Below are 144,179 nucleotides of genomic sequence, written 5' to 3'. Positions count from 1 at the left end.
AGCTAATTGAAAATTGTGCAACATTACTGCAAGCCTTGTCATCAGGGTATAAAATTAATTTGGACAAATTTAGAAAATTTACTCAAGATACTGCAAGAGAACTAACATCCAATTATTCCTGGTATCTTCCTCCTTCAGTGCATAAAATTTTAATTCACGCTCTCGACGTCATTCAATATGTATTAGTTTTAATTGGAGACCTCTTTGAAAAAGAAAGAACTCACAGGTCGCTACAAACCAGGCCCTGTTTAACCGCTTAATTTTGAGCTCAGATCCTCTGATAACTAAAATAATCTTTTGATAACACCACCACTTACTTGCCACTTTAAACTCCGCGTATGCAAATTAAATTATTATTGTATGTTTTTCCGTTTCGAAAATGTTTACAAAATTTGTTTATTTGATTATGAATAATTATAAAAAGATTATCTTGACGCAAGCACTCCCTCGTCGCATACCAGTGGAGAGGTAATAAAAGAATATAAAAACAAGTAAGGAAGGGCTAAGTTTGGATGTAACCGAACATTTTATACTCTCGCAAAGTCAAATAGTATACTCGTTTGAGATTTCTTTGTGGATTGACTGATATTTTCGGTAGAAGGTTAACTTTAGGCACTGGGGTCCACATATTTAGTACTTAGGGGCTTAAAAAGTTTTGGTTCGATTTAGACAATTTTTGGCCACAAGGTGGCATACTGTAGTCGCATGACTCACGCAAAGTTTATCCCGATACAGTTATTGTTGCCTGATTTGCATAGTGGAAAGTGAAAGAATCAAATGGAATTTAAAATGGTGTTATATGGGAAGTAGGCGTGGTTGTAGTCCGATTTCGCCCATTTTCGCACTATCACATAGAAGCATGAAAAGAACGTTATGCACCGAATTTGGTTGAAATCGGTTAAGCAGATCTCAAGATATGGGTTTTCACCTAAAAGTGTGGCTGTGCCACACCCACTGTCCAATTTTGAAGGCGGTTCCTATAAAGTCATCTCATACCATCCCAGAAATAAAATTTAAGGTCTCTGGCGTGTTTAGTGCTTGATTTATTCGCGCTTTTAGTAGTTTTTAACAGTACCGTTACATGGGGAGTGGGCGGAGTTGCCACCCGATTTCAACTATTTTCACACCGTCAATAGAAGTGCTTAAAACATTTGCTTCCAGTGAATTTTGTTATTATAGCCTTAGCGGTTAGGAGATATGCACATTAAACCTATTAGAGGCGGGACCACGCCCACTTAAAAAAAAAAAATTAACTGCAGATGCCCCTCTCTAATGTGATCCTGTGTACCAAATAACAGTCTTGTATCTTATTGCGGAGCATAGTTATGGCAATTTATTTGTTTTTGATTAATGGCGTTTTGTGGCAGTGGTCCGATTACGCCCATCTGCAATACCAACCGTCTCACGGTACCAAGAAACATTTCTACTAAGTTTCATAAAGATATCTCAATTTTTACTAGTTAGAGCTCTCACGGACGGACGGATGGACAGACAGTCACCCGGATTTCAACTCGGCTCTTCATCCTGATCATTTATATATATAACCCTATATCTAACTCGTTTAGTTTTAGGTGATACAAACAACCGATAGGTGAACAAAACTATTATACTCTGTAGCAACAGGTTGCGAGAGTATAATATAAATGATAAAAAACGAGCCAAAAACTCAGGTTACTTGCGCGCCAAAGGAAAGTTCGGTGTTTTTTAGTCGACAGTCGCTAAGAGAAGGGGCTGTTCGCTTCGAGGACAGATATTTTTGTACTTTGTGTTGTATAGAGATCCTAATCGGTGTGTGTGCGGCTGTATGATGAGTTGTGTGTGGTGTGGGTGTTCTGCTGTTTCCAGGTGTGGTGAGTGTGCCAGTGTTGTCTTGTGTGTGGTGTGTTTGAGTTCTTCGGTGCGGTAACCTTAACTCTTTTGGCCATCCCGGCCACCCTAGGCGAATGTTCAGCCTAGCAGTCGCTGTAACTGTTGCAACGTTGCTGAGTCCGGACGTGCGGCGATAGTTCGGCCTACGCCTAGTAGGTGCGATGTTTTGCTGACGGGGTACCGTTCTTCGGCGACGTGCCACACGATTGGTTTGCTGCGGTCGGTTTGCGCCACGGATTCTTGTGGCAGGCTGCCGACTGACCTCTCGCCTTGGGGTACGGTGAAGCAACGTGTGATGCTGCCTGCCACACATTTGGCACAAAGCCCCGGAGTCGCATTCCTGCGTCGTGTGTGTATGTGCCAGACAATTGTGACAATGCCTATGCGCCTGGGCAACTTGCTGGCGTTGTGTCGGCGTCATGCCTTTGTTGAGACCGCAGTGCTGCAGTTTGTGTGGACGTCGACAAAGGGGGCATCGGATGCGATAAGGCGCCTCTGGAGGAGACGGAACGGCTGCAGATGCTCGTGTACCGCTACGAGCGGTGGTTGACGGTGCGGTTGCAGCTGATGTACGGGGCGCCGCTGTTGGAATAACCGCAAGGCGAGGCACAGTGATGGCCGATCGCATTGTTGGCTATGGGGTGGAATGCATCTCTGTATCCATATCTACCTGTATTAAGAAAAGGGCGTGTTTAGTTAGGATTCAGTGGTATAGAGTATGGATATCTTTCTATATGTGACCAACTTTATTTGGTTTGGTGATCGTATTAGTCTACCCATTATTTTATTAGTATATATGATTGTAATTTGTCATATTATATTTGCGGTTTTTTATTTCTGCTTTCGATTATTTAGACGCGTTTTCGCTATTATTTGAGATTGGCAGGAAGCATAGTTTAACGAGCGGGCTGGTTAGCGTTCCGTTTCGAGTACGGAGGTCAACTACTCGTATATGACCGTCGGAACCTTCTCTATGCAACCAAGCCGCCATTCTGTAGGGGGAAGACAATCGTCATGGATTAAGACAAAATCTCCAAGCTTTGGCGCCTTTTCGTGAGTTTTCCAGCGGTACCTTTTATGAAGGTCCTTTATATACTCCTTCCATCGGCGGCTGAAATAATGATGGAGAATTCTAATTCTTTCCCATCTATTTTGTAAGTATAGCGACTCCACGCCTTTCTCAGTTATGGCCAGTATTCGCTCATGAGTTCTGACGGAAAACCCCGTCGTCCGACGAAGTGAGAAAATGCCGCGAGAAAATCCTCCTTTGTCAGATTCGTACATACTCTAGGTGCACTGCTTTTGTCGTGAAACAAACAAAGACAGCCACATCGCCTTTCATGGGGGTGGGAGACCTTAACATGGATGCCTTTATCTGAAAAGGCCCAGCAAAGTCGACACCTGTAATGGTGAAAGGCAGAGTGAAGTTACAGCGTTCCGGTGGAAGTGCTGCCATAAATTGCGTATGTATAGTGCAGATCTTGCACATGAAAATGCATTTCTTTATTTTGGGCTTGAGTCTTAGAATATAAAACTCTTGACGGACTATTTGTTGCATGAGGCGATGTTCTGCGTGTAGCAATTGCACGTGGACATAGTTAAGGTATAAGGTGGCAAGTTGCGATTTATCTGGGATAACTATGGGATGACGTTCGTTATACGTCAGGCTTGAATTGGCAACCGACCATTCGCACGGAGTACTCCCTTCGTGTCAATGAATGGATTTAAGACTAAGAGTGAGTTCTTTTTATCTATTGGCTTCGATTCTCTTAGTAATGCTATTTCTCGACTGAAATAACGCGCTTGCGTAGATGCGATAAGAGCGACCTTTGCTTTTTGTAAGTCTAGGTGCGTCACTGTATCGCATTGAGAGTAAAATAAAGTTACTCCCTTAAGTTTAATTTTGAGTCGCTCTATGAACTTGAGCATGTAAGCGATTACCCTGAGGGCTGGGGGTACGAGGAAAATCGCTCAAGGATGTCATTATCCTGCTATTTTGCGTGAAAGTAGTCGATTTTTCGACTTTCTGGGGCAATTATATTGCGCATGGACGATTGTGGCCAAGAATCAGGAGATTCTGTTAACCATCGGGGGCCATTCCACCAGAGGGTGGTGGTGACAAGGTGCAGGGGCTTGCACCCTCTTGTACCTAGATCAGCAGGATTGTCAGCACTGGCTACATGTCGTCAAGTGGCTGATCCTACTAGGTCAAGTATTTGAGACGTCTGGTTGGAAATATACGTCTTCCATGCATGTGGTGGTTTTTCTAACCAGGCTAGTACAATTTCGGAATTGGACCATAGATATAATTTATATTGGGCCATGTTTAAATGCGTTTGTACGATGGACACGAGTTTGGCTAGTAGTAGCGCTCCACACAATTCAAGCCGTGGTAGACTTATTGTTTTTAAAGGAGCCACTTTTGCTTTTGTACTTTTACTAGTAAGTGGCATGTGGTCGCAGTGTCGCTTTGTGTGCGAACATATACAGTTGCGCAATATGCCCTTTCAGAAGCGTCACAGAAGCCGTGTAGTTCGACTCTGTGCTCTGGGGCATAATTTACCCATCGTGGGATTTGTATCTGTGCGATATCATTTAGATTGCTCGCAAACTGGGACCAGTTTTCTAAACGAAGTGGTTTTACTTGTTCGTCCCAGTCGGTTCCATCTAACCATAATTCTTGTATTAGGATTTTGGCTTGTATCATAATTAGCGAAAGCCATCCTGCGGGGTCGAAAAGTTTTACCACAGAGGATAGAATTTGTCGCTTTGTTATGGCGGATAATGCAGATATTGACTCTGTAGTGTATGAAAATTGGTCAGATATCGCATTCAATTGGATCCCCAGAGTTTTTGTTGTACTTTCCTTTTCGAATTTTAGGAAATTAGTATCTAACAAATTTTCATTCGGTATATTTTTTAGAATGTTAGTGTGGTTCGCCGTTATCTTTTTCAACGGAAAGCCTGCTGTGTTGAGGGCTTGTACCACTTGTGATAGTGACTCGTATGCTTGTGGAAGACTGTGACTTCCAGACAAGATATCGTCTACATACGTTTGTGTTTTTAACACCTGGGTTGCCAGAGGAAATTCTGACTTGGTGTTTTCTGCCAATTCGTGCAGTGTTCGAATGGCTAGATATGGAGCACAGTTGACGCCAAAAGTAACTGTTTTTAATTTATAGTCGCGTAGGGGACTATCGGGGGATTTTCGGAAAATAATTCGCTGAAAATCCTGATAGTTTTTATGTACGACTATTAGTCTATACATTTTTTCGACGTCTCCGTTAAATACGTATTTAAATATATGCCAATTTAAAATGAGTAGCATTAAATCTGGTTGGAGCGTGGGTCCCGTAAATAGGATATCATTTAGGGAATTCCCCGAGCTGGTGGATCTTGATGCATTAAAGACGACTCTTACTTTAGTTGTTTTTTTGTCTGGCTTTACTACTGATGCGGCAAGTAAAATGAGTAGTATTTGCCGTTGATGATTTTTTCGTATGGGCTTACTTCCTCCATGTGATCTAAATGGAGGTATTCTTCCAACACACTATCATATACTGGTTTGAGTTCGCCTTTTTTAAGCAGGTTTTCTTCCATACTTTTTCCAGGTGTGGTGAGTGTGCCAGTGTTGTCTTGTGTGTGGTGTGTTTGAGTTCTTCGGTGCGGTAACCTTAACTCTTTTGGCCATCCCGGCCACCCTAGGCGAATGTTCAGCCTAGCAGTCGCTGTAACTGTTGCAACGTTGCTGAGTCCGGACGTGCGGCGATAGTTCGGCCTACGCCTAGTAGGTGCGATGTTTTGCTGACGCCATGGACGGGACTCAGATCGGGGTACCGTTCTTCGGCGACGTGCTACACGATTGGTTTGCTGCGGTCGGTTTGCGCCACGGATTCTTGTGGCAGGCTGCCGACTGACCTCTCGCCTTGGGGTACGGTGAAGCAACGTGTGATGCTGCCTGCCACACATTTGGCACAAAGCCCCGGAGTCGCATTCCTGCGTCGTGTGTGTATGTGCCAGACAATTGTGACAATGCCTATGCGCCTGGGCAACTTGCTGGCGTTGTGTCGGCGTCATGCCTTTGTTGAGACCGCAGTGCTGCAGTTTGTGTGGACGTCGACAAAGGGGGCATCGGATGCGATAAGGCGCCTCTGGAGGAACGGCTGCAGATGCTCGTGTTGACGGTGCGGTTGCAGCTGATGTACGGGGCGCCGCTGTTGGAATAACCGCAAGGCGAGGCACAGTGATGGCCGATCGCATTGTTGGCTATGGGGTGGAATGCATCTCTGTATCCATATCTACCTGTATTAAGAAAAGGGTGTGTTTAGTTACGATTCAGTGGTATAGAGTATGGATATCTTTCTACTGTCAGCGTCAAAAGAAAGTGTACACCTTTTTCTCATACATTTCAGTCTTTATCTCAGTATAAAAATATTTAAAAATTTTCAAATAAATTATCATTTATGAATGATCAAATATTGTTCTTACAAAAAATTGACAGCAATCCAAAAAAAATCCATAAATACAAAAACAATACGAACAAAACCAAATATTATCAGTATTTCACGCGTCAAAACAAAGTGTACAGTTACGGTAATAGACCTAGCATATTTATTTTACACAAAAAAATATACCGTTATCCATAGTTCTTTCTTTTTAATTGCTTCATTCTAATGTTATTTAGTATCCTTGTGTAGATAGAATTTTATTTACGTTTGGAAATTTGACAAGAGCACATTAATTTGACAATGGGTAAACAAACTTCATTGGATGTAAGAAAATTAGTGATCAATTTTAAGAAAGACGGAAAATCTTTACGCGAAATTGCTTCGATGATTGGAAGAAGCCATAACACAGTGAAAAAAATTATTGATAAGCAAAAAAAAGTTTGGAGAATTAGAAGATTGGACACGTTCGGGTACGCGAAAGCGGCTCAGTGATGCAGAAATGCGATCAGTTGTGAGAGCTAAAGATAGATCCAACTGTCAGTGCCATAAAAATGTCTGAGGAAATGTCCAGAACATCCGCACTGAACGTAAGTGCCAGCACGATCAGGCGAGCGTTACATGCCAATGGTCTTTATGGCCGGGTACCGAGGAAAAAACCACACATTTCTACACAGAACCAAAAGCGGAGATTGCAATTTGCAGAAAAATATAAAAATAAGGACAAATCGTTCTGGAATAACGTAATTTTTTCTGATGAAAGCAAGTTCGAAGTTTTCAGGAAGAAAAAAAGTACTAAATTTTGGAGAAACAAAAATCAAGAGTTTGAACAGAAAAATATTACATCCACTGTATAGCATGGTGGGGGTTCGGTGATGGTTTGGGGGTGCATGGCGGCAAGTGGAGTGTAAAGACTGGTGTTTATTGATAGCACAATGAACTAAATAGATTATCTAAACATTTTAAAAGAAAATTTGCTCCCCAGTATTGAAAAATTGGGCTTAGATCAATCCTGGATCTTGCAACAGGATAACGATCCTAAGCATACGGCAAGAATAGTAAAGGAATGGTTGCTTTACCGTACACCAAAACAGCTGGATAATCCCCCACAATCACCTTACCTAAACCCCATTGAGCATCTGTGGGAACATTTGGACCGGAAAGTAAGAAAAAGGAGCATAACCAGTAAAAATTCTCTGAAGGACATTTTACAAGGGGAGTGGTCCAAAATTTCCCCGGAAGTAGTGTCCAACTAAGTGGAATCAATGCCAAGGAGGCTGGAAGCAGTTATCCATGCAAAGAGAAGACAAACAAAGTATTATCTTTTTAATTTTTTAATTTTTCTTAAACTGTACACTTTGTTTTGACGCGTGAAAAACTGAATATATTTGGTTTTGTATGTGTTGTTTTGTACTTGTGGATTTTATTTTGGATTGCTGTTAAGTTTTTGTAAGAACAATATTCAATAATTTATAAATGATAATTGATTTAAAAAAATTTTAATATTTTTATACTGAAATAAAGATTGAAATGTATGAGAAAAAGGTGTACACTTTCTTTTGACGCTGACAGTATATGTGACCAACTTTATTTGGTTTGGTGATCGTATTAGTCTACCCATTATTTTATTAGTATATATGATTGTAATTTGTCATATTATATTTGCGGTTTTTTATTTCTGCTTTCGATTATTTAGACGCGTTTTCGCTATTATTTGAGATTGGCAGGAAGCATAGTTTAACGAGCGGGCTGGTTAGCGTTCCGTTTCGAGTACGGAGGTCAACTACTCGTATATGACCGTCGGAACCTTCTCTATGCAACCAAGCCGCCATTCTGTAGGGGGAAGACAACCGTCATGGATTAAGACAAAATCTCCAAGCTTTGGCGCCTTTTCGTGAGTTTTCCAGCGGTACCTTTTATGAAGGTCCTTTATATACTCCTTCCATCGGCGGCTGAAATAATGATGAAGAATTCTAATTCTTTCCCATCTATTTTGTAAGTATAGCGACTCCACGCCTTTCTCAGTTATGGCCAGTATTCGCTCATGAGTTCTGACGGAAAACCCCGTCGTCCGACGAAGTGAGAAAATGCCGCGAGAAAAGCCCCCTTTGTCAGATTCGTACATACTCGAGGTGCACTGCTTTTGTCGTGAAACAAACAAAGACAGCCACATCGCCTTTCATGGGGGTGGGAGACCTTAACATGGATGCCTTTATCTGAAAAGGCCCAGCAAAGTCGACACCTATAATGGTGAAAGGCAGAGTGAAGTTACAGCGTTCCGGTGGAAGTGCTGCCATAATCTGCGTTCGCATCTTCTGCTTATGTATAGTGCAGATCTTGCACATGAAAATGCATTTCTTTATTTTGGGCTTGAGTCTTAGAATATAAAACTCTTGACGGACTATTTGTTGCATGAGGCGATGTTCTGCGTGTAGCAATTGCACGTGGACATAGTTAAGGTATAAGGTGGCAAGTTGCGATTTCTCTGGGATAACTATGGGATGACGTTCGTTATACGTCAGGCTTGAATTGGCAACCGACCATTCGCACGGAGTACTCCCTTCGTGTCAATGAATGGATTTAAGACTAAGAGTGAGTTCTTTTTATCTATCGGCTTCGATTCTCTTAGTAATGCTATTTCTCGACTGAAATAACGCGCTTGCGTAGATGCGATAAGAGCGACCTTTGCTTTTTGTAAGTCTAGGTGCGTCACTGTATCGCATTGAGAGTAAAATAAAGTTACTCCCTTAAGTTTAATTTTGAGTCGCTCTATGAACTTGAGCATGTAAGCGATTACCCTGAGGGCTGGGGGTACGAGGAAAATCGCTCAAGGATGTCATTATCCTGCTATTTTGCGTGAAAGTAGTCGATTTTTCGACTTTCTGGGGCAATTATATTGCGCATGGACGATTGTGGCCAAGAATCAGGAGATTCTGTTAACCATCGGGGGCCATTCCACCAGAGGGTGGTGGTGACAAGGTGCAGGGGCTTGCACCCTCTTGTACCTAGATCAGCAGGATTGTCAGCACTGGTTGGAAATATACGTCTTCCATGCATGTGGTGGTTTTTCTAACCAGGCTAGTACAATTTCGGAATTGGACCATAGATATAATTTATATTGGGCCATGTTTAAATGCGTTTGTACGATGGACACGAGTTTGGCTAGTAGTAGCGCTCCACATAATTCAAGTCGTGGTAGACTTATTGTTTTTAAAGGAGCCACTTTTGCTTTTGTACTTTTACTAGTAAGTGGCATGTGGTCGCAGTGTCGCTTTGTGTGCGAACATATACAGTTGCGCAATATGCCCTTTCAGAAGCGTCACAGAAGCCGTGTAGTTCGACTCTGTGCTCTGGGGCATAATTTACCCATCGTGGGATTTGTATCTGTGCGATATCATTTAGATTGCTCGCAAACTGGGACCAATTTTCTAAACGAAGTGGTTTTACTTGTTCGTCCCAGTCGGTTCCATCTAACCATAATTCTTGTATTAGGATTTTGGCTTGTATCATAATTGGCGAAAGCCATCCTGCGGGGTCGAAAAGTTTTACCACAGAGGATAGAATTTGTCGCTTTGTTATGGCGGATAATGCAGATATTGACTCTGTAGTGTATGAAAATTGGTCAGATATCGCATTCAATTGGATCCCCAGAGTTTTTGTTGTACTTTCCTTTTCGAATTTTAGGAAATTAGTATCTAACAAATTTTCATTCGGTATATTTTTTAGAATGTTAGTGTGGTTCGCCGTTATCTTTTTCAACGGAAAGCCTGCTGTGTTGAGGGCTTGTACCACTTGTGATAGTGACTCGTATGCTTGTGGAAGACTGTGACTTCCAGACAAGATATCGTCTACATACGTTTGTGTTTTTAACACCTGGGTTGCCAGAGGAAATTCTGACTTGGTGTTTTCTGCCAATTCGTGCAGTGTTCGAATGGCTAGATATGGAGCACAGTTGACGCTAAAAGTAACTGTTTTTAATTTATAGTCGCGTAGGGGACTATCGGGGGATTTTCGGAAAATAATTCGCTGAAAATCCTGATAGTTTTTATGTACGACTATTAGTCTATACATTTTTTCTACGTCTCCGTTAAATACGTATTTAAATATACGCCAATTTAAAATGAGTAGCATTAAATCTGGTTGGAGCGTGGGTCCCGTAAATAGGATATCATTTAGGGAATTCCCCGAGCTGGTGGATCTTGATGCATTAAAGACGACTCTTACTTTAGTTGTTTTTTTGTCTGGCTTTACTACTGATGCGGCAAGTAAAATGAGTAGTATTTGCCGTTGATGATTTTTTCGTATGGGCTTACTTCCTCCATGTGATCTAAATGGAGGTATTCTTCCAACACACTATCATATACTGGTTTGAGTTCGCCTTTTTTAAGCAGGTTTTCTTCCATACTTTGAAACTGCTGTATTGCAGAGGTGCGAGAGTGACCTAAGGCGATTGTGTTGGGAAATTGTTGTTTTAGTGGTAGTCATACGACATACCGACCATTATCTGATATAGTAGTTGTGGCTTTGTAAAAGTCTTCACAACTGATCTTCTGGGGTTGTAATTGAAATGGGGGGGAGTTCTTCTAACTGCCAAAATGTTTTCAATTGTGAATTGAGGTATTCATTTGAGATTTCCTCAACTTGAGTTGTCATAGTGGTAACTGGTTCCGTAACTAGTCCACTTAGGATCCAACTGACCAATACTACTTCGGCCGACGAAACCTTTTTCAAACCTCGACGCATTGATCTGTTGCTTGGAACAGAAGCATATTTTGAAGCCCTCGCTGTTGGTCAAATTAAACTTTTGAACATTTACCTACATTGCAAAAGACATTATATGACTTGGTGGTTTCTGAAAGATACCAGTCGAAGCACTATACACCTTCAAAGTAATGTCTGCTGTTTAGCGAAGACTCTATCGACACAAACATGCAACGCCTTTGGGAGCTCGAAACTAAATGACTGGCCACCCAAACCTATTCAACCTGATCATCTGATTTGTAAACGTCACTTTATAGCCAGAACTCATCAAGATACTACTGAACGCATAATTGTGAGGCTGCCATTTAAGGACAATCCCGCTGCACTTGGAGCCTCATTCGACATCGCTCATCGCTGATTCCTTTCAATCGAACGCCGTCTTTTACAGTCGCTAGACACTAATTCCCAGTAAGTATCGTTTATGGAAAAGTACGAAGCAGTCAAATGTCTGTAGTAAAGCCGCCGAACTTAGATGACCCACACTATTACATTCCACATCACTGCGTACTGAAACCTTTAAGCGCATCCACAAAGTTGCGACGTCTCTTGCCGAACTACGACACAAACATCGCTAAATGACTTATTTTGTTGCTACATGTTGCTACTTCGCTTCCGTTTGTCACTAAATTGAATAAAAGTGATCGTAAATTTCATTATATTCTTTGGCGAAAGAATGCAGAATGAAGAATGCTTCTCCAGATGCAGATCTTCCGACATATCAGCTCAACAATGTGACATATGGCACTGCCTCAGCTCCATATCTAGCAGTACGAAGACTTCACTACTTAGCACATATGCATATGAGTGAATTTCCAATGAGCGCTGCGGCTGTAAAGACTTCGTTTTATGTTGATGATCTCCTGTGTGGTGCGGATGATACTGATGCTTTACACACATATAAGGCAGAAGTTATTGAGATATTTTGACGCGGTCAGTTTCCTCTATCCAAAGGGCATTCCAATCACCCATATTTCATAAAAAGCCTATCTATAGTATTCTCGATGATTCTATAACAAGTGCACTTGGCGTGACATTTAATCAGTGACTCGTTGCTGTTCACATTCATACCAAAACAAGTTCACAAGTTTATTACAAAGCGCACCATATTGTCCATCGCTTCGTAACTTTTCGATCCACATGGAGTGCTCTCACCACTCGTGATAACCTCAAAAATAGTTATGCAAGAAGGCTGCTAAAACTAAGATGGGACGAGTCGGTGCCCCAACATATACATCAACCCTGGAACAGTTGCTTAGCATCTCTTAACTCGCTTCCATCACTCAATCTGTCTTGCTATTGTCCGCTACCAAATGCGACATACAATTACATTGGGTTTGCGACGCGTCAATTCGTGCATAGGGATCGTCGATTTACACAGACGACTCCGACGTACAGGTTTCAGTACATCTACTCACGTCAAGGGTCACCCCATTAAAAGGCAGTCTCTTTTAAAATTCGAACTTTGCTGAGGTAAAGAGTATGTTCACCTCTGTTCCCGTAACTACTTTCTTTGGGACTGACTCGCAATTAGATCTACATTGGTTAAAACAACACTCTACACGCTGTAAACGTTCGTGAGCAACAGGGTATCTGACATACAGGAACTGACTTCAAGTAGATAATGGAGGTATGAGGAGAATCCAGCTTAGATCTCGAAGCTTTCCTGCTGCTGAGCTCAAATCTTCGATATGATTTTCTGGACCTGAGCTTTTCAGGAAAATGCACTGAAATGGCCAAAGCACACATGCGCAGAGTAACGCAAGGAGACATTTACTATAGTTAAGGATGCAAATTATTGATTAGATGTTATTGATGACATAAGCTCCTATATCCATTATCTGCACCTCATCGCCTGGCTCTTTCGGTTCAATAATAAATGCTAACAAAAGGCTACGACAATATTCAGCAATAACATTTTTCAAACGACATTCAATAGTTTCGCAAAAGCCAAGTTATAACAAGTAAGGAAGGGCTAAGTTCGGATGAAACCGAATATTTTATGCTCTCGCAACGTCAAACGGTATACTCGTTCAAGATTTCTTTGTATATTTCAATAATTAGAAGTAGGAATTCAATAATTAGAAGTAGGAACCCTCAGTTATTTAGACAATTTTTGGTCACAAGGTGGCATACTTTCAAGGCATTATTCACGCAAAGTTTTACCCTGATACAATCATTGTTGCTCGATTTGCATAATGGAAAGCGAAAGAAGCAGATGGAATTTAAAATGGTGTTATATGGGAAATAAACGTATTTGTAATCCGATTTCGCACATTTTCACAATATAACATAAAAATATCAGAATAATATTACGTATAGAATTTGGTTGAAATCGGTTGAGCAGCTCCCAAGATATGGGTTTTCACCTATATGTGAGCGGTGCCACGACCACTGTATAATTTTAAACGCGGTGCCTATAAAGTCATCTCATACCATCCGAGAAATAAAATTTAATGTATCAGGCGTTAGTGCTTGATGTATCGCGCTTTAGTACTTTTTAACAGTACCGTTATATGGAGAGTGGGCGGGGTTGTCGCCCGATGTCACCTATTTTCACACTGTCGGTAGGGGTGTTAAAAACATTTGTTCTCAGTAAATTTCATTATTATAAACGATTACGCCCATCTGCAATACCAACTGTCTTACGGAACCAAGAAACATATGTACCAATTTTCACAAAGATATCTCAATTTCTACTCAAGTTACAGCTTCACAGACGGATGGACAAACAGACAGTCACCCGGATTTCAACTCGTCTCTTCATCCTGATCATTTATATATACATAACCCTATACCTAACTCGATTAGTTTTAAGTGATACAAACAACCGTTAGGTGAACAAAACTATTATACTCTGTAGCAACATGTTGCGAGAGTATCAACAAAAAAATCTATCAGCCTAGAAAGCTAGGCGAAGGAAGTGCAACTTTATGGATTTCGATGGGCACTTGAAATTAAAATACTCACCCTAGCCAGCAAATTTGAAGAGATAGAAATATTTCCCCGTTAACAGAAGCCACTATGCATTATTCTGGAACTTTTAAGCGTGTTACTTTAATGAAAAAAGATAGCTGATGTTTTCGCCTCCATTTATAAAAAATCTATTCATTCACTTCCATACTTTCATGTTCAAGAAAAGATTTATTTGGTTTATGGTATGAAAAATATGAAATGAAAACTCGTGATTTTAAATTATTTAAATATCTTGAGAAAATTGTAACTATTGTCGTGCCTGATCTGGTTATTGAGTCTTTGGGATTATTATTCATTTTTAAATTAAAATAACTTTCTAAAAATTGTACAAGCTGTTGAGCTTCTTCCAAGGCAAAATTGACATTAAAATCACCGCTTAAAATCCTTGGCATAGAGGGAGTATTTGTTGGCGTTGTAATATGAAATATTTAAAAAATAAAGTGCGAGCTTGCTCGAATCTTATTGGTCGATGGCGCGTCTGCGGTTTTTTTGTTGCTTGCGCCAATGCTTAATTTGTTACAAATAGCATATTAAGGGACATACATACATATGTATGTACATGTGTGTACATACATGCAAATATAGATACATATTATACTCTCGCAACCTGTTGCTACAGAGTATAATAGTTTTGTTCACCTAACGGTTGTTTGTATCACCTAACACTAATCGAGTTAGATATAGGGTTATATATATATTATATAAATGATCAGGATGAAGAGACGAGTTGAAATCCGGGTGACTGTCTGTCCGTCCGTCCGTCCGTCCGTGCAAGCTCTAACTTGAGTAAAAATTAAGATATCTTTATGAAACTTGGTAGACATGTTTCTTGGCACCATGAGACGGTAGGTATTGCAGATGGGCGTAATCGGACCACTACCACGCCCACAAAACGCCATTAATCAAAAACAAATAAATTGTCATAACTAAACTCGGCAATAAGATACAAGACTGTTATTTGGTACACAGGATCACATTAGGGAGGGGCATCTGCAGTTAAATTTTTTTTTAAGTGGGCGTGGTCCCGCTCCTAATAGGTTTAATGTGAATATCTCCTAAACCGCTAATGCTATAATAACAAAATTCACTGGGAGCAAATGTTTTTAGCACCTCTATTGACGGAGTGAAAATGGGTGAAATCGGGTGACAAGCCCGCCCACTCCCCATATAACGGTACTCTTAAACAAGTAAGAAAGGGCTAAGTTCGGATGTAACCGAACATTTTATACTCTCGCAAAGTCAAATCGTATACTCGTTTGTGGATTGACTGATACGGTCAATCCACAAAGAAATCTCAAACGAGTATACCATTTGACTTTGCGAGAGTATAAAATGTTCGGTTACATCCGAACTTAGCCCTTCCTTACTTGTTATATATTATATTTGGACATGCGAATGAAATATATACATACAACTTGATCATTTGAAACAAGTAAACGACGATTGCTGTGTGAGTTCACAGATAAGACCAAACCAAGTTGTAGCGTTCGTGGTGCTGCTTGTATAGGACAGCTCCTTATTGCAAATTTTATATTGTCTGAGTTCAAGTCCTACAAAATGTTAAGGGAACCAAACAAAATGTTACTTACGGGAAGTAAACAATGTTAAAATTTCAGTACAATTTTTGATGTATCTTAACGTGTAGCCAAGGTAACCGTAGATAACATATCTATGTTAAGTACCATGTCAAATATTGTAGCCCTCAAATTTTTTATATGAATTGTGTACAAACTTGCATTCATTTATTTTTAAAATATAATGTACATACTTTATTCTAACAAATACAAAAGAAAATAGTTTTTAATGATTTTTTATTCATTCTAGATATTTGTAAATTTCGATGGAAAGGTGGAGTTGAATATCACCATTTTACTTCTTAAATTATAAATGATTAAATTTAAGTTACCTATTAGTACATGTATGTATCTAATGTGCGAATATAAACAATTAGTATATTAATGTAAATATTATCATAAACTATAATAATGTACGAATACTAATAATTAGTATATTAATGTAAATATTATCGTAAACTATAAAAGCTAACAATCAATATTAACTATCTATAAACTATATATAAGAGTTTTAACAAAAAAATAACGATTATAATATATATAAATGTTACCCAAAAAAATTATTGTATGAAGGAAAATTAGGTTTGTAATGTATTTCTATTATAAATTCTAATAATTAAATGCTCAATAAAAATAATTACTAAAAGTATGAAAAAAAAGGAAAAATAGAACCATAATATATAAAATTGTAATTTAAAAAAAAAAATTTTATTAAATACATAAAAAATTAAATGAGAATTGTTTTATTTATGAGAAAAAAGGTAACCGATACGTTAGGCAGTAATCGATCAACCAGTTTTTTGTAAGCAAAAGATAACCAAACAAATAATGTATGAACCAGTTTTTTGTAACTTATAGAATATTCTTAATCACCCACAGCGATATTCTTTATAAATGTAAATTTAATCTTTAGAAATCTTAATAATCGAAAAGTATTTGAATATGTAATAAAAACATTCTTAAATTTTAAAACATAACACGGCAACACACTATAGCAGATTAGTGTTAATTTTACGTTCTAGTAGTAGAATATTGGTTGGCATATAATTTGTAAATATTATTTATTAATTCGTACATTGTTTTGCTTATTATTATTGTTATTCCTGTTGTTAAAATTTATACAAGTAGATTGTTTTCACTTATATTTGTTCATGAATACAAATGAATTGTACCTGATTTTGGTATAATTATTTTCGTTATTGTTTAAATCAAGTTGAAAATTTCAACTTACAAGTATATTGTTAACGTAATTAATATTCATGAACCTGATTACGAAAAGTATATTGTTTTAGAACTGTATATATTATATGGGTGAATATAGGCCTTCTGGGGAACCCAACACCCAAAAAAATCGATAACACGCCTATATTGCAACCTCAGAGGTGGTGAAGAAAAGCAATAAATATATAATAACCTTGTGTTTCAAAAATATTCGTGAAAGTTTTCATTAATATTCTCCATAACAAATACACGTTCACAAACAAGCTGTTACTACACTCCTTTGTTTTCAAATCTCTGTGTAAAAAAAGGAAGATTCAATCAGGAGATCTCAGCTGTGTCACACAGATAGGAAAACAGGCGATTCTTCGGTTACTTGTAGGCTTATACAATGTGAATGAGTTGCATTGTTTGGATCTTCAATCTAGTAGATTCTTTTTATTGTTGATTGTGTGAGGTGTCATCGTGTGTGGTGGCATTCTGTGTAGTGTGGTCGTGTATGTTGTGAGTGTGAGTTGTGTTCCAAGGTGTGGTGTGTTGTATTAGGGTGTGTCATTATTTACTCGGATGGAGCGGTATACTAGGATGGGGGACTTTATAGTTATTTAAACACAAACTTTTATAATTATTTTAGATGAGCTTTTAAATAGTAGCATTTATACATATACATGTATAACTTATGTGTACATACATATATACATTACAAATAAATTTAAAAATTTTCTTTCTTTCAATAATTTAAAAAATTTTAGTAGCTAGCTTTTAAATATTAGTATTTATACATAGTCGTGTATACATATATATATTACAAACTAAATTTTCCTTACAATAATTTGGTTAACATTTATATATATGTCATATTACAGAATCATACTTTTTTTTTTGTTAAAAGCCTCATATTATATATGGTAAGAGTAAGATAGGGTATTGTGGGCACCATTTTTCTTTCATCTTAATGTATGACAAACCTGTTGATAAAGTGAAATACCTAGGGCTTATCCTCGATAGAAAACTTTCCTGGAGGCCAAACATTGAGGAGAGAGTTAAGAAGGCTTCAGTTGTCAGAGCCCGGTGGGGACTCTCACCTAAGGTGGTGTTCTGGCTCTACGAAACCGTAGTTAAGCCAATAATGTTCTATGGTGTGTTCGTCTGGTGAAGGGCGCTCGAAAGGTCCACACTGGCTAAAACGCTTGAGCGGGTCCAAAGAGCGGCGCTCATCGGAATCTCCGGTGCACTGCGGACCACACCTACAATAGCTCTTAATGCTATTTTAAACATATCACCTGTTAGGTGTATTGCTGCGAAGTCTGCTCTAAGGCTCAGGGAAGCTGGGCTTATGAAGAGGTCCGAACAAGGACCCTCCGAAATTCTTTCCTCCTTCAGCTGCATTCCGGAAAATTTAGATCACTGCGTCACTGAGGCCACTCGAGGCGGCTCCTTCTCCGCTCATATTCCAACGAGGGACATGTGGATGGGAAGAAGCCGCTGGAGAAGAGGCGCGGTGAGCTTTTTCACAGATGGATCGAGGCTAGGAGGGAAGGTTGGAGGAAGGGTTTTCTGCAAGGAGCTCTCCGTCAGTCTTAGCTTCAGGCTACCGGACCACTGTAGTGTTTTTCAGAAGGAAGTGGCTGCTATCAGGGTGGCGGTTGAAGTACTGCTGCATAGTGCAGCCTCGTTTGTAGAAGTGAGCATCCACTCCGATAGTAGGGCGGTAATACTAGCTTTGAGCGCGCGAACCGTGCAATCAAAGCTAGTCAAGGAGTGTCTGTCCTCACTAGAGGTAGCATCTGGCTATTTCAACATCGGGCTCGTTTGGGTGCCTGGTCACAGCGAAATCGCTGGAAACTGCAAGGCCGATGAGCTAGCCAGGGGTCGCACCTTTGCCCCGCTCACATCAGAATGGGATCGAGTTGGATCTCTGTTAACGTCTTGCGTTATAGCTTTGCATCAATGGACCTCGCGTGCCCAACTCCTGTGCGACCGCGCGATCCTTCTGGCCAAGAGTGGAGCGCAGGAGGTCGGGGGAACTTCTCGCCCTGAGCAAAGTGCATCTCGCCGCTATGGTAGAAATTCTCACTAGACACTGTCCAATGGGCACTCATGCGGTACGGCTTAGAGTACTACCCGATCCTAGTTGCCAAAGTTGCATGGAGGAGGGCGAGGTGGAATCATCTCGGCACTTTCTCCTCCAATGTCAGGCTTTCGCTAGGTTGAGATTGAAATATCTCGGCAATCACACTTTTGGCGGACCTGAATACTTAGCCGAAATGGATATTGGCCGTCTTAACAAGTATGTTGTAAGCACAAAGCGTTTCGTCGGCTTGTAAGGGTCTTTTGATCCAAATTATAGGAGTTTTGTAGGTATCACAACGGACCGGCGTCTTAAGCTGTCCAAGTGGGATCCTTCTTGGGATCGACCTCCTAACCTAACCTAACCTAATGAATGACAAAATAATACTAATTGTGTAAGCGAGATATCAATATATTCAATTATCTAATCAATGTGTTTTAAAAAAATTTTAGAATTAACGTTTTTGTCTGAGATTAGAAAAAGTGAGGTGTCTCCAAAATTTTATGAACAAAAAACTAGCGGGTATTCGGGTAAAGTAGACCACTGTGTTATGGTATCAGAAAAAATTTGGAGAGATGAAATAATAGACTTACTTGTTAGTTTATATATAATATTACATATAGTTGCTACTCACTGTCTTTTTTTACACTAGATCAACATGACATTCTATTTCTTTTGTTTGGTAAATATTTGGAGGGAAATCTTCGCCGTCTGAGTCTGCAAAGTTAGGAGATTCTTCTGAATCGGAAGAGGACTACATTTAACGATTCGTTTTTCACACAGTTTCTTCGCTTTAAGCCGTTCTTTTGCTTTTGGCTTAGAATTCTTGGAAGTATTAATATTCTGTTTAATATATTTTTATACCGTGATTAATTAAAACAGTAGCCTTTTCCTTTTTTCGTCCGCGGTTTGCATTATTTTGCATTTACAGCTATTTACTCAACCTGACCTTTAGATATATTTTACTAAATAACACTTAATCATATTCCCGGATAAACCTGCATATTTGCTCACTGTAGTACGTCTTTAGTGGTCCCATGAACGTTTTATCTAAGGTTGGAGCTTATGCGTGGAGTGTGGTGGGAGCGAAATTATTATCACTCCCTTCTGGCTGGCTATTTGTTTGCTTAGCCATCTGCTGCTGAAAATAGTTTGCTTGGTTATTTATAAGTTACAGAAAACTGGTTCATACATTATTTGTTTGGTTATCTTTTGCTTACAAAAAACTGGTTGATCGATTACCTCGTCAGTTATTTGTTTAGTTATTTATTGGTTACGACTGCCTAACGTATCGGTTACCTTTTTTCTTATAAATAAAACAATTAAAATTCTCATTCAATTTTTTATTGAATACAATTTTTTTTTAAATTACATTTTTATACATTATGGTTCTATTTTTCCTTTCTATTTTTACATACTTTTAGTAATTATTTTTATTGAGCTTTTAATTATTAGCATTTATAATAGAAATACATTACAAACTTAATATTCCTTCATACAATATTTTTTTTGGGTAACATTTATATATTATATATATTAGGTAGGTAGGTAGAGTGGCTGTCTAACGACGCACCTAGGCCTATAGGAGACCCATTGTGATACCACCGGGACTAATGTTCCCTCACTCTAACGGCTTTTCTCTGAAGCAACCTGTGCCCCTGATGAAGTTCATCAGTACAAATAATTTTATATTAGCAACTTCTGAAACGTCATCAAGGAATCCACGACCGATAGTTGCGATTATTTTCCTGTATAGAGCTTTACATTTGCATAGAAGATGCTTTACAGTTTTCTCTTCTTCTACTTTTTGACAGCTTCTACAATAGTCGTTGTATGGTACAGGCTAGGTGTACTGGCATGTCTACCAATTAGACCTGTTAGTACTCCTATCAGAGTTCTTATATCATTCCTTTTAAATTTTAGTAGTCGGTTTGTGCGACTCACGCTCCATTCCTGCCACGTTAGTCTGCTGGTTGAGCAGGTTATTGATTGTCTCCACCGAGACTCTGCTATATTTATAGCATGTTCGCTGATTAAGTGTTTGCAAGTTGCCAGAGGCATAAAAATACCCTCTTTTTCAGGGGTTAGTTGCAAAGTAGTGCCTGTTCTGGCTAGATCATCTGCTTCGCAGTTACCAGGGATATCACTATTTCTGGAACCCATTCCAGGTTTATTGTGAAGTAGGATGTCACATCCTCTAATAGGTCAAGAAATTCTTTCACTAGCTTGGATGAGACCATTGGAGACTTGAGTGATTTCAAGGATGCTTGGCTATCCGTATATATATATATGCTCCTTGTTGTGAGCACACTTTTTGCCAATACCAAAAGGCTTTCTTTAATTGCTGTGATCTCCGCCTGGAAGACACTGCAGTGGTCTGGTAAACGGAAGACTATGTTGGTGTCTAATGTTGCGCAAAAGACATCACCTCCCACTCGATTGTCCAGTTTGGATCCATCCGTGTAGATGCTAATTCCTGTATTCCTGTCCACCTCGTTTCTTTTCCACTCCTCTCTTGTAGGGAAGGCAATATTGTGGACCGAATTTAGTTTCAGTTCTATTGGATTGCGGAAATCCGTGGTTTTGGGTAGGAACGGGAATATACTGAGTATCCTAGAATGCCTTGTTGCATGCGACTAGTTGGGAGGATTCCCTCAGTCTAAGAGCTGACTTTGCTGCCACTTGCTTATAGAACAGGTCTGTTGGCAGTAAATGTAGAATGACGTTTAGAGCCTCGCTTGGCGTTGTTCTAAGAGCTCCTAATGCATATACTGGCTGCTCTTTGTATACTTTCCATACGCTTTACCGCGTATTTCTTTTCCATTATTGGCCACCATACCAATATACCGTATGGCATGATTGGTCTGACAACTGCTGTATAGAGCCAATAAGTTACCCGAGGCGTTAGCACCCATTTGGGGCCCACCATCCTTTTACAGGCGTAGAGTGCTGTGGCTGCCTTCTTGACCCTAGCATCCAAGTTTTGTTTCCATGAAAGCTTCCTGTCTAAGATTAGTCCCAGGTAGCTTGCCTTATCTCCAATTGTTAGTCTGCAACCATTTATTAATGGTGCCGTAACTTCTGGAGCATTATGTTTTCTGGTGAACAATACTAGCTCTGTCTTACCAGCATTTAAGTTTAATCCGCACGATACTGCCCAACGATTTATATCGTCCAATATCGTTTATATAAGGTTTGTGAGAGTATTCGGGAATTTGCCTCTAACCGATACTGCCACATCGTCAGCGTAGGCCATACAATGTACCCCCTTCTTTTCTAGATCCAACAGCAACTTATTCATTGTCAGGACCCAGAGAAGTGGGGATAATACGCCTCCTTGAGGTGTACCTCTTTGGACAGATCTGCACATCGTTGACGCTCCCAGCGTTGAAATTATTGACCTGCTCGTGAGCATCTGTTCAATTAATTTTCTGAGAGGTTCAGAGATGTCCAGATCCTTAAGCGCACTCAGTATGGCTCTAGGCTGGGTATTATTGAAGGCTCCTTCTATATCTAAGAAGGCAAATAGAGTGTATTCTTTAACTTCCAGAGATTTTTCAATCTCCGCCACCACAGACAGCTTAGTGCTGTTTCTATGGATTTTCCTTTAGAATACGCATGCTGCGAACCAGCCAACTTTTCTGGTTTCAGTTTGTTTCTTATATGTAATTCTGTTAGTCTTTCCAGCGTTTTTAGAAGGAATGAGGAGAGGCTAATTGGCGAGCTTTTGCCTGCCTTTGGTATGTATATTACCTTGACTTCCATCCAAAGCGAAGTGATATAGTTTAATTGCAGCGCCCCCTTAAGAATGGCAATTAGCCAATTCATTATGTAATTCTGCGACTGCTGCAATTGAGCCGGGAATAGACCGTCTGATCCCGGCTACTTGAAGGGCTTAAAGCTTTTTTATACCCAGCATAAGTTGCTTTCTGACACTATGTTTATAAGAGTGGAGTCTATTTCTGCTCCACTGTCTTGAGTATATTCAGCAGCATGGCTTTCAGAGCTGCCTGGGAAGTGGGTATCCATTAGTAGCCCCAGGGACTCTTCACTGGATACCGTCCAACTTCGGTCTGGCTTCTAAAGATAACCGATACTATGCACCGATTGTGCCATTATTTTCCTAAGTCGAGACGCTTCCGCCGTGTTCTCGATATCATTACAAAAAGATTTCCATGAATTTCTTTTTGCTTTCCTAACTTCCTTTTTGTATGACCTAAGGAGGTTGTTATAATAATCCCAGTCTGACTCGCCTTGGGATTGCTTAGCTAAATTGAACTGCTTTCTGCATTCTTTCTGTAGCTTTTTAAGTTCTAGAGACCACCCCTACTTCGTGTTATTGGACAAGCCACTTCTAATGGTTGCCAGCACAATTCCGTGAGTCGATTAACGAGGATATCTAGATCCTCCTTGCTATTGGGCTGAAACGGTAGAATCATAGGGATACGTTTTTCCAGCTCTTGCATGTGCACCTGCCAGTTTGTTTTCCTATGATTCCTAAAGTTAATGCCTCTATCGGCCCTTTCCTCTATTGTACATTCAATATATCGGTGATCCGAAAAGGAATGTTCTTCGAGAACCCTTGGGTTACCCTGTCAATTAGTTCTTCCGACACAAGTGTGATATCCAGCAGTTCTTGTCGGTTTCTTGTAATAAATGTTGGCGTGCTTCCCTTATTACACACCAGTAACTTAGTGACTAGTAGGTAATTAAAAAGACACTCACCTCTGTCATTGACGTCTGTGCTGCCCCAGATTGTGTGATGCGCGTTTGAGTCGCATCCAAGTATCGTCATGCACTTGGATGCCTCGCTATCCCGTACCACCTCTTTTACCATCAGAGGTGGCACCAGCTCTTGCTCGTATGGCATATAGCATGACACCAGCCGGTAACTGCTTGTGCCCGTTTCCCAGCTTACTGCTGCTGTATCGTTGTTGCTGTAATTATGTAATATAAAAACATTAAGGTTTTTCTTTGCCATTACGCAGGCTCTGATTTTACCTTCACAATTAGCCATAAGTAACTTATGGTTCGGCGTCCTCAGTCCGCAAATACGCCCTCCATTAACCCATGGTTCCTGAATGAGAACAAATTCAGGCTGTAGTTTGCTATGATGAAGATTAATTTGTAGAAGACACATTAACTATTGTTATTGAACCCGTAATTTACCTCCCCGCCACTTTTCACCAGCGGTTCGATGGGTTCTTTCGTTAATAACAGTAGAACCTGCATCGTGGCCCTTTTGGTCTCCAATGTCTTGACATACTTCCACCCTTCCGTGGGTAGGCTCGGGTTGCAGGCTCTTATGAGCTGCATAATCTGGTCCGGCTGTGATGATGTAGCCGGGATCCATACCCTTGCCCTTGGTATCGATGGTATGTCCTTTTTGTCCACTGCTACCAATTTTGCACCGGGGTATACCTCTTCCATCTTGGCTGTAGCAGCTTTGTATAGAGCGACCGATCTCTCGTCGTCGCAAGCAATAATTGTGATCTGGCCCTGGTACCAGCCGGCATCTGTGTATGACGGTGGCGGACCCGGATTGCTTAATAGCGCCACATTTGTCAGCACAGCCTGCACCCATTTCCATTAGGCTCTGGAGAGTCTTCCTTCGGGATCTCCCTCATCCAGAACACCAATGACAATTCGGTTCCGGTCCACTTCTGCAAATGATTTTGCGGTCGTTACGCCCTTTGACTTCGGCCTCTTGGCTGACGGCTTTGCCTCTTCAGCTGACCTCTGTCGCTTGGCTGCCTTTACGGGCGGCTCCAGCTTGAAATTGGGTATGACTGCTCTCTCGCAGCTAATCGATGCTTGGAGCTCCTTCGTTAGCTCCTCTTTCGTTGGCGGCTTTAACTCTACCAACGTTAGTAGGTATGCGGCGCGTCGTCTCTCCGCATACTTTGCCTTTGCCGGGTCCTGAATGCTAAATACAGGCCACTCCCTAGCAGATGCACTTCCAACAGCAGCCCCTTTGGCATCTCCTTCCTCCCCCTGCTTCTCAGCCGTGTTTTGGCTGCAGGGTTTGGGTCTGGCTGCCTCCGGCACTACCACTCTTTGTGGGCCAGCTTTAGCTTCTGCCCCTTTACTAGTGCTTGCCAAGCTTCGCTTCTGTCCTCTTGATGTTTGTTGCCGAGCTCGCTCCAAACGCTGCTCTTTTTTTGGAGCAACTAGCCCCCTTCGACTTTTTTTCTGGAGATCCGGGCTCTCTCCGATTTTTGTTTTAAGTTTGTTTATTGTTTCGGTTAATATATGGTCCCACGAGTGTGGGGAAAGTGTGTCCGCTTGCGCTTAGCCCCCGTTGCGCAAGTAAGGCTATCTTATTACGAAGGGCGCCAGGTATCCGTAAGCTCCGTTCGAAACTGGGCTATTTAAGGGCCCCAGCCAAGTTGATCCTCGGCACGGGTCGCATGACGCCTTGATCCAGCCCTTTATAGTACCCCCTACCATGGTAAGGCTCCCTATCTGTATGCTGTGTTATTGAGGAACACCGAACACACAGATAAGAAGTCTGACCTTAGCTAGATTCCTCACGTCTACTGTTGCTAGCTCGTCCACGCTTGTGTCGTGAATCTGTGGTAGAGGGTTCAGTGGGGAATTTTTGCCAACCTTATTTAGTTAGTTTATAAATAGTTAATATTGATTGTTAGATTTTATAGTTTACGAGAAATTTTAAATTAATATACTAATTGTTAGTATTCGCAGATTTGCATATATGGCCAACTAATATTCTATTACTTAAACGTCCAAATGACACAAATCTGCTATAGTGTGTTGCCGTGTTATGTTTTAAAATGTATAACTTTAAGAATGGTTCAATTACATATTCAAATATTTTTCGGTTGTTTTAATTCCTAAAGGTAAAATTTACATAGTATTATTTAAATTATTATTTATTGGATTGAAATATTATTTAATTTTTCCAATTTTATCAAATATATTATTGTGTAACGGTGATTTAGAACATTTTGTAAATATTATTTATTACTTAGTAGATTGTTTTGATTATTGTTATTGTTCCTGAATTGTACCTCAATTTTATATTTATTTTTGTTTTTGTTAAAATTAATACAAGTTTGCACTTATATTTGTTCATGAATACAATTGAATTGTACCTGATTTTTATATATTTATTTTCGTATTCGTTTAAATCAAGTTGAATATTTCTACTTATATTGTTAATGTAATTAATATTCATGAACCTGATTCATGTACCTGATTTTATGTATATATATTTTCGAGTTAGAATTGTTATGAAAAGTAGATTTTTTTAGAACTGTTTATATTATATGGGTGAATATAGGCCTCCTGGGGAACCGAACACTCAAAGATCGGTAACGTGCTTATATTGCAACCTCGGAGGTGGTGAGGAAAAGCAATAAATATATAATAATCTTTTGTGTCGAAAATATTCTTGAAAGTTTTCATTAATATTCTCCATTACAAATACATGTTCACAAAAAAGTTGTTAAACTACAATACATCCTTTCATTTACATCTCTGTGTCAAAAAAAGGCAGATTCGATCAGGTGATCACGGCTGTTTCACATACATAGGAAACAGCTGATTCTTTAGTTACTTGTAGGCTTATACAATGCTATAGAATATAACCGAGTAGAAATGAAGTAAACATGGTATATGTAAGGCGTTGCACTAGTGAAAATGTTCGCTATAGTGAAAATGCAACTCAGTATGGCGATAAGCGCATTGTAAATTTAACGCATACGTTTTTCCCCTTCGCAATGGCGGCACTCTGTATTGCGTAAGCAAGTGTTAAACTTGTGCGTATAACAAATTTGTGATTCGTTATCATACTGACAAAACGCAATACTTCGTAGCGCTTATTTGTAGTTTAAATTCACTAAAATAAATTATTTTATTAGAGAAAGATGAAAACCTAAAGGTGATTTCAAAATTTATGAAAACTGAACATAAAATGAGGAAAAGGACATTAGAACTAAAAAAGCAAATGCAAGCAAAGCATTTTAATTATATTTTTATATGGTGTAATAATGCGGATTTATTTCAATTACATTAAAGACCGATAGGTATTTTTTTGAATATGCAATTTTTAATCTTATTTACAAGGTGCGTTCCAAAGTAAATAGGACTTTTAAAAAAAAGACAGAACAAATGGTTTTATCGGCAAAATCAATTATTTTATTCAAAATAGTCTCCTGCTTTTTGCACGGTCCAAAAGCATGTCGAGCGAGTTTTTTAGCTCGTTGCCCGGTATGGTCGCCAGTATGCCAGTGCAAGCCTTTTTAATGGCCTCCACGTCTGCATAACGCTTTTCTTTCATCGGCAAATCCATTTGTCTGAAAAGATAGAAGTCGCACGGTGCCATATCAGGTGAATACGGGGTGTTTGATTGTTAAAATGTGATTTTTGGTCAAATAATCGGACACACGCGTCGATCGATGAGACGGCGCATTATCGTACAACAAACGCCAACTTCCATCTTCGCGATATTCGGGCCGAACACGTCCAATACGGCGCACCAAACGCTTCACAACTCCAAGATAGAACGTTAACGTTTTGGCCGGGTGGAACAAATTCTTTGTGGACAATACCCGTCATAAAAACAAATCAGTATTGTCTTCACTTTGGACTTCTCCAGGCACGATTTTTTGGATTTCGGCTCATGGGGATTTATGTCCTCACGACCACTTTGGAAACGTTGAAACCACTCGTGCACTCTGCTACGGGATAGGCAATCATCGCCATAAACTTGTTTCATCAATTAAAACGTTTCGGTAACTGTTTTACCAATTTTAAAACAAAATTTAATGTTGGCTCTTTGTTCGAAGCTCATTTTCGCACCGAAGACAAAAACATACTGACACTTAAATCGCGATAACTTCACTTCCAATAGATGAAATGTCATGAAATTTTTACTTTCAGTCGATAACGGATAGCAGACTCTAACGACATATAGATGGCGCCACTAGAGTTTACTTTGTTACTTTTGTATACAACTCTCAGAAAAAGAAATCCAAAAGAGCTTCGTACTGAAGCAAAATGGGAAGTAGGCTCCTACTCCACTGAGGTTTTCAAGAAATGGCATTGGTGAATGAACCGTAAAGCTACTTCTAGACGCTCACTTTCCGTTGAATCAAAGCTTTTACGTCATTTCTAAGGATTTCAGACTCATTAGCATATTCTTGTTTTTGTTGAAAACGTTGGAGAGATTCATGGACTTGTACTTGTAGGGGCAGAATACCGACGGTTAAGCTGTTAAGGACTCCAGCAAAGGTAGGTTGATCGACTATGGCTTACACGCTATAGTGTTAAGGCGGAAAGGAGATCTTATGCACAAATAATATGTGATAAACACCTTTCTCGACATCGAGGTGCCGTCAAAAATGAGCTAACGGAGGTGGAAATTAAAGTCTTCGAAAAGTTTGAGGTATAATCGAATCTCAAGCATCTTCTTTGAAGCACTAATATGAGAAATATAATACAATATAACGATATTTTAATTTTTTTAAATTTAAGTTTGCAAAACGTTATTTAATCGCCTTTACCCCTTATAAGTTAAGAGAGTATATAATAATCGGTTGCGAGCTTTGCATTTTTTTACTTATTTAATCGTTTTTTCAACCTGGAAATATTTCTATAACTTTGATTCTTGTAAATTGCAAGAATATTCAATGTTCGGCTGTACCCAAACTTAGTTTCTCATTACTTGTTGATTATAAAGTTTTGCAGATACCTGAACATATTTTCATCCACGGAAAAATCTTTATCCAGTCACAGAGAAAATCTAGAAACTTGGTTCTTTGATCACCGGTATTAAAATTGACGTGTATAAGGTTGCTGATATTAATAAGACTGCCACCAAACAGCTAGAAAAAGAGTCAGTGTACTACAGTACGAAATGAAACATGATCACTTAAAACGGCCCTATAAAGCTTTCGAAGTATTGACGGCTGCGTGGGCGACGACAAAGCGTCACAACATTGTGTTGTTGGTTGGTAAATCCGAGCTTTGGCGGAAAAAAGGTAAGGGCGCACTAAGTTCACTGAACATTTTATACAGTCACAGTTTATGTGGCTCAGAGGTGGTAAAGTATTGTCAGATGTTGACAAAACTTTATGATGAAAATTAATTAAACATTTATTATTCGACGAAGCGTGAGTGAATTACAATCAAATTTGGTATATTTTTAATTAATATTAGAGGTGATTTTTAAGATGCTCACAAACTTTCAATTAGATACCAAACATTTTGACCAATATATAGAGCTTAAAAACAAGCGGAAAATCTTTGTATTAGGTATATGGGGGCCAGGGAAAGTATTCACCCTGAATTGCAATAATATATATCAGAAATTTACCTATATTTTAAATAAAATATGAGTTATACGCCCTGAGGCCAAATACATTCTTTGTACAAAGTTTTATTCCGATATCTTCTTTGGTACTCGATAACTACATTGTTAAGTGATAGAATCAGGTTGCTATCTAATTTCACCCATCTTCACAATATAACATACTGTAACGGATTTCTCGATAAATCGTCTACCTGTAACTCACTCTTGAGTTCGATCACTGGATTGTTAAATAAAAGTCCCAAATTAATGGCTACACACTTATCTTTATTTCTAATTCCAACAACTTAACACTTATTGCTCGTTATTTGAGCTTACAACTTTTTGCTTATGTTCTTATCACGACAACACTCTAGCTAGAACTGTGTTTGCTGCACAATCCGGCAGCCCTTATATAGTAAATCTGTAACAAAACATTGCTCCTAGAACATTCTGGCAACTACGAATTCGCTAACTAGTTGCTTCTGGCAGTTTATCGTTGATTCGATTTTGTTCTATCATCTGTAACCGTTTCGGGTACGTAGACCCGACTGTCGTGGTGCCCTCCCCCATCTCGTCTTCTAGGCTGGTGCTGACATCGTTAGCCGTCCTTCTCTTCTTGGAGTTAATTCCATCCGTTTTCCGGATACTCAGTTTCTGGTACATCCCTTGACTTAAAGCTGACTCGAGATTCCATTCTTGATCAGTACGTAACTCCATTGGAACACCGAATCTCATTACCCACTTGTTGATGAATGCCTCCGCCACTGGTTCAGTCTCTTGGTTAGGAATTGTGTATATTTGAGGTGACTATTTCCTAATTTATTGGTGGGGAATGGACCATCTTCATACACGCCTATTTTCTCAACTGGCGCACGCGAATTGTGCTGTTTCATCTGCCCATGACTCCTGGACCTTGATCCTTTAGCTACAATGTTCTCAGCATATTTCGTAATCCTTTCTATAGCTGATTGACAACCAGTCCATTAAAACCTTTGCTTCAAAAGCTCCAAGGATTTCATGTCTCTCAAGTGCCCTCCTCTTGGACATTTGTACTGCACGTTAAGAACATCATTAATTCCAACCCTTGGAACAACCATAAGTACTCGGAAGGTTTGCCCATTTTCGCTTTTCCATACTCGATGCAAGCAGCCATACACTAACTTTAAACTGCTCCGTTCTGCCCAATATGATTTTGTGACTGGCCTTCCTGTAGTTATTTCTCCAATCGTTGTACATTGGTTCAACTCCACTTCATGTAATGCACCTTCCAATTCTGGATCTTCTTGCAAAGAACGTGGTACACACGCTTATTCCTCTTCCGACTGTGAGGACACCTGCGCTGGCATGCGCCCGTTCAGTTCTTCCGACTGCGAAGACACTTTTGCTGGTATACAAGCTTCTTACTCTTCATACTGTGAAGATCCTGCTTCACATGCTTCCTCCTCTTCCAACTGTGAGGATACCTGCGCTGACATATGCACGTAGAGCTCTTTCGGTGCTGACAACTGTGCTGAAAAACGCGCATGTTGCGCTGCGAACAGCTCTTCCAAATGCGTTGACAATCGCGTTTCCATTTCAGACATACGTGTATCCTGTTCTTTAAATAGTGTCGACATTTGTGTTTCCTGCTCTTTAATTTCTGTCGATATATGCGTTGACATTTGCGATATTGCGGCAAAAACCATGTTTATGTCCACAATCTTTGACGAGCATTGAGCCTCTTCCTTTTCTTCTATCTTTGTTGTCTCTTCTTCTAATGCCATGTGACAGACATATTCCTCCACATTAATGTTTTCCGCCTCCATGGCCTCTCTCAACCGTGATTGTAATTTAGTTTTTAATCCATTTAATGCCAAACCCCGTTGCTCCAGCTCCTTTTTCAGTTGTGGAATCTTCAGATCGTTAAACTTGGCCATTTTCAAATAATTATCTCCTTGGGAATTTATTTGACAATCCCACTTCTGACACCAATTGTAACGGATTTCTCGTTAAATCGTCTACCTGTAACTCAGTCTTGATTTCGATCACTGGATTGTTAAATAAAAGTCCCAATTTAATGGCTACACACTTATCTTTAATTCTAATTCCAACAACTTAACACTTATTGCTCGTTATTTGAGCTTACAACTTCTTGCTTATGTCTCAATTGTTCTTATCACGACGACATTCTAACTAGAACTGTGTTTGCTGCACAATCCGGCAACCCTTATATAGTAAATCTGTAACAAAACATTGCTTCTAGAACATTCTGGCAACTACGAATTCGCTAACTAGTTGCTTCTGGCAGTTTATCGTTGATTCGATTTTGTTCTATCATCCGTGTTCGTCACAATACTAAAGTCAAAATTATGCACCCAATTCGGTGGAAATCAGTTCACGTGATTATATCCAATCTCACCTATTTTCATAGAAGGTGTCTAAAATATTGGGAAAACTTTAGTATAACGTCCCACGCTTTCGGGGATAAAATGGGTATGGGCGGATAGAGGAGATCCTCCAGATCAAGATCTGGATAATCTGTTTTCATTTCTTTCAGTTCACTTACAAAAGATGTCGATAAGGTAACACTGGTTATGTGACAATTTGCAACCATCTTGTTATTGTGAAAATCTCAAAAATTGTAGAATAATTAAAATATTGAAATAAAGCTATTTTTTATGATATAGGTAATATTAAAAAAATGTGTAAAAAACGATTTAGTGAAGTGTTAGTGGATATAAAAGTTAAAAATATAAGTGTATAATTCATTCTATAACGAAAAAAAAAGTACTTTAAATAGTCGAAATTTTGAACTTTAAACCCAAATATCTCGAAAACCATAGATTTCCCGTGGCTATATCTATATATATTCTTGATCTGGAGGATCTCCTCTATCCGCCCATACCCATTTTATCCCCGAAAGCGTGGGACGTTATACTAAAGTTTTCCCAATATTTTAGACACCTTCTATGAAAATAGGTGAGATTGGATATAATCACGTGAACTGATTTACACCGAATTGGGTGCATAATTTTGACTTTAGTATTGTGACGAACACGGATGATAGAACAAAATCGAATCAACGATAAACTGCCAGAAGCAACTAGTTAGCGAATTCGTAGTTGCCAGAATGTTCTAGAAGCAATGTTTTGTTACAGATTCACTATATAAGGGTTGCCGGATTGTGCAGCAAACACAGTTCTAATTAGAATGTCGTCGTGATAAGAACAATTGAGACATAAGCAAGAAGTTGTAAGCTCAAATAACGAGCAATAAGTGTTAAGTTGTTGGAATTAGAATTAAAGATAAGTGTGTAGCCATTAAATTGGGACTTTTATTTAACAATCCAGTGATCGAAATCAAGAGTGAGTTACAGGTAGACGATTTATCGAGAAATCCGTTACAATATATTAAATTTATCAGGGGTGGGAACACATCAACTTTTTGAAGGCTTTCAATCTACAAGTGCCCTCCTTAATGCAAATCGTTGTACCGATCTACACTTTGGATCTTCGTTTGCGGCTTAGTTATGGCAATTTATAGGATTTCGATTAGTGGCGTTTTGGCGTGGCAGTGGTCCGATTATACCCATATGCAATACCAACCTCGGGTGCCAAGGAACATGTGTACCAAGTTTCATAAAGATTTCTCAACTTTTGTTCAAGTTATCGCTTGCAGGGATGGACAGACGGACGGACGGACAGACAGTCACTCCGAACTTAACTGGTCTCATCATCCTGATCATTTATATATTATATGGGTCATTCCATCCAAAATTGACATTCAAAAATGGTTTTTTTGTTTCTTAGATGCAAAATACGTATATGACGTATTTTTTTTATTTCGACACAATCTGAAAAATTTTGGAGTTATGAATTTCCAAAATTTCATTGCTTCCCAGTGATAGTCAAGCGGTACTTCGATCAAATCAACAATGGTACTGGAGTGCATAAAAATGCTTAACATGGTTGCCACTGTGAACAATATTACTACCATGGATCCCTGGGTACATAGAAATGAATGGAAATGAGCTAGCCGATCTCCTGGTAAATGAAGCTGCGAAAATCAGTCCGATAGGTCCGGAACCGTTCGCAAAGAGGAAAGGGACAGTAGAAAACGCCACTAGCGTCCCTTTTAATCAATCACTTAATTGGTAATTATGTTGTCAATAGATAAATGTATTTATTTGAAAATGACTAAAGTATTTTCACGCACCATTATTCTATTCATTTCACTAAAACTTTTTCACTATAAATTAATAAATTAAGTCTATTTTACAAATTAACGAAAGTGGGTACGTTTTTGTTTATAATTTAAATGCTGTCCTATGCTTCTTTTTCCCATCTCAAAAGAATTACGTCAAAAGATGGCGGTTGGCGTAATCTTGTACTCTATGATTCTTGAAATGCTACCAAATTTTGTTTTTACGATTGTGAAACTCAAATGGAAAATTAAAACTGGCGTCAGAATGGGAACATTGATTTCGTAGCGCAAAAGCAGAGAACGTATATCATAGAGAAGGTTCACAGTGCGGCCATTAGCAAAATATTTCATGCTTCTCAGGGGAACTGAAAAAGATGAGCGTGTTTCACCACATTTGGAAGGGGTACTGAAAACGATGAGCGTGTTTCACCAAATGTCCACAATTAACATCAGGAGACTGAAAAATAGCAGAATAATGCTAATTTCAATGTTAAGAAATGTACGCTTACAGATTCGTATATTTACAATGCGCAAACGACTTTGGATGTAATTTGAAGATATTCTTCCTATACAGGGTGGCTAACGAAATTAAACCGCAATAAGTTTATTTTTAGTCAATGCATTACATTAAATTTTGTTATTGTATAGAAAATTTTATTTTATTTAAACAATTAATTATTCTTCCATACTCAACCACGCATATGCGACACCTAATTCGGGATTGCCTCAATTATCTATATAATGGACTGCTTCAGTTCAGTCAGATTTCTGGGTTTGATTTTGTACAACTCTTGCTTGACATAACCCGATAAGAAAAGACGAAGCGGTCCCAAATATTCTTATTCAAATATATATGTATAATTATGTTTGCATGTAAACAAATATGAAAGTACCCATTATAATTGTTAATTTGTCTATATGCAACGTATATATGTAAATATGTACACTCATTGTTTCATGCGAAATCTCCGTTGCCACGGACAACCAATGGCCGAAGCTCACGTTTTTTGCTTTCTTGTCAAAGAGTCACTGTGTCGAAGGACTGACGCGACGACAAAGCGTCACAACATTGTGTTGTTGGTAGAAAATCCGAACTATGCCAACTATAACAGCTTTGCCTACAAACTATCGTAAATATGTATGTTTCTGTATGAGCATGCATACATATTGACGCAGATTTTTGTGAGACACGGAAAAATATTTTAAAATTGTAAAATATTTTAAATCGACAAAAGCTTTGTTGCCAGTTTTGTCAATTTTTTCTGTGTTTTGTGGGCTTGCGTGGTTGCACCTATTCCCTGCTAGGGGAATATCAGAAATTTGTTCAATATATGATTTTTAGCTTTTGCCATCGTCGCGAAAAGAAGCTTGTTGGCAAACGCATGCTCGGGGAGATGAGAGGGTGTCTGTTTTTATGAATGAAGCGAGGTTGCTTGTTAAAAGTACGCCTGCGTTTATGAATGAAAATGTTGTTGTTGTGTGATTTACTATAAATTTGGGATAATAATAACTTGATTTGAATTTGAATTGTACTTACATAAGTACATACATATGTATGTATGTAAGCTTTAAATCATGAAAGGTGTGATTGAAATATATTCCTATTTAAATATATTAAGATTTTTAAGATATTATGTTAGTGTGTTATATACTTATGTATGTATATATATAGTAAAACATAGCAGATACATATACATACATATGTACTTATATGAAAGCATTTCATATTATCAAACATAAGCAATATTTAAAAAGCAACTGCAAATATTCCTTTGAAGTAATATATTTTAACTAAAATGTAATACATTTTTCATGATATCATAGGTATTCAGAAAAGGAATTTCATATCTATGAATATGATTGCATATCTTAATATATATAAATCTCGAGTCACAATGTTCGTCCTCAATGGACTCCTAAACCACTGAACCGATTATAATAAAATTCGCCAACACACCATGTGCAGTTCGATCCAACTTGAGAGATAGGATAGTTTAAATCTCAAATTATAGTCGCAATTTTAATTTATTGCTAATTATTTGTCTGTTATTATTTGACAGTCACAATTATCTGTTAACTCCAAATGAGTCTAACAGATGTCGATACCTTTCGACTGGGTTGAGTAAGTAATCAATAGATGGCGCTGCTATGGTAAATCTACGAACGTGTCTTTTTTTAACAGCATAATTACCACGTGTTGTTGACGCTATAAAATTAATTAAATTTATTTTGTAGTGAACGAAATTCCGTATAATTCAACTATTTCCACTTTTTAAATTTTTGGTGTTATTGGCCGGCCACGTGTTACTTAGACTAAAGTGTAAATTGAATTCATATTATAATGAAGATAATACAGTGAAATTAATCCTGTTTTTTACTTATTTGTGCTTCATTGGTCAAAACTTCGATATCGTCAGCTGTTCCATCAATACATTGTTGATATGTATGCTAAGGTCGAAAGCGAACGCTTGCGATTCCTTCGATTCAACCAGGCAAAAATACGATCGGAAGAATATATTCACTAACGGGATGCTGTTGCTGGAAACATCGATGGAAATTTAAATCCCAATGACATCGGTAATGCTTTCATTTTACCTTCAAGCTACATCGGCAGTCCACGGAACATGCAGGAATACATACAAGATGCGATGACTTACGTACGTCATTACGGCCGACCGGATTTATTTATTACATTCACATGTAATCCGAATTGGATAGAGATACAAACTTTACTATTGCCAGAACAACAAGCCATTCATCGTCATGATTTAACTGCACGTGTGTTTAAACAAAAATTGAAATCCTTAATTGATTTTATTGTTATATTCAATCAATGTTATATTCACACGTTGTTGGCTGTATACGATAGAGTGGCAAAAGCGAGGTTTGCCTAATGCCCACATTTCGGTTTGGCTTAAAGATAGAATCCGTCCTGAAAAAATCGATCAAATAATTTCAGCCGAAATTCCAGATTCATTAATTGATCAAGAATTATTTGATATTGTCACCAAACACATGATCCATGGGCCATGCGGTGCTTTCAACATGACGTCACCGTGCATGGAAAATGGAAAATGTAAAAAAAAACTTCCCAAAGCCGCATACGAATGACACGATCACGGATATTGATGGTTATCCAATGTATCGCCGCAGAAGTACTGAGAATGGTGGCCACACATTTACAATGCGACTGCCGAACTTTCCAAATCAAGTTGAGTTTGATAATCAGTGGGTGGAAACTAAACTTACAAAGCTCATATCAATGTTGAGCTTTGCAGTTCTGTTAAATCAATTAAGTATATTTGTAAATATGTAAATATGTAAACAAAGGCAGTGATTTGGCCATATTTGAAGTACAAAACATAAATAAAAATTACGAAATAGCACGATACCAAATGGGCAGATACATTAGCAGCAATGAAGCTATTTGGCATATTCTCAGCTTTCCCATCCAGGAAAGAGATCCTGCTGTCCAACATCTGGCAATACATCTTGAAAACGGTCAACGTGTATACTTCACTGAAGAAAATGTTCACCAAAGAGCGTTCGAAGCTCCGAAAACGACTCTAACTGAATTTTTTACATTGTATCAAAAACCTGATGTTTTTGGCCAATCCGCGAAGATATTGGTGTATGGTGATGTTCCACGTTATTTCACATGGAACAAATCCAGTAAAAAATGGGAGCCACGGAAACAAGGAAAACCACATCCTTCCATTACAGGCATAATCAAAGCTAAGACATTGGGGAGACTTTACACGGTACATCCAAAGCAACGTGAGTGCTTCTATTTACGTTTGTTATTGGTGAATGTTCCCGGACCAACGTCTTTTAAATTTTTACGAACAGTTAATGGTCGAGTATTCAATACATACCAGGATGCATGTCGTGAACTGCAATTGCTAGAAGACGATAACCATTGGGACTTAACGCTTGCTGATGCTGCGTTGACATCAACACCGAATAACATTCGTCAGTTGTTTGCAATTATTTTGACGACATGTTATCCCTCGCAAGCACAAACTTTGTGGGAAAAATATAAAAATTGTATGACAGAAGACATCTTGCACCGAATTAGACAAACAAATCAATGCCAAAACATAGATTATACACCAGAGATGTACAATGAAGCATTGGTCTTGATCGAGGATTTATGTGTTCTTATTTCAAATTTACCACTTAATCATTATGGTATGCCATCACCTAATCGTCCAGCCACCGACTTAGTCAATACCGATTTACAACGAGAAAAGCATTATGACCATGGAAGTTTAGCAACAATTATCATGAACAGTGAACCATGATCGGATTATGCTGGCTGTTGCTGCTGAACAAGGCGGTTTTTTTTTCTTGGATGCACCCGGTGGAACCGGTAAGACATTTTTAATATCGTTGATTCTTGCCAAAATATGGTCGCAACAAAAAATCGCATTAGCAGTAGCATCGTCAGGCATTGCGGCTACTTTACTGGATGGTGGGCGAACAGCACATTCAACATTCAAGCTGCCATTGGACGTTCATAATAAACCAGATGCAATGTGTAACATCAAAAAGAATAGTGGAATAGCTGCAATGTTGCGGAAGAGTTCTATAATAATTTGGGATGAGTGCACAATGGTACACAAATATTCACTTGAAGCATTAAACAGAACTATGCAAGATTTAAACAGCAATAATAAACTTTTCGGTGGTGCTATCTTACTTTTGTCTGGTGACTTCCGGCAGACCTTACCGGTTATACCTCGCTCTACTTTCGCGGATGAAATTAATGCATGTTTGAAACAATCATTCTTATGGCGAAGTGTTGAAACACTTCGATTGACCATAAATATGTGAGTACAATTGCAAAATGATTCATCAGCACAAATATTTTCCGAACAACTACTAGATATTGGGAACGGTAAAATAGAACTGCAACCAAATACGCAATGCATTAAACTACCAGACAATTTTTGCACTGTTGTTCAGGATAAAAATGAATTGATTCAGAGTATTTTCCCGGATATACAGAATAATTATTTGAATCATGAATGGCTTAGTCAACGGGCGATTTTGGCAGCCAAAAACGTTGATGTTGACGAAATTAACTTCCAGATACAACAGTTGTTACCAGGCGATCTGATGTCTTTTAAATCAATCGATACTGTTGTTGATGAAAATGAAAGTGTAAATTTTCCGATTGAATTTTTAAATTCATTAGATATCCCTGAAATGCCACCACAAGATTGGTTCCCCTATTATTCTCCTCCGAAATTTGAATCCACCTCAATTATGTAACGGTACGCGTTTGGTCATCAAAAAGATCACCGGAAACATTCTTGAAGCAACCATTTTGGCTGGGAAGTTTAAAGGAAAAGTGGTCCTGCTGCCACGTATTCCGATGATACCATCAGATTCTACCATACCCTTCAAAAGGCTACTGTTTCCAATTCGTTTAGCTTTCGCCGTGTCTATAAATAAATCTCAAGGTCAAACAATGTCCATTTGTGGTTTAGATTTGGAAAATCCATGCTTTTCTCATGGGCAACTATATGTTGCGTGTTCACATGTTGGGAAACCGTCGAATCTATTTGTGTTAGCTAAAGACAGGTTAACCAAAAACATTGTGCACCGATTGGTGTTAAATTAAATTGAAATTGAAAGTATTTATAATTCAAAAAAATAGATATTAATGTTTAAAAGTTTACGACTGTCTGCCTTGCCTACCTCATTCATGAGTTTAAGTGTCACATGTTATTTATTGTATTATACTGTAATATATTTATTTGTTATAAAATTAAATGGAAATAATAAATCTGATAAATTTTTACTTTGTATGGATTTCTGCTTAATATCAAGTGTAAGAACATTTTAATTAATTGTGTTCAACGTACTTCCCCTTCAAATCTCAATCCAGTGAATTTGTATACCAACATCAACATTTTCGTCTTTGTTCGTAAATAATTTCATTGTACTAAAGGGTTATAGTAGTAGAAAGTCAAATAAGGAGATCACCATATATTTTTACAAATACCATCTGTGTGAAAAAGCATAGTGGATCCGTGACTGATGTTCTCTTATTGTTCCTCTTAGATTATTTACTATAATGTAATATAACAAAAACTTTAGCCACAGCAACGCGTGGCCGGGTCAGCTAGTAAACGTATAAAAATATAAGCTAACATGCGGCTGTAATATCAATGCAAACTTCTGAGCATAATTTTCATACAATGCTCAGCTCTGTTCACGCGTCACTGTTAAAATTTCCCCTTCCGAGCCGACTGTGGTGAAACACGCTCATCGCATTTTGTTAGGTTTTGACAATTCACACGCTGGTCTGTAGTTGGACCTTCTCTATATTTTACGTTCTCTGGCAAAAGTATGCTGAATTGAATGTGTGCATTTATATAGAGGGTGACAGATTGACAATGCGTACACAAGCGGTGAAGAGTTGCGTAGACCAAATCTCAAGTTTTTGCATACGGCAAAAAAATGGATTTTAAATTAATCGAGGCAGAGCAAATGCATCCTTGTCTGTATGAAAAAAGTATAATGGAATACCATAATTAATTGGCCGAGGAAAAATATTGGAATTATGTGGCGGTAATAAAGAACAGCTGATTTATGTTTACTTGCGCAACGCATTCATTGTGGCATACCTCTACGTTGTACGACATTTTATTCTCATACTTTTCCGTCATTGATGTACCCATTCTGAAGCCACCTTATGCACAATTTTTATAGTCTTACAACATGTTGTTTGTATCACCTAAAAATAATCGAGTTTGATATAGGGTTTTATATATAAAAATTATCAGGATGAATTCGAATGATTACCACGCCCACTCCCCGTATATAGGATAATGGTTGTGGCACCGCCCATATTTAGGTGAAATCATATATTTCCGAACCTACTCCACCAATTATAACCAAATTTGGTACGTAAAATAATTTTCGTAACATATAGTAATAAAATAAGTGAGTCTATGAGCTTCAAAATAAGTTAATATGATACCAAATTTGATTGTAATCCATTCACCATTTCGTTGAACAATGAAGTTGAACTTTTTCGCTAAATTTTTTAATATTAAGTTTTCCCAACACCTGCAAGTTGTAACTGTATGAAATGTTTAGTTACACCCGAACTTAGCTCTTCCTTGCTTGTTTACTTCTATTATATAAATATAAGATTTAAAATTGGTTATATAGTTTATAGAAAACAAAACTAAGGGGTGAATGGGATGAGATGTTGGTATAGTTTGTTTGATTCGCTACTCTCCAACATTTGGCGAATCGAGCATAGCTTATATTATATATAAACTCGTCGGGTTATAGTACCCTTTACCGCTGTTAGCTTAACTGGATGATAGATTTAACTTTTTTAGTGCCGGGCGAAATAGAGGTGCCTATGCGAAAAAAACCGGCCGAATTTGGGTTTGGAAAAATGCTTGTAAAAACCAAACGAGAAACAATATTTACATCAAATATTCGTATTGTGGATGAAATACAGAACTAAACAATGACACTAATTTTTTCAAATTCATTTGAAAATTATAGAAAAAACAAAGGTATAAACGATTGTAAATGAAATGAATTTGAGATATCTTGTAGAAAACGTATTTGCACACACAAACAGTCATCTTTTTATCATAATTGTGTATGGGTCAATTATTATAAAGTATATACTTTGTATTTCCAATATATATTTTGTAACAAGATAAATAATAATACATAACAAAAGCAAAACATAACTTGAAGGTACGGTATTTATGTTAGATTCGGCTCAAAAAAGAGTTCAAACAAAAAAATATTTTTTTTTAATTATCTTGTGATGAAATTAGATCACTTATAACGCATTACAAATTTAGAGTTCTCCCGCAATGCAAATAGTAAAGCGTCACAAGGCGCGGGCCGATATATCGGCTTTAGCACTTCTCGCCAGTGCAACAAAAGCCGATATATCGTTCTTTTCATTTTGAAATTATTTTAATGGTTGTAACAGCGTTCAGTTTAAAATAAATATTAAGATTATATTCGGAAATTTAAATGTTATTACTCCTTTTTTGTGTGTAATATGCATATACGAATGCAACTATGCCTAATATATAATGATAATGAGTTTCAAAAGAGTCCTTGTCTGAACGCCGTCTATACAGCTAATTGTTCTTATAGATTTTACAGCTGACAGATGTCAGCTCACGTTCTGGTTAAAAACTAACTAAGACTTCTTCTTTCGGTAAAGTTAACCAGAACTTAACTGACAAATGGTTGCTAGCCAGATATTGAGAAAACAATTTTTCAACATGTAGCCGGTAAAGTTCTGGTTCTGGCTTTACCATATATTGAGAAAACTGCCCTAAAAAAAGTATATTTTGGGGTTAGATGGCATCACCATGTTGATTCCAAGGTAGGGAAACCCGTATTGGAAAATTGCTTCCAACACAATTTTCATTTTCCAAAATCGTTTGGAAGGTGAATGCAAATGGCGGTTGTTATTGTGGTCGAAAATTTTAGTGAACGAATATTTTTATGGAACCGTGTGCGATTGCATTAATTATTTAAACAATAATGGTTAAATTGTAAAAAGAGTGTTATAGTATTGAGGATATTAATATTGTGAGAAAATATGATTATCGTATAAGCGACTTGTCGTTTAGCAAAGTGATGTTCGTCCATTCACTCGTTAATACATCGGTTCTGCCTTCATTTGTGTCTAAAATGTAAAGTTTATGAGAATGTGGAATATCAGGCATAGCTCAGAGAAAAACGGCAACCTACGGTCTTTATATAAACTCTTATCATACTAAAATTACAATAACTTACTGACCAAGTGCTGGGCTTATATATAAAAAAGAAAATAAGATTTGTAAGCAATAAGTTAGTGGCAAAAATTATAAAGCGAGAACGCATCATAGTAAACCCCATGAAAGTCGGCGCCATTGATAAATGGTGGTGTGGCAATTCCTTGATATTTGTTGGAAGACGTAAACCAACGTAGAGACAGTTAAAAAATCCATTATAAAAAGTTGTAGTCATAGAAGAATATTATTTACGTGTGTCTTACACTTGGTGTAAATAATAGAATATTTTCGTATATACTTCGGCATAGAAAATAATATGTACATACAAATGTGCTATAAAAACTTTTGCCTGATATATGCATGGATGTGTAATGCAATACCCTGCTCCGGTTCCCCTATATGGGATAATGTTTCATTTCTTTCAAAAAAAGAACATGACGTCGCTTGTTTATAAATATAATGTCTAATTGGTTTTAACATAAATAATGAAAGTTGAAATAGTTTACTGTTTTAAATAAAAACAACAAATGCCTAGAAAAAAATTGTGAATTGCAGCCATGCATCAAAAAAGGGAAAATTTTATGTTATTCGTTGTAAAGTTTTGTTCAAAGCATCTAATAATAATATTTGAAGTGATATACTCATAAGTGAAAAGATTTCCGAATATATAAAAAAAAACAAGTTTAACATTTTACACTTAACATAATAAATGTTATATTGCAATTATTACTCAATCTTACTTTTAAACCTCTGCCTAGTGTGATTCTCGTGTGATGATATGCAACTTAAACAGGTGAGAATACATTTGGAAAACTTGCTGTATTACATATCGTCTTGTGTATATTAATGTTAAAAACAATTACCATATGATTATATCTGAAATATATAGGTATCTAAAATACAAATGGCAGCACTTCCTATTTTGCTTTCGTCTATTTTGTGCGTTACCTGGTCTCTGCCTTTCTCTAAAATTCGTTACATACGATACTTGAGTACATACTTATGTTTTCTCACTTCTGTCTTCTATTTTACGAATAAAATCTCGATAGAACCTTAACTAAAATGGCGGACGTAGTAATAGTAAACGAAAACGCTTATTTTCCAGTACTTCAACTTTCCAATGAAATAAAAATACTGATGTTTAACCAAAGCGAATATTGTTATTTATTTTTGTGTTTTTCTCCATTATATATAGTACTCTTTATAATTTGTAATCTTAGCATTTCATTTCAAATGTTTTTCTTTTTAAATTTCTCAAATATGTATATATATATATATACATCCATATATATCTCTCAAATACATATTTACCACATTAGTATCGTTGTGAGGAACGGTTGGGATATTGGAAATAACAAAGTGGATACTAGAATGAGCAATTGAAAATTTAAATGTCAAACTAGTACTTTCATCTCGTCTGCATATATGAAAATATTGCTTTACACATCAGACATTATATTTGATCAGTAAATTATAAAACGGGTGAGGCTCTTAAAATGTTCAGTAGTTTTATATGTAATCTCAATATTATGATTTACCATCATATATAGATATATTCCTACAACCATCATCGTTTTTTTTCAAATGGTATTTTCCTGTACACTAGTACAGGAAAATTCCCAATGTATACATAAGTGGAATAATCTCTTCTAAATAAATAAATAAATATTCCCAATATCAGATAAGTTCAATAAGATCCCAACAATTTTTTTTATATAAAAAATTACTTTCAAATACAAAAACAAAAAAGTGTTTGATTATCTACATACACATTTACGCACATAAAGCTAAAGATAGTCAACTTATTACGTAAAATAAGAAAACTTAAATTTAATATACCAAAGAGAAAGGAAATTGCATTCTAATTGCTTCTGTAAAATTTTGGTAAGTTTCTTCGGTAAATGTATAGTTTAGGTTCCCCAACTAAGAAGGCATCAAAAATAATTTTTTTTTTTAAATCGTCTGAATTTTACGCGAAAATTACATTTCCGTGAGCGGAAAGTGAATTTTTTTTCAATAATTTATGTATATATTTACAAATATATTTAACGCACTTTGCACATATTTTTCAAGTCACTTGGTTGTTGTTGTTGTTGAAGCGGCAAAATTCTGCAGAATTCAGATCACTTAACTGTAATTTCCAGTTCAGCGAGTTAAACACGCCGCGATCACTGGCGGCCCTCGGCTTCAAAAAAATAACTCTGGTCGGTCCAAAACCAGGGTGTCCATAGTTCTTTTGTACCGAACTCCTTTCAGCAGCGGAAAAAATAAAATAATTAATTTAAATGTATGACAATTTTTTATTTTTAATGCATATTTATAAAAAAAAAACGTTTTTTTTTGTTTTCAAAAAATTTATAAAATAATATAATTATTGAAAAAGTTCACTTTCCGCCCACGGATTTGTAAATTTCATTTTTGAGGCCTTCTTAGTTGGGGGACCTAAACTATACATTTACCGTTCCTTCTAACCTGTAGACTGCACGAACAGTATACAGAATTTAAATGTATTTGTTCAATAGTTTCAAAAATAGTGAAACCCAAAATTTATATTGTTGTTAATAAATGTTAAATATATTTAACAACTTTACAGGGTATATAATTTTGAAAACTACTTTAAAATTTTAAATTATGTACGTGCTATACATAAAATGTAGTTGGATAAAATATCAACTCATGTATCTATATCCGTTGTGCAAATGGTCAGTTTGTTTTTTGTTTTTAGGTCCTACAATTAATAATTTTCAAGTCAAGGAAACTAAAAGATTTATTAGTGTCAATCAACAATTATGGTTCCTGTATTTAGGGTATAATCTCTTTTTTTATTTAATTTTTCTTCGTTTGCAAAATATATTAGTATGGCAACACTTGTTATTTGCAATTACAACCCTTTTGTTATTGTTAAAATTAATAAAATTGAAGAATTATTTAAATATTGAAATAAAGCTATTTTTGCATCATATAAAACAAAAAAAATGTCTAAAAACGTATTAGTGAAGTGTTAGTGGATATAAAAGTGAAAAATATAAGTATTATATAAGAAAAATAAAAATATTATATAAAAATATAATTATAAATAATATTAATTTTAAATCGAAAAAATACGTAATTTAAATAGAATTTATAGATTAATTATGAGGTATGCACCGCGACCTATGGTCTATTGTGCGCTCTCCTAAGTCATATCGTATCATCTAGGCCCAGCATGTTGATAAATTTAAAATTCTGCTGGGTGCTAGTGAGGCGATACAATCCCTGTGAGGAAACATGGATCCCAGGGCCTTAATTCTGCGTCTGCAGACTGCTGTGCAGTTCATCAGCAGATCTTCAGGGGTTTCCGGCTCTTTGTCGCAGAACCGGCAGTTTGCAGAAGAGGCTACACCCATGTTGAAGAGGTGCTTCTTAAGCCTGCAGTGGCCGGTGTAGGACGCGACAAGTAGCCGGAATTTGTTCCTCGGGAGATTAATTATGGTTTTGAACCGTTTGAGGTCGTAACCCCCTATTAGCAGTCTGGCATGGTGCATGCCCTAAAGTTGTTGCCAATGTGTCTCCCTACCTACTCTTTCCTCCCTACGGAGGAGCTATTTAATTGTATGTGGGCCAACCGCTATGAATGGTTCCGGTCCTACCATTTTTGTAGAGGCCGCAGAGCGGGCCAACTCTTCAGCCAGTTCGTTCCCCGATAGACTCCTGTGGCCAGGCACCCCAATAAGGTGCACTCGGTTGTGCTCTGATAGGCTGTTCAGCCGTTCTATACACTCCAGCACTAGAAGAGATCTGACCTCATAGGCAGAGATAGCTCTTAGTGCCGCCTGACTATCGCTGAGTATAGCAATACTTTTATTGCGATAGTTGCGTTGGAGGTTTATCCCTACACACGGACTTATAGCATAGACCTCGGCTTGGAAGATGCTCGGGAAACTTCCCATGGGAATGGAGAGTTTGGTGCTTGGCCCAGCGACCCCTGCACCAATCCCCTCCTCCGTTTTCGACCCGTCGGTGTACCACTTGATAGTGCTTTCCCTTAGCACCAGGTCCAGTGATAAATTATTCCATTCAGACTTGCTGCCAAGGGTAACTTTGAACTTCCTGTTGAAGTTTACTATTTTGGTAATGCTATCCCTTGAAAATATAATTATGGAACAAAACCTCGTAAATAGTAGATTATTGCAGAAATGCATATACATAATTTAGAATTTTGTTGCAAAATAAAGCTGGAAAATTATCCATAGTCGGACTACTCGATAGTTTAACGAAATACTGTCGATAGTTTTTCCCCTTGAAATCTACTTACTACTGGTTTTAATTAAGAGACCTTGGCTTTGTACAGTTCATTTGTATGAAATAAACTTTGGATTTATAAAACAAAATATTAACAATAACGGGGTGGGGGGGGTAATAAAGTTACATATACAATTTTTCATGTTACTATATAAACTGCTCTGAGAAGTATAACTCGTCTGCTCAAAAGGTAACATTTTTTATTCACTTACCTGATGTAATATGATTTATTCCACCAAAATATGCTTGTTGAATACCTATTAAACTGGAAAACTGTGGCGTCAAAAATTGTGATTCTGTATCAATTGTTAATATTTCCGTAACACTCCTTCGAACTCATAATTAAAGTGCAAAAAATAGTTAAATTTAATAACTTGTACATTATTTCAAAAATTTTAAACTATATGCGCGCAACCAAGCAATGAAAAGATGATTTTAAGTGCTACCATGTTATCCAAAATTAGGTATTACTAGACTATATCAATACGTAGCTATTTATATTATATGAAATTTTGCAATTTTATGACCATTTATGGTAAGTTTAGTTGAGGCATAAACCATCGATAGTCAAAATAAAATATTAATTAGTAATTATTGTACTTTTTTAGGTCATTACGTTGTCAAAAGATTAGTTTTGACAGTTAAGAATCTAATAGATTGCAAAAATTAAGGCGATTTATAGCAAAGCAAAATTAATTCAAATTGTTGATATGCCTGTATTCATTCAAAAGCAACATAAACGTTTTCGAAATAGTCAATACCTATTCATACATATGTATTTAATTGGTGTTTGGACTTTGTATCTGGTTTTCCAATAGGCATGATACGATTTCTAAGTGTCGTTTGGTCCATTTTTAATATGCCATGATCTGTAATTTTTTTGCATCGTATTCACTAATGCTTACAATTTCATCATGGAAATATATATGAAAGAACAACGTTTACAAACTATTCAAATCCTCAAATTATTAATCAACAACCATTACATTCACCTAAATTGACAGTTTATGTGGTTTTTGGTCTGGTGGAATCATCGGTCCGTACTTCTTTCGAAATGAAGTTGGTGACACCGTTACTGTCAATGAAGAGCGGTATAGATCGATGATAACCAAATTTTTATGGCCGCAATTATAAGACGTTGATTTGACAACATTTGGATCCAACAAGACGGGGCTACGTGCTACACAGCACGTGCAACAACCGAATTATTGCGAGAAATGATTGGAGATGCGATAATTTTAAGAAATTGTGACATTGAATGGCCTCCAAGAAGTTGTGGTTTAACACCATTAGACTACTTCTTGTGGGGTTATTTGAAGCCATTGGTTTTAAGCAATAAACCAGACTATTCAAGCTTTAGAAGTCATTATTGAACGTGCGACATCGAAAATTGGGTTCATCGAACTCGTTCCTGCAAATAAAGTCGTGGAGGCTAATTGAATGATGTTATATTCATTAAATAAAAAATAATTTAAATTTCCTTAACAATTAGAGTGCTTTTTTTTTTTTAAATCATATTACTCTTATTGGAAAGCCCTATATGTGTTCATATCCGATAAAAAAAAAATAATTCTAAATTTGACTCCGACTAAAGGGGCGATAGCAGATAAAAGAGTTTCCCTATAACCGTAAAATATGCTTGTATCGGATTTGGCATTTCCGTTACCGTTACGCGTTTATCATTAAATTTGTTCCATACTTTTTTAGTGTTTTTTTTTACCAATATCGACCCAATGTTCGATTATTTAAACAGTGAAATTAGTTTGATTTTTAGACTTTAGGAGCCTTTTTTATAGCCTTTATTACAATTTATATACCTTACTTCTAGATACTCGAAATGTTTTCTTGGGTGGATATGGGTAATATATACCTAGAATTTATGGTAATAAATATCTGTTTTCAAAAACTAGTATTAATTTTGAAAATGCACTCCAAAAATATATAAAAACCACCTGTACCGTCAAATCAAGAGATACAAAAGAATATTATGAAGTAGGATCAAATTTTTGTATTTGTAATTGCCGACTTTGTAATAAATGCTTAAAATTTTTATTTGATAGCAGATTGAATCTTGCGTGCGGATAACAGTGCAAATCCCGAAGGATGCGGCTCAACGGTTACGCCAGATGGCAGCGGAGGGCAATCCAGCCCTCCATGCTCTTGGTATTATGTCTGTGCAGTTGGATGGCGATTCTGTGATATCCATAAAATTACCCGGACAGGAGATCAATTTAAAAACTATAGGTATGTTGTAATTATTTCAATTAAAAAAGATTTTGGAAAATATCTTTAAATATTGTTTAGATAATGACGAGGAAGGTTTATCGAGCGACACGGGTGAGACGGTGGGCGATTTTACACAACTGTTGGATACTGGGGGGAGTGTCGGGTGTCTTAGCGATCAGTTTAGAAGTGGAACACTTTTGCAATCACAAATGCAATGTCGCATCCCTGCACAAAACACCAACCTTACTAATAAAGGAGTACTTACGTCATCACAATTACAGCAAAATCAGCTGGTACAGGAAAGGCGTAATATGCTGCTTGGGGGTCCAAGTACAAGCAATGCAGCGCAAGCTATTCTACAAAAACAACAACATCAAAACCAAAACCCAAACCCAAACCTGCAGCGACAGTTAATTCAAGGCCAACCACTCTTCAAACCGCCAAACACAGTTTGTCCTATGGATGGAAAAGTTCCAGTACCACCAATACCTTCAAATTTAAATAGCGGTTCAAATAATAGGGATTATCCATTTGTTAGTATGAGACAAGCTCGTGTTTTACAAGGTCGGGAAAATGCACTGAATAATAGTCTAGTAAATTCTAATCAAGTATTTTCAACAAGTGGTTCACAATCTTTACAAATGCCGCAAAATGGACAAATAGAACGTACAAGTGGTTTGGTATCGTGTCCCAATGTACCGTTAAAAGTTATAAAAAATTCTTCCAATGTGGATCTTTTGCCTTCAACTACTGTTTTAGCTGGTAATAAACTACAGTTTTTGCAACCTCCACCACCCCCGTATCCAGGTATAGGGACAGTAACATCAAACGTTACAAACAAACCTCTCGCTCAAATAAACAAAACAGTTCAAAACTATTTACAAAAAGGTATGGGAGGTCCACCAGTGACGACTTTTCCAGTAACTAATTCTACGACCAATAATAATAATATTGCAATTTCCTCACCGCTGCTTGTGAATTTATTACAAAATGATGGAAATACGACGACAAATCAAGTAAAATTGTCGCCACAAACTTCATTGGCGCAACAGCAAACATCGCCGTTACAATCCACGAGTCAGCAACAGTTAAATCAAAGCCAACATCAACAGTTATTGAGTTCACCAATGCGAACGCAATCAACACCTAACGACACAGTACTAGACCACAAACAAGTTCAACAACAACAACAGACACAATTGTTACATTCGGAAAATACTTTGATGGGTACAACTTCAGCAATGGGTGTGTCTTTATCGACCGGCGTTAATACGAGCATGCACTTACATCAACAACAACCGCAAACAATCTTGACAAGCCCTGTAAGCAATTTGTTTGGGCATCACCAAATTCAATCTAACTTTCAGGCGCAGCATATTTCATCTCAACAAAACCATTTTTTGCGACAACAACGCCAACAACAGTTGCAGGCAGCTGTTGTTTCGATTCCAGGTACTCCTTCGCAACGTTTAATGCAACAACAATCGTTCCAGCAATCTCAAATAATACATAATAATCAGGCATCTATGCAAAATGGTGATGGTGGAATAATGTTAACTAATTTGCATCATCTGCAATCACCAAATGTACGGCAAGCGCGTTCCGTAGGTGTATTGACAGGACACGTTGCTGTGCAGCAAAAATCGCAACAAACACTTCAGTTTCTTTCTTCCGGTAGTATGTCACCTGCAGCGTCGCATTCACCTGCCTCTAGCCACCATTCAATGCATAGTCCGTTAATGGGCTCACACCAACAGCAAATGTTGTCGCCCTCTACAACGCCAGTGCAATCTCCACACCCGCATACGCCACATGCACATAAGCATATTAGTCAACAGCAATCGCATCAGTTGCAACTACAGCAGCAACATAATCAATTACAACATCAGACGGCGATGATTTTACCCCCAGCATTATCGCCGCCATCTAAAAGTGTTAATATTCATCACAACTCACAAGTACCTTTAGCATCATCTTTATCCTCAGCGAGATCCAGTACTGGTAGCAGTGCCTCTTTGACAAATACAATACCTCCACCACCTGATTATAATCAGACAGCTAGTGCGACAACAGGCTGGCCTGTAAGTAACAAAATGATGGATTCTGAAACTAAGAGTAGTTTCCAGGAGTTTGCTCGTTACCAAATGCAATACAACTTACAGCAACAACAAATGAATACTAATCATCAATCGCAGTCAAATAAGGAAGATTTGCAAAAACAGCAATTTAACAATCATTCATCCAGTCAGGTAGGGAATACAATTGGAAGATTGGTGGGAGAATCTTCGATGGATAATGTTGCACCTAATGCATTATCAGATCCTTTAATAACTCTATCAGATTTTGAAGCTTTAACAACAAATGATCTTGATGCTTTGCTACCAACATTAAACTGTGATTTGGATTCAACTCTTAGTTTGGATGATAAAAATGAATTGGAATCACTTTTGCAAGATGCGAAAGATCTAGACTTGGATCTAATTGAGGAAAATTTATCTGCTGTAGGAGTAGATATTGATGAGACAGCGGCTGCAGCATCATCGCTTTTAAATGCAGAAGCCGGACACGTCCCACTTGGCGTTAATCCAATGCACTTTGAACAAAATGGGCAAATATCACAAAACATACAAAATCATATGGTTGATGGCACCATAGTGGCCACTAAACAAAATCAGTTGCAAGTGCAACTAAATAATATTCTATCACGGGATCAAGTTATGCAAAATCGATATAAACCGGAAGACAATGTGTTTATGCAAAATAATCAATCTAATCAGAAATTGCAGCTACCCCATAATACATATTCCCCTTCTATACAACCTGCGCAACATTCAAATTTTCAAGAGGAGCCTGCGCTTCACCGAAGTAACGCAAGGGATGGAGCGGAGGACTTCTCTATTCAGAAGCAATTTTTAATAAATCCTCTGACCGGTGAAATGGAACCAATGCAAAGTGATGACAGTGAAACAGAGGCAGAACAGGAAACTCAGCAAACTAATTCTATGTCAAAAATATCTCGTGCAGTGTCGTCATTAATTGAAAGTTTTAGTTGTAATCAATCTATCGAAGGTTTACCCAATTCTCTGTTGAATGATTCAAATTTATGTGGAACCTCTGTGTCAAAACCTTCAGACAGTGAACAAAATAACCGAATCATACCTGGAGTAGGAAGTGATACAGAACGCTCACCTGATTCGTTACTTTTCAACAAATCGAATCGAAGCATTAAACAAGCTCAACGAGATGGCACTCATGTGCTCAACAAATCAGTTATTTCTCTTAACAATGTTACTGACTTTTGTACGATTAAATCACCGAATGCAATTTTTACCACTGGAACGACATCGTCGGCTACTCTTAAAAAAAAATCAAAGTCAACAACGCTACGAGAAAAGCAACAGAATAACTTAAAGGAAAAAAAGCAAGATGCAAACACCACTTCTGGAGTGACAAAACTTAAAAGAACAAAAGCAAATGCCAAATCGAAGACGGTTACTGCATTGCCATCTAGTAATACAATACCTTCTACTACGTTATCGGAATCTGCATCCATATTGGCAACTCAACGAACATCAGCAGTGTGTATTAATAATGAGAAAATAAAATTACGCTTAAAATTGGAAAAGAAGGAACCGGTATCTCCTGCCTATAAAGTAGATATTTCATTTGTACCTTCACCACCACTTTCAGCATCGGAAACGCCAGTGTCGAGCACGTTAAACGTACCAACTAAAAGTAATAATAGTGTTCTACTTAACAAGAATATAAACCAAAATACCACAGTTTTATCGGTTTCTTCTCAACAGCTACAGAATCCGCAAGATAATTCTTCTGTTGTACAACACCAAACGATTGATTTCACAAATTTTAAGCCTCCGCAAATAGCTGTAAATGTTACTCCGAATTGTTCAACTGATGAACCACGAGTACCCCCATTACACATCAGTTTAAGGGGTGGCAAAAATTCAATTGTGATTAAAAGTAGTCGAAAAGACCGTAAGAAACCACAGAGTTTGCCAAATACGTCGTCAGTTGTATCGAGTGAAGATGGTGAAGATGTTGGTTCTAAGCATATACCTAATAAACAGTCACAAATGTCAGATGTGTGTACAGAGATTAGGACTCAAGAGAAAATGCAGCATTTGTATATTTCCCCAAACCCTACATCATCAGTCTTTAACTGTAGTGGAAGCGGCAACAATTCCGTCACACTAATGACATCAGCACGTTTACCAACATTCCCGATTTCGAGTGATGATCTTTCATCGTCAGCAACGTCAACGACAACGCCTTCCTTCTTGGGTAACAAGAATGGACTCACAATAAGTGCAATTAAATCGCTTGATACAAAGAGCGGTAGTAGCTTAAATGACAATAAAAATATAATAATTGGTTCGACTAATGTAGGTACATTACCGTTTCCACCACAATTGATGCATCAATCACAATATCAAAAACATACGTCCCATCAACTGTCACAAACTTGTAAAGATCCATCAAGCTTACCTGGTACCATAACTAATACGTTATCTAACAATAATATATTAACTTGCTCCAGTGATAATTCTGTAAATATACCAAATCGTGTGATAAATACAATGAATTTAAAGACACCAGCCACAATTACACCTATTGGTATGGGTGGAGGTAAACCACTGACAAAAAATCACAAACCACCGTCTTACATAACAGCTGTTCATCAACTTCAACTTCAAAAGCATCAACAAAAACAGTTGCAGAAGCAAGCGAAATTTGGAGCTCTTAATGAAAGTCAATCAGCACAGGAAACAATTGTAGCAGTAGCAACTATGCTGCCAAGTGCAACAACCCTAAAACGAGTTACAATACCAAAATCTTCAGTAGAACAAGATGATCTAGTTGATAAATCAGAAAGTGTTACTTTTAAAGCTGAAAGCATTGTGAAAACAGAAGTCAAAATATCTCATTCAAATTTACCAACAACCAAGAACCAATCGCATGAAGCTGTGCAAGGTGAATCTGTTCCAGTTATTCAAATACCTGTAACCAATGGAACCGTAAGTGTAAATAACGTTGTTGTATCAGGTCATCAAGGAAATGCAGTTGGTACTTCACCACCTGCTCTAATTAATGTAACGCTTCGTAACTCGCCGGCAAGTAACGGAAGTGGTACCCCTGGTCATGGTAATGGAAATGGAACAGGCGAGGATAGTGGTATTGAGTCTATGGATGCGTTATCAGAAAAAAGTCCTCATCAACAATCGTCTAGTAGTCCAACTCAACAGCAGATAAACAGCGGTAGTGTTGGGAGTACAAGCAATGAAAAATCAGCAGCAACATCTAGTGACGGAAAAAATTCTTTGAAAAACAATATATCGAAAGAAAAAGTAGATCATACCAAAAATATAAATGAGAAAAATAAACTCGAATTAAACTTAAAACCACAAAGAAAAGATAATTTGTTGGATTATACAGATGACGAAATTGAAAAGGCTTTGGCCAGAATGGAAGGATTTCATGAAGATTATTTGGAAGTTAACTCAAATGCATCAACTATTGTTAGCACAGTTGAACAAATGCCTTCTGAATCAATTGTAATCACAAAAAACGCGATATCTCCTTCCAAAATCAAAGGTACAATAAATGGAGCGTTATTAGAACATATTACCGAAACTTCAACAGATAATAATGAAAATGAATTATCGGAACAAATAATTGAATCCCTTACCCCTAAAGAAAAGAACTCTTCACAATATACAGAAAGAAATATTGTATTAGATGATAAATATAAATCGGAGATTAGTGTAGAAAAACCAATTTGTTCCAGGAAACTTAATGTGAAGGCCAGTGAAAACCTGTCAATAGATGATGGAGGCAAGACAATATTTGAAGGTAAAAAACAAGGGGATGAATCAAATATTTATTCACAACGTTCGGATTCTATTTACCCTCCTATATCTATTGAAATTCCAACGCAAAGCGAAACGGAATGTAATCGAATTCGCACTCGTGCTAGTAGTCGATTGGAAAGTCCCGTGGATATAAATAAATCAAGTCCAACATCGAATGAATCAAATGCAAATTCTTCTGTAGTCACTGGCATCAAACAACTTAATACAACGCGAGCGTCTTCAATTGGTAGTGTCAGCCCACAATTAAGTGTGACAATTTCTGGTAGTGAAACTCAGTTTGGTGTAGGGAATAAGCGTAAGCGTCAAGAATCTGATACTAGTGCTAATAACTCTCAACTCAATGAATGTACTGAACAAAAGCGTTTACGGACAGGCAGTATAAGTAGCGCTACAAGCAATGTTGCTGTTGATGATAATGTGAGGAATATGAATGATTTATCTTCAGCAAATGATGTGCAGGATGTCTCAAAAATCAGCTGTAGCAGAAAATGTGAGGAATCTTCTGACTCTGATGAACCATTGATCGAAGTGGCAGAAAAAGTAAGAAATTCAAAGGCCGGCAATGTTGCCAACTTTAACAATACTGAAGCAGCTATTCAGGCAACGCTGGTAAATTTAGCAGCGTCAGGAAAAATGGAGTTTTGCAATACATCCAGTTTAGATAAAAATACTCGCAATAGTCGAACCATAATACATCCAAGTAGTAAGTAATTTTCAAAATTTTTTCAATTTAAAACATTTTATTTTCATTATTTAATGGTTGTTTGTAATACCACCACTAATATGTACATAGTAAGAATGTTCAGATGTGTTCATTAAAAAGTTAGAGCTCACTTTGGTACTAATAGTTTATAAAAAACTACAATTAAATTTTAATTCAATTTATTTTCCGACTCTATGACACACAATCACCTACTTATAGATATATTAAATTTTTTTACGTTATGTTGATAAGATTAAAAATAACAACATTAGGTCTGAGCACCCTACATGCCATAAAGCATTTTTATTTGCTGCTGTTGTTGCTGTAGCGGCAGAATTCTGCCGAGTTGACAGTCCTTGGCCACAATAAATCCGGGTCCGTTCCGGTTACGTAGACCCGACTGTCGCGGGAACGGCATTTTTATTTGCTCGTACTTTTCGCCAAACCAGGACTTCATATTCTTAATTACATTTTCGCTGAAGTCCAAGTAACTGGTAAATATTATTGTCTCTAAAATCGTTTGAGTTCCATTTATGTGCCGTTTTTCGTTTTCTGCAGATAGAAGCTTCTATTCGATTAATTTGAGTTGGTCTATAATGGCAATCAGTTAATATGAGGGAGAGCAGCACAATGTATCCATAAAATATATATGTGTATATTTGTTTAATAAAAAAATAATTTTTTTTTTCAAATTTGGAACTGTTTTTATTCAGTGTTTTTAATAAAAAATGTACATTAGGCTCTTCACTTACTAATTTGTAAATTTCGGAGTAGACTGAATAAAATTGTAATTTTGACAAATTTTTGAAACTATGTTTCTCGTGTTTGTATTTAGCACACTGAGCTTTTTCCACGCGTGCAGCGCGAGAAGTAATGGCATGCTGTATCAAACATGCTTCGCAGCGATAGAGTGCGAACAATCGCACGCTCGCCACGCGGATGTTAAAGATTAAAAATTTATTCAGTCGTGATTGAAGAGCCTAATGTACAGTTTTCATAAAAAAACACTGAATAAAATTGGTTCTACATTTGAAAAAAACTCAACATTTATCCCATTAGAAAGCTGAGAAAAAATCTTAAAAAATAGGGATATTTTTATTATACTTTTCTTCGTATACGCAAATGTTTAAAGATACTTTTTTCAAATGTCGAAATTTTGGAAACTTATAACTACAAAATTGTTCATATTGAGTCGTAATAAAAAAATACTTGTTCAATATTTTGCATCAAAGAACACAAAAAATAATGTTTTGTACGAAAATAAGTAAGGAAGGGCTAAGTTCGGATGAAACCGAACATTTTATACTCTCGCAAAGTCAAATAGTATACTCGTTTGAGATTTCTTTGTGGATTGACTGATATTTTCGGTAGAAGGTCAACTATAGGCACTGGGGTCCACATATTTAGTACTTAGGGGCTTAAACAGTTTCGGTTCGATTTAGACAATTTTTGATCACAAGGTTACTTTAAACGTATTATTCACGCAAAGTTTTACCCCGCTATAATCATTGTTGCTTGATATGCATAGTGGAAAGTGAAAGAATCAGATGGAATTGAAAATGGTGTTACATGGGAAATAGGCGTGGTTGTAGTCCGATTTCGCCCATTTTCACACTATAACATAGAAATATGGGCTGTGCCACGCCCACTGTCTAATTTTGATCTCAAACCATCCCAGAGATACAATTTAATGTCTCTGGCGTGTTTAGTGCTTGATTTATCGCGCTTTTAGTAGTTTTTAACAGTACCGTTATATGGGGAGTGGGCGGAGTTGTCACCCGATTTCAACCATTTTCACACCGTCAATAGAAGTGCTATAAACATTTGCTTCCAGTGAATTTTTGTTATTATAGCATTAGCGGTTTAGGAGATATGCACATTAAACCTTTTAGAGGAGAGATTAAAAATTTAACTGCAGATGCCCCTCCCTAATGTGATCCTGTGTACCAAATAAGTCAGGATTTTCGAACATTCGTCTGACTTTACTCCATTTGATTGGTGATGGTATGTGAGGTACCTTAATGAAACAGTGGGAGCATTTTATTAGTCTGTGGCATGTTAGTAGTATGTGGTATTGGAAAAAATTAATAAAATCGGGTTAATACTACCCTCAAATTCCATATACTACTTATAATGCTTTTCGTTATTCTAACCAGTTTTATGCCGAATATGTCGGTCAGTGAGTATTAATATTTTTTTATACTCTCGCAACCTGCTACAGAGTATAATAGTTTTGTTCACCTAACGGTTGTTTGTATCACCTAAAACTAATCGAGTTAGATATAGGGTTATATATATATAAATGATCAGGAGGAAGAGACGAGTTGAAATCCGGGTGACTGTCTGTCCGCCTGTCCGTCCGTGCAAGCTGTAACTTGAATAAAAATTATGATATCTTAATGAAACTTGGTAGACATGTTTCTTGGTACCGTGAGACGGTTGGTATTGCAGATGGGCGTAAGCGGACCACTGCCACGCCCACAAAACGCCATTAATCAAAAACAAATAAATTGCCATAACTAAGCTTCGCAATAAGATACAAGACTATTATTTGGTACACAGGATCACATTAGGGAGGGGCATCGCAGTTTAATTTGTGCATATCTCCTAAACCGATAATGCTATAATAACAAAATTCACTGGAAGCAAATGTTTTTAGAACCTCTATTGACGGTGTGAAAATGGGTGTAATCGGGTGACAAGCCGATACTAAAAGCGCGATAAACCAAGCACTAAACACGCCAGAGACATTAAATTTTATCTCTGGGATGGTATGAGATGACTTTATAGGAACCGCGTTCAAAATTAGTCAGTGGGCGTGGCACCGCCCACTTTTAGATGAAAACCCATATCTTGGGATCTGCTTAACCGATTTCAACCAAATTCGGTGCATGACGTTCTTTTCATATTTCTATGTTATAGTTCGAAAATGGGCTAAATCACACTACAACCACGCCTATTTCCCATATAACACCATTTTCAATTTCATCTAATTCTTTCACTTTCCACTATGCATATCAAGCTACAATGATTATATCGGGGTATAATCGTGAATAATACGTTTAAAGTATGCCACCTTGTGACCAAAAATTGTCTAATTGCAAGGTGGCAACACTTCAAGCTCTTTAGCCGTAATTTTTTTAGCTGTGTACTTTTGTGTTTTTATTTTAAAAAATTCTTCAAGTTTAATTGATTTTTTTTACCGTGTTAATACAATTTTTAGTGATTTAACTCTGAGTTGCAAGATAAGTATTAAATGTTCTTAAGTTTTGTGCAGTATTAAAAAGTTTAAACTTTCGAATTTTTAGTGCCGAGCCAGCTTTTTGTTTCATTTTGTTTTATTTTATTATTATTTATTTTCTCTCTTTATTTATCTCATTTACTTCTATCTATTCAAAGCTGTGTTGCGTTTAACTTTTTATTTGTTACAGTGCTTCTAAAACTGCTCGCTATATTGCTTTTTCAAACTGTCTTGGTTTTAAACTTTGATAAAAAAAATTGCTATTATTTTTGCGTTTGTTCTTAATTGAATTTATTATTATTAATATTTTATTAACACACTAATTTATTATATATCAATTAAATTTTGTTCTACTTACTCTTTTATTTGATCTTCATTCTTGTGGTTTATTAGGTCTTGTAACTTCCTCAATTGTAACATTAAAGGCGAGTCAGATCGCTACGTTTCATGCTGGCTTTGTGATGGGCTTGCCCATATTAAATGTGCTGGACTGACAGGTAGAATCTTAGATTCTATTCTCGACTGTAAGGGATTGCGTTGGTCCTGTTTAAATTGTAGATCTATTGAAATCGATTCGGACTTATCTGTATACATGCAGCATGCTTCTTTAATAAAGAGTGCTATTTCGATGGCAAATAATGCAGATTCAATAATCGCATTAGGAGATTTCAATTTACTGTGTGCTTCGTGGAAACCTTTCGATGACTATATCGTGCCGATTTGCAATCGGTCAAGTTCTAATGAGTTTTTTGAAAAAATGTCCGAGTTGGGTCTGAACCAAATTAATTTGATTCCGAATAAATTTGGTAAATGCTTATATTTAGTATACGTTGATACCTCTTGAAAGTGTTCCGTTATTCAGAGTCATCCTGCTTTGGAAATATCTGTCGAAATCATAGTCAATACACGGGATAATAATCATCAAACTTCGTGCTTCTGTACTCGGTTTAACTTTGCAAAAGCTAATTTTAAAAAGTTAAATACAGAACTTTCTACAATAACATGGCTTAATTATAATGGTGACATTGAATTGAGTGTCTCTCATTTTAATAACATTATGAAATTATTTGAAAAGTATGTTCCAATAGTAATTGTTAATAAAAGCAAAAGTATAAGTCCGTGGTTTTCGAAAGAGTTATATAAATTGAAAAACAGAAAAACTCGAGCCTTTAAACATTTTAAAAAAACCGGTTCACTTGTCGACTATTCTAAATATTCTCTATTGCGTCGACAATATCTTGACCTAAACAAAAAATGTTATAATAATTACTTAAATAAAGTAAAAAAGAATATTGTAAGTAATCCAAAATCGTTTTATGATTTCGTCAACTCCAAACGAAGGATTTCCAAATTTCCGTACGCAATGAAATACAAATCTATCATTTCAAGTGACAATAATATTATATCCAATATCTTTGAAGAATTTTTCAAGTCAAACTACTGTAATAATTCTTCCAAAACTTTTTCTTATCAGCACGTCCTGTGTTCGAATACTTTAATTAACGCTCCAATTATTTCTGAAGAAGACGTCCTACTTAATTTAAATAAGTTAAAACCATCTTTTAGTTATGGCCCAGACATGATACCCTCATGCTTCATAAAAAATAGTGCCAAATATTTGACAAGGATATTTAATTCCTCTCTTAAACACGGTGTATTTCCTTCAATATGGAAACAGTGTTTTATAATTCCCTTGCATAAAAGTGGATTTAGATCCAACATTAAAAATAACCTTTTCGATTTCTCCGTTAATTTCCTCGTCTCAGCATGAATTTCGTAAAGGGCATTCCACTATAACAAACTTACTTGAATTTGTAAACCATGTATCATTAATGTTTCTTCAGGTGTTCCGCAAGGTAGCCATCTTGGCCCGATTCAGTTCTTGTTGTTTATTAACGACATCTTTTCAGTAATAGAATTCTCAAAAATTTGATTATACGCTGACGACGTAAAGCTTTTTTAATCATACACTTCAACTGAGGAAAGGTGTCTGTTGCAAACAGACTTAAACAATTTGGTTGCATGGTGTGATAGAAATTATTTGCCATTGAATCTCAATAAATGTAAGATGATGTGCTTTTCCCGTAGATCTGTGCACCACTCTTCTTATGTAATAAAACACCATATTCTAGAGCAAGTTTTTAACTATGTTGATTTGGGAGTTAATATGGACCCTAAGCTTAATTTTAGTCATATTGATACCATGGTCTTGAAAGCAAAAGCTGTCCTCAGTTTTGTTAAACGTTGGTCTAAAGAATTTAGAGATCCGTATATTACTAAAACACTATACAACTTTGGTTAGACTTATATTGGAATATGGCTCTGTTGTATGGAACCCTAGCTACCAAATCCATTCTGACAAGTCGGGAGTCGGTTCAAAACCAATTTTTACTTTTCGCCTTAGCGCATTTCCGATGGGATTCTAGGATAAGTCTACCTCCATACACTAGTCGTTTAAAACTTATTAATCTACCTCCACTTTCTAGTCGTAGGGAAATGCTTGGCATAATATTCTTAGTGAACATTTTGAATGGAACTGTTTGCAGTTCTTTTCTCCTGTCTGAAGTTAAATTTAATATCCCGGTTCGCCTTTCGAGGCAGTTTAGACCTTTACTGCTAAAATTTTGAACTAAACGAGCCATTCCGCCGTATATGTCATGATTTTAATTCTCATTCCCAGCACATTCGACTTATCTGAATCAATTTTCAAAATTAAAAAGACTTTATTGTTTTCTCTTAATAAATGAAAATGTAACAATTTATTATATTGTAACTTTAGATCTTGGCTGTTGAAATTTTTGTTTCTGTAGCTGAGCAGCTTAGATCTCAACACTTAAAAAACTCTCTTGCCTTTTCTGACTCGGCTAATTCCGCACGTATGCGGATTGCGCTCCTCGCGTCGCTGTTCCAGCCCCTAAGTACTAAATATGTGGACCCCAGTGCCTATAGTTTACCTTCTACCGAAAATATCAGTCAATCCCTTCCTAGCCCTTCCTTACTTGTTCTAGTATCACATTATTAAAAGTGGTAGTTCTTGTCCGGTCCAGTATACCGCTTTTAGATTTAACCATTTTTATACTCTGAACAGGGTATAATAAGTTTGCCAGGAAGTTTGTAACATACAGAAGGAAACGTCGGAGACTACTATATTATATATATATATAATATGTATATATGATCAGCGTGATGAGCTGAGTCGATTGTCCCTGTCTTTGTCTGTATATACATAAACAAGTTCCTCAGTTTTTAAAATATCGATCTGAAATTTAACACACGGTCTTTTCTCCCCAATAATCTCATCACGACCAAAATCAAGTTCTTGTATGGAATTCGGAATGTATTATTTTCTACGACAACGCCACAATTTCCGAACAAATTGTGTAGATCAGACGACTGTAGCATATAGCTATATAGCTGTCAATGATCAAAATGAAAAAAAAATTGCCATACGTCTATTTTGTTTGACAAGATATCTTTATGGAATTTCGCAAGGAATATCGTCCAAAACCGCTACAATCTTCAATCAAATGGTTCAGATCGGATAACTATACCCTACAATCTGAATTGTCAGTACACAATTCCCAAGATAGCCGGTTTTACGTTACCGGAATTGACTCGAATTTTATCCGGCCAGGGGCTTTTTGTTGTTTCGGCGATCTAACCCTGTTTGATTCGGTTATTTTTAGGTTAAGATTGTCTTCACTGGAGCAACACCTAGCAGCAGGGTTGCTCCGCAACCTCCTGACCCGTGCCGGCTTTTAGTCCAGCCGAAGGAATTTTTCTGCATCATTTGCACCAAGAGGATCCATCCAAATTCCACCCCGGTTAGGTGCAACACATGCAATGGATGGAGCCATTTTAAGACCTGTTCAGGTCGTCAATTCCGGTGATCGCTGCTGCTACCGCTCGCTTCATCTCGGCTGGAAGAATCGCGGAAATCCACCCCGATTTCCCTGCCGACGCGGTTGTTTTTAGCTAACGAGCACAATACCTTACGCTATGCCGATCCCTGCAATCCCCGAATAATGGATCTCAATTCAGACCACTCTTCAAATACCCAATGTGTAGACAGTCAGAAGAGGGGTCGCATTGCTGAAACCTGGGAAACCCGCCAACAAAGGCGAGGTTTATCGCCCGATAACTCTTCGTTACCCAGTAGTGAAGTCACTTGAGACCTTGCTACTCTCGTCGTTCACTCACCCCCTAAGCCTAGCAGACTATCAGCATGGCTTCCGCAAAGTGTACAGAACCACCACAATACTTAGCGTCATAAACGGCCGGATAGTTCATGGACCAAACCAAACAGAGTGGCTGTTAGAGGACGATCCTCGTAGCGTTGAACTTGTCAAAAGAAATGCTAAGAATAGAGATATTCTGATGAAATTTGGAATATGTGTGTTCTTTAGAACTAAAGGTATTTTGGCATTGTAAAAGTACAGATTCAGATCATTACCGTGCCTTAGAAATTCTTATAATCGTTTGGTTCTATAACACAACATATTTTTTGTTTACAGAATATGTAAATTTATACTTGAAACCTTGAATTAGGTAACTGACTTTTCTCTAAAATCTACAAATTGTCAAAAAGTCATTATATTTAATAGAAGGCAAATAGTGATTGAAAAAAATCGTAACGTTGCCAAAAAGACGATTATAGAGTTATATGTACACTGCGCGTCATGGGGTTAGCACACCTTCATCAGCCTAATACAATTACTTCTGATTTTTTTTGTTATTAACTCGCAGGTACTTTATTGTTTTCTTATTTTTTCTACTTTGTATGTACAATCACTGGTAGAGAAGACATGCGATAAGAATCACTTATTATATGGTTTTTGCTATTTTCTGTTCTTTTTAGTCAAAAAGTGTGTTTTTTGTTTTGCAATTTGATTTCCATTTATCTTCGGAGTTGGAATACGCATTGACACCAATTATTTTGTGTTGCTTAAGTGCTCAATTTTTCTTAATATGGCCAAAGAAACGTCGCTTTCGATTGAAGAGAAAGCAATAATCGAAGTAAGTTACAGATTTCAATAATATAAATATTAAAAAGAAGTTAGCAGAAGTCGAGCAGTTGTATACAATTTTTATAAGTAATAAGTCTAAATAATAAAGGCGGTATCAATAATATGATTTCCGATGTTAACAGGACAGCAGTTTTGAGAAAAGCATCCAACTCTCATGAATCGACTGCCAAGTCCGCCTAATGCTGGTGTTAAAGTGAACTTATCTATTGTTCAAAGAGTGCTGAAGTGTGTCCATATTTAAAACTATTAAAACCATAAAAAAAACCAACGTTTAAGATTCCCGGAAAAGAAACACGATTACATTTTGCACCTACAATATGGCCTTAAAGCCTAATTGGCGCTATGTTTTCTTTCCAGACGAAAAGAAAAAATTTGGAACGCCCGATGGATACAATTATTATTTCTATGATGTTTAGAATGAGGAACATCAGTTGGAATCACTAAATAGTCGTGTGAGCGGTGTGACGATGTGGGGAGCCATCTTCTAAAATGGTACTTGCGAACTGCAATTTTTGAATACTAATATGAATGCAAACTCGTATAAAAACGTACTGGAAACTGATTTTCTTCATTTTAAAAACTTGTTTGGAACTTTGCACGATACGATAAAGCACCGATATTCACTTCACGGGTGTTTAAGTCTGGGATTAAAGGACAAAACGGTGATCTAATGCAGTGGGCCCTTACTTACTTTAAATCAGTGTAAAAGAAAAGGTTTGAATATGGTTAGCTTGCAAGGTTTTCGAGTCTTGGCGGCAGTATTTCGCTAAAGAGGAATTAGTTGAAGGTATTAAAAATGCTTGGTCATCAATTTCTTTACATTACATTGGAAAATTGTACGAATCGCTACCTAATCGGTACTTTGGCATCATTCTCAACAAGGCGGGATCAACTCATTATTAATATAATATAATATACAAATGTTTAAAATAGTTAACATATAAGTTTAAAAAATGTTCTTAGCTAAAAATGTTAAAGAATGTAAAAAAAAAGTGATATGTACAGCCTGATGACCTTTAAATTGTTAATTTTTTTTGTTTATTTCGAAAGCAAATTAATTAAATATATGGAAAAAAAGTAAAATACTAATTGATGTTTTATTTAGTAGAAAAATGTTTCGTTAATAATAATGATATTTACACCTGAAGTGTGTTAACCTTTTAAAGCGCAGTGTATAAGTTACAAATATGGTCTGGTGGATAGCTGTTGTTAAATGAATACCGATGAGTTTATTTATTTTATACAAAATCTCTTAATGATTAATTAACACTATTTTTATTTCATATAGTCTCACAACACAAACCGTTATTGCTAGTTTAAAAAATTTGGTGTCAATCGATTTCTAGCATTAAAACGTATGATTTGCTCAACATTTGTATCAAAAGTTTGCATCCAATGGAAATCGTTTTGTCAATTTTTTCTAGCTACGTTGTTTAATATAAACGATTTTCAAATCGACTTAACGTTATTTAATAAGAACAAGTAAGGAAGGGCTAAGTTCGCGTGTAACCGAACATTTTATACGCTTGCAACTTACAAGGACCAAAGCAGGGGAGATACCTTCAGGTCTTGGCAAAACTTCATATTTAAAAATGTTGCGAAAGAATTCAACATTCATTATTCGACGAAATCGTGAATGAATTACAATCAAATTTGGTATTTTATTAAGTTATGTTATAGGATATAGACTTAGTTAGTTTTTTATAACTATACTTAACTTCCCGTCAGCAAAACTATATTGAAGTCATCCTTAAATTAGATATATCTGACATAAACTTAACCGGCGAGGCTAAATTTAAGATATTGAGTTGATGTGCAAACGGAAGTTTGAAGATCTTTTATTAGGTATATGGGAGATAGGTGTAGTATTTATTCGATTTTATCTAGTTTTAGCATTACTACATATTATTAACAGAAATAGATACTCTATGAGTGTCATTAAGACACCTCACTTATCATCAAAAAGTCAGACGGAAGTTCGAACATCTTTCTATTAGGTAGGTGGGGGCTATGGGAAATATTGACCCGATTGAACCCAGTTTTTACAAAAAAACATACTATTATCAGGAAACGATTCTCTCCTAATTTCAATTATGTATCGCACACATCAACCTATATTTTCGGCAAAAAAGTCAGCCACGGTTCTGAGGTCCACTGGTAGGCACTGTAACATGGGAATGTTAAAATAATATTATGTACCAAACATTAGTGGAGTAGGTCCGTAGATATGTGATTACTCTTAAATGAGGGCGATGCCACGCCCATCGACCAATTTTGACACCTGCTCCTAAAAAGCCTATAGCTTGACTGGTTTGGGATATACATATTAAACCTTTCATACATTGTATTTCAATTTACTGCTTAGTTATGGCCGTTTATAGAATTTCGATTAATGTCGTTTTATGGTTCATCTTCGAACTTGTCCTCCCTTGTGTTTTCGTTTTTTTTGTCAAGGAACACGTGTACCAAGTTTCATCACGATTTCTAAATATTTATTCAAGTTATAGCTTGCACAGACAGACGAACGGACAGACACACATCTGGATTTCAACACATCCTGATTAGTTGTATATATATAAACCTATATTTATCTCTATTAGCCTTAGGTTATACAAACAACCGATAGGTGAACAGAACTATTATACTCTGTAGCAACATGTTGTAAGAATATAAAAAAAATATTTTATTGAAATCTTTACTTTGATTTTGATCGGTCAAGTTGAATGTCAGATATATACTATAATCGTTCGATCCGAACAATTTGTTGAAAGGTTAGAGCGTTACCGTTTTGTGTTCCATACGAAAAATTGATTTCGATCGCATATCAATATCTCCAAAACTCAAGAACTATTTCGTGTATACAGACATCGCTAAATTGACTCAGCTCGTCACGCTGATCATTTATATAATATTATATTCAGTATATAAAAATAGGACAATAACAGTAGTTATTATAAGTGTCTCGGATAAAACGCAAATTTTTTTTACGAAAATATCCGCTAATTTGTTATCGTAATATTCGAAAAAACTCTACCGTTACCTCGTAAATTGTGACGAAAACGCTTTAAAGTTTTTAACACTAAACAATCTGATAAAAAAAATGCAAAATATAGCAATACGGTATCTTTCTTCTTACAGAAGTAATGTGAAGAATATGTTCATTAATATAAGTAGCATTTATTGATCTTAATAAATTTGTTTAAAAAAAAAGTAATAAAGAACTTAGAGGATTTCATCACCAATTTTATAGGTTAATAAGATACCAGTTATTTAATATACTCTCGCAACATGTTGCTACAGAGTATAGTAGTTTTGTTCATCTTGTTTTGTGATATCTTGATGAAACTTGTTACATATATCCCTTGGCATCCAAAGGGGGTTGGTATTGTAGATAGACGTAATCGGACCACAAAACGCCATTAAACGATAACTTATAAAGTGTCATAACTTAGCATGAAATTAAGATACAAACCTTTAACTTGGTACAGGGGATCGCAGTAGGTAAGTAGTTAACTAAAATTTTTTAAAAATGGGCGTGGCCCCTCTATATAGTTTAATATACATATCTTCCAACCCATCAAGGTTAAATTAACCGAACTTAGTGTGAAGAAGTTCTATTAGCACTTTATACACTGTGAAAATGGATAAAGTTAGATAAGGCGTGACACCGCCCACATCTAGGTGAAATCCTATATCTCAGAAACTACTTGACCAATTTAAATCAAATTTGGTGTGTGCAATTACCTAAATATTCCTATCACACTACTAAAACCTAAAAAACCACGCCTACTTCCCATATAACACAAGCTTAAATTCCATCTGATTCTTTCACTTCCAATATACAAGTCAAACACAATTGAATATATCGGGATAAACCTTTGTACAAGTAGTGCCCTCAAGGTATTTAATCTTATACCCAAAAAATTTGGAAATCGGGCTATAAATTTTCAAGGACCCAGACACCAAATATCTGGACCCCAAAGCATTTGGCTGATTTGGTCAATACTTCTCTTACCTAATACCCAATATATTGTACATATATATTTTCGAATTAACGGTTGAATTTATATCGCATCTAACGCCTAATATGTAAGAAATCTTAATGATCCTGCCTGTGATTGTAAATAATGAATACAATACTTACTACCTACTTCTAATTAAAATATACGAAAATCCCATATATCACTTTACCTTGCGAGAGTATAAACGTTCGGTTACACCCGAACTTAGCTATCCCTTACTTGCTTAGTTTGCATGTTGCTGATATTAATTTGCCTGTTGCATAGCAAAGCTTAAGCGTGCAGCCGTGTGTTTAGCTGTAAACCATGACTTCTTTATTCAAGTTTTCCTTTCCATCCCTGTTTTTGTGAAGCTTCTTCGAACAGTTTCGTTACAGATATTAATATTTAATGTCTCAAAAATAACCTTATTGGCTTCTCCCGCTTTTTAACGACTTCCGTTTAAAGATATCTTCGCGCATGGAGATAGCTTATGTGGCGTCCTATTTTTAAGGATGTTTATTTTGTTAAAAACAACAAAAAAGTAGCCTAAATGGACGAGCCACAAAAGTGTTCACAAAGCCAGTCAAATAATAAATGTAATTTTTAATGAACTGTATATATTAATCATCAGGATGACGAGACGAGTTGGATTCCGGGTGACTGTCTCTTTACCAGTATGAATGAAACACTAATTTTGAATGCAAAAATAAACAAAATTTATTCAAAGTATTGCCCATTGCTTTTCACACATTTTGACCACCTTTATGGATATCATGCCAATAGAAATGTTTGTCTTTTCAAGCAAACCAGTCAGATGCTCGATTTTCGACTTCGTGTTCTATCGATGAAACGAAATAGTAGTCGGAAGGTGTCAAGTCTGGGGAATATGGCGGGTGGGGTAGCAGCTCCCAGTCAAGTTCTCTGATTGTATCCTGAATCGATTTTGCTTTGTGTGCAGGTGTTTAGTATTAATTAGATTAGTATTAACAGTTTCACAAGGTTTTAGAAGCTCATGATATACCACACCCTTCCGATCGCACCAAATACAGATCTGTTTTTACAGTCGATGTTGATGGTTGTCGCGGAATAGCCCCTGTTTAGAATTCTTAAAATAAATCCATTTTTCATCGCCAGAGAAAATTCGATGCAAAACTGATTTTCTTTCGTGTTTTAGAAGCAAAATTTCACAAGTGCTTTTTCGGTTTTCCATTTGTATTTCATTCAATTCATGTGGCACTCATTTCCCCACTTTTGGATCGTTCCCATAGCTTTCAAACGGTCTGAAATTCTTTGTTGTGCAACATTTAACATGACTGTCATTTGCTTTTGCCTCAAAGTATCATCTTCATCCAATATTGTTTGCAGTTCGGGGTCTTCAAACTTTTTTTGTCATTATATCTGAACCGTTGAAAACAGAGAACTTAAAAGAACGAGAAGGTGCAAATTTTGTATGATATGATGCTCGATTGAACGGCTAAAAGAGATGAAAAACACCGAGTAGGGAATTCACCATAATATAATGTATTCGCTACGATTTACCAGAAATATGTAAAAAACTGGGCGTAAGGATCAATATCTAACAGGCAAAGCTTAGGTCATAAGCGTGAAGGAGTTAAGCTCAATGCGAATACGAACAATTATGTTCAATTCCTGAAACTCATGCATCTTAAGTTTTCCTTTTCTGTTTTTTATTAATTGGCAGATTTCAGTTAAGTTACTTTAATATCATATCGTCTTACTGAGATAATTAAAATATAATATTTCAGGAAAATATGTTCCTATGTTTACAAGGTGCGTTCCAAAGTAAACAGTAAAAAAGTAACAAAGTAAACTTGGAAGTGAAGGTATTGCGTTTTAAGTGTCAGTATGTTTTTGTCATCGGTGCGAAAATGAGCTTCGAACAAAGAGCCAACATTAAATTTTGTTTTAAAATTGGTAAAACTTTTACCGAAACGTTTCAATTGATGAAACAAGGCGATGATTGCATATCCTCGCGCCTCGAGAAGTGAAAAGTGAAGATAATGCTGATTTGTTTTTATGATTCCAAGGGTATTGTCCACAAAGAATTTGTTCCACCCGGCCAACACGTTAATGTGGTATTCTACCTTGGAGTTTTGAAGCGTTTGGTGCGCCGTATTCGACGTGTTCGGCCCGAATATCGCGAAGATGGAAATTGGCGTTTGTTGCACGATAATGCGCCGTCTCGTCGATCGACGCTTGTGGCCGATTATTTGACCAAAAATTACATTTTAACAATCAACCACTCCCCGTATTCACCTATTATGGCAACGTGCGACTTTTACCTTTTCGGAAAAATGCATTTGCCGATGAAAGGAAATCGTTATGCAGACGTGGAGGCCATTCAAAAGGCTTGCACCGGCATACTGGCGGCCATACCGGGCAACGAGCTAAAACACTCGTTCGACATACTTTTGGACCGTGCAAAAAGCTGCATTAAAGCAGAAGGAGACTATTTTGAATAAAATTAATTGATTTTGCTGATAAAACCATTTGTTCTGTCTTTTTTTTTTAAGTCCTGTTTACTTTGGAACGCACCTTGTAGTTTAAAATTTTTGAAACAATGTATTGGTTAATATATATAGAAATATTAACAATACAAGTTATTAAATTTAACTATTTTTTAATAATAATAACCCAACGATTACCCTCCTCCCGCCCAACCGACGCGAGGGGCGCAATCCGCATACGTGCGGAATTAGCCGAGTCAGAAAAGGCAAGAGAGTTTTTTAAGTGTTGAGATCTAAAACTGCTCAGCTACAGAAACAAAAATTTCAACAGCTGAGATCTAAAGTTACAATATAATAAATTGTTACATTTTTATTTATTAAGAGAAAACAATAAAGTCTTTTTAATTTTGAAAAGTGAGTCAGATAAGTCAAATGTGCTGGAATGAGAATTAAAATCATGACATATAAGGCGGAATGGCTCGTTTAGTTCAAAATTTGATCTACAGGATTTTAGCAGTAAAGGTCTAAACTGCCTCGAAAGGCGAACCGGGATATTAAATTTAATTTCAGACAGGAGAAAAGAACTACAAACAGTTCCATTCAAAAGTTTCACTAAGAATGTTATGCCAAGCATTTCCCTACGACTAGAAAGTGTAGGTAGATTAATAAGTTTTAAACGACTCGTGTATGGAGGTAGACTTACCCTAGCATCCCATCGGAAATGCGCTAAGGCGAAAAGTAAAAATTGTTTTAGAACCGACTCTAACTTGTCAGAATGGATTTGGTAGCTAGGGTTCCATACCACAGAGCCATATTCCAATATAGGTCTAACCAAAGTTGTATAAAGTGTTTTAGTAATATACGGATCTCTAAATTCTTTAGACCAACGTTTAACAAAACTGAGGACAGCTTTTGCTTTCAAGACCATGGTATCAGTATGAAGACTGAAATTAAGCTTAGGGTCCATATTAACTCCCAAATCAACATAGTTTAAAACTTGCTCTAGAATATGGTGTTTTATTACATAAGAAGAGGGGTGCACAGATCTACGGGAAAAGCACATCGTTTTACATTTATTGAGATTCAATGGCAAATCATTTCTATCACACCATGCAACCAAATTGTTTAAGTCTGTTTGCAACAGACACCTTTCCTCAGTTGAAGTGTATGATTTAAAAAGCTTTACATCGTCAGCGTATAATAAAATTTTTGAGAATTCTATTACTGAAAAGATGTCGTTAATAAACAACAAGAACAGAATCGGGCCAAGATGACTACCTTGCGGAACACCAGAAGAAACATTAATTGTATCTGAAGGTGTATCCTCAAATGTCACTCGTTGTGTTCTATTATAAAGATAGGAAGATACCCATTGAAGGAATCTTGGCTGAAAGCCCAGCAGATCAAGTTTATGTATGAGAATCGAGATATTTACTTTATCGAAAGCTTTGCTAAAGTCTGTGTATAGAACATCCGTATGCTTATGTTCCCTAAAACCTAATGATACATGGTTTACAAATTCAAGTAAGTTTGTTATAGTCGAGTTCCCTTTACGAAATCCATGCTGAGATGAGAAAATTAACGGAGAAATTGAAACGGTTATATGGTCAGTGATGATAGCTTCAAAAAGTTTAGGTATAACTGATAGTTTTGCGATACCTCTATAGTTTTCAATGTTGGATCTAAATCCACTTTTATGCAAAGGGATTATAAATGACTGTTTCCATATTGAAGGAAATATACCGTGTTTAAGAGAGGAATTAAATATCCTTGTCAAAGGTAAGTAAATATATTTGGCACTATTTTTTAGGAAGCATGAGGGTATCATGTCTGGGCCATAACTAAAAGATGGTTTTAACTTATTTAAATTAAAAAGGACGTCTTCTTCAGAAATAATTGGAGCGTTAATTAAAGTATTCGAACACAGCACTTGCTGATAAGAAAAAGTTTTGGAAGAATTATTACAGTAGTTTGACTTGAAAAATTCTGCAAACATATTGGATATAATATCATTGTCACTTGAAATGATAGATTTGTATTTCATTGCGTACGGAAATTTGGAAATCCTGCGTTTGGAGTTGACGAAATCATAAAACGATTTTGGATTACTTACAATATTTTTTTTTACTTTATTTAATTAATTATTATAACATTTTTTGTTTAGGTCAAAATATTGTCGACGCAATAGCGAATATTTAGAATAGTCGACAAGTGAACCGGTTTTTTTAAAATGTTTAAAAGCTCGAGTTTTTCTGTTTTTCAATTTATATAACTCTTTCGAAAACCACGGACTTATACTTGCTTTTATTAACAATTACTATTGGAACATACTTTTCAAATAATTTCATAATAATGTTATTAAAATGAGAGACACTCAATTCAATGTCACCATTATAATTAAGCCATGTTATTGTAGAAAGTTCTGTATTTAACTTTTCAAAATTAGCTTTTGCAAAGTTAAACCGAGTACAGAAGCACGAAGTTTGATGATTATTATCCCGTGTATTAACTATGATTTCGACAGATATTTCCAAAGCAGGATGACTCTGAATAACGGAATGGGATATTTTGCACTTTAATTATGAGTTAGATGAGTTAGAAGGAATGTTACGGAAATATTTACAATTAGGTAAAAAGTTCTAATGTTTTGAAATGCCGGCTGCACATAACATCCCTATTTATACAGAATCACAATTTTTGATGCACGGTTTTACAGTATTTTAATACGAATTTAACAAGCATATTATTGTGGAATAAATCATATTACATTAAGTAAGTTTATACAAAATTTTACCTTTTCGGGCCGGTATGCGAAACCCGCGACTAAAAATTGTCGAGTCTTACCATATGCCCCCATATAGTGAATATGTGGACCCCAGAGCCTATTGCTAACTTTTTTACTGAATATTTTTATAATAACAGTGTCACAATGGATAAAATGGGTGCAATACTTCCCTTAGCCCCCATTCCTAATGTAAGGATACGGTTAATTTTACCATATACTTTTTATATATATGTAAGTTACTAGTTACAAAGGTACCTTGTCATCATAAGATGTATTGTATTGTAGATGGCCGAAATAGGACCACTGCTATGCCCACAAAACGCCATTAATCGAAAACCTATAAAATGCTATAACTAAGCACTAAATTACGATATAAAACTTTAAATAGGTACAGGGAATAGCATTGGGGAAGGGCATCTATGGTTAAACAAATTTTTAAAAAGTGGTCGTGGCCTCGCCCCTAATAAGTTTAATATGTATATATCTCCTAAACTATTCGAGCTATACGACCCACATTTGCACAGAATAAATATTTTTGACTCTTCCTCCTTCTTCGGCAATATGAAAATGGATGAAATCGGATGATAACCCCGCCCACTCCCCATATAACGGTTTTGTTAAAAACTACCAAAACTGCGATAAATCAATAACTAAATGCGTCAGAGACATTAAATTTTACATCCGGGATCGTACAAGGGGGTTTTATAGAAGCCGATGTCAAAATAAGACGATGGGTGTGGCATCGCCCATATTTAAGCGAAATCACATATCTCGGGAACTACTCAACCAAATTTGGTACGTAGAATTATTCTAATATTCCCATGTCATAGTGCGAAAATAGGCCAAATCGGACTACAACCACGCCTACTTCCCATATAGCACAATTTTTAATTCCATATGATTCTTAAACTTTTCAGTATACAAATCAAGAACTAAAGAATATATCGGGACAAAAATTTGCACAAATAGGGCCTTTGAGGTATACCAACTCAAGTCTAAAAATTGTTAAAAACGGACTATAACAGTTTAAGCCCCCAGTTACCGAATATGGGGACCGCAGTGCTTGGTGCTAACATTTTATTGGAAATAACGGTCAATCTGTGAGATATATTATTGCAATTCGGAGAGAGTCTCTTTTTGATAATAGTATGCCTGTATGTCAAAAATGGATTGAATCGGGTCAATACTTCCCTTAGTATGTTGTATTACCAAAAAAAGATAAGGTCCAGTCAATACTACCCCTATCTTTCATAGACCTAATATAAGATTTTCCAACCGGTTTTTCGGTTCGACTTATGACATATATGTTAGTCAATATGTAAGATATCTTAGCAAAATAAATTGAACCTGTAGTATTGGATATACTAAAGATTAACGTATAATATTGGATATAATATAGTTTAATGCCAAAATATGTGAATTTAATCCATGAACCCCCCAACTCCGAAATACTACATATATTGATTTTCATTATTCTAACAAACCTTATAGCGAACATGTTTAATGTAAATATAAAATTGCTAGAAAATTTTAGGTGTAGCAAAAAGAAATCCATTATTTTTGCATGAAATTGAAGACTTTATTTACCATAGTTAGAATGATCCGATTTAGGTCAAATATGCGCCGTTTTGTTCGACAACTTGTTGCCATTTTAAGGGTAATTTCATTATGCCTCTCTCATAGAAGCCTTCGCTCGTTACTATTGTCAAAAAATTGAGACAGTCGATTTTTACAAGTCTCTCTTGAAGCGAATTCTTTACTAGCAAAATTGTTTGCCATGGACAGGAACAGAATCACTTGGTGCCAGATCATGACTATAAGGTGGATGCTAAAGAGCCTCCCAACCAAGCTCCCGGAGCTTCTGGCGAGTCTATATCGATGCGTGTGGTCTGGCGTTGTCTTGATGGAACACAATTTCTCTCCTATTGGACAAAGCTGGGCAATTTCTTCCTTCAGACTGTCCAATTGGTGACAGTACAGTTCCGAGTTAAGAGTTTTGACGTATGGGAGCAGCTCATAGTAGATAATTCCCTGCCAATCCTACCCAACACACAGCGAAACCTTCCTGACCGTCAATCGTGGCTTGGTCACCGTTTCCGCCGGCTCACCGTGTTTCGACCACGACCGTTTTCGCTTTACGTTATCGTAAGTGATCCACTTTTCATCGCCAGTCACCAACTGCTTCAGAAATGGGTCGATTTTGTTGCGATTCAACAGCGATTCGAAGATGGAAATTCGGTTCTTGAGGGTTTTTGCGTTACCTTGTGTGGCACCCATACATCGAACTTCTTTTCGTATCCAGCCTTATTCAAATGGTTCTAAACGGTTTTTTGTGCAATATTTAGCTCATGGGCAATCGAAACGCGCTTACATGACGGTCGGACTTTACAATGTCCATGATTTTTTATCGACATTTTCGACAATTGGCCTTCCAGTGCGTGGTGCATCTTTGACATCGAAGTTACCGGAACGGAATTGACGAAACCACAATTGCGCGTGATTAGCTGTTATAGTATCAGGACTATAAACGCTATTCACGGGCTTGCGTTTTCGCCCTTATCGAAGAAAAACTAAAATATAGCGTATTTTCTCTTTGCTAGTGTCTATCTTTAACGCGCCCTCAAACAAAACTGAATCAAACAATCACTTTACTGTCAGAAAAGTTTTTTTTTAGTACGAAATGTCATCTTTCTAACGCCATCTAGCCAAACCCGATCGGACTTATTCGACGGATTACTTTTTACTACACCTAATATTTTAATCAATCTTTTTCTTTTCCCCTTTATTTACATTTTATATAATTATTACTATTGTATAATGCCGATTGGCGTACGTGTATTAAATAAATAAATAATATGATCTCAAGTATACCTCAGCAATGTCAAAATTAACTCAATCGGCCCATTCCTTTCCTTGTCCCCAATATAACCTGACTCTCCACCTTACAAGTTTTCTTAAAAATTGTGGTGGAATATGAATAAAATTGGTCTGGACTTCGATCCAAATTTTATATATCTAAAATAATGAATTGCGATCCTCTAGTTGACGTTTTAACATCCACTCATTATATTAAATTTAGCTGCTTCAGTTGAGTTTATATCCCATATATGTCATTTTAAGATAATTTTAAAACCACTTTCGCTGACACGAAGTAAAATATAGTAGTAAAACTAAGTGAGTCTGTGACCTATAATACAAGTTCCAAAGTAAACCGGACTTTTAAAAAAAAAGACAGAACAAATGGTTTTCTCGGCAAAATCAATTAATTTTATTCAAAATAGTCCTTCTGCTTTAATACAGCTTTTTGCACGGTTCAAAAGCATGTCGAACGAGTGTTATAGCTCGTTGCCCGGTATGGCCGCCTTTTGAATGGCCTCCACGTCTGCATAACGCTTTCCTTTCATCGGCAAATGCATTTTTCCGAAAAGGTAGAAGTCGGACGGTGCCATATTAGATGAATACGGGGAGTGGTTGATTGTTAAAATGTGATTTTTGGTCAAATAATCGGCCACAAACGTCGATCGATGAGACGGCGCATTATCGTGCAACAAACGCCAACTTCCATTTTCGCAATACCAAACGCTTCAAAACTCCAAGGTAGAATACCGCATTAACGTTCTGGCCGGGTGGAACAAATTCTTTGTGGACAATATCTTTGGAATCATAAAAACAAATCAGCAATGTCTTCACTTTTGACTTCTCCAGGCGCGATTTTTTGGTTTTCGGCTCGTCTGGCGCCTTCCATTCAGCACTCTGGCGTTTCGTTTCGGGATCATATTGAAAACACCACGTTTCGTCACCAGTCACAATCTTGTAAAGGAAGTTCAGGTCTTCTTTTGCCTCTTTAATGATGTCCTTCGAATGTTGAATTCTGAGCAATTTTTGGTCGTCAGTCAATCACCGCACCGAGGACAAAAACATACTGACACTTAAAACGCAATAACTTCACTTCCAATAGATGAAATATCATGAAATTTTTACTGGAAGTCGATAAATGATAGCAGAAGAAGTCGACATATAGATTGCGCCACTAGAGTTTACTTTGTTACTTTTTTACTGTTTACTTTGGAACGTACCTTTTATAACTTAATAATATACCAAATTTGTTTGTATTCCATTTACGATTTCGTCGAATAATGAATGTTGAATTGTTTTGCAACATTTTTTAATATAAAGTTTTCCTAACACCTGGAGATTACAAGAGAATAAACTTCTTCGCACTTGTTTGAAACTTCGTGAGGCTGAGCCAACTAAGTTTTAACATGTTCCCGTTAGACATTTATATTGGCACATATATTTTAAATATACGCAACATAATTTTAAGTTTTATCAATTGGTATTCAGTTTTTGTGAGTAGCGAAAACAAAAAGAGAGCTCGTGACAAAGTTACAATTTCAAGGAAAAACAACAAGTGAAATTGTTAAGATCCTCTAGAGATGTTAACCACAGATTTGGTCGACGTACTGTGGCTCGATTTAAGAAAGTGAGAAGAGAATGAAATGATTTGCTCCTTCGGCAGAACGCAAATAGTGAGATTGTGTTTTCTGATGAGAAGCTTTTTGTGTTAGAGGCAAGCTGCAACTCACAAAATGACTACGTTTATGCAACCAGTATGTCTGAGATTCCAGCTGATAAAAGAGCTATTGAATGGTATCAAATCACAACCTCTTATGGTTTGGGAAACTATATCTGTAAAAGAAAAATTCCTTCGAATTATTAATCGAAAGCAAATTAATAGCCCTAACTAAGCTCCACAATAAGATAAAAGGCTGTTTTTTTGTATAACGAATCGCATTAAGAAGGGGCAACGGCAGTTAAAAAGATTTTGAAAACGTGGCCGTGGCCCGCCCTCTAATAGGTTTAATGTACATGTCTCCTTAACCGCTAAATCTATAATAACCAAATTCTCTCGAAACAACTCTTTTTAGAAACCCTACCGACAGTGTGAAATCGGGTGATAACCCCGCTCACTCCCCATATAACGGTTTTGATTTTGATAAATAAACACGAATTTCACATATATAAGCTTTAAAGAAGTCAATACAAAAATTAGACAATCTTGGGATTTATTTGATTGATTTCGACCAAATTTAGTATATAATTTTGCTAATATTCCTATGTTACAGTGCGAATATGGGAAAAATCGGACCAGAACCACGCCTACTTCCCATATAAAACTACTAGTATACAAATCAAAAAGCAATTAATACAAGTATAACGTTCTGAAACTTTGCACGAGTAGTGCATTAAAGTATGCCAGCTAATGACCGAAAATTATGCAAATCTAAACAAAAAAAACTGTTCAAGCCCCTAGGTACCGAATATATGGACCCTCGTACCTGTAGTTGACTTTTAATGAAAATATCGGTCAATGTGTGAGATATATAATTGAAATTCAGGAACTTCCGGGTAACTTTTTACCACATATATCAGCCAATATGTGAGTTATCTCAATGAAAATGAGAGAGTGTGTATTATGCCTAAAATGTATAAAATTGGATGAAAACTTGACCTAGCCTCTATGTAACTTATATCAGGATTTTCGAACATCCGGCTGACTTTTCTCCATATGATTGGTGATGGTATGTGAGGTACATGAATGCTTTAGAGCATTTTATGTGGCACGTTAATAGTATGTGGTATTTGCAAAAATAGTTAAAACACAAGTAAGGAAGGGCTAAGTTCGGATGTAACCGAATATCTTATACTCTCGCAAAGTCAAATGGTATACTCGTTTTAGATTTCTTTGTGGATCTTGCCGCCTTGTTCTATTCGGTAAAAGTCAACTATAGGCACTGGGTTGGGTCCACATATTCAGTACCTAGGGGCTTGAACAATTTTGGTTCCATTTAGACAATTTTTGGTCACAAGGTGGCATACTTTAAACGTATTATTCACGCAAAGTTTTACCCCGATATAATCATTGTTGCTTGATTTGCATACTGGAAAGTGAAAAAATCATATGAAATTTAAAATGGTGTTATATGGGAAATAGGCGTGATTGTAATCCGATTTCGCCTATTTTCGCACTATAACATAGAAATATGAAAAGAATGTTATGTACCGAATTTGGTTTAAATCGGTTTAGCAGATCCCAAGATATGGGTTTTCATCTAAAAGTGGGCGGTGCCTACAACAACGCCTATTTCCCATATAACACCATTTTAAATTCTATTTGATTCTTTCACTTTCTACTATGCATATCAAGCAACAATGTTTGTATCGGGGTAAAACTTTGCGTGAATAATGCGTTTAAAGTATGCCACCTTGTGACCAAAACTTGTCTAAATCGAACCAAAACTGTTCAAGCCCCTAAGTACTAAATATGTGGACCCCAGTGCCTATAATTGACCTTCTACCGAAAATATCAGTCAATCCACTAAGAAATCTCAAACGAGTATACCATTTGACTTTGCGAGAGTATAAAATGTTCGGTTACATCCGAACTTAGCCCTTCCTTACTTGTTTAATGTAAAGTTTGCCAGCACCTAAAGGAATCTCCCAGGCTTTGGCTCTTGCAAGTTGCAAGGGTATAAAATGTTCGGTTACCCTGAACTTAGCCCTTCCTTACTTGTTATAGCTGAATTGGTTACGAACTACCTGAGGATGACCACTCCTCTTACTATCATCAACTGTAGACGTTTGGGAAAAACTATCAATAGTGCGGTTAACAAACAATATTAAGTGTTTTAAGAAGCTCAGCAAGCGATCACGGCCCTACGATTGTTAATAAGGGAAAGCAAAGACTGATTATTATATATGAGTAGACAATGCATCTAAATTACAATAATAATTAACGGAACTGTTTTCTGCGAATTGTACTAAGTAGTGATTTCCGATTCTCTTGTTGACTCTCTTTTACTGGTGTACCCACATACCATTATATCACATATTTCTCATTTCAGTAAAAGAGGTTGATTTTAATATAAATATTTTGGACACAAATCAAAATATTGAAACTAAGTGTGGCTATGACGTATGAATAATGAATATTTAATTCTTACGCAACATTTGTGAGCTTTTCCAATGGAATAATTTATGACAAATGGTCTCCAAACAAGTTAAGTGTAAAGTATTTTAACCAACGATTCAATTTCTATCTGTAAAGAATATTTTCAAAAATGTAATCGTAGATATGGTCTGCGTTCTTCAGGGTACTGAAAACAGTATCCATAAGCATTTTGCATATTAATAAAAATAATATTAATCATTATAGTTCTCGAATTTAAGTAATAGTTTGCAATACTTAGCGTAATTTAAATTTAACAGCATTGGTTTAATGCGACAATCTGCTTTACAATGATATAAGAACTAATATTTTCCCTGTTTTATAATTTTATTGTGATTATATCAGTATGAAATTTCGTTTAGAAACCTCTTTTGCTGTCAACACAATTGGAAATGTACAAAGCGAGTCCTCCCCTATTAGTCAAATAAAATGTGCGACATCTTCGTTAACAATTGGATCAATAAAAAATAGCAATGGTAAGTATGATTGAATAATAATCAAAGCAACGATAATCACTTGTTCTTTGCTTATAGGTACGACTAACACCTCAGCTTCAGGAGACTCAAATACGAATGATAACAATGTTTCCACGGGTATTTCGGCCATAACTAATTTGCATTATACTCGTGGCAATACAAATTCTAATCCTGCATTTGCTGGTGGGGAAAGAATAAATAATAATAACAACATTAGTGAGGAGAAAATTGGAACCCGACGTAGTGTTCGCACCAATGCAGGTATACATAAAAATGTATATGGGCGCTCAAGCAGTTCCGTAGTGCCATCAACGACGTTGTCTGCCCAAAACACAGATCAAGCAAAAGCTATATTGTCGAAAACAGTCGGTGTACATACAAGTGAAAATATGAGTATCGTTGAAGCTCGGAGGAAAACGAGGAGCGCAGGTATAGTTTCATATTTTATATTAAACTAGAAGACCCCGGCCACGCCTGGCTGTGGCTAAGGTATAATTAAATTATATTAAGTAAGCAGTTTAATTTAGTAAAATGTTATTATCAAAACTAATTTCAGCATATTTTTCTGTCTATATAGCTCAGTTACCGAGCCAGTTATGATTTAAATAATCATTTTGTGCGACTGGGAAAATACGGGCAATTAATTAATTTTGTCCGTGTACAATGGTGCTGAAATTGGCTGGAAGTTTAGGGCATTTCGTATTTGGTTGCAGTTAGTATATGAAATCTAACTTCTATTCTGAAATCTAACTCATATTATACATATATTATTATTATTAAATACTTACATTAAAATGAAATCATTACTGGTATTATTAATATTACCGTCAAAGTCGGTACGTTTAATTGTGGCGAGTAATTTTCAAAAATTAGTGCGATAGAATTTAATTAAGTAACCACATTTCTGAACAAACGATGTTCTTTCAATATAGTCTATGGCTGTGAATTATGATGACATTCGTTACGCACATTTTTTAAAATATGCAAAATTAAATGTATTTTTTCAATCTTTCTGAGACATTTTCTTAATATTTTCGTAAAAACCTTCTACAGAGTATTAGAAAACTACACAAAAAAAAACAACCAAATCGGTTTAGCCGTTCTCAAGTTATGGCGTGACAACGGAAAAGGGGTTTCATTTTTATACTCTCGCAACCTGTTGCTACAGAGTATAATAGTTTTGTTCACCTAACGGTTGTTTGTATCACCTAAAACTAATCGAGTTAGATATAGGGTTATATATGTATATATAAATGATCAGGATGAAGAGACGAGTTGAAATCCGGGTGACTGTCTGTCCGTCCGTCCGTGCAAGCTGTAACTTGAGTAAAAATTTAGATATCTTTACGAAACTTGGTAGACATGTTTCTTGGTGCCGTGAGACGGTTGGTATTGCAGATGGGCGTAATCGGACCACTGTCACGCCTCTAATAGGTTTAATGTGCATATCTCCTAAACCGCTAATGCTATAATAACAAAATTCACTGGACACAAGAAGAATGTTCATAACTGTGAAATAACAATAAAAATAAAAAATTCCTTTTAGTATGTGTACACACATATTCGAGCCCTTCCCGCAAAAATAACGTAAGCGCCACGAGTCAAATTTTACAGGAGAATGTTTTTTTATAGTATTATAGTTAGTTATAGTAGATTAATGTTGATTGACGGATTTCCAAGAAACTCGAAATAAAGTCTATTGGAGATATTACTTGTATATACATACATAATGTATCCGTCTTATGGTTTACTTTGAGCAAAAACTGCTACTTTTGGAACTTACTTTATTTGTGCGAGTTGTCGCAAGGTGATATACGTGTATTTTATAAATACTATCGTTTACGGCCAATGAAATTCATACAATTTAAATGTTATGCTTGTCAATTCATCGTCGTCTATTTCATTTAAAGATAAAGGGTATTTCGCTTTAATATGATTGTTAAGGCTAAGGTATTCACAATGAAACTTTTTTGGAATTTTTTTTGTCACACTTTACTTTAAATGATTATATTTATAATTTATTTTAATTCTGACAAATATAATTGTAGAGGGGTTTGATCACAGTCAATAGTGAAACATTTTCCAATTTCTTTCTTCATATAACTGTATTTAAAGAATTTTTTTTATGTTGCTGGTGAAGGAAGCATAAGTTAAGAGTTTGGGGTCAGTGTATTTGCCAGTAATTTTCAATTAAATAAGCCGTAATAATGCAGGTTACTTGATTCATAAAGACGGAGGTTGGTTCGAGCCTATCTTATTTTTTGTAGTCCACTCATTAGGAACTCAGATTGTTTGAGTTCAAGTAAATGGTTCGATGGACCTGTAGAAGTGTGATATACTTAGTGTTAATATGGCTTTATTGTGGTTTTGCCTGCGAATCAAGCTCATACGTTTTTGGTTTTTTTTTTTTAATATTTTTTACTTCCACTTATTTCGTTTAATTGTTGAGATATCAATCAGCATTAGATTGAATTGGTTTTGAATTTGTGGTTGGTAATTGTCCACATAATTGTAATATATAAAAATAAAGTCTACAAAATGTCGCGTACGTTATTTTCGCAGGAAGGGCAAGATATGTTAAAATCAGTCGTGTGGTTTTCCTAAAAAAAAATGGAATTGGAGTAAAAAATAATCAAATAATATTATTTTCACACAAAATGACTAATAATAATTATACCTTGAATAGGGTATATTAAGTTTGCCACAATGTTTTTAACACCCAAAAAGAAACATCAATGACCCTTTAAAGTATATATTTATATAAATTATCAGCGTGACAAGCTGAGTCGATTTAGCCATGCCCGTCTGTATCTATAATACCGAACTACTCCCTCAGTTTTAGAGATATCTATCTGATTTTGCACTCATCCTTTTCTTACCATGAAGCTGCTCATTTGTCGGAACGATGTCGGACCACTATAGCATATTTTTATACTCGCGCAACCTGTTGCTACAGAGTATAATAGTTTTGTTCACCTAACGGTTGTTTGTATCACCTAAAACTAATCGAGTTAGATATAGGGTTATACATATATAAATGATCAGGATGAAGAGACGAGCTGAAGTCCGGTGACTTTATAGGAACCGCGTTCAAAATTAGACAGTGGGCGTGGCACAGCGCACTTTTAGGTGAAAACCCATATCTTGAGATCTGCTTAACCGATTTCAACCAAATTCGGTGCATAACGTTCTTTTCATATTTCTATGTTATAGTGCGAAAATGGGCGAAATCGGACTACAATGCCTATTTCCCATATAACACCATTTTCAATTCCATCTGATTCTTTCACTTTCCACTATGCATATCAAGCAACAATGATTATATCGGGGTAAAACTTTGCGTGAATAATACGTTTAAAGTATGCCACCTTGTGGCCAAAAATTGTCTAAATCGAACCAAAACTGTTCAAGCCCCTAGGTACTAAATATGTGGACCCCAGTGCCTATAGTTGACCTTCTACCGAAAATATCAGTCAATCCACAAAGAAATCTCAAACGAGTATACTATTTGACTTTTCGAAAGTATAAAATGTTCGGTTACATCCGAACTTAGCCCTTCCTTACTTGTTTTTTTTTTCGGGGGAGGTTGAGAAAAATGTTTTCCGCATCGTCATTGTGTCGTCACAGCAATGGTATGTGCCACTTGTAGGTCACTAAAACACTCTCCTCTAGGGAACCGTCGCCCACCCTGGAACCGCTTTCGCATTACTTCAGGGTGGCGTTCCATATTCCTCGTTTTAAGACTTACATGTCATTACCTGCGTCCAGGTCATGTTTTTTAATCCGTAGTACGTTTTCTATATAATTTTTCACGTTCTTCCAATTTTCCTCATTTTGGAGCATGACAGTTATGATGTTATCCGCATTCAGGGTGCCGATCAAAGTGTAGAGCCTATTTCGCTGCGTTTGCCAGCGTGTGCATTTGAAAAATGTATGTTCAGCGTCGTCCTCGATCGCGTCGTTGTATATACAGGACGGCTCTTCGACTTTCCCCATTTTATATAGATACTTCCTGAAATATCCATGCCCGGATAGCATCTGAGTAGTGTAGAAATCCACCTCACCATGTTCCCTGTTAGACCATTGTTCCAAGGTGTCGCTCTTTATTTCCTCTTTTGTAGCGGCAGCTTCTGTTCCTTGTTTCTTCAACGTCCTTATTAGAGCATCTGTACGGTACACTTTTTCGAGGGATTTGCGTCGATTATTTTTTCTTAATGTGTCTGCCCATAACTCTGCTCCGTAGAGCAAGACATTTAGTGTTGTCGGCATCAAAAGCTTCCGTTTTTCCTGTCTCGGTCCTCCGATATTAGACATCAGCCTGCTCAGTTGACTAGTTATTATGGACGCTTTTTTCGCAGCGTGTTGAATTTGTGCTCTGTAGGTAAGCCTGGAATCTATTCTTACCCCTAGGTAGTTGACCACGTTTTGTGTCCTTAGTGTTTCTGTTGTTGTCCTCATGTCTACTATAGTCGGAATATGCTTCTTTGTTAGCAGTACCAGCTCGGTTTTTTCAGTGGCAAGTTTGAGACCTTTCGCATCAAGCCACATTTGTGCTCTGATCATCACCTGGTTTAACTTCCTGCACGCATTTTCGGTGTCACTCGCAGTGACTATCGCGGCGATGTCATCTGCGTAACCAACAAGATAAGTATCGTCGGGAATATCGAGGCTTAATATGCCGTCGTAACTGACGTTTCAGAGGTCTGGGTCGAGGATTGATCCCTGCGCATCTCCATACGTGACCTTCAAGTGTCGTGGTCCTTCAGAGGTTTTATACAACAAAACCCTGTCTTCCAAATAGCTTCTCACCATTATGCTGAGATATGCGGGTATTTTAAATTTTTCTTCTAATGCTTCAATCATGTTTTCCCATCGAGCGCTGTTGAAGGCGTTCCGAACGTCAAGGGTGGCGAGTAGAACAATTCGTTTGAGTTTATTGCATACTCTGTGCGCTTCTTCTACGCTCCTTACCACATTCTCAATAGCCCCCAGTGTTGATTTACCCGGTCTGAAACCGTATTGTTTCGGTGATAAGCCGCCGTTTCAGCATTCTCTCGCGAAGCTTACAGGCTGTGTCAAGCATGCAAAGAGGCCGGTATGCTGATGGACTATCTGGATCACCTTTTCCTTTACTGATTAACACGAGCTGTTGTTTTTTTTCCAAATTTCTGGGAATACGCCGGCATTGAGACAGGTATTAAACAATCCGATTAGCACATTTGGGCGGCTTTCGGCGATTATTTTTAGTACATCTGCTTATTTTTAGTACTTCTTCTGCTCCGGGTGCTTTGTTGGGTTTAAGTTTTTTTGCCGCCGTTTGCAACTCTTCGATGGTGAAGAGGGGTGCGTCGTTGGGTGGTTCCGTCGGTCTTATTTTCCCGGCTCTTGTTTCATGTATGGGAAATAAGGCATTGACGATTTATCCATTTTATATGCGTTCAGTTGGGGGGGTGGTTTAGGTCATTCCGAAGCTCTTTCCATTTTGCTTTTTTGCTAATTTCGATAGCCCGCTTTAGTTCCTTCTTCGCGGCGTGGATATTATACATTTCTGTTGTTGCATTACCTCTTCGTCTGTTTCTTGTGTAGACCCGTCTTAGGTGAAGGCACGCTCTTCTTAACTGAGCAATGTTCTCTGTCCACCAGTATGCAGCGCGTTTTTGTCTCCTGCTTTGGCTCCGAGGCATTCCTTTACTACATGCTTGGGTGATTAGCCTCATTGTCTTCTGTACGTTTTCATCGTCGCCTATGTCGTATTTTGAGAGGTCATGCTTATCAATTTCTGAGATGAGTGCCTCGCTATTAAGTTAAGATACATTCCAGTTTCTTGTGGTACCGTGTAAATTGTTCTGGGTGACTGTGTTTTGGGGGGCTATTTCGAAGGTTATGTACTGGTGGTCCCTGCCAGTGTAATCCTCCATAACCTCCCAGCGCTTTATTATGCTTGCTATGCGCTCTGACGCTAGTGTGATATCTGGTGGAGTTTCTTCGCAGCCTGCTCTCCTAAATGTCGTTGCTGCTCCAGTGTTGAGTACCATAGCGCCGAGCCTGGCGGCCATGTTAAGTATGCGTTTACCTCTGGAGTCCGTATTTCGCATTCCCCATTCAATAGCTTTTGAGTTAAAATCTCCTGCTATTATAAAGTCTCCTCCGATATCTCGGGCTGTGTCTTCTATGCTGTCTAATTTGGCTTGGAAGTTCTGAATATTGTCGCTGGGGGTTAAGTAGCAGCTTATTATTGTGCAGAGGTCGCATTTGGTCCAGACGAAACCGTTCCCGATTCCTCTACCTGGAGAGGCTATTTTGCTACTGGGGGAAAGCCAGGTCGCGGCAGTGCCGCTTTTGTCTTCAATCCATATTCCACTCTGTTTCCTTTTGTACTGCTCGCTTATAATGAAAACGTCGTAATGGCGCTCCGTTGTCATTTGAGTCAGTAGTGCGTCCGCAGTTTTACTTCTGTGCATGTTGGCTTGGAGAACTTTCATTTGTCTACGAAGTCTTTAAATACCGTGCATTTACTTGAGCCCAGTAGGTGATCCGTTCGGCTAAGTTTGGCCTCTCTGCATATGCAGCAGGTTGGAAGCTTGTTGCACTGTTTAAGCCTGTGTCCCGGTTGGCCGCATTTTGTACATATTACCTTGCCCTCTTCTGTCTGGTCCCTTGCAATCCCAGGCGAGATGTCCTGGTCCGAAGCAACGGAAACATCTTTTAATAGTCTCCTTTAGTCGTAGTCTGCAGCTGATCCATCCAATTTTGACTCTCCTCTGTCTTAGCAATGTATCTGCTTTAGCACTTGGCAATGTAATGTATGCTCTGACCTGCACTCTACTGTTGGGTGAAGAGATGTTTATTTTTGGGTCAGGCACTGGTTCTCCAAGAGCGCTCTCTATTGCTTCGATGACTTCTTCTTTTGTCGTTAGGGAGTCGAGGTCTCTGATCCTCCTTTTCTTGGCGGGTATTCGCGCTCTTTTGGGTCACTGGTGTTAGTTGTGACACTGGCGATCGCAGAACCCTGCTGCTTCTACGAAAAGCATTGTTGTGTTCGTCGTTCTTGTTGTTCTGTTCCTCTTGTTGTGATTTCCTTTCGCTGTTGTCGTTTTTCTTGTTTTGATTTTGGTTTTGAGTGTTCATGTTCAATTGGGTCTCCGCTTCAAGCCGCTATCGCCGCACGTTGTACAGTCGCCCTGACAAAGGGCCCGTGGTTGTCTACACTTACCGTAGGTCACGCGAGGGTTCACAAGTCATGGGAGATTGTGTTCAGAACCAGCCGGACGCTAATCAGGAGTTCTCTCAACTGAACCTGTACGCCCAATTTAATGGTGACGTGCTTTGAACGTACTTGAAGACCTGCCAGGGTTTTAACGAGACGGAGGCGATTGTGATATTAGCCTACTAGCCATTTCAGCAAGGTGTCACTCTTGCTTACTGAAGTGGTCAGTCAGTTTTTTTTCCAGTATGCCTTAACTTTTTCATTTGAAGAGATATTTCCATAAAATTTTGCATGAGTTAATATCCAAATCGGCGGTGCAATCTCCACAGAAATTGTTCAGATCGGATCACTATAGCATATAACTGCTATGCAAACTGACCGAATCAAGTTCTTGTAAGGAGTCTTTTGTATTTGTAAAGAGTATTATAGCTTCGGTGCAACCGAACTCAACGTTTTTTTTTTCTTGTTTTTCTACCAATAAAATACAATCAAACATACGTAAGGCTTCTATTCAGTTATCATCGTAACTAAAAGCGCATGTAATAACATTACCTCTCATATTTTTAGGCACCCGTTTATTCGCTCGAAGTGAGTGTATTTCGAAATAATTTTGTTCGCAATTTAGGAATTTTTAAGAAATACGCTTTCTTGGTTTAATTCGAAAATAAAAACATCCAAACAAAACGAAATTATTATTTTTTTTTCCTACTAGCTGACAATTTGAACTATCGTTCTCTGAAGACTGTCACCCTGCTCTTGACGAATAGCAATATAAGCCATAATTATTTTCATAATTAATTACTGATAAATCATCTATACTCATCGAGTTGATAATTTTTTAAATCTTATTATAGATTTTTTTTCTAAATTCTTAGTTTATGACCTGTTTGATAAAAATTACAGTGGTCCGCAACTTTTTTGAGTTTTAATTTATGAAAGAAATGTATGCCTATAAACATAACCTTACTTTCATACGGACTGTGTACAGTACTTACTAACTGTACTAACGTTACTTTTTAATTACATTACATGAGGGTATAACATCAAAAACAGTTATATTTAAAAAAGTTTTAACAAAACGCGTCTGGTGTAGTGTTGTCAAATATAAAAAACAATTGCAGCAGAGTGTGACTTTTCTCCAATCACATTGTGTCAAAACAGTGATGGAATGTTAGATTTTCCCGAGCAAATTGTTAATTATAATAAAAAATATTTCGCCAATTTTGTTTTAACAATAAATTCGTGTAGCAAAAATACAGTCAATGCTATCCTATATGAGTAAAAAATAAGATAACATAAGATACCTAAGCAATTTTAATAATTAAGTTACATAGTTAGGTAGTGATTCTCAAGGTACTTTCTTTTGTTTATTACATAAAAAGTTAATTTGTTTCATAAATTTGTACATCTAGCACAGTAGTTGTATTAATAAAAAATACTTTTTGTTATTAACGATCCTAGTTTGCAAAAAACTCTAAGGGCATCAATTTCGATTTGTTTTACAAGAAATTTAATTTTAATTAAATAAATTGTCCGCATATAAAAATAAATACAACTGGTTATTTTTAATAATTATATACAACAATTGTTTGGTTTAACCTTAAAATGTATAATATTGAAATATATTATATTTACAAAATCTTCTTTGGATTTAAGCAATATTATTGTAGTTATTATGAATTTGTGGTATAATGAAGTCGGCTAAAACATACCAATGTAGATATGTATTAGTGTACTTCCTTTTGAAAGATTTGTTCCATATTCTCGCTGCCGGTACTATATGTACGTAGTTTTATTCTAAAAATTATTGCTTAGAAAGCTAAGATTTTATCTAAATTTGCGAAATATACACCTGTCCTTCATAATCAGGATATAAACGAATTCGTATGTGTATTGCACCGAAAATTCAAAGAAAAGTCAGGAGGTTCCGATAGTAGTTTTTCTGCAAATTAAAAGCCACTATTTTTAAAGATTGAATCGGGCCAATACTTCCCTTAACACCATATACAGAAACTAAAGATTTGAGAACTTCTGGTTGACCTAATTCGCATATATCGTTTAATATGTGAGTTATCTTAATGCAATTGAGTGAGCGTATTTTTCTAATAACGATGCATCTTTGTGCCTAAAATGATTAAATCGGGTTGAAACTTGCCCTCGCGCCCATATAACTAATATCAGGATTTTCAAATAACTGCTGACTTTACTCCATATACATACATATGCATTGTAACGGATCTCGATAAATCGTCTACCTTGTAACTCACTCTTGAGTTCGATCACTGGATTGTTAAATAAAAGTCCCAATTTAATGGCTATACACTTCATCTTTATTTCAAATATTTTCTTCTATCACCCGTGTTCGTCACATTTATTGGTCATTGTATGTGAGCTACAATAATGAAATTCAGATGGCATATATTTCTGTTAACAATAGAATAAGTATGTAAGAATACCCATATACCTAAAAAATATTAGATTTTTAAACTTCCGGGTGGCTTTATACCTTAGTAATACTTATTGTAGGTATAATATTGGATATACAATAGTTTAGTGCCGAAAACGTATGAATTTAGTCCACGAATTATCCCAACTCCCATATACTAGATATAATGTTTTTATTTAATTTAATTCTAACACACGTTATGCCGAATATCGATGGTTTTCTAACGCAACCTCGTATCTCAGAAACTACTACTTTTCAGGAAAGACTAAAAACGTTTAATAATGAAATTAAAAATTTTTTTTAAAAATTTTATTTTTTTTTTTAAGTATTCAATTTTGTAATAAAATTTTCGGATAAGTATGATTTTAAAAATAATTAATCATAACGTTTTTATTATTTACTGAGATACGTGTTTGTCTCAGGAAAAAAAATGTAACATACGTGATTGCGTAATATTCTTTTCAGCAACTTTTTAAATGATTTTTAATCAAATACAAACGTTATTGTTAAACTTTTTAATAATTTTAGCTTATAATAACTAAAATATAATATTTTTTTGACATAAAATACACTTTTAATCTTAATTATAGTATTAATATTATTATTTCATAATATCATTAATATTTTCAATCATCTTACTCGACTTTTCAAATAGAATTATGAAATTAAATACTTATAAAATATTATATTTTATCATTTTTAGCAGATAATATTTAAGAATATGAGAAAATATAATTCTTATTTTTCTTTAACGTATGTTAAATTTTCATAAAAAGAATGATAGTCCTTGGGTAATAATGGTTTGAGCGATAGTAAGTCTCTATATTTTTGAGTCGTCAATGGAATTTCTTTGGAATATAAATCTTTTACGTAAGTGTCGACAGAATGCTTCTTGTCCAAACGTTGCGGCAGATCTTTCCATTCATCATCAAAGGATAATTTAAACATCAGCTTCGCACTACTGTATTTCAATGCTTTCAACTGTAATACAGTTGGAGAGTCGGTTTTATTTCCAGGTCGAATAGATTTAAAAAATTTTAAATCAGAGTAATTCTTAAAAATTTATAATCCAAATACTTCACTTTGTACGGTTTTTACAACCTAGATTCTGGAATAACTTGCACAAAACTTGCATACAACTCACAATCTTTTTTACGTCTTTCTATTGCCGCATGAACGGAATCACATTTTATTTGAGTATGACCCTTAACCAAATATTTTTGACATATTTCAACATTGTTTCTTACTGAATATTGATACAAAGCGTTAGTTATAGTCACATTGCGGTTCTGAGCACTACAATCTTCGCTGTAAAATACTATCGGTGTATCAAGCTCAACTTCAGTTTGTAAAAAATCAATTAGGCAGGACGCAAAAATGTTGCCATCCATGCCACCTTCACCTTCGTGCCATACATAACATAATACATCTCCATTTGCTATGTTATATACTGTGAATTGATGACCTTTCAACTTCTGTTTAAAATAAAGAGTACCTGCTGGTAAATGTGGTATCATTTGCACGGCTTGAACATCTACAGTGAATGCCTTGATCTGTCCAGCAATAGCTTTTATTTTATCTTGGTCTTTTTCATCTCTAATATCTAAATTCATTAATTGCATTTTCTTCATAAAAAATCGAAAGCTAGGTACTTCAGTAACAGACTTGTATAAATTGTTTAAATATAACTTAAATGTATTTTTGCGACAGTAATGCGACTCCATCTTTGATAATTGAGTTAAAAAATGCTCTACATGTGATAGCTTTCCCTTAACTTGCTTAGATTCTTTTCTAGTATTCTTTATTTTAGTTTTTTTTTAACACACCAAAATCACTACTTTTTCTTACCCAGTTTAAAACTTGAGACTCTCCTAAGCTTAATGTACTCAGAAACATTTGTTTACAAACTAACAACCTTTTATTATTAACCATTAGATGATACTGAAGAGTGAAATTTCGTCTAGATACTTTTGAGTTTTCTTTTCGAGGTATTATTTCCTTGGTAACAAGCGAGATAACATAAGATGGTTTCTGGTCCCAATTTAAATCCTTCCAGAAAGAATTAAAATTTTTTTTCTTGTTTGTTCTGGGATTTCATTAGACTTTTTGAATTGACTGGCAGCACATTTTTTAGACGTTCATCCTGGTTTAATTTTTCGTTTCTTCCGCTGAGTCAATGAATTATTTTCATCTTTCTTTCTAGCCATACTGAAATAAGCTTTACCTTCAACGCGAGCTTCTTTTACTTTGTTGCGTTCCCAATCTTTATTATGACCTTGATGTTTACGAGATCTTTTTTTTTAGACATAATTCCTGAATGTTCATTAAGATTGCTGCAGGACGAGATGGACTAACGTCACTTGTTGCACTGTCAGTTTGATTGAGAACTAAGGAATTTGATGTATTTAATAATCCACGTGATGAAACTGATTGATCTGAATCTACCACGAATAGTCCCGTAGTTTCATCTAAATGCATATAGATAAATAAACTAGATTCAATTTTCTCCTCTTCATCTTCGTTCACTGGTGTACATTCGAGAGGAATTAAAAGTCTAGTAGTTTCATCGAGCACCATTACTGAGTGATTGTCATTATTATTATTATTTTATTTTTATCTGATGTTAATTTTTCATTTGATGAATTTGGATCTGAGGATGACATATTATTTAACTCTAAAAAAGATTAAATTTCATGTAAAAATTGTATTAGGTTGTAATAGATTGGAGTTGATGATTGTTTAATTTTTGTTACTTGCTGACAGCAAACTTGTTTATATATACGCCATCTTGTACTTAAAGATACGAGGTTGCGCATGACACATTTTTTTGAATTGAGAAACGGGATTGTATTTTATTAAATAAAAAAAAATTGGATTAATATTTTTATTTATAATTTTACAGATCTATGCAACTATATTTATTGATTAATTTTCCGATTAAATCTCAAAATCGTCAAAAATCGAGTTACGAGGTTGCGTCAGAAAACCATCGGTATGTCGGTCAGTGTGTGAGTTATATATTTATGAAATTGCTTGAAAATATGTTCCCAAATATACCTGAGCAATGTCAAAATTTAATGCGATCAACCCATCTCTTTTTCTGTCCCCAATATAGCCTTTGTAATTATATCCGTCATTCCATCTGACTTTACTTGGTCAAAATTTGTGATATTTGAATAAAATTGGTCTGGATCTTTGTCCAAACCTTAAATCCATATAATGAATTTCGATTCTTTGGTTGACATTTTCCACATCAACTTGATATATAAAATTTAGCCTCTTCGGTTGAGTTTATATCACATATATTTCATTTGAGGATGATTTTAATATAATATTCGCTGACGAGAAATAGAGGCATCCATGGCGAAGAATGAATGGTCAAAAGATATCAATTTATGTTCTGCCCGCGAGTGGGCCTCCTCTGGTAAAGTTTTTATCTGTTTAATTCACCAGTTGTAGATTGCCTTGATGTACCTTTGATTCATGGTATTACAACTAAAATTAAGTTTAGCTTACGTTGTGTGAAAACAATATCGCTTTTAAAATACTTATATATGTTTTCTCCATTATGTTCCTAATAACTTACAAATTTTAAAAATTAACAACTGATTACAATTCTAAAGTAAAACTTAAAATTTTTCAGTTATTGGAGAGGCACAGTTAACTGAAGGAAGAAGAAGACGAAACTCTCGCGATTATAAGTGACCATTGTCTTGCGCCTCGGCTACTAATTTAAATGTATGTGACGATGGCGATATGGAACTAAGCGAATTTGGAGTTGAAGAACTAGAAAGCAAAAATTTGTTTTTATTGACCGAGACGCAGGATGAATTCTCAATGTATGCTTTAGCTGATGACGGTAAAAAAAATGTTGACTTCAAACATGAAAGTGACCGAAAAAATCCGTTTGTTACTGAAGGTGCAGATACCAACGAATACTTAAGCGCTTTTAGTGTGAATAAGGAAATGAACTGTAAAAACTCACGGAAATCAACCTCGAGTACAGAAGTTATTGGAGAAATAGCAGATTTAGAATCCATGGGACGTGAACATATAATGTTTTATAATAGCAGATTGGGTTCAGAAGTTAAAAACGATTTGCTATCAGAAATTTCACCTGTAAATCCATTAAATTGTAGTAGTTTTTCAGATTATAATGAATTTAATTTGTGCCTGAACAATATACTAAGTTATGACGGGGATGAAGTTATTCAAGAACTGTTATCACCAAGAGCGAAAATTTCGGCAGATAACGTAATTCGCTCAGGCGGAGTAGGTTGTTCATCCAGTACGAAACTTCTAAGAAATATCAAAGAAGAAGATTGGGGTCAGCATCTTATTCCGGAAAGTGAGGACCAGCTACATAACATTTTTGACATAGTTCATTTGAATGAAGGCATGGACCTACACTCCTACCAAGCAGACACTCAAATACAACCACATGCAATTGGGATTGAGAGTGGATTACATATTGTAGTAACAGGATTGGGAAAAGATGAAAATGATCAAGAACGACCAGTTACATAAAATGGATTTGATAATTACAAATATCACATTCATTGACATGGGAGTAAACGTCGTTGTGACAATGAACTCATTAAAAGTCATATGTAAATATTTTTAGTTATTTATAACGAGAATGCTATTTGAAGATAGTAAACTCGACTGTATGTATTTATGGACAGTTATTACTAAAATTTTAGTAATAAATAAAAGAAAAACAACACATTTTATCAAATTGCAAAAAATACTTAAAGGAAACAAAAAATAGGTCGTCATTGAGATAAATTGCTGTCAGTTTCAAAAATATCAAAAGCCTTTTCATAGTTGATGCATTTGAATTTATCAATTGGAATATTTTTGGTATTATTGCGAGTAGAATTTCTAGTCAAGAGGCTTAGAGAAAATTAAGGCAAATAAACTGTAATTGAATAATATAAATTGAAATTAATAAAACATCATCATTTTCTTTTTTATAAATATCTCTCTAGGATTGTACACATTTATTTTTTGTGCATTGATTAAAGTTATACGATATCATTAGCAAATGAATACTTGTCAAAATCGTAATTATTTCATTCGCAAAACATTACCTCCTTTTTCTTTATCAATTTTGCCATTACCAAAACTATCTTTTAATTTGATTATATTTACTGATATCAAGATCATTATTAAAAAAATGTGGATGGAATTCTTTTAAAAATATGGCGGAACAATGCTTTATCAACAATGTGATGTCTTATTTTTTTTTTGCATATCAATGAAATTTATGTATTTAGGATTACTTTAATTAGTTGTTCAAGTCGATTAAATGGTACATTGTATACCATAAATTAAAAATATTTGGACAGTAATATTATTCTTTCATACAATATGTGTCGATGTTTTTACAAAGTTGTGAAATGAAATTGATATTTGTTTATTTGAACTTATTGTATACTTCGATTTTTTTTTACTTGTACTAAATGTTGCCTATTCAGTTATTTGATTTTTTTTTTATAAAGTGAGACCACTTTAACGCAAACAACTAAGAAAAACAATTCCTTCTATCAAATGTGTTTAATAAAATGTTTGCAATATATTGTAAAATTTTGAACAGGTATGTACATAAGTTATTATAAAAATACTTGCTATATTATTTTATTATTGAAAGTAAGCTTAAAGTATCTAAAATATATTTCTAAACGTAAAAATAATTTATTACTTAAGCGTTTTAATTTAACAAACGATAGTTGGTAGTGATTACTGAAAGGAGGAATTGTCAAACCAAAACTAAGTAAAAAAAAAACAATACAAATAAACATAAAGAGTTAGTTGAAACGCAATATTATTAAAAGAGATAATTATTATTTAATAAATAAACTTCGAAACTGAGACTTAAATCTAATTAATATGATTATAAGAATACTATTTACATACACATATACCTACTTATGTAAAAATTGTAAATAAACAAAATGATGAAATCAAATAATAGTTTGTATGTGTTTTTAAATATTAGTGTATGTGTTACTATTTCCTTAGAGGTAGATGGAGACGGTGTAGTAGATTATATTAAAAATATGTGTATATATGTATCGGCTAGGTATAGGTTTAAGCGATAATTGATATGTGCATTAATGGTACGTTTTTGCTTGAACAATTTATTATATTTATATTCGTAATAGTTGCGAAAATATAACTGAAATGATTATTTTAGCACATAACATTGGATGCCGAAACAAATAACTTAAATAAAAACAAAGTGTCTTAAAAGAAAAATTTAGAATTAAGTCCTATACACCATCTAATGAAATATAAATGTAAAAACTTAATATTTTATGGTAATTACGATATCATCTAAAATATTTACAAATTTAAAACAAAGATTAATATAGTTAATATAAAATTTACATTTACTTATATAAATGTGAAATAGTAAGTATGCGAGACGAATTATTTCATTTATAAGTGCGTATGCTACACTTTTTATTAATAATTCAAGAAAAAGTCAAATAAATATATTATTTAAAACTACATTTGTTTTAATATAGTATAGTAGTATGGAAAGGACGAATGATTTTTTTTTAACTTTCTTTCTAAAAATAAATAAAAAATTTCAAGTCATTCGACCAGGCTCATCTATGGCAGAGAATGTTGATGAGTAGAGAAGGAGCAAATGTTAGCAGTACTAAAATGTTAATTACGATGGAGGAACATCGAAAACGCGCCAGTTGGAAAATAAAATTTCACCACAACTATCAGGGTACGAAACGAACTACACCACTCTATAAGCAAAATGTATACACATACATATGCACAGATGTTCTTTGATATGCGCATAAACAAAACTTTAAATAATAAAAACGAAAGAAATTGACTTCTGACAGGAAAATATTAATAATCAGGGAAATAATATTAAAATAGAATTCAAATATCAATTCATAAAAAAGGGTTATAAAAATAAACAAAGGGTATAAAAAAATATCTGATAGGATTTGAACTTAGGCAAAATATTTCACATTGCAATAAAGAAGTCTGCTATACAAGCAGCTCCACAGACAATATTCAAGCTCTTGAGTCTAATCTGTAAACTCAAACAGCTATTGTTGTTTACTTGCTTCAATGTTCATATGTCTATATGTGAATATTCTTGAAATTGCCTTCCTTCATTCGCATGTCCAAATATATTTGCATATATGTACACATATGTACATATGTATGTCCCTCAATATGTCTTTCGCAAAAAATCAAACATTCGCGCAAGTGACAAAAAAACGTAGACGCACCATCATCGGCCAATAATATTCAAGCGAACTCGCGGCTTATTTTCTAAGTATTTCATATCACAACGACAACAAATTCATTCATAAGGAACGTGCGCTGCTTCAAAGCAAAGTGCGTTCGTTCATAACTCTGCGCCGCGCTATTTTTTCTGTGCGCCTGGTAAACCACATTTGGTTTTCATATAGAATTCCTACCGCAAATGCGCGAAAATAAAAATGAATGAAATTGAATTTGTCTTCAGTAAAATTGAAGAATCAGCAAAATTTCAATTTTACAATTTGTATCACTGAAAATCCTACCATCCCCCTCGCGTTTGTATGTTGCCCACAAGCTGCTTCCTCACAACATTTGCTAAAAATCAGAAATTGAAGAATTTGTCTGATGTTCACTTCAAAAAGGAGAATTGGCAACATGACCTCTTAGCGAGTTTAAATAATATTTATATTTTTGCATATTATGCACTATTTATGGCATTAAATTACAAAATTTATATTAAATTGCCATTCATATGAAATCATTAACTACTTCTATATATTCTAAGCACAGTCCATATAGTACTTTTATATGTTTACTTATTATCATTATTTCATAGTTTGTCGATTTAGCCCATTTTATCCAAATACGACGCTATGAAAATGCAGCCCAATCGGTAATCACAATATTTCAAAAGAGCATAAGTCAATTTTCAACAGCAAAGCCCTGCAAAAAGGACAAACGAGACAACATAGCCGATCGACATTGTCGTAAAATTGTTGATTGAAACAAATTTTGTCAACTCCGCCACGATGCGCAAAATTCGGCGTCAATATGTATGCGAGCTCATATGTATATATGTATGTTTGTCGACAAAATCGTCATTTGGTTTTTTTCAACCACACAATGTCCGCGCGAACTCGCCGTTATTTCGTTGGCTTGCCACCATACACAAAGGCGTTTCAACTGAGGGCTCATAATATATTGATATGTTGCTTAATTTGTATTGAAAAATACTGATGCATTTATGAATTATTTTCGTAATATAATATATATTATATATATATATAAATACACATATATTCATACTTATAATCGTTTTTAAAATAAATTCGATTAATAAAAATATATCTGAAATAATTATGTGGCAGTGCGCCCCAATCCCTCCTTGCCTGCGATCGTTCAACTCGCAAAAAGCAAAAAGTGTGGACAAAAGTCATTGCTTGTGCGGGGCAAGAAGAAGCAAGCATCAGCGTACGTGTACTCATGAATGTATGTGTGATTATCACATTTGTGTAAATACGCATAAATAAAGGAATATGCAATAAACCCAAACATATGAACATATTCTCCTGATATATTTTAATTATATCAGGAAGTAAAATATGCTATTAAAGTAATTGAATTATGATATGCTTAGATTCCAATTAATAGAATAAAAAAATTAAATACAATTTTAATTTTATGTATTTTACGATTCGAACGTATATGCTCGTATTCGGATTGAGCTTAACTCCTTCACGCCTACGACCTAAGCCACTATAGAAATGGAAACGCGGCCGCTTAGCCACTGTTTTATTGTTATCTTTTGCTTGATAAGTATATTGCTTACGCAACGCATATACAAAAGTTGGAAAAATTGCATATCAAAGGTTATTTTATTATGAATTCTGGGGTTTTTGCCAGTAATCCTCCTTTTTAATTCAAAAGGCTTTTCATAATTATAAATTTGTCATATCATAGAAATTGAAAACATAAATCTAAATAGGTATGCGCAACGATTTTTCATATAGGAATATTCGTTGTGTCTATTTATAGCATTTCGCATATTGTGTGGTGTATTTTTCTTTTTCGAAGTTATATTTTTCGATGTTCCCTCATCTGGAACTACAAATTAGTACTCAAAAAGATTTCATTTAACATTTGCTCCTTCTCTACTCATCAACATTCTCTGATTTTAGTACTGCTAACATTTGCTCCTTCTCTACTCATCAACATTCTCTGGTTTCGTACCCTGATAGTTGTGGTGAAATTTTATTTTCCAACTGGCGCGTTTTCGATGTTCCTCCATCGTAATTAACATTTTAGTACTGCTAACATTTGCTCCTTCTCTACTCATCAACATTCTCTGCTAAGGTGAAAAAACGTGAAAATGAATAGATTTGAAAGCAATTCTATTAAAGTTTACTATGAGTTCCGCATTTTTTGTAGCCTTTATTTTATTGGAGGAAGAAAGCAACAAAAAAATTAAAAGGAAGATATAAAGAAATTACAGTAATCTACTTGAGGCACCATTAGAATCATATGTGAAGCTTAGCTTATAATTATTATATTTACATGCAGTGGCGGATTTACAGATTTGCCGCCTGTAGACTTTTCAATTCTTGCCGCCCCTACTACCTCTGAAATTCGATAGCTTAGTTTAAGTTTTCATAAATTATACTTTCTATCTATAAATTTACACTTTATGGCTTAAAGACTAAGGTAAGGTATCAAATGCTTGATTATTTACACATTAAATAATTATGAATTATGAATAAATATAATTTTAAACAAAGAAAATCTCATTCATGAACTTCTTTTAAGAAAAGTTAAGGTATGTCTTGAAACTATACAATACTTACATTATATGAACAAAGCTTACACAAACAAGTAAGGAAGGGCTAAGTTCGGATGTAACCGAACATTTTATACTCTCGCAAAGTCAAATGGTATACTCGTTTGAGATTTCTTTGTGGATCTTGCCGCCTTGTTCTATGTTGACCGATATTTTCGGTAAAAGTCAACTATAGGCACTGGGTCCACATATTCAGTACCTAGGGTCTTGAACAGTTTTGGTTCAATTTAGACAATTTTTGGTCACAAGGTGGCATACTTTAAACGTATTATTCACGCAAAGTTTTACCCCGATATAATCATTGTTGCTTGATTTGCATACTGGAAAGTGAAAAAATCAGATGAAATTTAAAATGATGTTATATGGGAAATAGGCGCGGTTGTAATCCGATTTCGCCAATTTTCGCACTATAACATAGAAGTATGAGAAAAATTTTAAACTCGGTTAAGCAGATCCCAAGATATGGGTTTTCACCTAAAAGTGGGCGGTGTCTAATATTGAAAGCGGTTCCTATAAAGTCATCTCATACCATCCAAGAGATAAAATTTAATGTCTCTGGCGTGTTTAGTGCTTGGTTTATCTCGCTTTTAGTATTTTTTAACAGTACCGTTATATGGGGAGTAGGCGGAGTTGTCACCCAATTTCACCCATTTTCACACTGTAGGTAGAGGTGCTAAAAACATTTGCTTCCAATGAATTTTGTTATTATATCTTTACCGGCTTAGAAGATATGCACATTAAACCTATTAGGGGGTGGGCCCACGCCCACTTTAAAAAAAATTTAAACTGCATATACCCTTTCCGAATGTGATCCTGTGTATCAAATAACAGTCTTGTATCTTATTGCGGAGCTTAGTTACGGCAATTTATTTGTTTTTGATTAATGGCGTTTGCCCATCTGAAATACCAACCGTCTTACAGTACCAAGATACATGTATACCAAGTTCCTGATCATTTATATATATCTAACTCGATTAGTTTTAGGTGATACAAACAACCGTTAGGTGAACAAAACTATTATACTATGTAGCAACAGGTTGCGAGAGTATAAAAATGTACACTCCAAGAACGTGGATAAATATTTTTTATTACAATTACAATCCATAAACAATAATAATTCTACTTTTTTAATTATCTGTTAGTATTAAAAATAAGGTTAAATTAGAAAAGCATTACAATAACTTTCTGCGGGACTTTGAATTCGCAAAATCATTGATTGTCGTCGAATGAAATCTTGTTGATTAGTTCTGACTCTATAAAAGAGCTAAAGTGTTTAGCTTTTCTTGACTTAAAGTCGATCGTAGATAATTCTTGACTTTCTTCAAACTTCTTTCACCAGAACAATTTGTTGCTGGTGTACATAAAGCAATACGAGTTGCTATATCCAAGTTTGGATAAATATTTTCTAAATTTTGTTGTTGCAGGAACAAAGACAGACTTTTCGATGATCCAGACTTTGGTTTTATTAAAATTCTTTCAGAGGACAGGTAGGCTTGAAAGTGTACGCATTCCTGAAATAAGTCTGTTTCTAAATCATTAGAATACGTTTCTTCCGAAAAACTGGCTTTTTCTGTCAGACTTGATGGTGGCAACTCATTCATTTTAGTAAGAAATGAAAATTTTCTCGTTAAATCCGTTGTAAGCCTCTTGCCGCTTTGCAAATTCGAAAATCGAAATAAAAATTGTTCGACCAAAATTTGCCGCCCTTTAAAACTTGCCGGCCTAGGCTACAGCCTACTCACCCTGCTGATAAATCCACCGCTGTTTACATGCTTACTTTACAGATTTATATCAGAGATCTTAAAAGAACGAGAAGGTGCAAATCGAATTTTGTATGATATTGCATACTACATAAATGACAACTATTCAGTACTGGGCGAAAAAGGCTCGGAAATATTACTAGATGATTCGGTAAAGAATTCTGAAAGTACAAACAATGAAAATCAGGATAAAGAATAATTCAAACTCAAAATAAATATTAAAGAAAATATTGTTCAAGCGCATGCAAACATTAATGCAAGCTTTCCCTTGACGACAAATGTAAAAGCAGAAATACAAATGAAAAGATGCCACGCAATTATAGAGGAATTTTCTCCAAAATTCGTATATCAACCTGGTAAAATGTTGTAGCAGACGCATTCTCGCGTCTTGAACTAAACAATCCACTTAATCAGAAGATTCGCAGAATGATTCACTCTGCACAGAGTAGTGAAAGTATTCGAATACAGGAAACACAAAAACCTGTAAATCAATTTAAACAGCAAATTATATTATGTAAAAACATATTCATGATTTATGAGCTAATAGAAACTTTTGAAAATAAAAGACATTTAATAGAATGTGATACAGTAGAGAATTGATTGACTATTTTGAAAGAATATATTCAGCCATGGGGGAACTGTGATTCAATGCACTATGGAAGACTTGCATGAAATTCAAGGACTCATTAAGCAAACCTTTCAAAATAAATTTATATATACAAAACTTTTTCCATGGATATTATTAGTATGGAGGATCAGTCCCGAATAATCGAACAAACCCATAATAGAGCTCATCGCAGCTATAATGAAAACATAAAACAAATAGAGAAAATGTATTACTGGCCGAAAATGAGGCAACAATTTAAAGAATATACACGAAATTGTATAACGTTTTATAAAAATAAATATAACCGTAATCCAAAACAGATTCCAATAGGTAAAGCACCAATACCAGAGAAAGAAGGTGAGCCATTGCATATTGATATATTTTACGCTCAAAAATTAAAGTTTATTACGCGTACTCAAAGTTTATAATACTAAAAAATAATAGAAGATAAATCAAATATTAGGGAAAAGATTTTAGAACTTCTTCAATCCTACCCAGATGTGAAACAAATTACACTGGACAATGAACCAAGTTTCACAACACCCCAATTCAAATAATTATTGCAAATACTTAATATCTAAATTTATTTTTGCGATCCAAGACAAATAGCACTAGCTAGATGCATAAAAGCGGAATATTCAGTTTGGTTGCAAAGTTTATGCTTTCACTAAGAAATAGCACTACTAGCTCCAAATTTTTTTTCCCCAAGTTGATACATCTGTCGTGAAAACACATGAAAAGTTACAAGTCATTCTGTCAAATAATACTTTGTTTACAAGCCATTTGAAGTTGACGTGTCAGAGTATTTTTTTAATATGGAAAATATTTGAGTATCGCGCACTGATTAGATTCTTAGTTTTGAAATGTTTAAGAGTAAAGGATATTTAAGAAAAACTGTTACAAGTGTTTAAGGAGCCCTCACCTTCAGAACGCACCGTTGAATTTTAGGCTGGTGAATTTAAACGTGGTCGTACTAGGCATGAAGACGATTCACGCGAAGGACGAGCAAAAATCGCACACCAGAAATCATTGAGCATGCTCATCTTGAAGACCAAAGTTTGACTAAGCGTGAAATCCTTAGTGCCATAGGCATCTCAGACGAACGAGTACTTCATATTTTTCATGGAGAATTACATATGAAAAAGACAACGCACACGTTAATAATTCAACAAAATCTGGATAGAAAACAAATAAGCCTTTTTAATCAGCTGGATTGCAGCACAAGAATATAATTTTTCATCAAGACAATGCAACTGCTCACAAAGGTATTTAAACAATGATAAAATTCAATGAATTAAAGTACGAGTTGCTTGAGCATTCACCAATTCCTTCGTGGAAAGTGTCGAATGAAGAAGCTATTACAGCCGTAGACGGGTATTTTGTACAGCTTCCAGAAGGTCATTATAGGGATGGCATAAAATTATTTGAGGATCATTGGAATAAGTGTATTGAAGTTAATGGAGATTATATTGAATAAAAAAATATATTTCCGTGTAAAAGTGAGGTTAGTGTCATTATTCCAGATGATATTCCAGCAGTCCACAACGAAGATGCTGTAACAATGGATAATCTAGAGAAACTTTTCGAGAGGAAGCTTCAATCCTTTGCAGCAACGCTCGTACCATCCATTGAAGGTAATCTGGCCAGTATCAGAGACGAGGTTAGTAAACTTGCTAAGCAAAACAATACACTAGCTAACGATTGCTCTCACCTTAAAAATAAGCTTACCTCTGTTTAAGAAAAACTTAAAACTCGTCCGGACATATTTATATCTACTGATGACATATTTACTGAGCTGGCGGATTGGAAAAGACGTCGATCCAACGTAATAGCAGTCAATGTCATAGAGTCGACGAAAGTGGATAGCCAGGAGCATCTGGAGGAAGACAAATCCAAAATTCTTGCTGTGATAAGCCTAACATTGCCAGTAACATAACAAACCTCAAATACGCCACCTTGGTCGCCCAACAGCAGTTCGTACTCGGCCACTATTAATAGAAACACCTTCACCAGACGTAGCCTTGAACATTCTAAAGTGCAAGCCAATAGACGATACTGATCGAACACAAGCCCAACAGCTCTACTTAAAAAATCTACGAGTTGAACTTGACTCATTAACTAAGAACGGCGACTCAACAAAAACAATCAAGTACATAAATGGAATTCCTAAGATTGTCAATAAGAGTTTTTGCTCGCTCGCCGAGAAGAGTGTGTCGTATATTGCATCACCGGGTCTTGGCTCCACCCAGCCGTATTAGATGGTGAAATTATCGACAATTCCTATTCAATTTTCAGGAAGGACAGAAGCAATTTAACAAGTGGTTGCACCCGTGGTAGCGGTGACTTTATTGCAATAAAACAACACATTTATGCCAAGCTTATTGTAATTCCAGATAACTGCTTAGAACAAATTTATATCAAAGTCAAGTGCAATAACGCAGATCTTATCATCGACTGCATCTATCTGCCACATCAATCATCGTATGTAGTTTACAAAATACACTGTCAACAGCTGTCCTATTTGAAAAAAAAAACATAAAAATGACAGACTCATTATCGTTGGCGATTCAAATGTATCAAGCAGTACTCCACGCCCTGATTGTGAAAACTTGTTATTTTCCGGCTTAGCATCTGTGGGCTGTACACAACGCAATAACGTCCTCAATGAGCACCATCCACGCCTCCTAGATCTCGGCTTCTCTAGCATAGAAATTAATATCAGTAATACTGAATCTATCATATCCATGGATAAATATCATCCTACATTAGAAATCACGGTAGAACTAGTACCTGAACTCGAACTAGCTGAATTGCCCTCACTTGCATTCAAAAAGGCAGACCACGCGAATCTCAACGCATTTTTCTTAACGACTGACTTGTCGGAATTATATGCTCATGACTTATTAGAAGAAAAAATTAGTTATTTTTACGAAACAATACAAGATGGAGTTTCTCTCTACGTTCCAGTGAACATAAACAGGTCAAATAACTTCTCATATTGGTTTTCCAATGATCTAATCTAGAAAATTAAACTAAAAAAGACAGCACACTCAGTTTTTAGAAGAAACCAGGCAGAACTACAAAAAATTCAGTGATGCCAGAAGAGAATGCAAAGATTTTAGTGCGTCATGTTATAAAAAATATGTAAACAAAGTTGAGCAATTAGTCCTTTCAGATTCCAAAGAATTTTGGAAAATCGTTAGTAACAAGAGAAGAAGCGACAACAGCGAAGTCCCATCTAGTCTAGCGTGGAATAATCGATCTGCTAACACCGGTGAGAAAGCTAGTAACTTGTTTGCTGCTTTTTTAAGAGCGTATATCCTACGGTCATTCAACTTCCTAGGACCATTCAAGCTATTAATCAGCACACACACGACAACCAGCAAATTTTGAATGACCTGGCGATCACTGTGGAAAATGTCAACAAGACACTGCAATCGCTAAATCCCAAAAATGGTGCTGGACCGGACGGTATTTCGAATATCTTTCTTAAAAATTGCGCAACAGGACTTAGTGATCACATATTTTCAACGCTTCTTTGCAGCAAGGTATTTTTCCCACAGAGTGGAAGCCGTAATTCGTCACTCCTATTCATAAAGACGGACTCAGAGCTGACGTCTCTAATTACAGATCCATATGTCTCCAGTCAGCAAAGCTTTTTGTGAAACTAATTCTTCCTTAACTGACTCAATTCTTCTCCGAGATTAATACGACTAAACAACATGGATTTGTTGGTGGAAGGTCTACTACTTCAAACTTGTTTACTTGTGTTAGATATATCCTGAATGCAATGAATAATGGATGTAAGGTGCATGCTGTCTATAATGTTTTTAGTAAGGCTTTTGATAGAGTCAACCACGACATTCTACTACAGAAGCTTAGCGCAATTGGTGTGTGAGGTAACGCCATAAAATGGATTAGCTCAGGTCAATCGGTGTCAAGTTTAGCTTAGAATACCTTCTCTATGTCGACGACCTGAAGATCTACAGAAGAATCGTAAATAACTCAGATTCTAATGCTCTCCAACAGGATTTGGACCAGCTCTCTACGTTGTGTATCAATAACAAATTGGATTTAAACATAAAAAAGTGTGCCGCTATATCTTTCTCACGTTCACATACTAATACTTCGACTGACTATAAGCTAGTTAATAATAAAGTCACTGAAGTTGAACACATCAAGGACCTGGGAATTATTATGAACCATAAGTTTACTTTTACTAAACACACTGATACAATTATCCAACAATCTCACAAGATGTTGGGCCTCATCACCAGGTCCTGTAGTGACTTCTCCAATCCTCACACGCTGATTCATCTTTATTATTCGCTTTTTCAACCAATATTGGAATATGGTTCAGTTATTTGGTCTCCATATACTGAATTCGTGATTAATCGTATTGAGAAGGTCCAAAGAAAAATGTGCAAGACTCTAGCATATCGATATGCCCAACCATCACATGGCTGCTCACCAATAGAGATCTGTCGCTACTTTTAAATTAATAGCCTTAGTTCTCGACATCAAATTGCAGACCTAGCATTTTTCTTTGAAATAGCCAACGGCATCATCGATGCGTCCGACATCCATAATAGTGTTGAATTTGCTCCAGCCAACCTGCATTTAAGACGCAAACGTTTACTCAAAAAAATTCATTCAGCTAAAAACTATGTAGTGTACGGCCCTCACAATCGCATTGCTACTCTCGTCAACTCTCTACATAACGACATAGATTTCTATGGTGGATAATGCAGCAATTTCATCACCGCCCTAAAGAGCAAGCTGCTTGACTACCATTAGTCAATTAATTAACCAATCTAGGAAACCAGCTGTCAATCATCCAACGTGTTAAATCTTACAAACCTGCTTGTGTATCTATGTACTATCCCTCTTATATTACAATACTTATAAAATTTTACATTTTTCTTTTATATTGCCGATAAGCGTTTGTTTAATAAATAAATATTTTGAAAAAATAAAAGCATAAAAAAGTGGAGATTTTTATAGCAGTCTACATTATGGGAAAGAGAATTATAACAATCCACAAATTAACACTGAGGAAATATATCTAGAAATACTAATAATTGAAACTTTATCAGACCATATTAGACAAAAAAAGAGAAATAAATGAATTAGGAACACTTTATAAATGGACAGTGGAAACTCCAGACCATGACGATTTCGTAAAAATTAACTAGATTCTAGATGAACTAATAATAAATAATAACAAACAATTTACAACAAATTCAGAAATTGTTGTAATAATAACAGAATTAACTGATACCGTAAATAATATTGGAGGTGATACTACAACCAGAACAATTAAAAAGAAAAGAAATCAATATATTATAGTATTCATGAATTACAAAACATAATAAATACAGGAAAATTTGATAAAATAAGGATTTCGAATCCAACTATTTTACATTATGAAGAATAAAAAATATAACATCTTACCAACACGGTAAAGTTACCATTATAGATCTAATGGATATTTCAAAAAGCTCAAAAAAAATATATAATTATTTATAATTTGTATAAAATATCCGAAAATAAAATGAACATGTAAAAATTATGATGTAAGAGCAGAGAACTTAAAAGAACGAGAAGGTGTAGGTGTACGTTTGTTAATTTGAACCGGGAATTCATCTCAACGAGGTAACTCACTCTGTGAAATATTAACATTGTTTTAATTTTAGCAGAAAGGAATCTGAAGTATTACAGCGTTGTCAACATGATCAATCAGGGAATATTACTGATCAACCAGGGAATGAATGAATGATATGTGTACTTTTTTAAATTTGTTATTTTGGAACATTAAATTAAATTTAATTAAAAAGATTTATAAAAGTAAGTATAGTAAATGCTTATGTCTTATTTTCTTTTGTTAAAAAATATTTTTAATATACTAAATTTGAAATAAAATCACATTAAGTGCTTTATTACTAGTCTATTGCATAATCCCTTAGCATTAAAAGCATAGAAGATCTCATATCATAGTTTTATCGATAAATTTACACAAAATTGTCATTTCGCAGCGCAGAAAAAGTCTGGTACAAGTAGTAAAATGGGAATTTGCGTTTAAACCATGAGTAAAAGTGTCGGAAAGTTATAGTTTTACTTGTTTTCGTAAAAGTAGCATTTTTAAACGATTTTTGTTAATTTTATTAGATCATCGATTCTCGTCTAAAAGAAAACAAACGGATCCTCTGAAGGGAAAATAATGGTTAAACTTTTAAACATACCGTGAAATCAGTCGAATAGTTTGAAGAACACACTTTTCCATAAAAAGGTTAATAAAAAATTACATACATACTAGCTTTTTTATATCTCGGCCCGTCCAGGGCGGGCAAAAATACTAGCAAAGCGTGAAACACGTAACCATATGACAGAAAATATAAAGCGAAACTCCCGACTTATTGCAACCAAACTCGCTCAAATGTTTAAGAAAACTTTAAGGAATCCCTCTGCACTGACACAACTCGCAAAATTAAAAAAGGCAGGGGAGTTTTGGAAGAAAGTTTTTTTGTCCAATAAAAACAAGTTTTGGGTCTATACTGTGAAGCACGGTGGTGAAGAAGCAATGATATGGGGGTGCATAGCTAGTAAATACAATATGTGGGCCAAATAGAATTTATAGAGTCCACCATGGTTAAATATGCACATCTTAATATCTAAAAAATAAATTTGAAGAAAAGAATTGGGTCTTGGAAGTGACTACAATTCTACAGCGACCCGAAGCGTACAGCATAGACATAGTTAGGCTTTGGTTACTCTACCACGTTCCCAAGCAGCTTCAAACACCACCAGAAACACCAGATTTGAATCCTAAAAAGCACCTATGGGATTCACTGGAACGTAAAATCCACCAACGAACTATTATCTTTAAGGATATGCTCAAGGATGTGCTGAATGAGGAATGGGCTGACATCCCTTCGACAGAAACCTTTGAGCTTGTCTATTTCGTACCAAAACCTCTAGCGGAAGATTTAAAACGCATCCTTTTTCTGCCTAGCGTGTGTACACATATGTAAATGTATCAATATGCCTAGTGTATGTACACATATGTAAATGTATCGATATGCCATTTGTTAAAAATGAAGCATTCACCCAAGCGACAAAAAAAAAACGCAGACGCACCATCATTGACTAATAAGATTTGAGCAAACTTGCGACATATTTTCTAAGTATTTCATATTACAACGACAACAAATTCATTCATAAGGAACGCGCGTATGCTACAAAACAAAGTGCGATCGTTCATAACTCTGCACTGCGCTCTTTTTTCTGTGCGTCTGGTCAATCACATTTGGTTTTCATATGGAATTCCAACTCGCAAATCGCGAGGATGACAAAAATAAAATTGAATTGAAATGATTTTATAAAACGAAGATCAGCCAAATTTAATTTTACAATTTGTAGAGCCTGCACTGAAAATCTTACCATCAACCCTCCGCATTTGCATGTTGCCCATAAGCTGTTTCCTCACGACGATGCTAAAAATTAGAAATTGAAGAATTTGTATGATGTTCCCTTCAAAAAGGAGAATTTGCAACATGACCTCTTAGTGGCTTAATATATTATTTCAATTTATTTCATATTATGCACTATATATTGCATTAAATTATACAATTTCTATCCACTTCAAAACCAGCATAAGTAACTTTTCAACAACAAAGCACTGCTAAAAAGGACAAACATGACAGAAAAATCGTTACTTTTATGGGAGCAATCGCTCTCATCACGAAAGAAATGCCCCACGTGGCAACAAATGAAAGACTTTCTAACTACCCAGTACGAAATCGCTGAAAGGGTAGACAAAAAGCTAATTAAAACAAAAAAAAAACAACACGACCAAAAAAGAAGCTTCAATAGACCCCAAGCTAGTAGCAAAAATAAATTAAACAGAAGCTTTTACAAATCTCAGTCGTTCACATCCGAACAAAATAATCATACGTCATGCGAACTATGCACGAGAGGGCATAAACCTCAATATTGCGAGAAGTTTAAAAACTTTAAAGTTAACGAACGAAATAATTTGGTCAGATCAAAAAGGTTTTGTACAAATTGCTTGTCACATGCGCATAAGTTTAAAAATTGCAAAAGTTCAATTGCTTATATTGTCACAAAAGACACCACTCAATGCTTCATTACAGCAAATTTCCCATATCACCCCAAAGAAGCGCTTATACAAAAAGAACCACAGGTTTAGTGGTAACAACAACTCCCAAAAACCGAAATCCCAAAAATTGCCAAAAGACACCATGTTGCTCAAAGGCACAAAAAACTCAAACGCTACACAGCGAAATACAAAATAGGGTATTACTACGCACAGCAGTCATCTCCATCGAACACCGAGGAGAACTGTTTAAACTTAGGGCCTTAATAGACCAAGGATCACAACGATCTTTCATAGCGTCTAGGGCTCAAAATAGGCTACAACTGCCAACAAAACTAGCCAATTTTGAAATCACGGGAATGGGCGGAAGAGTAGTCCAAAACTCAAATAAAATCAGCCCCATTACCCTAATTTCCCCCCAAACGGATAAGCACATACAAGCAGAAGCTATAGTCTTACCGCAATTTACAAATATGCTTCCAAGCTATCACATAAATAGCAAGCATTGGCAAAAGGTTTCACACCTAAAGCTAGCAGATCCCAACTGCAACACCCCCGCTCAAATAGACATTCTATTAGGCAGCGATCTCATACCTCAGATAATACTCGAGGGTGTTGAGAAAATTTCAAACAAACTATTGGCACAAAATACTATTTTCGGCTGGATCCTAAGTGGACTAGTTACAGAACCAGTTTCCACAACAAAAACTCAAGTTGACGAATACTCTAAAGAATACCTTCATTCACAATTAAGGAAACTTCGGGAGTTAGAAAAACGCCCCCTGATATCAATTACAACCCCAGAAGATCAGTATTGTAAAGACTTCTACAAAGCCACAACTACTCGATCAAATAATGGCCGGTACGTCATACGACTACCACTAAATTCCCAATGTTCCAACACTCTACGAATTGGCAGAAAAAATGAAGTCAGAGTCCTTTCTGACAAGATCAGGTTTAAAAACACAAATATGTAACTAACCGCAGGATGGCTCCAGCCAATAATGATACAAAAATCCTGCTTCAAAAATCTATGTGGCGCGCTACTACTTGCTAAAATCGCACTTAACATAACATATAACAAAATTGTCCTAAGAAAGCTGAAAAATCGACACCTCTATAGTGCCTGATAGTTGACAAAATTTTTATAATGTATAAAACTTCAAAAATAAAGTTAAGGGATCACCATATTTATAATGTGATACAGTGTCGCACCCAGACTTACAAAAGCAAAGGTCGCACTTATCGCAACTATCTAAGCGCTCATCAAACGGGTAGTTTATGGGAAACACTTGTAAAAGTTGTAAATCTCACTTCAAAAAAGTGAGTGAAAATCACAAATCTCACTCTCGCAAGATCCCTGCTCAAGGTTTCAAAGGAGCACCCATTCTGGCCATATCTGAGCCAGGCGTGGAGTCGCTAACCGTAATAAACCGATGGTAAAGAAATTTTAAACAAACAATACAGATAATAAAATTATAAAAGAAACAACCGCAATACAATAAGTATGAAAAGCACATACAACCTCAAAACCCGCAAAATTAAGTTACATATCTTTTGCACGCACCGCAAAATGCATACCGAATATGCGTTCTGCCCATACAAGTAAATATGGATATAACTTTATCACCATGTATGCCGCGCCCTCGGCTAATCAACCAGCAGTACGCCGAAATACATGCAATATAAGCATATACGTGTAATACTAGGCAAAATATTCGCCTAGGGGGCCCAGGATGTTTAAATGAGTTTTAACTCCCTCCTCCAAGTGCACCGCTCTACTCGGGAAAACTGACACACCTTAATGAAACTCACCACACCTGTGAACACTCAAGGAATTTCACCCCACACCAGATGACACCGCTCCAGATGACACCACACAGGACAACACAACATGCCATTCTCATTCGCTATATATTATTCGTTTCGTCCACAGGCCTGAGCGCCAAGTCAACATTTTTGATACGAAAGCTCCTGTGTGCAACTTTTCGATCGTCCGCCGTCATCGTTAACCTGCGAAGTGAACATCGTTTTTTTCGACTCTTTCTCTGCGGAATATTTAATTTAATTTGTTAAAGTTCAATTTACTTGTATTAAAAGATTTTAATAAATTTTAAATTTGTAAACTTTTTTCATCACATTCTCCTTGCTTTATTCGGAAATAAGTGTTAAAGGCTTTGTGCAAATTAGTATCAATTTATTCATGTTTCATATTGGCGCTGTTTGGGGGTGAACTTGAAAATGTGTTGTATTAGTTAGTTGAACCCTTTTTTGATTGTGTTTTGACATTCACTTTATATAAATTCGTTTGTTAATATGTTTTTTTTTTTTTTTTTTTGTATTTTACTGCACTTGTTAGACCTATATGTCAGGCTATTGGTGATTTTTTTTTTTTTAAGTTGGCTTTGTATATTTTAAAATATTTGTATATGTAGCCACGCATGTACATATGTATGTACATATATTTTTTTTTCCGTGTCACTGCACTTTTTGGCTTTTTAGCTCACTGCTCTCTTCCAATTTATATATTTCATATAATTTTTGTATATGTTTCCTAATAGTTTTTATTTTATTTTTTTATAACAATCCGAAGGTGCCTTTCAGTAAAGCTCGAAGGACCATGAATAAATTGATACTAATTTGCACAAAGCCTTTAACACTTATTTCCGAATAAAGCAAGGAAAATGTGATGAAAAAAGTTTACAAATTTAAAATTTATTAAAATCTTTTAATACAAGTAAATTGAACTTTACCAAATTAAATTAAATATTCCGCAGAGAAAGAGTCGAAAAAAACGATGTTCACTTCGCAGGTTAACGATGACGGCGGACGATCGAAAAGTTGCACACAGGAGCTTTCGTATCAAAAATGTTGACTTGGCGCTCAGGCCTGTGGACGAAACGAATGATATATAGCGAATGAGAATGGCATGTTGTGTTGTCCTGTGTGGTGTCATCTGGTGCGGTGTCATCTGGTGTGGGGTGAAATTCCTTGAGTGTTCACAGGTGTGGTGAGTTTCATTAAGGTGTGTCAGTTTTACCCGAGTAGAGCGGTGCACTTGGAGGAGGGAGTTAAAACTCATTTAAACAACCGACATTGCCGAAAGATTGTCGTCGGCAGTTGTCATTTGGTTTTTTTTTTCAATATTTTGTCAGAATTAAATTTTTTGCGCACCGTCTTTGCGCGATCTCGCCTTTACTTCCATCGCATGCCACCATGAGCAGAGGCGTTTCATCTGTGGTTGTACTATGATAGCGATTGATTTGTATGTAGGAATACATATTGTAATATTATATTAAGGGGTTATTTTCCTAATACGTACGTAAGAATATAAATACACACAAATTTATACTAATTTCAAATTTTTACATAAAATTGATTAATAAAAGAAATAGCTGACATAATTTAGTGGCAATGGACCTCCTGACATCCCCGCATTTGCGATCATTCAACTTGCTTCGTTGTAAGTCCCAGTTCATACGCAGACTCTTTTGTAACCCAAACCGGTTTATTGTGGACGAGGAGGAAAGACGAAGAGACCGTACCACTCGTGCTCGGGTGAATGAAAAACCTCTTTCAAGTTCTTAAGGTGTTCATCGAAGCTATTACCCAACACGATGATATCGTCGAGATATACCAAATAGGTTTCCAGTGTAATCCTTTTAATACCTGGTCCATAAGTCTCTCAAAGTTAGCAGGAGTATTACATAATCCAAAGGGCATTAAGGTAAATTGCCATGGCTGAAAGCCGTCTTATCTTTGTCCTGTTTGTTTACCTCCACTTGTCAATAACCATTTCTCAAATCAAGTGTTGGGAACCATTTTGTGCTTGATAACGAGTCCACGAGGTAGTGGATAGCTGTCTTTCCTCGCTACATGATTCAACCTTATATATTCCACACAAAACCTCATGCTCCCAGCTTCCTTCTTCACAAGTACTACAGGTGAACTCCATGGAAGCGCTGATGGTTCAATTACGCCGCTTTTGCTCATTTCACGTATGGTCTAGCTTACAACTTCACGTTTTGCTAGTGTAACGTTTCGAGGAGCAGGCGGATTGGTCTTATATCACCTGTGTTAATTAAATGTTTCACAACTTTGGTTATTCCTGGTTTGGAATCGTCTTATCAAATATTAATGAGTATCTGAGAAGAAGTTGTTTAGCCTTATTTTAATGGTTTGCCTCTAGTTCCTCGGTCCATGCGTTGATTTCGCTCGATATGTCGTTTTCGTCCATGGAATCTTCCTCAAGACATATTTCGCAATTTATTACGGCATCAATCTCTTGACACTGCCCTAATATAGTTCCTCTGCAAAATTTGATTGGTGTTTTTCACTCATTATGTACTCTTACTGGAACACGTTTATGTTGTCTTGGCATAGTTAGGGTTTTGCTTTAGTAAGTAAGTTTGATGTAGATTCTTTTGTGGTCTCAACAATCCACAACTTGTTTGGCCCATAGTGTCCATCTATTTCTGCCCAAATCTGCTTCTGATTTCGGTGGAATTTGCTGGCTCTCTGTTGTTATCACTCGTCTAACGTTGTACTTATTATCGTAACCGAACATAAGTGGCACTTACATATTTGTATAGGTCATACTTATTTATGTCAATTTTGATTCCTTGATTCACTAGAAGTCTACTCCAATTATGACTTCATCGACGATATCTGCCACTAAAAAATTATTTAACAAGACTACCTTTCCAATTACGATCTCGCACGTTACTTTTCCGAGAACTTGGGTATCTTCTCCAGTACACAGTACGCAACTATGCCCCAGCTAAGGGTCTCACTTCTTCATCAACCAGGGCAGATCGTATTATGGAATGTTTACCGTTTACACATCCACTAATGGTAACGTTACTCTTATTCCTACTTATTTGTGAAATGGAGATTACAGGCATTTGCGTGCGCGAGTGCACCCCGTGCCCTTTTCGGCTGGCTCGCTATAGATTGACGATTGGTTGGATTTGACATTTGCTTGATCTTCTTCAGCTTTGCCTTTACGTCCAACTCGATTATTGGACTAGTTACAGTTGCCTGGAATATGACCATTTTTTCCACATTTAAAGCATTTAACCGAACCATCCTTTTTCTTACGCGTTTCTGTGGATTTTTTCAGTGCTTTCTGCTTGTTCTCAATTTTTTCAGTAATTGGTTCACTCAAGCGTGTTCTTCTATTTCTACTTTATGAGATTTAAATGTTTGACTACTAAGCAGGGATGCAGTTTCCTGTGTCAGAGCATACGAAACGGTTTCCGCAAGCGTCTATTTTGGACATTCTAACGTAGCGAAGCGAGTAGTGTTATCTCTTATTCCATTGACGATGGTCTAAATTTACGTATCCTTGATGTATTCCTTGAACCTTTCAATCTCTGTAGAAAACTCATGCAGAGACTCATTGGCTTTCTGGCGGCAATTTCGCAACTCGATATGGAAGATCTGCTTCCTGTGCTCACTACCATACAATCTTTCTTATGCACCCATTAACGTTTCATAACTACTCGCCGCGCAGTTTGGAATGGTCTGTAATATCTCCGCTGCAGATCCTTTTAATGCAACGAACAATGCAGCAACTTTATCTTCAGCGTTCCAAATTTCCAAAAGTTTCGAATTAAAGCTTAAAAACGTGGAACGGGACAGTGCCATCAAAGGATGGAGGTTTTACCTTGGCAGAAGCTGTTGATACAATTGGCCGATTTAATTGTAGCTCGCGGAGACGATCTTTCAATTCATCCATCTGAGTTTTAATTTTATCCCGCTCTTCCGAAATCTGTGAGGACGCTTCTGCTATTTGTGAGGTCACCTGTGCTGATATACGTACATCTTGCTCTGCGAACTGCTCTTCCAACCGCGTTTCTTACGCGAACAATTGGGATTGTTGTGTCAACATTTGTGATGACACCTCTGCTATTTGTTGGGTTATACGTGTATCCTGGTCTTTAAATTGTGACGATATTTGCGTTGACATCTGAGACATACGTGTATTCTCCATCTGCGATATTGCAGCAAAAAATCATGTTTATGTTCACCATCTCTGACGAGCATTGAGCCTCTTTCTTTTCTTCTATCTTTGTTGTCTCTTCCTCTAATTCCATGTGAAAGACATATTCCTCAACATTAATGTTTTCCGCCTCCATGGCCTCTCTCAACCGTGATTCAGTTTTTAATCCATTGGTCGCCAAACCACGTTGCTCCAGCTCCTTTTTCAGTTGTGGAATCTTCAGATCGTTAAACTTGGCCATTTTCAAATAATTATCTCCTTGGAAATTTATTTGACAATCCCACATCTGACAGCAATTGTAACAGATTTCTCAATAAATCGTCAACATGTAACTTGAGTTCGATCACTGGATTGTTAAATTAAAGTCCCAATTTAATGGCTATACACTTATTTTTATTCCACCAACTTATCACTTATTGCTCGATATTCGAGTTTACAACTTATTGTTTATAGCTTAACTGCTTTTTACACGGCGACACTCTAATTAGAACTGTGTCTGCTGCGAAATCCGGCAGCCCTTATATAGTAAATTTTTAACAAAAGCTCGCTACTAGAACATTCTGGCAACTACGAATTCACTGTCTAGTTGCTTCTGGCAATTTATCGTCGATTCTGATTTGTTCTGGTATTCGTGTTCGCCACAATATTAACAACTAAAGTTTCAAACGAGTACCTTAATTTAAAATTAAGGGAATTTTGGAGTTCGATCACTAAGTTTCAATTACAACCCCAGAAGATCAGAATTGTGAAGGCTTTTACAAAGCCACAACTACTCTATCAGATAATTGTCGTACGACTACCGCTAAAGACAGAATTTCCCAACATACTGGGCCTTTGTCATTCCCGCACCTCAGCAAGCTCACCAACATATACCACTACTAGCTCCAAACTGTTTTTTTCTCAAGTTGGTAAATCTGTCCGCAGAACACGTGCAGAGTAACATGTCATTATGCCAATTAATTCTTTGTTTACCAGCCATATGAAGTTGACGTGTCAGAGTATTTTTTTAATAAGGAAAATATTTGAATATCGCGTAGTGATTATATTCTTAGATTTAAAAGGTTTAAGATCAAAATAAATTTATGAAAAATTGGTAGAAGTGATAAGGAGTCCTCACCTTCAAAACGCACCGTTGAATTTTAGGCTGGTGAATTTAAACGTGGTCTTACTAGGCTTGACAACATATTTGACATGAAGAATTACATATGAAAAAGCTGTTTGGAAACGCACACGTTAACAAGGCACTGCAACTACTCACAAAGGTGATTTAACCAAAATAAAGTTTAATGAATAAAAGTAAGAATTGGTTGAGCATCCACCATATTCATCAGATTTGCCCCCAGCGACTACTACCTCTTCAGAAACCTAAAACAATTAATTTTTCGTCGAATGAAGACGCTATTACAGCCGTAGACGGGTATTTTGCAGAGCTTCCGGAAAGTCATTATAGGAATGGCATGAAATTAAAGGGGGATCATTGCAGTAAGTGTATTGAAGTTAAGGGAGATTATAAGCCGGATTATATGGCGGCTTGGCCACATAGAAAACCAACGCTACCGCTCAGACGGTTAGAACTAAAGATAAGTGTATAGCCATTAAATTGGGACTTTGATTTTACAAGCCAGTGACCGAACTCAAGGGTAAGTTACAAGGCAGATGATTATCGAGAAATCCGTTACAATATGCATTTGTGAGAGGTAACAGATAGATAACCAATGGAGTAACACGTCGATGAAAATAAAGTAACAGAAATGCTTGTTACTGCTAACAAATGCTCCAACATGTATTGTATGTTAGTGGTAACAAACTGCTAACCAAAACAATAACTCTTGGGGTAACTGATATTGCTGTTATGAATAACACATAGGTAACCCATTTGCTAACACATGTAAATATCAGAGGTAACACATAGCTAACATAACACATGCATTTGTTACATCTAGCCGTTTGTAAACGTACTGCTAACCAAAAGAAAAACAATAGGGTACACATAGAAGAGGTAACACACTCGCTGAACAAAATTAACACATTTTTTAACTTGCTAACAGATACCCGTCTAGCAGGAACGCATATTAGTTTGTTAACATACACTATTGCAATTGTCTACTAGTAGTAGATAAGCTACTACTGAGCGATTATCAATTTTTGGTGCTATTTATTGTAAGTGGCGGACACCCGCTAAATTATCGACTATGAATACTTTTCAAACGCTTATCTTTGTACAGTTTTTTTTTTCAATCGTTACAAATTGCCTAAAGTCTGGAGACATTTAAACTGAAATAGAGTTTAAAATAAAATCGGCAATAATAATGGATAAAAAGAAAGTTATTTATATTTGATGTTGTAATAAGTTTAAATATATACTGTAAGCAGTAAAAGACCACTCGCTCAGTTGGTGCAGCTTATGCAATGCCACTAGATTTAGGTAAAGGGATTTGGAAGGTAAAGGGAAAGGAAGACGCATGCGAAACCTAGGTGGGAACCCATAGGAACAGAGCTGAATAGTCTGGGACCATCAATACGAGCGTGGGAAAAAGGTTAGATGCAAAATGTTGTAAATAAGAGTATAATAGATAAATGAGTGTGACATGTCGGATGAATTTAATTGAAGTAGCAACGGAAGAAATATGGCAAATAGGTTACAGATTACAGATTACGTTCACATCGAGGCGTAGTAAATCAAAGCGAAGCACAATATTGGTCAACTCACATCTTTTAACGCTCTGACTATTTTACATATTTCTATAATTTTCCTATTGGATCGATATACAAAATAGTCTCCATTCAATGTTATGTATTTATGCCCGCGCTTCTTCCAATTGTTGAAATCAGAGATAAAGAGATCATAGATAAAATGATCCGAAACTCCTCTCTTTGCTTTCTGAGAGAGCTCATGAACTTTCAGTGATGCCATTAAAATCACGATTTCATGAGCTTCTGAACAGATGACAAGCAAAAAAATGAACTGCCAGATAAAATCCCGCTAAAAATAACTGACAAAATCAGTTCATTATTTTACATAGATAGTTTTATGCTGAAGCAGCAACAGTGAAAGTGATATTGTTTTTAATAAAATATTTGTATAAGTGTTTTTATATAAAATAAAATTGGTAAGTATGTTTTTAAAGCCGTAGCAAATATATGTACCTAATTATATTATGTTTTCCTAACAAATTATAGAAAAATGCCAAAATGTAAACATCGGTGTGTGGCTGGGTGCGTAGGAGCTCGACGTCAATTTCCCTAACAAGGAGAAGGAAGGATCCAGGTTCGTAAATTATTTTAATTAGTAGAAAAATATAATAAGTTCGTTAAAATTAGAAGTGATTTTTTATAAAGTGTTCCATTTTTAAATAATAATTTACATGCAACTTATTATAATATATTTTTCTTAATAATAAATATAACATACTTGCTATTTGTAATAGACTTTAGAAAATAGAATTTTAATATTTAATAAATTCAATTTAATATATTGTTTTGAGTAGCGTAGTAGATAAAGTGTCGTAAATACTAATAAATGATGATTTTATTTTAAAATATAGTATTATAAGTAAAGTTATTAGGATTTAGAGTATATTTGCTTGCATTTAGGTATACTCTTTGGATGCAATGACTGGGCGTAGGAGATAGTAATGAAACTTGGCGAAAGTACTGAAATATATGTACGTGAAATATATGAAGAGACTGTCACCAACTGCGGTCCCAGACCTAAATTTACCTCCTACACCCAGTTTTCAGGTAGAATTTGTGGAGCCTAATTTGACTATCGAGTTAGGCGTATTAGATTTTGAACCCAAAATGGTCGATAACCCCTCAGGTTCGAGCGACCTATTATTACTAGCATCTGTAGCCGAAGACGCACCAACACAGGAAATATGAGTTTTGGAAAATATTTCCTTAGGCGATATTACATTAGAAAAAGGGTGTCAAAATAGTTTTGGCTTGACATCCTTCGCGAGAAAAAATTAAAAGGTAAAGGAGGAAAACGCAAATTTGAGGGTTAAATTAGAAGAAAAAGATAAAGATGATTAGTTATTTCAAATTTTAAATGACAGAAATGTCAGAGAAAATAAATTCTTTAGAGAGGGAAATTAAAAATTTAGGAGAAGGTTACAGTTGTGAAGAAAATTTAAGTAGAAATCTTCCTTCTCAAATAAACAGTATTATAAACAAGTAAGGAAGGGCTCAAATAGAATTTAAAATGGTGTTATATGGGATATAGGCGTGGTTGTAATCCGATTTCGCCCATTTTCGCACTATAACATAGAGATATGAGAAGAATGTTATTTACCGAATTTCGTTGAAATTGGTTAATCAGATCTCAAGATATGGGGTTTCACCTAAAAGTGGGCTGTGCCACGCCCACTGTCTAATTTTGTGGTTCCTATAAAGTCATCTCATACCATCCCAGAGATAAATTTCAATGACTCTGACTTGTTTACTGCTTGATTTATCGCGTTTTTAGTATTTTTTAACAGTACCGTTATATGGGGAATTTGCGGGTTGCCACCCGATTTCAACTATTTTCACACTGTAGGTAGAGGTTCTAAAAACATTTTCTTCCAGTGAAATTTGTTATTGTAGCATTAGCGGTTTAGGAGATATGCACATTAAACCTATTAGGGGCGCGACCACGCCCACTTTAAAAAAAATTTTAACTGCAGATGCCACTTCCGAATGTGATCCTGTGTATCAAATAACAGTCTTTTATCTTATTGCGGAGCTTAGTTATGGCAATTTATTTGTTTTTGATTAATGGCGTTTTGTGGGCGTGGCAGTGGTCCGATTACGCCCATCTGCAATACCAATCTCACGGTACCAAGAAACATGTCTACTAAGTTTCATAAAGATATCTCAATTTTTACTCAAGTTAGAGCTTGCACGGACGGACAGACAGTCACCCGGATTTCAACTCGTCAATCATTTATATATATATAGCCCTTTATCTAACTCGATTAGTTTTAGGTGATACAAAAAACCGTTAGGTTAACAAAACTATTATACTTATTATACTGTAACAACAGGTTGCGAGAGTATAAAAATAAGTTTAGTAAATTGTAGCCGTCAACCAAAAGGTCGTAGATACGAAATTTCAAAACTTTGGCTTTAGGTGTATATTTTCTTTCATCTTTGGCATATAGACACACAAAGCCTCTTCTTAGATTTCCAGAAGAGAGAACGATTAACGAGGTCGTTTCCAAATGGCCCCAAGACCCCGGTTATAGTAATAGTTTTTTAAAGTGTTTACAGTTAAGAAGCCGGGGTTTCACGCAGGATGAAAAGTTCTTGTCGATTCTGTGGAACGAAATGGCACTTAACAGTCATTTCCAATACGTCCCTAAATATGATAAAATTATAGGAGTAGAAGATTACGGCGATGAAAATAGGATTCCCAAAATCCCCAAGCTGTCTGAAGCACACATGTTTCCGAATAGCTTTCAAAAAATGAGTGTGAAGCTAGCGTTCCAGGTTATGAGCGATACCGTAGCCTCTGGTATGCTCGCTTCATATAGTTCATTGCTTTTGTCGTGCCCTTATACTCGATTTTTAAGTACCGCGGAGTATGTTTTATTTTTTAATAAATTATTTGATATTTTCAATGGTATCAATTTTGAAGCTGTTTTGTCAACAAAAAAAATATTTTCGGGGTCAGACGACGAGCTAAAATTTTTAGATGAGGCAGTAAGAATTTTAAAAGACAATTAGAGTAGAAGACGAAAATGGGTCTGACATAACAAATTCCTTCAACTATATTAAGGTTTGTATTTTAAATATTAGTAGTTTAAAACGTTTGTGGCGGTTTTTGTCACAGTCAGGCTTCACTAACCTATAGACGAGAAGACTTTGCCAGGACAATTTATAACACTACTTCGGACATATTAGAAGAGGAGATGGAAGAAGTGTAAGGATTACATCTTACATGTTTTGTAACCTCTTCAAAAAATCTGGGGGATTAAGATATGCCAATATCATTGTAAAGGGAAACTGCGAACCCGTTCCACAAAACGAAAATTTTCAATTGCACAGTCTCACTGAATAATAGCAAGTGTGTTCAATGACAATGTGGTACGGGATCTTTCTTGGCAAGAATTTCAAAGTCTACCACGACCAGGCCATATTTTTAATCGGATAGCAGTAGGAGAAAATTCAGAGTTAGATTTAGAAGTCGATTTTTTCAAAGAAAACGCGTTTGCATATTTCTGCGGTTACCTTTATTTAACAATTTATAAGACACACTCTTATACTTGTATACATTTCAACCGAATTTCATTTTATTCAACAAAAGCAAGTTGACAGGTGTAGTTTGGTAAGATCGCCGCAGGGATTTTTAGATTATTTAAAACATTTAGAAATCATTTTCCTAAAAGAATTTGATTCAACTTGTCATAGGATAGGGGAGGGCAGATTTTATTTGATAAATTAAAAAGTGTCAGACCCTATTCCTGTTAGGACAACGCCAACACTGATTTAGTATTAACATTTTTCGTAAGAATCAGAATTGTCTTTTTAATTCTATAATACAAGCCTTAGCACCGCTAATTTTAAATCGAAAATTTTATGCGTTTCCCACTTGTAGGTAGATTAGGCTTTTAGGAATAGGTGGTAAAATATCTTCAAATCCCTACGGAAGCATATGTGTGTAAACTTTATTTTTTGAATTTTTTTCCCATATATGTAAATATATGAAGATTAGCTATTTTCAAAGCTCTTATTTTCTTTTCGGTCCTTATAGTTTTAAACAAATAATTAATTATAACTAAAAACTGAGTGTAGGGTATTTTCTATACATGTAAATATGTAAATATTAGGTATTAATTATATTTATTTATTTATTACAAATATTTGCTGTCAACAGCTTATATTATATTAATTGTGATATTTTGTTTATAAAATTTTAAGTTTTTTCTTATACGATGTATTATTTATATTGTTATTTGTGAATTTTGGAAATTATTGTGATTTTATTTTGTACCTATATGGGTGATACAGGCCTACGGGGGAACCGAGCACCCAAAACTAGCATCGGTAACGCGCCTTTTGTATACCTCAGCGGTGGTGTGGAAATTACAAACTCCCAAAAAATGTAACAAAAATTCCCCAAAATATATTTTATGTTGGTTTTATATGTTGGTTTTATTGTGAACTAACCTCGAACCTCGAAGGTGGCGAAGGACTGTGAACGGGCACTTTCGCTACTCTCTTATACCAGAGAATGTTGATGAGTAGAGAAGGAGCAAATGTTAAATGAAAACTTTTTGAGTACTAATTTGTAATTCCACATGAAGGAACATCGAAAAATATAACTTCGAAAAAGAAAAATACACCACACAATGTGCGAAATGCTATAAATAGACACAACGAATATTCCTATATGAAAAATCGTTGCGCATACCTATTTAGATTTATGTTTTCAATTTCTATGATATGACAAATTTATAATTATGAAAAGCCTTCTGAATTAAAAATCTGTATTACCGGTAAAAACCCCAGAATTCATAATAAAATAAACATTTAGTAGGCTATTTTTCCAACTTATGTATGTGCGTTATGTGAGCAATTGCTTATTAAACAAAGGATAACAATAAAACGGTGGCTAAGCGGCCACGTTTCCACTTTTGTGGTGGCTGAAGTCGTAAGCGGGAAGGGGTTAAGCACAATCCGAATACGAACCTATACGTTCGAATCCCAAAACTCATGAAACTGAAATTTTATTTAATTTTTATTTTATTAATTGGAATCTAAGCATATCATAATTCAATTACTTTAATAGCATATTTAACTTCCTGATATAATTAAAATATTTCAGGAAAATATGTTCATATGTTTGGGTTTATTGCATATTCCTTTATTTATGCGTATTTACACAAATGTGATAATCACACATACATTCATGAGTACACGTACGCTGATGCTTGCTTCTTCTTGCCCCGCACAAGCAATGACTTTTGTCCACACTTTTTGCTTTTTGCGAGTAGAACGATCGCAGGCAAGGAGGGATTGGGGCGCACTGCCACATAATTATTTCAGATATATATTTTATTTATCGAATTTAGTTTAAAAACGATTATAGGTATGCGTTTATGTGTATTTATATATATATATAATATATATTATAGTACGAAAATAATTCATAAATGCATCAGTATTTTTCAATACAAATTAAGCAACATAATAATATACTAAGAGTCCTCAGTTAGAACGCCTCTGTGTATAGTGGCAAGCCAACGAAATAACGGCGAGTTCGCGCAGACATTGTGTTGTTGAAAGTAACCAAATGACGACAAACATACATATATACATATGAGCTCGCATACATATTGACGCCGAATTTTGCGCATCGTGGCGGAGTTGACAAAATTTGTTTCAATCGACAATTTTACGACAATGTCGATCGGCTATGTTGTCTCGTTTGTCCTTTTTGCAGGGCTTTGCTGTTGAAAATTGACTTATGCTCTTTTGAAATATTGTGATTACCGATTGGGCTGCATTTTCATAGCGTCGTATTTGGATAAAATGGGCTAAATCGACAAACTATGAAATAATGATAATAAGTAAACATATAAAAGTACTATATGGACTGTGCTTAGAATATATAGAAGTAGTTAATGATTTCATATGAATGGCAATTTAATATAAATTTTGTAATTTAATGCCATAAATAGTGCATAATATGCAAAAATATAAATATTATTTAAACTCGCTAAGAGGTCATGTTGCCAATTCTCCTTTTTGAAGTGAACATCAGACAAATTCTTCAATTTCTGATTTTTAGCAAATGTTGTGAGGAAGCAGCTTGTGGGCAACATACAAACGCGAGGGGGATGGTAGGATTTTCAGTGATACAAATTGTAAAATTGAAATTTTGCTGATTCTTCAATTTTACTGAAGACATTCAAATTCAATTTCATTCATTTTTATTTTCGCGCATTTGCGGTAGGAATTCTATATGAAAACCAAATGTGGTTTACCAGGCGCACAGAAAAAATAGCGCGGCGCAGAGTTATGAACGAATGCACTTTGCTTTGAAGCAGCGCACGTTCCTTATGAATGAATTTGTTGTCGTTGTAATATGAAATACTAAGAAAATATGCCGCGAGTTCGCTTGAATATTATTGGCCGATGATGGTGCGTCTACGTTTTTTTGTCACTTGCGCGAATGTTTGATTTTTTGCGAAAGACATATTGAGGTATATACATATGTACATATGTGTACATATATGTAAATATATATGGACATGCGAATGAAGAAAGGCAATTTCAAGAATATTCACATATAGACATATAAACATTGAAGCAAGTAAACAACAATAGCTGTTTGAGTTCACAGATTAGACAAATATGTTCTAATATGATCTGTGGTGCTGCTTGTATAGCACACTTCCTTATTGCAATGAAATGTTTTGCCTAAGTTCAAATCCTATCATATTTTTATATATTATACTATTTTTTATTTTTATAACCCTTTTTTATGAAATGATATTTGAATTCTATTTTAATATTATTTCCCTGATTATTAAATTTTCCTGTCAGAAGTCAATTTCTTTCGTTTTTATTATTTCAATTTTTGTTTATGCGCATATCAAAGAACATCTGTGCATATGTATGTATATACATTTTGCTTATAGAGTGGTGTAGTTCGTTGCGTAAATTGACAGCTGTGGTGACATTTTATTTTCCAACTGGCGCGTTTTCGATGTTCCTCCATCGTAATTAACATTTTAGTACTGCTAACATTTGCTCCTTCTCTACTCATCAACATTCTCTGCTTATACCATGCTGCGCAGCCTTTATGGTGAGTTGTTTTTTGTTCACTTTCAGCCCTATTCACATGCGCTCACAATAGTCACGACCCTCATTATTGTGAGATTTTTGAACCTCGTGGTTGCTGACATAAATTCATCTGAAAGCAAACCTCACAATACAAAAACAGTAGTGTTTGTTTTGTTTATTTAAATATTTTTAAAGAAAATTGTACATATATGTTTTTTTTTTAAATTAGTAATGTCAAAGCAAAGAGGACATTTTCACTTATAATCGTACTGAATATAATGATGGTGAAATATTGGCATTAAAAACAGGTCTTTTGAGTTTTTACTTTGGTTTTTTTTGCGTAATAGTAAAACAGTTCGCACTAAATGACGATATGGCTTGAGAAGCTCTAAAAATCTAGACCTGAAAATTAAAGAATTTTGGTCTATAAGCAAGTAACCAGTAACAATATACTAATGAACATAAATAAAATTCAAAAAGAAACAAGTGAGGAATTTATAAAACTATAATCCGCTGTTTCTAATTGTTTGTCGGTTCTATCGACACAAAATATTCCCACAGACAACGGGGACCCAATACTGGTAAATATATTTATGCACCGTCGCGAGAGTAATCACTCTCATCTGGCAACAAAAAAAAACTTTCTAACTATCCAATACGAAATTGCAGAAAGGGTAGACAAGTCAGAGTAAAAATCAACAACCAAACAGAAGCTTTCTCCAAAATCCGGTCCGTACATGCGAACCATGTACAAAAAATTAAATATTACAGATTGTCATAAACGACATAATTCTCTAACAATTTTTCCAGCTCACCCCCAACAGCGACACTCAATAAAAACTCAAACGCTAGGCAGCGAAATTCAAGGTAATGTATTACTACCCATAGCAGTCGTCTCAGCACGAAAAAAACTATTTAAACTTAGGGCTTTAACAAACCAAGGACCAACGAACAGGAATAGGCGGAAGAGTAGTTCCAAACTCTAACAAAATCTACCCTATTTCCTAAATTTCCCTCCAAGTTATCACATAAATAGCAAGCATTGTCAAAAGGTTTCACCCCTAAAGCTAGCAGATTCTAACTGCAACAACAACCTAATACCGCAAATCATAATTAAAGGTGTTAAAAAAATTTCAAACACCCTTCTTGCTCAAAATACTATTTTCGGTTGGATACTAAGTAGAAAAATTATATGAACAGTTTCCATATTAACAACTTAAGTTGATTAAATTTCAAACGAATACCTTAATTTACAATTAAAGAAATTTTGGAGTTAGATCACAAAGTTTTAATTACAACCCCAGAAGATCAGTATTGTGAAGTCTTTTACAAAGGCACAACTATTCGATCAGATAATCGCCGTACGACTACCGCTAAAGACACAATTTCCCAACACACTTCGCCTAGGTCATTCCCGCACCTCAGCAATCTCACCAAGGTATGTATAGCGCTACTAGCTCCAAATTGTTTTTTTTTCAAGTTGGTACATCTGTCCGCAGAACACGTGCAAAGTTAAAAGTCATTCTGTCAGCTAATTCTTTGCTTACAAGCCATTTAAAGTTGAGTGTCAGAGTATTTTTTTAATATGGAAAATATTTGAACATCACGAAGTGATTAGATTCTTTGTTTTAAAAGGTTTAAAAGTAAAAGAAATTTATGAAAAATTGGTAGAAGTGATAAGGAGGATAGGTAGAAGTGATACGGAACCTTCAAAACGCACCGTTGAATTTTAGGCTGGTGAATTTAAATGTCGTCGTACTAGGCCTTAAGACGATCCACGCGAAGGACGACGAAAAACCGCAACCGCACCAAAGTTTGACTAAGCGTGAAATTCTTAATGCCAAATTAATTTATAATGCACTTAACCGTCGTTAACGAATTAAAATGCACTTAACCGTTTCGGTGAACTCCAAATTGAGTCTGATTTTATTTTACACATATATTTTTAACTTAACCTACGCTGTTGATTGCTGCTGTCGCCAAAGATGCTGCTGCGGATGACTACGTGACCTTTTTGTAAACAAAATGCAGGTGTTTCTCTAATGTGTCAGCTATTTTAGTGGGAAACAGAATTTAATGCAAAAAAGTTGCATTCCGTATTTGTTAAATGAATCGTCCCGATTCAAAGAAGAATAGTAATTGATTATTTCCATCATTTGATAAATGGTCATCGCTGGTATTTGAATTTGTTCGACATTAATTTTAACATGGGTTTTCTATTTTGCGATATTTGTGCATAATTAGTATTATTATTATTAAACTTATAATTGCTAATAAACTGTAATTCATTACATTGTCTTTTATGACTTTATATCTGAGTTCTGTAATTTGTTGAATATTTTCAATATTTCTAAAATTGATCTTTTCCATGCTTAGTTTTTTCATCATAGTTACATTAATTTATTTGATTGAATTTGGTAAAATTTGTATTGTGAGAGGATTACGGTGTTTATAGGCGACCTTATCGATTTCAATATTGCAATCTTCAAATCGTATTAGATAATTTCCATTAATGGTAAAGTTATTGGAACTACAGTTATGGTAAATGGTTTGATTCCTTGCAATAATTACATAAACATGGTTTGTATTCATTTCATTTACATTTGATTGGTTATTAATCCTATAATTGCAGTGCATCTTATTCTTAAATAAATTTTCAACACACCCGTCTTTATATACTTTTAACTCCTTCTTTAATGGAGGTCTCCTTAAATGTAACATCATTTAGCGATAAGATTTTATTTTCATGTGTATAAATTTCTGTTCGATTAACGTTGGGTATAGGTTGAATATAGATTAATTGATATGTTTCTTTAGTAAAACATGGAATCTTAACTAGTATTACATCTTCAAACTATTCAAACTATCTTCATCCGTTATTATATCTCTACTTAAAAGATTATTTTGGTTTGTCATTAATATTTCTTTGATTCTAATAATATCAGTCTCAATGTACATTAGATTTTCTATTAGTCCACTATTCTTTTAATAAATTATCCAAATCTGTATTGACTTTAATAATATTTTGAAATAATTCTTTATAATGTTGGTTTAGGTTTGCAGTAATGGTTTGAATTTCGTAATTAAATTTCTCATTAATATTCTTCTGGAGGTTGATTTGCTTTATTGCATTATGTGTGTTTACTCTGTTTACTGCTAGGTTTAGGTTTAGGTTAGAGGGTCGATCCTAAGAAGGATCACACTTGGACAACTTAAACGCCGGCCCGTTGTGGTAACCAAAACTCCTATGAGCGGGATCAATAGACCCTTACATGTCGACAAAGCGCTTTGTGCCTATGACAAACTTGTTGAGACGGCCAATATCTGTTTCGGCCAAATCTTCTGGTCCGCCAAAAGTGTGATTGCCGAGATGTTTCAATCTCAACCTAGCAAAAGCCGGACAGTGGAGAAGAAAGTGCCGGGATGTTTCCACTTCACCCTCCTCCATACGGCTTTGACAACTACCATCGGGTAGTATTCTAAGCCGCACCGCATGAGTTCCCATTGGACAGTGCCCAGTGAGAACTTCTACCATGGCGTCGAGGTGAACTTTGTTCAAGGCGAGAAGATCCCTCGACCTCCTGCGATCCACTCTCGGCCGGAAGGATCGCGTCTGCTGAGCGCATGCGAGGTCCAATGGTCCAGAGCCAGAATGCAAGACGTTAGTGGAGAACCAACTCGATCCCATTCCGATGTGAGCGGGGCAAGGGTCTCCCCCTGGCCAGCTCATTGGCCTTGCAATTTCCAGCGATTACGCTGTGACTAATTCTAGTGTGGACTCCTTGACTAGCTTTGAATGTACCGTTGGCGCCCTCAGGGCTTGTATTGCCGCTCTTCTGTCGGAGTGAATGCTCACCTCTCTAAACGAAGCTGCACTTCGTAGCAGTACTTCTACCGTCACCTTGATCGCGGCCACTTCCGCCTGAAAAACGCTACAGTGGTCCGGTAGCCTGAAGCAAAGATTGACGGAGAGCACAGAAAACCCCCCTCCAACTTTCCCTCCTAGCTTCGACCCATCCGTGAAAAAGCTCACCGCTGTGACGCAGTGATGAAAAAATTTTCAGGAATGCAGCTGAAGGAGAAGAAAATTGTGGCGTGTCCTTGTTCGGACCTCCTCAAAAGCCCAGCTTCCCTGAGCCTAATAGCACACCTCGCAGCAATGCACCTACCGGCAGTGTCCACAGATGGTACATTTAATATAGCGTTGAGAGCTATAGTTGGTGTGGTTCGCAGTGCACCGGAGATTCCGATGAGCGCCGCTCTTTGGACTCGCTCAAGCTTTTTAGCCAGGGTAGTCTTTTCGAGCGCCCTCCACCAGACGAACACACCATAGAACAATATTGGCTTGACTACGGTTTCGTAGAGCCAGAGCACCACCTTTGGTGAGAGATGCCTTCTTGACTCTCCTCAATGTTCGGCCTCCAAGAAAGCTTTCTATCAAGGATAAGCCGTAGGTATTTCACCTTATCAACAGGTTGAAGACGTGAACCCCCGAAATAGGGGAGAGGCACGTTTGGGGTATTATACCTCCTAGTAAACAAAACCATTTTGGTTTTACTTGGGTTGACGGCTAGGCCGCTTCTACTTGCCCATTTGGATACCACGTTTAGGTACCCGTCGGTGAGCTCATAGACAGTATTCAGGAATTTTCCTTTAACTATAAGAACCACATCATCAGCATAGGCTATCACCCGACAGCCTTGCTCCTCGAGTTCTATAAGTAGGTCGTTTACCACCAAGATCCAGAGCAGTGGGGACAGTACTTCTTCCTGCGGAGGTCCCCTATTAACCTTTTTGGTTGACTTGGCACTACCCCACTCCGTTACGAAAGTTCTGTCGCAAAGAAGACTAGAAATGAGGTGTTTAAGGTTCGATTCCCCCTCAAACTTTTCGAGGGATTTAACCACTGCCTCTGCCCGCACGTTATTGAAGGCCCCTCGATGTCGAGAAAGGTGCCCACTGCAAATTCCTTGTGCAACAGCGCTATCTCCAGCCATGACACTACATCATGCAAAGCATTGTCGACCGACCTATCTTTGATATAGGTATGCTGCGCCCGTAACAGTATACCCCTCGGTATTCTGCACCTAATGTACAGATTCATAAGTCTCTCCGACGTTTTCAACAGAAACAGGCCCAATCTAACACAGCGTAGATGGGGGCCAGCCAGCTACATGACACCTTAACCGTACGCTGAAGTTGCGCCGGTATGATGCCATCAGGATCCGGGGACTTGAAGGGCTTGAATGATTTCAGCGCCCAGGTAAGGTGACGCTCATCTAGAAGGTCCAAGAAGGCTGTACAGCCTTCCTGAAGCTTCCCCAGTGGCAGTTCTTCAGTAGAGCGATTCAGCCGAAAATGAGCATCTAGGAGTAGCTTCAGCGACTCCTCGCTACTCGTAGTCCACAAGCTATCTACATTTCTTAGATACCCCACTGGAGTAGAATTTTTTGCAAGAGTGCATCTAAACCTTGAGGACTCGTGGCAACCCTTTACGCTGCCGCAGAAGGCTCTCTACGAAGCCCTCTTGGTTTTCTTCAACTCGGACTTGTAAATGGCCAGTCCGGCCTTGTACAACGTCACTACAGCCACTTTTAAGGGCTTTATTGAAGAGTCTTCTACTCCACCAAGGGGGTTTGCCTTTACTTTTCTGAGTTTTTAGAGGACAGGAGCTTTCAAGAGTAGTTCTACTAACAGAGCTGAAAACCTCGACGAGCGCCTTAATCGCGTCCGCAGATAGGATCGAATCCCTGTAAGGCGCGGTTGGAAGAGCTCATCGAAGCTTCCTGCAATACAGGACCCAATGGGTATTCCTGAAGTTTCTGTAGGTTCTGTGCTACGGGCGCGAGGCGTCCAAGCTGAACCCAATATATTTATGATCAGGAAAGGAGTGGACGTCTAGAACTCTCCATTTCGAGATCAAGGGAGCAATTTCCCTAGAGACTAGCGTGACGTCAAGGACTTCCGCCCTGCTAGCTGTCGCAAAGTAGGGCAGTTTCCACTTTTGCAGATAAAAAAGTCTACATCACAAATAAAATCAAAAAGAGATTAACCTCTAGCGTTTGTGTCCGAGCTCCCCCAGACGGTGTGCTTTGAATTGGCATCCGAGCCTATTAAGACGGCGGCTCCTTTGCGCCTGGTCTCTGCCAGAGCCCTTCTCAGCAGGTACGGAGGTGGCTCCAGCAGGTGGATAAGGACAACGTCGGCTTCGTCCCTTCCTAGACTCCTAGATGGATTGTAGTACCGCAACATCTCTTCAATTACGGCCGAGGTAGAAGGTTCGGCCGGAAGCCAGACCCGAGCCCGAGGCCGCAGATGGCTCCATCTCCCCTACTTCGGTCGTACACACCAAGCTCCACTGAGCTTGCAAGTTTAGCGATTTCGCTAAACATCGGTTTTTTGCCGAGGGAGGATTTCCCCTCCTGCGATCTCTGCCGCTTCATCGATTTGTGGGACTCGCTCGGCCCCACTTTCCCGTCGCCCACGTCGCTCAGCACCCTTTTGGCCCATTCAAGTGTGCTAGCATGCTGGTCAGATTTCTGATCAGCCTGCTTGCCACCGTAGCGCTCTAAAATCTTGGCAGCCAATCGACGATCAGACTTCAGCTTTTTAGATGCAGTCACGCGCTTCCCCACCGGGTCCTTAGCGTTCGCCGAGGACCCCGTGAACCCCATGAATTTAGCAGAGGTTCCTCTGCTAGTGCTGGCGATTCCGCCTCGCACATCCGCCCTACCCAAGGTTATCGGCGGCAGACTCCTGCCGACCCCGCCTAGCTTACCCCCCCAGTGGGCACCCCCTGGATTGCCCTTCTTACCCTTAACCGGGGACGATTTCGTCCCTCTCGGTGAAAGTGTCCCACCCAAGGAACCGCTATAGCAGAGGTCGGTTTCGTAAGTGTGCCTATCTGAGTTCGAAGTTGCTTTATTTTAGCGATCATAACTAGATTACGTTCCTTTTCCTTAAGTACTAGTGCTTCTAAGTCGTCAACTTGTTGTTCATACAGTGTTGTGTTAATAAAATAGTAATTCTATCGTATCGTTCGACAAATTTTATTTTATCTAGCTTCAGAAGTGAATATCCATTTCCGTGATTAAGGTTTCCAATTTCAATTTGCGCTGTAATAGCATTGTCATGCAAATTACGATGAGGGGTAACATGTTGAACATAAAAGATTTCAGGATTTGATGTTATCTTTATGTATTAAACTGTTCATATTTTTGATTATTATTTTATTACCTAAATTTTCTTGGACCACTTGTTTATTCCGTATTTGTCTGTTTTTATTTCTATTAGTCAATGTAATCATTTGTGTGTATTTTAGCTTATTTGGCAAATCATCATGATTAACTTTATTATAAAGAACTTCGAAAGGTTTTTTACCTGTTACCGAGTGTATTATTTGATTATATAAATTGGACAGCCCTAATTATTACTTCTAAATCGTTCACTATTTCAAATTCATCCCTGATGCATCTTGATATTTCTATTATTGTAGAGTGTACTCTTTCTATTTGTCCATTAGTTGTTGAATGTTTATTTTTGCAATATTTAGTTTGTATTTTCAATCGCTCTGCAAAATATTTGAATTGTGCTGAGCTAAATTCCGGTTCATAATCACAAGTTATTCTTTTTACTTCTGGGAAACATTGTATTGCTTCTAATACTTTATCCTGTAATTTAGTTTAATCGTCGATATGTTTAATTACTAAAAATTTGGAGTACGCATCTATTAGTGTTAAGAATTTTAAGTTTAGCGCAAAAAATATTTCAATATGAATATGTTCTCCCTCCTTGTTTGGAATTTGGGTATTGGGGAATTGGGTGTCTGTCATATTTATTTTTATTTGTGTTTTAATGTGAAAAATATCTACGCTTTCTAGTGAATGTGCTGTATCTGTTAAGTCGTCGTTTCCTTGTTCAAAAATTGTCTAGAGAGGGCGTCTGCTACATGATTGGTGTTTCCTGGTTTATATATAATCTTGGGTGCATATTCCTCTATCAAGGCGTGCCATCTTTTCATTTTGGAATTCGGATTTCTCGCCGATACCGCGAAAGTTAGAGGCTGATGGTCCGTATGTATTTCTAGGTCAGCTACTTCGAACAAGTAAGTTCGTAGACACTTTAAGGCCCAAACAATTGCGTACAATTCCTTATCATTGATCGCATAATTGTCTTCAGTAGCATTAAGAGTTTTTGAAATAAACGTAATTGGTTTATTATTCTGCGAAAGGATGGCTCCGATCGCTTCATTTAATGCGTCTAAGGTTAGTATAAATTTCTTACTAAAATCTGGTTGGGACAATTGCACTTGTTGAATTAATTCATTCTTAAGTTTGCTTACGGCGTTTAATGCTTCTTCATCTAATTCGATGACAACTTTTTTCGACTGATTTTGAAAAACCCTTCCGTTTTCTCTTGCTAAATACTTTGTTAATGGCTTTGTTACAAACTTCCTATAATAATCTGTCATTCCTAAGAAACTTCTTAGTTGTCTTAGTGTCCTTGGTACAGGATAATTTTTTATTGTCTCGATTTTCTTTTCATCCATTTTAATAACATTATAAGCTATCTGCTATCCCAAAAGTTCTATATTTGACTCGAAAAATTCTGATTTCGTCTATATAGATGTGACAAAATTTTCCAACGTATTGGCGAAAGATATCCATAGCTCGTTGAAATATCGAAGGAGTGTTACGCAAACCAAAAGGCATCCGAATATACTCGTATTTGCCATTGTTTACGGAAATCGGTGTCTTTTCAATATCTTCTGGTTTCATCAATATTTGATGGAATCCAGACTCCAAGTCGATTGTGGAGAAAACTTTTGCTTTCCCAAGTTTGACAATATTACATTACAATCTGGTATGGGATATTTGTCCGCTATCGTTTTTTCATTTAACTTCTTGTAATCGATTACCATTCTCATTTTGGGAATACCGTTTTCATTGATTCCTTTCTTTGGAACCACCCATATAGGGGAATTATAAAGACTCTTGCTTTTCCTTACAATATTTTGTTTTAACAATTTTTCTATTTCTTGATTAACGAATTTATTATTAGGTAAGAGTTATGCTTACTCCAGATAGGACTGTCCGTAACTGTCCTGATTTCTGCGTTTACGTCTGTTCTGAAAGGTAATGAGCAGAGAACGTACACATAGCCAATTAAGTCTGCGTTCACCCGACACATTTTTTTAAGTGAAGTAAAAACACAATGTAAATAGGCAATTCAGTTCAAATTTTCTGTATGTATTTCTTCTTTATATTTTTAAGTTCAAAATGCAAACACAAAAATGTATATTTCTATTTTAATTTTTGTGATATCGGGATTAAAGTGTAAGAACAAGTAAACATAGGCAGCATTAAGTCTGCGTTCTGTGCCTTAGAGAAGATTCATTGTGTGCCGATTGTCAAAATATTCCTCTTGACGGAGGGTTACTCGCCAACATTACAGGATTTCACCACAAGAAATTATAAGCGGATTTACCCCTGCGGAGCGCAAAATAGCAGAATTAAGCATTTTTAGTGTTAAATGAAAAAAGTAATCCTAATTTCAATGTAAAGAAATGTACGCTTACAGATCCGTACAATACGCAAACGACTTTGCATATAATTTTAAGATATTCTGCATATACAGAGTGGCTCACGAATCGTACTACAAAACTAAACCGTAATATTCTTAATAATCAATATTCGTTTTAATCAATGCATTACATTTATTTTTTCTTATTGTAAAAGAAATGACCTCCACGCTCAGCCACGCATATGCGACACCTAAAAACCGGGCTGAAGGGTTGAAATCGAGATTGCCTCAGTTATTATTTAATGGACTGCTTCAGTTCAGTCAGATTTCTGTATTTGATTTTGTGCATTTCTAGCGTGACATAACCCCATAAGAAAGGACCAAGCGGTCGCAAATATTCTTATAGATATACATGTATATGTATAATTATGTGTGCATGTAAACAAATATGAAAGTACCCTTTATATTTGTTAATTTGTCTACATGCAACATATCTATGTAAATATGTAAGTTAACACAGGAGTTCACACGGTCAGCCAATTCTCACCATCGGTCAGTAACTTGAACCGAAACCGACCAATTGCTGATGCTGCATCAGCGATATTAAGTTGACGACTCCACACGCGCGTCCGATCGACTGCTGACGCCGTAACTTTAGGCAACTTGACCCGATACGGACTTAGGTTTAATTTAGAGTTAAGAAATTAATTATATTTAGTCTTAAAATAACATCAAAATAATAAAGACCGCGGACGCGAGCCCGCTATTTTTAAAAAACAATTTAATAAATAAAAAACTTAACTGGAGCCCGAGCAGGGACCAGCTGAAGTTTGCATCTAAGTGCGGTGTTAGAATCGTGTTGTGATAATATCCGAATCGCCCGTGGAAGGACGACCGAGGAAAATTCAACATAAAAATCACCCGTGGAAGGACGGCTGAAGAAGATTCAACATTAAAATCGCCCGTGGTAGGACGGCCGAGAAATAAAGACACCAAGGCACCCGGACCAAACGAGCTGGTTCGTCAACCACGCGTTAGGATCCAGTAGGAAGAAAACGCACCCTCTATACATGCGCAACGAGGGAGCCTTAGTAGTAAAGACACAAACGGGAGGACACCCCATGCGCCAGGAGGCTAGTAATAAGTAAGCACCTAATATTAAGAAATTTTCTAAGCATTTAAATAAAACAAAGTAAGAGAAAAACTGGAAAAGATTAAATATAATATTTAAAGGAAAAATCTTAAGATATTAAAAAGGATTCTGTTAAAATTTTCCAAGCATTTAAATAAAACAAAGTAAGAAAGAAACTGAAAAAGAAAAATATTTAAAGAAAAAAGTTAAGAATTTAAAAAGTATTCTGTTGAAATTTTCTAAGCATTTAAATAAAAAAAACGGAAGAAGGAAACTGAAAAGGAAAAAATATTTAAAGAAAAATTTTAAGAATTTAAAATGTATTCTGTTTTGCGAATTACTATTAATTAAATTAAAATTTAAAACTTGTATATTTACTAACCCTAAAAAATACATATAAATAATAATAGGCTCGTACAGCCAATAAAAAAAAAATAAAAATAGAAGCTGCGATTCACCACCTTCGGGGGGACCCGCCAGCTTATAAAAATAAAATTCTCCGCGATTTACCACCCAAGGGACCCTCCAGAGAATTATAAATTACAAATCAAAATAAAAACAAGTAAGGAAGGGCTAAGTTCGGATGTAACCAAACATTTTATACTCTCGCAAAGTCAAATAGTATACTCGTTTGAGATTTCTTTGTGGATTGACTGATATTTTCGGTAGAAGGTCAACTATAGGCACTGGGGTCCACATATTTAGTACTTAGGGGCTTGAACAGTCTTCGTTCGATTTAGACAATTTTTGGCCACAAGGTGGCATACTTTAGTCGCATTATTCACGCAAAGTTTTATTCCGATGCAGTGATTGTTGCCTGATTTGCATAGTGGAAAGTGAAAGAATCAAATGGAATTGAAAATGGTGTTATATGGGAAATAGGCGTGGTTGTAGGTCGATTTCGCCCATTTTCGCACTATACAACGTTATACAACGAATTTGGTTGAAATCGGTTAAGCAGATCTCAAGATATGGGTTTTCACCTAAAAGTGGGCTGTGCCACGCCCACTGTCTAATTTTGAACGCGGTTCCTATAAAGTCATCTCATACCATCCCAAAGATAAAATTTAATGTCTCTGGCGTGTTTAGTGCTTGATTTATCGTGCTTTTAGTAGTTTTTAACAGTACCGTTACATGGGGAATGGGCGGGGTTGTCACCCGATTTCAACTATTTTCACACCGATAATAGAGGTGCTAAAAACGTTTGCTTGCAGTGAATTTTGTTATTATAGCTTTAGTAGTTGAGGAGATATGCACATTAAACCTATTAGGGACGGGACCACGCCCACTTAAAAAAAGTTTTTAACTGCAGATGCCCCTCCCTAATGTGATCCTGTGCACCAAATAACAGTCTTGTATCTTATTGTGGAGCTTAGTTATGGCAATTTATTTGTTTTTGATTAATGGCGTTTTGTGGGCGTGGCAGTGGTCCGATTACGCCCATCTGCAATACCAACCGTCTTACTGTACCAAGAAACATGTGTACCAAGTTTCATAAAGATATCTCAATTTTTACTCAAGTTAGAGCTTGCACGGACGGACGGACGGACAGACAGTCACCCGCATTTCAACTCGTCTCTTCATCCTGATCATTTATATATACATAACCCTATATCTAACTCGATTTGTTTTAGGTAATACAAACAACCGTTAGGTAAACAAAACTATTATACTCTGTAGCAACATGTTGCGAGAGTATAAAAAGGCTCGTACAGCCAATAACTTACAAGAATAAAAAAAGAACCGCGACTCACCACCTAACGGGGGACCCTCCGGTTCTAAATAACTAGAGTCCAACTCTGCGATTCACCACTAAAGGGACCCTCCAGAGTATAAGGACACCTAACCAAAATAAAATAAAATCATTGCAAATATCTAACAAAATATGCCAACCAATCCCATAAGACCTTGTGTGCTGAACGCACCTACTGCAGGCAATACCCAACCATCCCATCCTATTCCTAATCCTAACGAAATGAATCTAGAACAATTGACAAACAAATATTTTAAGACAAGTGGGACGGAACCTAGTTCAGGCCGCCCTTAATCCGAATGCAAACTTTTCAAACACAACGGACGTCATCATAGACCCCACATTAACAAACAACATTAGCGAACTAGACAAAATCCCCGATATGGTAAGATGCCTTCGCGAATTTTCCGGGAATCCAGGTGAATTCATTTCATGGAAGAAGAGCGTAGACCGAATACTAGAAATATACGAACCTCAAAGAGGATCGCCAAAATACTATGGTATTCTTAACGTTATAAAAAACAAAATCGTGGACAACGCAGACATTGCTCTTGAATCATATAACACACCTTTGGAGTGGAAGGCTATTTCAAAATGTCTTACTCTCCATTACGCGGATAAAAGGGACATAGGTACCTTAGAGTACCAATTGACATCATTAGTTGTGGGTAGCTATACCATTCAGGAATTCTACCAAAGGGTATATTCCTACCTACTTCTTATTCTTAATAAACTTGGTTGCATGGAAGTCAGTGCTGAGTCCATGCATTTACTTACACGAACATATCGTGACAAAGCCCTTGACACTTTTATTCGAGGACTTAATGGTGATTTGCCAAGACTCCTTGGCATGAGGGAACCCGTAGACCTCCCTCAAGTAACCAACGAGTTCTATCCACAATTTCGGACTCCCACGTCCAGAGCCAATGGATATAGACCGCTCTCTACATTCAAAAGTGGTTAACTACAAGAAGAGAAATGCACCCAATAACCAAGCATGGAAACGACCGTCAAATTTATCTCAACAAGTGCATTTCAAACAACAGAGGAACTTTCATATAGAAACCGGTACGAAAGGTCCATGCTTAAAACAAGCCACATACGACCAACAATATCCATATGATCAACAATACCAACATGACGAACAGAATTTGAATTCAACCAAACAAGAATACGAAACAATGCTAGACAATGAACAGATTGAACAACTAGTCCTAGAACAATCCGAACATAACCAACCCGACTACATAGATGTTAATTTTTTAGGATGAAAAGTTCTTCGTTGCCATATATAGAATTTAGAACGAAGAACGGAAAATTTTTAAAAATACTTATAGATACAGGATCAAGCAAAAATTACATACAACCAGAGCTTGTAGCTAAACCCATTCCGAATGAAGTACCTTTTTTTGCAAATTCCAGAGCAGGAAAAATCCAAATTACCTATCATACCATACTTAATCTAGCCCACATAGATAATTCGAATTTGAAATTTTTCATTCTACCAGGACTGAAATCTTTCGATGGTATTATCGGAAACGATAGCCTCAAATACCTCAATGCTACTATAAACATTCGTGATGACATAATTAGGTTCGGTAATGGTAAAGAAATAAAAATCAAGCAGAAACTTTCTCCTACGGTAAATAATATTGACGTTAGAACAGAACATATGACACCTTCTCAGAAATTTCATATTCATAAACTTGCAAATAAATATTCTCAGTTATTTTCCGATCCAAATGAAAGACTGACTTACACTACCACCGTAATAGGCGAAATCAGAACTTCTTCAAATACACCCGTTTACACTAGATATTATCCATACCATCACGTTCTCCATACAACTCACCTCTGTGGGTTGTCCCAAAAAAACTAGACGTTTCCGGCGAAAAAAAATTTAGAATCGTAATTGATTATAGGAAATTGAATAATGTCACTATACCCCATACCCGAAATAAATGAAATCATTGCGCAATTAGGGAATAATAAATACTTTTCCGTATTGGATCTAAAAAGCGGATTCCACCAAATTTCTTTAAAAGAATCCGAAATTGAGAAAAAAGCATTTTCTGTCAATAATGGCAAATATGAGTTTACACGACTCCCATTAGAGCTGAAAAACGCGCCTTAATTAGGGAATAATAAATACTTTTCCGTATTGGATCTAAAAAGCGGATTCCACCAAATTCCTTTAAAAGAATCCGAAATTGAGAAAACAGCATTTTCTGTCGATAATGGCAAATATGAGTTTACACGACTCCCATTAGGGCTGAAAAACACGCCTTCAATTTTTCAAAGGGCCTTAGATGATATTCTAAGAAACTATATAGGTAAAATCTGCTATGTCTACATCGATAACATAATAATTTTCGGTGAAAACGAAGAATGCCATCTCCAAAATATTTGACACTCTCAAAGAAGCAAATATGAAAGTACAACTTGACAAATGCGAATTCTTCCGAAATAAAGTCGAATTTCTAGGCTTCATCATTTCAAAAAATGGTGTAAAAACTAACCCTTCAACAGTTGAAGCTATACAAAAATTCCCATGTCCGAAAACTTTGAAAGACTTACGATCTTTCCTTGGCCTTTCCGGCAGTTAGCAAAACCCCTTACTTCGCTCTTAAGAGGGGAGGATGGACGCATTTCAAAAAATGCATCCAGTAAAAAGCAGATAATACTCAATAACGCAGCACTAGAGGCCTTCAACAAAATAAAATCCTCACTTGTTTCAACAGAAGTAATACTGGCATATCCTGACTTTAATAAAGACTTCCACCTTACCACCGATTGATCTAATTATGCTCTCGGAGCAGTTTTTGAACAATCAGGCAAACCCATAGCATTCATATCTCGTTCACTAAGAAAAGCCGAAGAAAATTACGCAGCAAATGAAAAGAAAATGCTGGCGATAATATGGGCACCTAATAGTTTCAGAAGTTATTTGTATAGTTCACCCAAAGTAATAATTTTCACAGATCACCAACCCTTAACCTATGTATTGAGTAATAAAAACTGTAACGGAAAAATGAAAAGATGAAAATGCATCCTTGAAGAGTACAACTATGAAATGAAGTACTAACCAGGAAAGACAAACGTGGTAGCCGACGCGCTATCGAGACCTCCACAGACTGACGTTAATACTCTAACGACTACTGACGAAAGTGCAGGAATACTTAAATTTATGAATACACTCAACAACCAAAGATAAACCTTTAGCCACATTCTTTGGGAATAGAATTTTTACAGACCCTCAACAGTTAGAACAGCAAAGAAACGAAAATATTAGATTACTCAAGAAAAAACAGGAACAAGATCTTTCTTACCACAACAGTAAAAGAACAGAACCTAAAGATTACTCTCCAGGTGATATAAATAATATAGGCGAAAATAAAAAAGAGACTTGGTTCAAAATTAACAAAAAAATTTAGAAAAGAAATAGTATCCGAAAATAATAGAACAACAGTAAAAACAATATCAGGACATGTAATACATAAATCCCTAATAAAAACTTGAACTATATCTTTTAGGAAAAATGGATACATTAAAACTTATAATTATTTCTACTGCAATTACATCTTTACAAGCAGATATGAAAATTTTAGATTACAGTAAGGCTCAACTTGTTACAATAGACAATGGAAATGCTAAAATACAGGACGGTACCCTAAGACTGATACATCTCATTGACCTAGACCGTTACGAACACTTCTTAAGAGAAACTTATGACGAAATAACGACTCAAGTCCCTAAATATAATTTCCTTTATCCTATCCTCAAACACGAAACCACCCAAACATTCGAAATCCTTAAACCCATAGAAAACAGCAAAAGAAGATCAATTGACATATTAGGAACGGCATGGAAATATATAGCCGGAACTCCTGATCACAATGATCTTAATATCATAAACGGTAATTTGAATAATCTAAACCAAAATAATAATAATCAAATAATTATTAACAATTTATTTGAAAAACGTATAAATAATATAACAAATATTGTCAATATAATGCTAAATACTATAAAAAAAGACGAAGACACTATAACAGAAATCATGATAAATCTACAGAATAGAATCAGATTTATAAAAGAGGAATTAATTAATATAAAGTATGCCATTCAATGGGCAAAGAAGAATATAGTAAACTCAATAATTTTAAGCAATGACGAAATTAAACTTTCCATAGGGAAGCTAAAGGAAGAAAAAATGCCTTTTAAAAATGCCGAAGAAGCACTAAAATTTTCAAAACTAAATGTATTAAGTAATGAAATGACTATCTTGTACATGATAAAAATTCCATTAACATTATACGAAACATTTAAAAGAATAATTATAAGACCGGTTAAAAAAGAAAATAATGTTATAATTAAAGCCGATTACAAAGAAATTCTAAAAGGAAGAAAAAAAATATACGGAACTAAAAATGATTGTGATAATATTAATGAACTAGCAATTTGTAGAGAAACAAATTTAATAGATTTAAGTAATGATGAATGTATAAGTAAAATAATAAATAGTTTAAATTCCACATGTACATGTACAAACGGAAATCACATTCCAACAGTAGAAGAAACCAAAACAGGAATAATACTACTAAATCAATTCAATGAAAAGATAGAAGCAGATGGGACAACTCAAGAAGTAAATGGAACGCATGTTGTAATATTATACAACACAACAATCAAAATTACCAATCAAATATTTGGCAATATCGAAGCAAAATCACTTGAAGCAATTCCCGCAATTTTGCAACCAGCCCCACGGGAAAAAGAACGAATCGAATTACTATCATTGGGAGCTCTAAAAGAGTTACACCTAACTAACATCAAACGAATAATTTCCTCAAGAAAGCTACGTTATCTATTGGCAGTCTGACATCGGTAGCTCTAGTTACCACCATTAAACTACTAACCTTGGTACGAAGAAGAAATATTAAAATAAACTATATCGAAAAAGTGACAAAAAGGCCAAATATTAGTCAAGGAGTTTTCCCGCCGGTAGCAAATAACAATTTTCCAAATCATATAAAATTTACCGATTTACCTTTCTATTGATGATCAAGGACGATCATATTTAAGAGGGGAGGAGTTAACACAGCAGTTCACACGGTTAGCCAATTCTCACCATCGGTCAGTAACTTGAACCGAAACCGACCAATTGCTGATGCTGCATCAGCGATAATAAGTTGACAACTCCACACGCGCGTCCAATCGACTGCTGACGCCGTAACTTTAGGCAACGTGACCCGGTACGGACTTAGGTTTAATTTAGAGTTAAGAAATTAATTATATTTAGTCTTAAAATAACATCAAAATAATAAAGACCGCGGACGCGAGTCCGCAATTTTTAAAAAACAATTTAATAAATAAAAAACTTAACTTGTTTCATGGGAAATCAGAACCATACACACTGTTACAAACATACATCGCATATGGGTAAATGCAAAATTAACCCCTATTCATATACAATGTGGCATGCGTAAATGGAAACAAAGTCATCATATCATGTGCATATATACCGGCAGATGTGTGTACAAAAAATTCGAATATTTACATACGTACATACGTGCATTTTTTGACCGGTTTTTTTCCGGTTAAGTGCCAAAACCAAAGATTCAGATTTTTGGTTCTTTGTAGTACATAAGCGATTGAGGTACTTAAGCGAGTGGTACCAAAAAAAATAATTTCTATGTATTTAAA

General features: G+C 36.1%; 1 protein-coding gene, 1 long non-coding RNA gene and 1 pseudogene across 10 annotated transcripts; 1 reads left to right on the top strand and 2 right to left on the bottom strand.

Moving 5' to 3' along the window:
* Nucleotides 1-39,129: 39,129 nt before the first annotated feature.
* On the bottom strand, nucleotides 39,130-43,883 carry LOC138856003 (uncharacterized). Its single transcript, XR_011395156.1, has 3 exons — nucleotides 42,929-43,883; nucleotides 40,047-40,156; nucleotides 39,130-39,921 (listed from the first exon to the last, which is right to left on the bottom strand). It is a non-coding gene; the product is annotated as an uncharacterized lncRNA (long non-coding RNA).
* Nucleotides 41,839-93,838, top strand: Ncoa6 (Nuclear receptor coactivator 6). 9 transcript variants are annotated; one of them, XM_036360238.2, is made up of 6 exons: nucleotides 41,841-42,981; nucleotides 48,533-48,713; nucleotides 48,774-55,289; nucleotides 80,183-80,296; nucleotides 80,354-80,725; nucleotides 93,593-93,838. In XM_036360238.2, exons 1-6 carry the CDS (start codon nucleotides 42,967-42,969, stop codon nucleotides 93,652-93,654), a joined length of 7,260 nt encoding a protein of 2,419 aa, XP_036216131.2. In that variant the 5' UTR covers nucleotides 41,841-42,966; the 3' UTR covers nucleotides 93,655-93,838. The 9 variants fall into 9 exon arrangements, 6 of the variants coding, with proteins under 6 accessions (XP_014095527.2, XP_014095526.2, XP_069962564.1 ...); XM_036360237.2 differs by having other exon boundaries at nucleotides 48,530-48,713; XR_011395153.1 differs by lacking the exons at nucleotides 80,354-80,725; nucleotides 93,593-93,838 and adding an exon at nucleotides 79,717-79,871 and having other exon boundaries at nucleotides 41,839-42,981; nucleotides 48,530-48,713; nucleotides 80,183-80,286.
* A 21,344-nt stretch (nucleotides 93,839-115,182) lies between these two features.
* On the bottom strand, nucleotides 115,183-116,547 carry LOC138856407 (uncharacterized; annotated as a pseudogene).
* Nucleotides 116,548-144,179: the final 27,632 nt, after the last annotated feature.

The sequence above is a fragment of the Bactrocera oleae genome, chromosome 3 (assembly GCF_042242935.1).
Source record: "Bactrocera oleae isolate idBacOlea1 chromosome 3, idBacOlea1, whole genome shotgun sequence".
NCBI classification, from domain to species: Eukaryota; Metazoa; Arthropoda; class Insecta; order Diptera; family Tephritidae; genus Bactrocera; species Bactrocera oleae.
The sequence above is the reverse complement of the archived record's forward strand: the minus strand, read 5'-3'. Positions and strand labels throughout refer to the sequence as shown.

Coding starts and splice junctions, on each gene's coding strand:
- Ncoa6 (XM_036360237.2), top strand. Junction 48,714..48,773: donor GATCAATTTAAAAACTATAG/GTATGTTGTAAT, acceptor AATATTGTTTAG/ATAATGACGAGGAAGGTTTA. Junction 80,726..93,592: donor GAGGAAAACGAGGAGCGCAG/GTATAGTTTCAT, acceptor AAAATTTTTCAG/TTATTGGAGAGGCACAGTTA.